Genomic DNA, 110,106 nt, shown 5'->3' with positions numbered 1-110,106 from the left:
TAAAATTCATGATGAAAGCATATTATATAAAGAAATTCTAGTAGCTAAATAAAACAATGTTAATAATATAAACATAAACATCCCTAATATAACACATGATGTAAATAAAGGGGATGAAATTCACACAGATAAAATTTTGAAAATAGTTGAATCCAATTCATATTTTAAGGATAAAATTTATATTAAAAAAGTAAAACTTTTCTTAATTCAACTAAAGATGAAAAGATTTAAATTTATAAATTTATTGATATTAACATTACCTTACTTTTATTATTTTACTACATTATATTAACTTAATAAGTTTTTTCCCTACTTTGGTTTCAAATGATTATTATTAACCTATTAAACATATTGTTAAATATAACCAGGGTTGCCAGGTCAAAATTTTCAAATTGTGGGAGAAATTAGGTATTTTGTGGGAGAAATATATAAATTGTGGGAGAAATTGCTAAAAAAAAATTTTTTGCGGGCCTTCGGCCCGCAAAGGCCCGGCCTGCGGCCGGGATTTAGAATTGACTTAGTTATCCGCTTATTATTTTTTATAAATATAAAATCTAATCTAAAATAAAATAGGTAATTATTTTTCAAAATAAAATAGCCAACTATTTTTCAAAATAAAATAGCCAACTATTTTTCAAAATAAAATAGCCAACTATTTTTCAAAATAAAAGAGCCAACTATTTTTCAAAATAAAATAACCAACTATTTTTCAAAATAAAAGAGCCAACTCTTTTTCAAAATAAAATAGGTAACTCTTTAGAATAAAATAGCCAACTATTTTTCAAAATAAAATAGCCAACTATTTTTCAAAATAAAATATCCAACTATTTTCCAAAATAAAATACGCAACTATTTTTCAAAATAGGTAATTACTGTACGACACAAAATTTCTTAGAGTACTATCTTTATTATTAAAATAACATATTTATTATAATATATTAATTTTGTTTAAAAATAATAACCAACGATCTTTTTTAATTACAAAAGAATGTAAACAAGATAAAATTTTATAAAAAAATTGTAATTTTACAATGTAAAAAAATAAATGTATAAATAAGATTTTATAAAAAAACAAACAATTTTAAATTTACAATGTAAAAAATATTTATAATCAGTGCGGAGAAGTTGTTCTACAGTATTTAGTTAATACAATGGGGGAAGGGAATATGATATTTTGAGGTATCAAAAATCTTCAAAGCATAAATCAGTACAGGGCATTCTATCAACATCTATTGCAAAACAAAAATATTCTTCAAAAATTAGAAATAATATAGATGCAACTACAGTTGCGGAAATGGTAAATACCTATCATGCAGTACAACATTCAGAGAGTTACTCAACATCTCAATGTTGGTAGAATCTTTCCCCATAATATTTAACGACTAATATAAATGAAAAGTATACTTTGTAGAACACAAAATGAGCAAGGCTATCAACAATGTTTTAGAATATAAATCCAGAAGGTCAATTCTTGACGATTTGAAAGATGTGCAAGCATATGCAATTCTAACAGATGCATCTAATAAGGAGATATCAAAACATTTCCCTTGATCCTCCCCTATTTCAACAAAATTAATGTCATTTCAATAAAACTATTAAAAAAATTTTCTCCAGATATGAAATATCCAAAGACATAGCTAACCATATATAATGGTAAATATGGCAGATTTGGCATTACCAATGAATTGCATGGCAGCTTTCTGATCTGATAATTCCTCAGTGAATTTGGCAAAAACCATAGTGTATTTACAGAATTGAGTCAGCATAATGTTGGTTGACAGGTTCCTCCTAATAAGCGCCATCGTAGAATTTTAAAATTTTACAAACCTTTAAAAAATAAATAGATTATAAAAGCTGTCCTATTTGAAAAAAAATTTCAAAAATAAATGGCAGAAGTATATTTAGGAATTTTACATATAGGAAATCTACTATATGCTGTTAATATGCAGTTGCAATCAGAAGAATATAATTTAATAAAGGCTCACTAAATTATGCTGCAGAAATACCAAAGTAATCCACTTCTAAAAGTTCTATTCTTCTATGAAAATGTTGAGTGGAGCACTGCAATTATAGAATCTAGAAATTTAAAATATATTTATAATAATTATACATACTATTCTAACTTTAAATTTTGAAAATGTCGAATGAATTGGATTGGATGGAGAATTTAAAATTAGCGGAAAAATAAAATAAAAGAACTAGACATATTTTTCGAATAAATATTTAAAATTTATTTTAAAAATATAAAAATAATCAAATACTGTTTCTCAAAATTATTATTTATATATTAAAAACATTAAAATGCTAAAAAAAAATTGTGGGAGAAATTAAAAAATTGTGGGAGATTTTTGTGGGAGATTGTGGGAGATTTCGAATTGTGGGAGTTTTGTGGGAGTGAGATGTATGTGGGTAAACTAAAAAATTGTGGGAGACTCCCACTGATGGGGGGAGGCATGGCAACCTTGAATATAACTTTATAAAGTATATATATAGATATAAAAATGGTGTGATAAACAGTTAAAAAAAATATTTAATAATAAAAAATATAATTTATTTTCTCTATACCCTGCCTACTTTAATTTTAATATAAATATTTAAAGTATTCTGGTAAAATTTTAAATGAAGAGTCAGTTTCTATTAATTCACAAATTTAAGGTATATTTTCAATTATATTTATTTTCTTTAGTTACAATAATAAATAAAAAATATTACTTTTCGGAAGTAAGATGTTATTGTCTTTTTTTGCAACTGGGTTTTAACTCCATTTGTGATATTATATGGAATATCACCATTTAAGGATACCCAATTATTATTATCTCTTTTGATGGCTACCTTTGTAAATTTCATAACAGCTGACTTGACATGAAGATATTTATGTTTAGAATGTTCATGTATCTTGTCACTTCTTATAAGTTTTACAATTAATATAATCAGATTTCACTTTAAATAAGGTTCTGTTACTTGGCATCTAGAATGAAATAATTATTAGAATATTACTTTTTACATATTATGTTTTTTATTATTCTTTGCCAGCTGATATATGTTTTTAAGCATGACTCATTTTATTATATAATTATTCAGAATATAATATATTACTATTGTAAAAATTACCTCTAATTGTTAATTAAAATTTATCCTGCTAAAAAAATCTAGAAATTTATTAAAAAACATAATATAAATATGTTAACCTCTAAGAAAAGTACCAAATAGGAAATGTGTTTGTAAATATTAACTTGATAAAATGGTAAATGAAAATGGTTCACAAAGAAAGTTTATATTATTTATTAATTGACAAATATCTTTACTTTAATTGACATTTGTCAGAAAATCAACGATATCCATCTTAATCGTATCTTAATGGATTTAAAAATATTATAATTCAAATAAAAAATCACCCCCCAAAAATCAATACCTACCCCCAAAAAATTAATGCCTACCCTCCAAAAATCAATCAATAATTAATACATACCCCCCAAAATGCCAATATATTTTGGAGGCATTTGTCTCCTACCCCCCCCCCCCCCCTCCGGCCACGTAGACACTGGATAGCCCGTCAAAAATAACGGGGAATAAGAATTTTATTCGTTCTTTTAGGACGATGTTACCTTTTATTTGAAAATCATATATAGTTTTTATTTTTTTACCCCCCCCCCCCGCACCCTCCCATTGAGGTCAAGTCCAACCCATTAAGACTAAGAGTGAATATTATTGAGTCAAAATATATTTAAAGCTTTTAGCCCATATCAAAATTGTTTGTTAAAATATTACTGATTACCTATGGCTAATATTAAATATAAAAAAAACCCACACCAGGTCCAAACCCATGATGATTTTGAAAAAATTTCCTCAAGCCCGGTTCAAGACCATAATAATTGGTACTACATAACTAAAATTAAATTTAAAAAAAAATCAGATTTTATAATTTGTTATCCATCAAATAAAAATAAATGATTCTTATACTTTTTTTACTATGATCAATTATAATACTAGAAAATAAATTGTTGTTTATTATATTGGTTTATTGTTATTTTTCAGATAAATTTAGTGTATGTTTTCCTTTTCCATTATTATTCAAAATAGTAAGTATATTGCGAATAAAGACGAATGTTCGGGGGACCAATTCTCATTTTATAAGGTAGGACTTAAATAAAATACTATTCGGAGATCCTTGTGAATATAAATTTAAATAACATAAATATAGTACTATGTATTATTTTTTGGAATAAATGTAAAATTCTATTTAAATAAATAGCAGGAATAAAAAGGAGTATTGTTAAAAAAGGTAGGATCCTTAAGAATAGATATATAATTTTAATAAAATCTAAAAATATTAAAATATATCGTCTTTTGGAATAAATATAAAATCCTATATATTATTTATTGAATAAAAATAATGTACTATACATATTTTTTTGTGAGATATACAAAATAATCAGAGGGATTATGAAATGAAAAAGGAAAAAAAAGAAAAGAAAGAATAGGCGGGGGGGGGGAGAATGGAAAAAATGAAATGGGGTGATAAAAAAGATAGAAAACGGAATAATGGAAAGTGAAATAAAAAATAGAGAAGAAGGGAATGTGAAAGAAAAATGAAAAGAAAAAGGGGAAATGGAAATGGAAGAAAAAGTGGAGATAAAGGTAAAGCAAAAGAATGAAAATAAAAACGGAAAGAAAAGGGAAAATGAAAGAAAAATAAGGTAATGGAAAAGAAAAAGTAAAATATGAAATGAAAAAGGAAAAGAGAAAAAAGGTGAGAAAAAAAGGAAAAGAAATGGGATAATGAAAAATGAAATAAAAAAGAGAGAAAATGGGAAAATGAAAGAAAGAATAGATAAAAAAGAAAGAGTGAAAGAAAAATGAAAAGAAAAAGCGTAAGGAAATGAAAGAGTAAGAAAAAGAAGAAATGAGGAAAAAAATGTAAAGGGAAAGAAAGATAAAGGAAAAAAAGAAAGGGTAAGGAAAATGAGAATAAAAAGAAAATGAGAAAGGAGAAAGGAAAGAAAATCTGTAAAGGAGAGGGAGAGGAAAAGGTAAAGAGAAAAAAAATGGAAAGGCTAGGGAAAGAGTAAGAAAAAAGTAAAGGAAAGGGAAAGAAAAGAGGAGAAAGAGAAAGGGTGAAAGCAAAAAGGGAATAATGAAAAGAAAAGGCAAGAGAGAGAATGTAGGATTGTAAAAAAAGTCTTATTTGGGTCTATTTTTAAAAACAACCCAATTAAGATTTTAGCCAAAATAATTTGTAAGGCTGAAGATTTTGATAGTAAATGGCAAAAATGTTTGTACCTAAATTTTGCCAAATCTCAAGGCTTATATAATATTATTTTGTTTAAAATAATAATAGGGTCGTTTTTGTAAACCGACCCAAATCAGCATCTTAATAACCCTATAAAAATTGAAAGGTAAAGAAAAAAGGGAGAAAAGGAACAGTGAAATGGAAAAGAAAAAAGGAAGAAAAAGGAAAGAATATATAACTTATTATTCTTTTTAAATAAAACCTGAAGAGGGGTTAATAAGTGCTTTTCTATAGTAAAGGAGGTGCTAATATTAATACCCTTTAGAGCGTATATCTAGTGTAGCGGATTTATATCCACACTTTGAAAATTTAAACCCATTATTGGTATAACTATCATGTGAGATCGAAGTCTAAATGGATGACATTATGTTTAAATAAATATTATGTTCATATAATTTAAATATAATATCAATAAGATAGAAATAATAGTAACATAAATAAATGTTTATAAAATTGATTTAAATTATTTATAAAATATTCCTATTTTTACTGAAGAAAGAAAAGAATGGAAAATAATTTTATAAAATAAATTCATTATTTTATATAAAATATTCTTTATTATTATAGTATACATATCTTAAATTATTAATTAAAAAAATAAATATTATACTTGTATTTACCTTATTTTATCATCTCTACATATATTTTTTTAAACTATTTTTAAAAAAGTAGTTTATATGAATCAGCTAAAAATATTATGAATCCCGGAAAAAAAACCCCTGGAAAAAAAACCCCGGAAAAAAACCCCCGGAAAATAAACCCCCGGAAAATAAATCCCCAGGAAAAAAAACCCCCGGAAAAAAATTCCCCAATAATTTTTTTTCATTTTTATAGAATTTACTTAAGACCGGTCTACTCTTCATAAAAAAATTCTTAAATAAGAAAAACTGATGTTTAAATTGGTACTGGGAAAAAATGCCTCAGTAAAATAACTATGTATTGTAAAAAAAATTTTCTATAGTAAAAATACAATACCATCTTTAAATATGATATTAAATAGACTAAATTTGACAAAACTTAGAAATAAGAAATGTTTAATTTATTGGTAAACCATGATTATGTATATATAATTTTATAATTTATAATAATAATTATATTGGTTGACATCGAATATTGAAGGATATCGCTCTTATAAAATCCGGAAGGCTTCGCACCCCATCACGGTATTCTTCGCAAAGTTTCTTTAGCCGAATCTGGTTGTTAGAACTCTGCGATTTTGTTTTAGATGTCCAACTACCTACGCGCCATCTTTCAAGTTTGGTTTCGTCGGCAGCCACTTCGCATTTCATTTTTTTTAATGAGTACCCAGATTGATGGGTGTTTATTACCAACCAGATTAGAAAAACGATGATTCCAACCTTCGCATTGATTATTTGTTCGTTCTTCATCTGAGAGAGTACTCTGATTCACGTTCCAGGTTTCTGGAGGAAATCGAGGCTCAATTCGACGTGTTTGGGATTGAGAATTGCTTCTCATGACATTCCTTGATACTCCATTGACATAATTTTTATCGAAATAATCGAGAATGTCCTTACCATTGCTCGGAGTAACTGATCTAAGGAATGTCATTGCATTATCCATATCACATAACGGAACGAATGCTAAGCCGTCCATCATGCCACAAAAAAAACTTAGAGTTTCATCCGTCCTATATTCGCTTTCCAGACCCAGCTTCTGAATTTTTCTATGTGTACTTTGACACAAATGGTAAAAACATCCTCTAATTACGATGTGATCCCCTAATTGAAAAAATAAATATAAATTATTAAACATATTAATAATCATACCAATGATACTCTTAACCGCGGTCATAGCAGACTTTTCGAAATCCATGTATATATATAATGGATCAGGAAATAAATCCCTTTCCTGACATTTAGACATTATTGTTTGAAATATTATTTCATATGTACTTTGAGTTTTTTTCTGGAGTACACAATAAACCGCTGTAATAAAAATATTGTTTATTGCTACTCTAATCACATATAATTGTAGAAAATTTTTTGGGGACATGGCAAAATTACCATCCATATACCACTCTGTCCTATTAGATATTAGATTCAAGGAATCATCTGTTGCGAACATTATTATGCGTTCTTCAGCTTGTGGGCCATTATCAAATAATAAAAATCGTTTTGAGTTCTGGGAGCCACCATTTGCCCAATCACCTATAATATTTAAATTTTTATGAAAATATAATTATATTTAAAGCAATACCTTCAATAACTAGGTCTTCCAAATTCTCAAGATTTGAAGGGTGTTGCATTGCTTTGTGATTCCTTAGAGTTCTTTTTATAGAATCTTCCGATAACATATGCGACTGAACTTTTTGGTCTAATTTTACAATTTCCTCTGCATAAATTTGAAGAGGTTTTGCCAAAGAGTCTGCACATCGCTTCTTCATGTTAGCAATGGATTTCATTGCTACTAGTCCATCAATATTTGATGGATGATTATGAGCTGTATCAAGAACCGGGTCTTGATTATCGAGTGTTGAAAAAAGTACTGCTCGGCATTTAAAAGAAGAATACTTTGAGCAGCGCCATCTAATCTTGTTTGAGCATTTTTTATGTATGGTATAAGAATAACCTTCAAATATGAGCTTTCCAGGATGAATAAGATCCATTAAATTTTTTTTATAAAATAAAAATTTTATGAATAAAATATTTTTGTAAATTTAATTTTTTTTTATAAAATATAAATTTTATGAATAAAATATTTTTGTAAATTTAATTTTTTTTTATAAAATATAAATTTTATGAATAAAATATTTTTGTAAATTTAATTTTTTTTTATAAAATATAAATTTTATGAATAAAATATTTTTGTAAATTTAATTTTTTTTTGTCTTTTATATACGGCATAAAGATCCAAATTATTATTGTTTAATTTTATAAATAAATACCAATTATAGCGTTTTTAATTTATAAACAATTTTTATTCTTTTGATTAAAAATACATTTTATAACAATACATTTTAATATCTGTTCATTTAACTAGTTGCTGCAATAATATTTATTAACTTGCAATTGTCTAAAAACCAATTATAGCGTTTTTAATTTATAAACAATTTTTATTCTTTTGATTAAAAATACATTTTAAAACAATACCAATCATAGCGTTTTTAATTAATAAACAATTTTTATTCTTTTGATTAAAAATACATTTTAAAACTTTTAATAAGCTAAAAACTAAAGGTAGTTGCATATCAATGAGGTGAGAAATCATGAATAAATTAAAATTATCACATTTATTCAAAATACCAAATGCAAAAAAATTGAGTATTTTCCATTTGCATTTTAATGGTTTCAACTGAATTAAATTGTATATTGGGTGAATGTATATTTGTTTCTATTATAATAAATCACGAATTTATTTCAATATTCATCTTTTAAATATGCATGAATTAAGTTTCAATTTCTTTATATACTGGCTGCTAACAACCAATCAGGTTATATATAGATGTATTTCTAAAAATTGATTATCTGCTTAAATAAATTTGTATTTTAAAAAAAATCTGTTTGGATTGGCCTATTTATGCAAGCAGTTACTTTTAATAATTTAGAATATATACATAACGTTTTAATAATCAATAGTAAATATAAATAACCCATCATATTGGGGGGTAAATTTGGATGGTGCATCATATTCATAGGAGGCACACCAACTCTAGCAAGGCCCATGACAGTAGAAGGAGGTGGGGTGGAGGAAGCATGAATGGTCTATCAGCAAAAAGTTGATGAGGTCATAATATTTTTAACAAATTATTAACTTGCAATTGTATATATACCAATTCAATATAAATTATTGCTAGAATATACTTAAATATGAGAGTGTATAAAAATAATCTCAAGGGGTTTTTTTTCCGGGGGTTTTATTTCCTGGGGGTTTTTTTTTCCGGGGGTTTTATTTCCTGGGGGTTTTTTTTTCCGGGGGTTTTTTTTCCGGGGTTTTTTTTTCCAGGGGTTTTTTTTTCCTATTACCAAATATTATATATATTTATTTTTATTTTTTGATATCTAAAATACATATATATAATTTGTTTCAATATAATATAATTTACTTGCAAACTAATATAAAATAGAATGATTTGAAAAAAGATTTATTAAAATAATAAATACGTAGCGATGACATGAAGTCACGAATGACGTAGTGAGGACAGGTTAATGATGCTTACTACCTTAAGGTACTACCTATCAAATTTGAATTTTGTTCATTTTTCATTTGGATAGGCACTACCAAATATATTTATAATATATATTTGAAAAATCGTGACTTTTGGAAAGCCTCTGCTTAGTCGGCAAGTACGTCGCTTACCAATCCTATGGTTATGGGTTCAAATCCCAGAAATGATCATTTTTTTTTCTTAATCTAACTTGGTGGTTTCGTTCTTGCAAGGATGATATATAGGAGGCCGTATTTGATCACATGATTCCGTTATATAATAACGACTATGACTACTTATTAGTTATTTTTTATTTCAAAATAATCAAATTAAATTTATTAATTTTTAATTCGAATGTTTTATTCTATTTTTTATATAATATCTATAAATAATATTTTATATAATTTATTACATTTCCTTCAAACATTTTAAAGTTAGATTTCCTCAATAAACTTCTTTGTTGGTTTACGGTTTCTTGATGAACAAAGTGATGCGGCAATAGATTTCATTACATTTCCTTCAAACATTTTAAAGTTAGATTTCCTCAATAAACTATTTCATAATCCTTATGATGATCAAAGTTTCGCCAACTTTGCTGAATGTGTATTGCTACTTTAAATATTAAATCTTGCTTCAACTCTTTTCGTAGAATATTTTCTGACAATTGCATCGCGTTTCTCCCCAAATAATCGCTCTAATGGTTTATGATCAGTTCGAAGTAAAATTTTTCTACCATTAATAAATGAATGAAATTTTTCAATACCAAATAAAAGTGCTCGAGCTTCTTTATCAATCGTATAGTAGTGTTTCTGTGATTCTACGTGACGCGAAAGAAATAGGTTTTGTCCTTTCGTCTACTAATAGATGTAACAACACAGCCCCTAATCCTGAATCAGATGCGTCGCATTCCAAAATTATAGGCAACTGCGCGTTATAACGAATTAACGTTTCCTCGGATGACAATAATTTCGTAACCTTATCGAAGGAATTTTGTTTATTGAAAAGTAACAATTGTCATAATCGTTATTTATAATCTTTATGTAATAGCGCCACTTTACAATGTATATTATTAATATAACGTTCATGATAATTCACGAGTACAAGAAAAGATCTAAGTTGTATATTTTTAGGTTTTGGTGCATTTTGGGTTAGGATGTGTACCGAATTTATCCATAATCACCCCTAAAAATGAAACCTATTTTTGTAAAAATCTCACTTTTGTCAATTTCGCCTTAAGACCTGCCGTTTGTAATCTGTCTAACACGATTCGTAAATTATTTATGTGTTCATCATTTCGACCAGAAATAACTACGTCATCTAAGTAGACACCAGATTTGGCAATCTTTTAGCAAATCATCCATATATCTCTGGAATATAGTAGGTGCACTTGCCAATCCAAAAGGCAATCGTCGGTAACGGAAAAAGCCCTTATGAGTTATCGTTAATAATTCCTGAGATTTCGATTCTACTTCAATCTATAAATACGCATCTTTCAGATCAATCACGGTAAATTTATCACCACCTTGGATTTTCTCTAACAAATCGTCTAAGGTAAAAATAATATGATGGTCATACAATAAACACGGATTGAATGTAACTTTGAAATCAGCACAAATTCGAATATCGCCATTACTCTTGCTTACATTTACTATTGGTGTTGACCACTGTACCCTAGTTATAGTCGAATCAATCTTTTCGTTAATTCCTGCAGCCTCTAATAGTTCTAATTCCATTTCAATTGCTTTGCGAAGTCGAAATAGTACCCTACGGGCTGGAAACGATCTTGTACAGCGGTATCCTTTAAATGTATTCGCACTCCAAAATCACGTATATATATATGTCCCATCTTATCATCAAAAATTTCTTGATGTTTATTAATCAAATTTCGAATTCTAGAATCTAGTGTTATGCAACATTTTTCTTTTTCAATAGTGTTGACCAAATTGCGTGTTTAATCATAACCTGACGAGGCATTCCTAAATTGAATGCTATAATCCATGGTAATTCGAAAAGAGGCACCCCAGTTGTATTCATTATTACCATTGGTAAGGTCCTTGTCTGTGATCAGATCCTAATATTGACTTGGGTCTCGCCCTTAACGTCTAATGGATGACCACCATATGCAGTCAATGGATTGGTTGGCCTAATTTTTGGTCGCCCAATACTTGTCCATATATCAATTCCTAACAATGACGCTTGTGCACCAGCAAATTACGTTTTTTAACCGAAAACTGGCTTCCCATTGAGAAAATTATATAGAAATTGAAGTATCGTTATCGAATTTATCAAATTTAATCGTAGATAAATCCGCGATTTTTTTGAATCTTCATTTAATGAATTATTTTCTCCATTCGTCGCCATTTATAATAAAACGACTACGACTACTTATTAGTTATTTTTTATTTCAAAATAATCACATCAAATTTATTAATTTTTAATTCGAATGTTTCATAATGTCATTGGTTTCATTCTATTTTTAATAAAATATCTATAAATAATATTTTATATAATTTATTACACGTTATAATATATGTTAAATAATAAGGGTCTTATTCATAGGCGTAGCCAGGATTTTCATAAGGGGGGGGGGGTAGAAATTAAAAAATACTGGAGCTTCGCCCCCAGACTACCTTTTGGGTGGGCCTTCAGCCGCTTTTCCCCGGCCTTAGGCCGGGTTACTTTAGTCTAATATAGTCATAAAATATTATTACAAATTTTAATAAAAAAAATAGGCCTGGAACAAATATGAAATATATTTTTATTAGTTTATATAAAATAAAAATATAATAAATTACTTGTATTGTATATACCATAATATAAAAGCATGGTAATAATTTATTCCAAACAATTATAAGAAATTTATTACATAGTTGATTTTACTCTATTACATAGAATTAGTTATAAAATATTAGATAAAATTACACTTTTACAGACATATTTGACAGTTAGAGAATATATTACAGTTAATAATTTAACAAATTTTACTAATCAATGCTCTTGATATTAAATAAAGCAACAATATGCATTCAATTATTTAACGCCATCTATTTATTTTAAGTAATAATGATATTTAAATTTAATCTTCATATTATTCATCCCACAATGTCTTTAAAAAATATTTTCTGATGTACTTATCAAAATTTTATAGTTTTCTGTAAAATATATAATTCGCTATATTGGTAAAAATTACTTGATTGTCATTTGATAATTAGATATACTGTAAATCTACGACATATAATATTCCACTGTTTGTATTGTGCTTTAATAATTTTTTAATTTATAATTTAATTTTATCAATTATAATTATATTTTACTTTTATTAAGATAAATAAATTAAAATTACTCACTTTATAAAAAATTATATTTGATATATTATATTATTTAGTAATTTTATGGATCTATTATTAATAATTATAATACATTTCACTTCTATCTTAAGACTTATCTTTGGCTTATATTCCATTTAAACATTTTTGGTTCATTTTATATATTTATAAATTTATTTTCCTAAAAATCTATAAATTATGATGAATAGTTTTATGAAAAAATATCAACTTTTTCAAATTATTATTTAAGATAAATGCATACATATTTGAGGGTCAGGAAGTGGGGGTACGACTAAGGGGGGTATTTTTTATTAGCTAAAAATGATATTTACAAAAAGTGATAAATTTCTGAAGGGGGGGGATTTCCCCTTGCCCCCCCTGGCTACGCCTAACATTTTAATAAATTTTGATCGGTATTTAGCAAACTTGGTTGGTAAAAAATTGCTATACGTTGACTTAGATTATATTAACCTATTTATCACTATCACATATGACCATATCATATGGTAGTTATATATTTCTCGTATCGTCCCGTAGTCTCGAATTATTATTAACTTTATACGTTTTGTCGCTTTACGAAAAGGTGAAAAAAGGTGAAATTGAATTTACAAGCTAAATACCATTTTTCAATAATCAACCCAGCATAATACTTTGAGTTTATATAAATAGGAAGTATAAAGGTAACCAATTTTTTTTAAACTATTAATTAAATATGACATGGAGATATTTTATGCTATTATAATTACATAATTATATTTATATAGTATATAAAGGTGCATATAGTAATATCAATCAAAAGGGTCACATCCTACCCAGACCAAATCTGATATGTATTATTATGATATTTTGTTTTCTATTATAATATTAAATTTTAGTAGATCAACTTGCCCATAAATATAGACCTTTCAATACTTCATTCAGTCTATAGGAAATATTGTACATATTCTCCAATACTAATATTTTAAATATTATCTTAAATAAAATTAAGATATATCATACATTCAATAAAGTATTATTACTTTAAAAGTATTTTGTAATAATATTATACTTTGGCTATATTATTTGAAATTAAGATATAATCTTAGTTAAGGAAAATTATTACTATTTTTTTTAACAAAATATAATCCACTAATACCTGTTTCAGATGGCTATGCCTAATCACTTTAAAAAGCATACTGCTTACTTTACATACACAAATAAACCATGCCTTGGACCCTGGATTGTTAAGAACAATTTTACTATATCCAAAGAATGCACGAGTATATTAATTATAGATAAATTTTATATTAATATATTATAGATGCAATCTGCCTTCAAAAAAATTATTTTTCTGTATGATGCTAAAGAATTATAAAGCTATTCAAGATGATATTCCTATTCTCACCCAAGAAGCTGTTGTCAGTTAAAACAATTGTGCATTAATTCCATGTAAATATAATATGATTAATACATTTACTATATCAATTATAAAGTTATTCAAGATGATATTCCTATTCACACCCAAGAAGCTGTTGTCAGTAAAAATAATTATGCATCAATTCCATGTAAAATTCTATATTAATAATAATCATTATATCAATTTAATTGCAATGATATTCAAAATTTATTTTCTTTTTAAATAGATCAATCACAATTCAATTTTCAAGATTTATTTTTTTAAAAAAAATCAATTTATAAATTAATAAAATCAAAATATAATAATGACTTTTTATATTCTAATAAGTATTTGTACATTAATGATAAATTAATATATTATAAATGCCATACAAAACATTGTAAAGGGAGGAGGATTTTAAATACTCATTTTATAATGACACAAGCATATTGATCATAGATGAAGATATAAATAATACGCTCATCACGATCAATATGCTTAAAACAGAACTTATGTTAAATCAAAATATCAGTATTAGAAAGACATACAGAAAGGTTATGAGAGACAGAAAACTCGATCCTTTCTGTATGCAAAACCCCAAAACGTTACCTACCTTTTTATCAGTTAAATCCATTATGGGACGTGTTATTCAATTAACACGACACCCCCTTCCCCTTTCAAATGGTGATATTATATTAACCCAAGAGCACACAAAATCACATTTAAGTTTTTTTAAAACTACAATGTCTACTTTTGCCATATATTCTTTTTTCACGATTTTTCCTCCGTCATGTAATTATATTAATTGTTCAATAATTTTCATGTTGTCAATAAAATAACAGCTATTAGTCTAAGTATTTATATTCTAGTCGGGTCATACAGAAGTGGTATACGCCAATTACAATATTATGGTCGTTCTTACATTTATAGCCTAATTTTATATTGTATTTATCCACAATTTTTGTGATTTTTTATTTATTTATTAACGTTTTGTATTGCATTTATGCGCATTTTTTATCCAATTATTTTTTTCTGTATTTAACGTTATTCGTATATTTATACTAAATGATACCCTTATAAATAATGTATTATAAGATTATATATTTATTTGTGAATCCAATATTATTTAATAAAATAAATTAATATCCTTTATTGCTAATAAATGTATAACATTGCAATAAGTATTAATCCAACGATAAAAAATTTATTCAGGTATTTCCTACTAAGTTAGGTAACATATACTAATAGAATCTCAAAAAAATTAAAAGATGTGAGGAAATCTGTTGATTATATAAATAAGTATAAATCCAACGATAAAAAATTTTTTCAGGGATTTCCTACTAAGTTAGGTAACTTATATATACTAATAGAATCTCAAAAAAATTAAAAGATGTGAGGAAATCTGATGATTATATAAATAAGTATAAATCCAACGATAAAAAATTTATTCAGGGATTTCCTACTAAGTTAGGTAACTTATATATACTAATAGAATCTCAAAAAAATTAAAAGATGTGAGGAAATCTAATGATTATATAAATAAGTAAAAATCCAACGATAAAAAATTTATTTAGAGATTTCTTAGTAAGTTAAGTAATTAACATATACCAATTAATCATAAAGCAATATATTATATAAACCAATATATATTTATATATCGAAATATATTATAAATAATTATAATTAAATTTTATATATGATGTAAATATATTATATTAAATATATATTCAATTATATTCAATATATAAGTAAATTAATATATAAAATATATTATACTAACTATGTTAATAATATTAACTATTATATTAAATTTAAATATATTGATTATGTTATATTAAATACTACAAACAATCATATATTTAATTATTTTATATATCAATTAATTTAATATTAAATACATATATTAAATATTTAAATATATTATAAATATTTAAATTTTATATATGATGTAAATAAATAATTATATTCAATATATATATACTAACTATGTTAATAATATTAACTATTATATTAAATTTAATTATATTGATTACATTATATTAAATACTACAAACAATCCTATATTTAATTTTTTTATATATCAATTAATTAATAAATATTTAAATTGTATTATTTACTTTATTAAATTACAAATTTCTAATAATTCGTTACTAATTTAATATTAATTTAAATTATAAAATCTCTCTCATATGTAGTAACCGATTGAAATTTTTTGACGGCCATATTTTAATTTTATATTTATAATTTAAAATCTCTCGCTTCAACCTTTAGGGGCCATATTGGTCGCCATTTTAGCTTATTTGTATTTTTGATACTTTTTAATATTCGAGACAGCGGACCCAAATCATATTTCTTCAGGATTGAAAAAAAAGCTCTAAAAAAATTTCTGAAATTTGGAATGGACTTCGTAAAGTAATAGTGAAAATTTGGAATTTTATTATTTTACATATATAATATTATTATTTATAACTTAGTTTGAAAGTTGCCGGGAAGGCAGTAACTCGAGTTGTAAAAAGATGTGATTTAGCTAAACAAAATAAAAAATTAGGTTAATCTTTATTTAAAAAATATTTACAAATAAAAAGTTAGTATATAAATATATGATAAATATTACAAAATTATCTTATTGCATGAAAATTTATAAAAAGTATAATACAACAATACTAACCTTTCTTTAAGCATGATATAACATTTAACATATTATTTGATGGCTCATAATATCCCTCCTTTATGTTATAATTTCAATAAATAATATTTAAATTTTATTATGACTTGCCAGGCAGGGCACTTCTAGACTCTCGTAATTTAATAATATTATGCTCTAAAACAATTCCTATCCCCTAAATATTCCCCCCCCCCCATACACCCATGGTAGAAGTGCTTAATACTAGGTTTATAATATTTGATTTCTTTCATATTCCTAATTAGGTAATAATAAAAATAAACACTATTTTGTTTTATAAAACATTATGATTTACTTTATTAGGTCCAAATAAAATTTATCTAATAAATAATAAGAGTAAGTGTTCTTAAAATTATTTATAAAGTTTTTTAGTTGTTAGTTTTTAAAATCTAGAGGATAAATATTGTAAAATAAGTAAACTAAATTTTGATGAATTTCCCCTATATGCTCCCCTCTTCCCAAAAAATTTATATAATATATCACAATAAATATGAATTTAAAACAAACATTAGTAAAAGTTAATTAATTTCTAAAATAACAACTATAATTCAAATTTTTTTAGAAAAGGCATTTTTATAAAAAAAATGGAAACTTGAAATTATTTTATAAAAATATAGTGTAGCTAAAGGCTACAATAGGTGGACTTAAAGACCCCCAATAAAATTTATAGCAAAAACTCCACCATAACGCCTTCTATCTTAGCAAAATCCTGGATACACCTATGCTTGATTAGTATAGAAAATTACTTGAACTATAATATAATTTTATTTTTTATAAAAAGTAAACACTAATATTACTATAAGTTTTAGATCATTAAAATATTATTTGCAATGAAATAATTAATTAGTTTGCATTTTAAATTAAAGCATATAAACATTAGTTTCACATTTTAAAATATTAGTATCTATATTATTGCAGAATTATTATGTCCTCTACATTGGGATGAGATTAAAAATATTTTAGGTCAGATATTGCATTTTTTGTTAACATTAGTAGAAGAGAAGGTTAAACATTCATCCCATTCCACCTACATTTTTTTTTCCTGAGCAGAATCATCCCAAGATGCTATATATGGGATGAGGTGTTCCCAGTTCACCACATTCTAACTTATTCATTTTTTAATTACAAAAGGATGTTAAATTATTTGTAATTATAATGTATAATATAATATCATTATTTATATGATTTTTAAATAGACTAAATAGTCAATATATCACCCATATATGGATGTTAGTATGTATTTATTCTACTTATACATTATTATTCGTCAGAAATTTTTTTTTTGAAAAGTTATTGCAAAAAACTGAATTCACACAAATTTCCCAAAAATTTTAGACATATTTTTAAGTAAATAATGAATTTTATAACTTGTTATTTAAAAAAATAATTTTCTGAAAAACCCAGTCTTTAAATAATAGAATTCTATACAATTACTTTTTGATTTTATTTAGTAAATTCTTTATAATTTTCTATACAAATACTTAGATTTTTATTATAGCTCATTATATAAGATATATATATTTTATTAACACGAGTACAAATAATATGGTTAGGGAGCATTGTATGAATATATAGCTCAACTCATTTTTTGGCAGGGGTTAGCACTAAATTTGATTCCATTTTTCCACTAACATTTTCTCTAAAATTGAGCAGGAAATAAGGAATCGTAAATTTCTTTAGGAGTTAATAATTTACTATATTTTTTTTAGAAATCAGATTTTTTACTATGTGCGCTAAATCATCCAATTAGTAGTTTGTGTAAACTCTATTGAAATTTCAATTATTTATTTTAACATTACTATTTAATATATCCTGCCAAAAAAATATTTTAAAAAAATTTAATTTTTTCCGGATATGAAAATTTAATCTTGATAAATACAACAGGTCAAAAAAAATTTGATAATATTTTTCCATATTGAATTGCAAACTTTTTAACAACTTTTTAATTTGATGCATGTCCAATTTAAACCCTATATATTATTTTCTTTCCATTGTGATTCATGAATGATATTTATATGCATGACTTTGACTATTATATTTATATATCTCTTTCGATATAAAACAAGAGTTGTTCTGATCACTTACAATTAATATTTCACAATTTTCCTGATTAAAAATTATGATCTGCCAAATAATTTTTTTTCCTTTTTAATCACGGGTTTGTATTTCGCTTATTTTTTTAAAAAAAAAATACTCTTGATGTAACAATTTAATATTATTAGGTTTGAAAAAAAGTATAAATTGTCATATTTATTGATAATTTAGATTTGTCTCAATGTTTATTGCATTCCTTCCCCGAAGCAATATTTTTTATCCTCAGGGAAACCAACTGTTTCGATTGTAATCTCTCTCAAAATCTATTAAAATCGATTCCGGCTAAGTTCGGCCTCAAGTTTAAATTTTTAGTCAGTTAAGTAGCTCAGCAATATCATCATATTTATCAATTATGATATAAACAATTAGGGCTGTGCCGATCCACATATTTTTCACCGATCTGATATTTTCCGATATTGGTTTGAAACCGATCCGATATTTATATTGATTTTTCACCACCCCCCTGTGAACCAAATGTAATAAGAAATCAATATTTTTTATGCAAAAATTCGAATTATGCATTTAATTAAATTTTTTTATTTCTATAATAATTAAAAAAAAGTTTACGTATATTGGTAGTATTAAATGAATTTTTCATTATTCCTCTCCGTGAGAATTCCGCAGAAAGCATTTTGCAAAATTATCTTTATCTTTTGTAAAATATTTTCATAATTAAGATTAGAGGTCTACAAATGTTTTAAAAAAATTTGCTCGCCCAACCCGCCCATAATTTTCAAAAAAATATATACCCTCCCGCCCCGCCCATTTGTCTAAAATTCCTTACCCGTCCGCCCATTAGTCTAAAAATTTTTACCCGCCAGCCCATTATTTATAAAAATTTTTAACCCAAGTCCACTTATAAAATTTAATAATGGCCATTCTTTTAATTTTTTAAGCATCTAATAAAAATATTTCAGTATTACACCTCTACAAAAAGTTTATAATTTAGGAAATTAATTTAAGCATAAAAAAAATATTCAATTTAAATTATGAACAATTTATTTGATCAAATAGAATATTTATGAAATAAATATAAAATTGATATAATATGTAATTATAAATGCAAAAATAATAATGAATCGACATTTTCTGGATTCAAACACGTTCTTCTTTGTTCTAAAAACCTTCCAGCAATGCTAAATCCTCGTTCAGATGAAGCACTAGTTGCAGGAATTGCCAATATTTTTCTTGCTAATCTTGATAGCTTTGGCAAATCTCTTGTCGTTTCCACCAAAGTAGGATATCCGTCTGAAGTATATCCTCTTTCTCAAGTGAGATCCGGATGTCCCGTATGCAATATATGTAAAACTCTTTTTTGAAATGAGTACGAAGATTAATCTGCCATTCCAAAATAAAATATCGTGCTATTTTCGTAATCGTTTCAAGCTATTCGGAATAGTAACAGAACAAAATACTATACAGTTTTATAAACCAGATCTCGAGTTAATATTAGAAACAGATACATCTAACCAAGGATTTGGAGCTGTATTCATGCAAAAATATGATAATGATAACGCATTAGATTACACCTCAAGAACTTTACAAGACGCTGAAAAGAATTTTTCTACAATAGACAAAGAAGCAAAAACATTAATAAACGGCGTAGAAAAATCTCATAACTATTTGTATGGACGAAAATTTAAAATTTGAACAGACCACAAACCTTTAATAAAGATATATTGTAATAACAGAGATTTAAGCTCTTTAACAAACCAAAGATTATTACGTTGGGCTTATAAATTATCTGCATATGATTATAATATAATGTACAAGAATGGCGCTAATAATATAATTGCAGATGCTTTATCGCAAACCCAATAGAGACAGAATAACAAGTGAAAATTAAATAGTGAAATATATAAGAAATCTTACTTATGACACATTAACTCTACCAAGAAAAGAAATGGTACAAATATACAAAATCAAGCACCAGAATTACAAGCTTTTAGAACAAAAATAGATGAAATAGAAAATGATGACGGTATTTTATTTTGTAATGGCAGATTAATCATTCCGTACTCACTTCAAAAAAGAGTTTTGCATTTATTGCATACGGGACATCCGGGTATTACAACAATGAAATCCATTACGAGACATTATATATGGTGGGAAAAATTAGATTAAGATGTCGAAAAACTAGAAAAGTGTTCTTCACTTAAAAAAACGATTGGTACAATAAAAAAAGAAATATTGTTATTGAGCATTTAATTATGATTTTTCTTTAGTTTGTCTTTGAACAAAAATTTTAAATTTCCTTAACCCGCCCGCCCATTGTTTAAATTTCTTAACGCGCCCACCCACCCGCCCGCCCATAGTTTCAAATTTTTTAACCCGCCTCCCGCTTGCCCATTCTCAAAATTTTTTTACCCGCCCACTTAGATAAGCGGGTGTGGGTGGGCGGGCCGAAACCCCGCCCAATGCAGACCTCTAATTCAGATACCATATTTTTAAAAAATCTTTTATTTAAGGTATAAATAATATTATTGGCGTTATTATTTAAAAAGATTTAAAATAATTAAAACTTTGGGTGTTCCTTTCTATTTTTATAAAAAAAACTTTTAAAATACTATAAATCTAAAAAAAATAATTTAAGAAATGTTGTGCATTTGCATTGTTAAAAAAATTATTTAAAAGATATTATAAATGTAAAATAAATAAATATACATAAATAATTTAAAAAAAAGATAAGTAAAAAGATCGGATTGGAAACGGTTTTTATAGGTATTGGCCCGATCCGATATTTTTGGGAAACGCTAAATATCGGTGCCGATTTGATCCGATATTTAATATCGGCACAGCCCTATAAACAATATATATATGTATATCAAAACATTAGGCTTTATTTTTTTATAGTTTTTTAACAACTTTTTAAAATATTATTTATCACTTTATTTTGTCAATGATAAACACAATACTTGATACTATTCTTCCTATTTCCATTGCCTGGAAGGAAAAAATGTTTCCGCTTTTCGAATTTATAATAGCCTGTCAATGATAAACACAATACTTGATACTATTCTTCCTATTTCCATTGCCTGGAAGGAAAAAATGTTTCCCCCTTTCGAATTTATAATAGCCTGTCAATAATAAGAAAAAAACGCTGTTATAGACCGGGAGACTCCGCACCCCCTTCTTTACGCCTATACTTCTTTTTTTTCTATAAATTTTCTGCATGTTTTTCTTCTAATATTATATTAGAATTGGTAAAAATAGACTTATCATTTTTGTTTTTTTTTAAAAATAATCAGAGTTGATTTCCCTTTTTTTCATCGCCATATCCGTAATTTAACTTTTCGAAAATATATTGGAATCGTTCCTTGGATTTTTCTGGCACGTCGATATTCTTTATGTTATTTATAAGTCTATTTGTTCATTATAATTAGCAGAGTTGTTAAAGTATCTAGATATAAAAATGTGGTATCTGTATCTTGATAGATTTTTTAAAGTATTTGTATATATATCTAGATATTATTTTAGGGGTATCTGTATCTGTTTCTATATATTTTTAAGATACATTTTGATATACTTTTATTTAACGCTTTTTTATATTATAAATAAAAATACTTAAATGCAAAATTTATTTTATTTTATATGAGCATATAATTTTTATATATATGTATTGAAAAATACTAAGACTACTATAATAAAAAATGTATATATATAAAATATTAAAAAATATAAAAAAAAATATATATAAATATTCGTTAAATATTATGTCCGGGTTTATCAATAAACCGGACAAATTTTGACATTATAAATCCATCTCAGGAATCTGCCATTTTTATTTTCAATGGAATTGGCTAATTTTATTTTATTATACCAATTTTAAAAAATATTTTAGATTAATATTAATTGTGACGAAGAGGAAGTAGTAATAATCAATGAAACATCAACAAGTTCCATTGTTTTTCCATGGACAATTTATATAGCATATCTTAAAATAATATCTCAAAATAAAGAAAACAAATCTCTGATGGTAAAATGTTTGCCATGTCTACCAAAAAATACGAAAATTTCAGTTAGTATTACCTCAACTTTCAACATATTAAAACATTTAAGGGTATGGATACTAAATAAATGTTTACAATTGTAATTTTAAATTTTAAGAGAAAACATCAAACACTGTTAATAAATATAAAAAAGGAAGGAGAATAAATCTATTAAAGAAAATATTGGACTAGGCTCATCGTCCACTGATATTTTTGCCAAGAGACCTCAGACCTTAACCCAAACCACTTTAGATGAATTATAGCTTTCAGCCATTTTCAATTGTTGAAAATCCTTCATCTATAAAAATGATCAAAACATTATCTCCACAAAAAATATATAATTTGCCGACAGAGAGTGGTTGGTATAATTTCCCGATATAAAATTGTTATTCATAAAATATAACACCACACTCCCTTCAAATACCCCTATAGATAATTAAAAATGTCTACAGATAAAAAAGGATGCCTTAATGACCAAAATTTTGAAAATATTTATTACTTAAATTTAATAATTATTTATAATCATATATTATATTATATTAAAATCTAAAAATCATTATTTTAGTTATATTTTAATAAATGTGATATCGAGTCAATAAATTCTTACCTCATTTCATGAATTTTCACAATAGTAAACCTAAAAGGGTATAATAAAAATTGTATCTGCATCTAGATACATTGTAAAAATTGTTCTGTATCTAGATCCATTTAAAAAGTAACTTTTAACAACTCTGATAATTAGTATTATAATGAAGAGAATTGAAGAAAATAATTTGAGTATATTTATATGTCATATAAGGCACATAATACCTAAAAATAATTTGAAAATCACAAAGAAATATGTCTACCGAGTTTCTTTTTTTTGTCGCTAACACGTTCATATTATATAACCTAACAATACAACATGTAAACTATCTCAAGAACTCAAGAAATTTTATATAAATCTATTGTAGTCATCTCAAATATCGCAGAGTTAACTTGTCCCTAATCTCATCTAAAAATTATATAACTTATCAGTTCAACAATCCGTTAATTTTTAAAAAAACTCTCAACTTTCCATCATGGCTGACTCTGGTATTTATGCAAATACGCAGTGTGCATAGATCGACATCAATTTTTTTTATTTTTAGGGGTGAAAAATTTATAATTTTCAAAAAAATTAAAATTCTACCAAAACCTAGGCTATATTAGGATCAATTTTTTTAGAATATCTATTTATCGATCATAATAACTATTAGCACTAGCTGTTATATAAGAAAACGCATAGACTCAATTATACTAGAATATTTTTTCGTTTAATTTAGGGCACGTCTAAATCTAAAAAATTAGAGTTTGAAAAAAAAATTTGGATTAGTCTAATTTTTAATTTTTTAAATAAAAAAAATACCAAGTTATACTTGATTTATTTTTAATCTTCATTATTTTAGTTTTTGACATAATATATATGAAATACTTGTTAATTGTAATTACTTATAAGAAAGAATGAAACCACTGTTTGTAGACTCAGCAGAAATTTATCATAATTAGTATTTTTTTAGCCACAGAGTGGCCTTTTTCAGAAACAAAGTCACTTTCAAGAACATAGTGTCCTTTTTTGATTATAAGATGACCAGCAGATACTAAACCTATCACAAACGAAATCGAATAGTACATTATTCATATTCGCCAAATAATAAAAGCTACTATTTGTATTTGATTAGAATTATTTAAATAATTCGTTTTTAATAATATTATAAAAATGATTCATGAAAATATATTGACAAGAATATTTTTATTACACCTCTAATTTTAACAGAAATTAATATGAATATAAGGGACATGATCAAGTTATTAACTAAATATGCATATTAATTTAATTTTTTTAAATTTTATTAAAAAATATATTAATTCAGAATAATTTTAATATTTGAACGAATTATTCGAATCAAATACTCGATTTGTTTTCGAATAGGCCGAGCGGATGTTTTGTTTAAGAAAGTCACTAAGGACACTATTTCACTAAAAAAACGATTATTCTACCATCTTTTAATTCACTATTAATATTTTTGACATGATTAAGTTCTTAAAAGATATTAAAATTTGATGAATTTTTATTCAATTTAAAGGTTTAGACTTGTCCAGGAATAATTTGACAACCCTTCCAGAAAGCTTGCGAGAAATAACTCAACTGCGTCGAATCGATATTTCTTGTAATTCTTTCAACGATTTACCCTCTGTGATTTTTGGCTTCAAAAAATTGACTCATTTAAATGCTCAACAGAATTACATCCAAGGTTATTTTCTCAAAATTTTTGTAAGCAAAAAAGCAAGGACTGGAAAATAAATATAAAAAAATGGGAGAATTTCCATATTTATTAGCAAATAAAATTTTAATTTGCTAAAATTGTTATTATATTCTTAACAATTATAAATTAAAAATGTGGAAATGTGTTTTCCATCAATTTGCACAACACTATATATTTCACAAAAAATTAAATAATCATTTTTTAAAAGAACTGGAACATATAGATGACCTAACTAAACTCGAACATCTTCAAATGGTCAATTTACTTACCAATCCTTTCAACGAAGTGACTTACAAAAGATTAAAAGAAATCAGGAAATTTTTAATCATTCTTAGTCCGCAAGAAGAGACAGCTAGGCTACATCGCCTGGAGCAACTTTAACAAATAGATTTTATGAAATTCAATTCACTTTATTTATGACGCTTTAAAATTGATTTAACGCATATCCCTCCCCTTTTTATCTTAGATCTCAATGATATCAAATATAAATCCTGCAAATTATCACCCTTATAGGGTTATTTTAAAATAACATTTTATTTAAAAAGTATTATTATAAATTTTATAACTCTTATTAGATTAATATAATATACAACTTAATGGTGCAATCATAATACAATTTATCAAATAAATTAAAATATTTATGAAGTTTTGTTTATAAGTAAGCCATTTTGATTTCAATTATATTATATGAGTTTCTGAAGAGACCTTCGAAAATATTTATCAGAAAAATCATGGAGAAAAAGTCATTTGAAAATTTTAGGAAAAGATCTGAAAAAATTAGAAAAATAACATGGTAAAAGAAGTTTACTTTTGTCGTGTCCCTAAGAAATTGGAATCTGTGAAAAGGTATATTTAGTTTATTATAGAGAATCATAGTTGGAAAAATTGAGCTGGAAATATATTTCATTAACCTAAACAATATATTTCGTTACCATTTTAAAATCTGTCGCAAAATACCATTTAATAGCTTAACGCCATATAAAATATCTATAAATACATTTGAATGAAAAAATTAAATAGTTAAAATATGACTGAGGTGTAAATAGATATTTGAGAAAACTATTTATCATTCCAATATTATAAATAATCAGATAAAAAATTTAAAAATTATAATTTACCCTTTAATGATGACCAATTTTTTTAAAAGTTTTGGATGTAAACATAATCGGGGTATTTCCAATCCCACAAATGGAAATTTTTTTTCTACTATAGCATTAAGCAGTGGCATCACTAGTCTTTACAATTTGAGGGAGCTCAACCATGGGGTTTTTTGGGAGGGGGGCTTCACCTCCATTTTGCCCGCTTTTCGTTTACTTCGGCTGGGCTTTCTTTTGATATCTTATATTCTTTTTTAATTGAGATATCAAATCCTGAAGTATTCAAATTCTTAAATTTTATTATTTATTTTATACATACATGTTGTATAAAATATTCATTTTGTAAGCAATGGCAAGATAATATGTTATACTAAATAATATCAATTGTGATTTGCTATTGTACATTGTGTATTATAATTATTATTAAGTATTAAATATTTAGAATTGTGCATTGCATATTATAATTATAAAATTATATTAAAGAGTGATTTGCGATTGCATGTTATAATTATTATTCAATGTTAAAAATTTGGATTGCAGAATATAATTGTTATAATAGCAAAGAGTGTTAAATGTTTGTAAAGGCGGAAAAAATGTTTGAATTAAAGCATTACAAAAGTAATAAAAAATGCCACTTTCTACACAGTCTCGATGGCTTGCAAAAATTCACGAGGCAATAGAATTCTTAGTAATCCACATTGATAGGTAATGCAGCAAATATAACCGGAATCATTTGGAGCAACATATTAAAGAAAAAACTAATAAGGAAAAATCTGTAATATTTAACCCAAGTCAAAGATTCTTGAAGAAGGGAATATATGAAACGACTAATCCAGTAGTTAGAGCTTCCTCTTAGAGAATGTGATGAAAGCTAGATATGAAACAATGGATGAATTATATGAAATATTCAATTGTTTGAAAGATGATTGTCCATTTTTATTGGTATATAAACTAGTGATCTGCACGGGCCTAATTTTTTAGGCCCGACCCGGCCCGAAATTTTTTTTAAAAAATTTTTCCCGGCCCGGCCCGAACACGAATTTTTTTTAGAAACTTTTGCCGGCCCGGCCCGAACCCGAAATTTTTGCCGGCCCGGCCCGAACCCGAATTTTTTTTAATTCATCCTAAAGTAATAATTATATTTTTTTTAGCTTTTAGTTTATTTTTTATATTTAAGATTTTGTTTTTGCAAAAAATATCTTAGTAAACAGAAAATTTATTTAGTATTTAATTATTTATTTAAAATACTATCAAAAATACCTATAAACCAAAAATAATTATAATGTTAAATTACACAACTATATATTAGATTCATATTTATAATTATCATTTAAAAATATCAAAGCATCAACATTTTCTGGTGACAGTCTATTTCTTCTTTCGTCTAATAACCTTCCAGTCTTTGAAAAAGTTCTCTAAGAAGTTGTGGACGTTGCAGGAATTGCTAGAATTTTTCTAGCCAATTTTGTCATCTTTGGTAATCTAATTTCATTTTTATTCCACCATTTTAATATATCTTTTTCTGGATCTATATTTTCATTATTCTCTTTTATGTTTAAATTCTTATAAATTTCAAGCTCATCTGTTTCTTTTTTTTCATATTCTTCCTCATTGTCCTCCCATCTTTCATATTCATTGCCTGATATATAAAAATAATATAAATAGAACAATTTTAAATGTACCTTTAGATCTTTTAGGCGATTCCACAATTTGAGAAACGCCTTGAATATCCAAATCTATAATATCAATTGAAGGACAATATTCTTCAGAATTAATTATATTTTTGACTGAATTCTCTACTTCTAATATTTCCATTGATGATAACATTCTTAATTTACTATATTTGGGGCATAAAAATGTCGCTATTTTATGCAAAATATTGATTTTAAATTTAGATAATAAAAAATTTTTTAAATTGGTTTTTATTTCTTTTATTTCATTGTTTTGATAAAATGAATCATTTAAATCCTCGTGAAGAATATTATTAAAGCATAGCAGTACTTTATGTAAAGTAGGATTAATATCTCCTTCTAGTTCTTTAGTAGCTTTATCAAAAGGATATAAAATATCAATCAAATTTTTCAAAATAGATTTCTCCAAGTTTTCCATTTTATTAATATCTCCCTTGGATGATAAAAAATTGACGATGTCATCATATTGGTTATAAATAGATTTCAACATATTTAATTTTGAATTCCATCTAGTTTCGATATCTTGTTGTAATGTTTTGTCTAAATATTGATTCATGCCGGTTTGTTTAAAATACATGGTTAATTTTTTAGCAGAAATAAGGGTTTGATATATATTAGGAGCGATAATTTTCAAAGATTGTTCCTTAAAGGTATTTCGAAGAACAGTATTTAATAGATGTGCGCTGCAATTTAATCTGGTGTATTTTTCTAGGGCTTTAATTATATTAGCTCCTTGATCAGATATAAATATTATATTTTTCACTTGATCGGGAATTATTCCAATTGCAGCAAAATTTTGTAGCATTTCCTTATGTATGTTCGCGGCGGTTTTTTCTCTTCTTTAAACTTATTCGTAAATAAAACATGTTTATATAAGGTTTCACCTTCGATATAATGAATTGAAACAGTTAAATAGGAAAACTTTTTAAAAGAATCTGTCCACATGTCTGTTGTAGCAGAGCATTTTTTATCAAATAATTGAACATTTATTTTATTAACCAAATTTGTTCTAATTTGATCCGTCATAACTATAGCATTTCTCGATAAAGTAGTTGGATGGGGAATAATTTCGCTACAGTCAATATTACCGTAAATGGAGCCAATTTGAATAAAATTTTGAGCCATTTTTATAAAGCCATCTCCAGTTATCGAATCAAAGGCACGCATGTCCTTGGCGCAATAATAGATCAAGGTATCACATAGTTTCTTTTTAATAGTTAAGGAAGAATTTAGATCTATTTTCTTTTGAATATATCTAGTTATTTTAGGAATAGAGGAATCGTCATTCTTAACGCACTTGTGACGTCTTAAATGAGAATTTCCAGATGTGCTTTTATATTGTAATATACTATTACATTTTTTACATTGGACGTAATCAAGTTTTTTGTTTTTATCATCAAATATGTCTTCAAAATATTCCCATATATTGCTTTTACCTAAATGGGGCAAACAAATATATGTTCCATTTTGTATTTGTTTTTTTAAAAAAATTAAATTCATTTTTAAATTATATTTAAAATTTAAGTTTTATAAAAAAACATTTAAATTATTTTACCCATAATAAAATATATATGACATATGGCGTCTACTTTCTAAATAAATAAAATTAAATATTTATATTTTACAAATAAAAAATGTTGCCGCCTTGTTTCTTAAAAAAAAGTTTAATTATATATTTATACCAAGAATAAAAGATACATGCCATCATATGGCGTCTAGCTTCTTCAAATAAAATTAAATATTTTTATTTTACAAAAAATATTAGTGCCAATATTAAAAATATTTTAAGGCCCGGCCCGACCCGGCCCGAATTTTTTTAAAAAATATTAGGCCCGACCCAACCCGAACCCTAATTTTTTTTTTAAAGTAGGCCCAAACCCGGCCCGAAGCCCGTTCGGGCCGGGTTCGGGCCGGGTACGGGCCGGGCCTACTTTTGCAGATCTCTAATATAAACGACCAGGCAATTCACATTAGTGCTCACCTAAATCACACAATCAAATGCTTTCAGCAGCAGCGAAAATACCCTTAAATTACATAGTGTTACAAATAATGGAAACAGGGTTTTTTGTCATGGTTGTGATATTATCAATGTAAACTCATATGAGTATTTATTGCATGTGTTATATACGAAAAAAAAATCACCAAAAGAATATTTTGAAAAAGAAATTCTGTTATCCATTATAAGAAATTTATGCATATAATTAAAAATTGGGCCAAAATGTAAAAACATTAATGCCCTGAGATCTATAGAGTAAGAATCTCATATAAAAACGATAAAGAGGTTAATGACATTCTATGCTATTATTTTGTGAAAATAAAGCCATCGGTAATCTAGTGATAGTAAATAATATATTATATATTATTTTACAATTCGCTATCTATATTTCAAAAATTAATATGTTCAAATGTTCTTTTTTGCAAAATTAGATTTGCTAATATCAAAAGTATTGACTATTACTGAATACCTGGTCATTTCTCTATGAGATTTCTTAAATAATTCTAATTTTTCTGAGGAATCTTTATTTTATTTACCCAAATTATGTTTCTTCTTGTTTTGATAAATCCTTACTCTGTTTTATGGGGGGGGGGGGGGTAACATTATGTTCTAATTTAAGTTTAAAATTTGATTTCAGAAATAAATAATGGGGATAAAAATTATTTCGGAGCATCATGAGGAAGAAAAAAAAGGTTCCCTATCAGTGAAGGTCACGGTCCGGTCTTTGGTCCGGACTGGACCGATACTCTCGGACCGGACCGGACCACGGTCCTTAAGAAAAAGATCGATCCAGACCGGTCTTTTTATTTGTTTAAAAAACATATTTTTTTAACCTAATTTGATTTGTTTTATCATTTTATTAAATATAAGAGTATTATATAAACAATAAAATTTATCCAATGGTATTGGAAAAAATGGTTTTGTGCTTGTAGAGGGCATATTAAAATTAAGAGTAGATTGTTTTTTTTGAGATATTTTCATTTTCATCATTAGAAGTATATATTTTATGTTTTATCAGATGTCTGCTTAAGGTACCTAATTATTTTATTAAGAATAAGGTTAAGTAATTTTTACAATAAATTATACAGACAGTTTCTTTAAAAAAAATAGAACTATATAATAACTAAAATATTTTAATAATATTATTGCTTATTTTGATTAATTTATTGCTTAAAAAATTATAAACAATTATTTTGTTACTAGGTGCTGACGATACATTAAATTTGGTACTGCAGTGAACACATACTCTATGTTTTTATTGGGACTATAAGTAAAATGTTTCTTGGACAAACTTATGGTTTTCATATTGTAAAATAAAAATTAACAAAATCTAAAATGACTCCTCTAGAAAAATATCATAAAATAAAATATACAAAAAAATTATATTAATTGTATAGTAAAGCAAACTTAAACAATAATAAAAGACCGATCCGGATAGCGGTCTGGACCTTAAAAAATAAAAAGACCGGTCCGGTCCACGGTCTTCAAGAAAAAGATCGGTCCGGTCCGATCCCGGTCTAAGACCGATAGGATCGGACCGTTGACCTTCACTACCTATCATTATACATTAAAAAAAAATTAATGAGTTTTTTATTTTTGACGCCAAAATTTTGGTCAATATCTGGTAAACGGTAATGGTACATATCAAACTGAAAACGGTACAAATCATCCTATCGACCTAAAACTCTTTATTTCTAAACTCAAAAGTTGGAGGCTGCCCTGAAATTGGCCCCACCCACCATTTTGTTCTTTGAAAATCTCAAAAACGGCGATGGTATAAATCTAACTGGAAACGGTACAAATCCGTCCGATAGATAAACAATCTAAAAGTAGGGGCCCAACTTATTGGAACTTTTAAATATCTTACACAAGCAGAATAAGCAAGTTTAATATTTAGAAGGATAAGTTATCTAAAAGAAAGATAAGACTTAATTCTTAAATAGCTTATTTTTATTAAAATACTATTCGCTAGATAAGTTTATATACTTTTATTATAAAATTAAATTTACATAAACATGTAATGACATAAAAATGTAGGCAATGAATATCTTAAATATTTTATTACATGTTTTACAATATTTAAAAGATGCATTTAATAAAAAATAAGGGATAAAGATAGAAAATCTATTGATGCTACTATGACTTATAAAGAATTAAAATCATATTAAATGGCATTTCATATCTTCAGGGGTTTTATTTGTAAATATATAATTGTTTATAATATTTCAAAAAATAAGTGTAAATTATATAAAATTTCTACTTATGCAAATTATAAAAAATATTTCAATAACAACATATCTGTCATATTCAGCGTCTACATGGCCGGGGGGGGGGGTAGGAGACAAATGCCTCCAAAATATATTAGCATTTTTGGGGGTAGGTATCGATTTTAAGGGGTTGATATTAATTTTTTGGGGGTAGGTATTGATTTTTGGTGGGTAATTTTTGATTTGAATTATAATCTTTTTTTAATCCATTAATTGATACGATTATGATGGTTATCGTTTGATTTTCTGAAAAATGTCAATTAAAGTAAAGATATTTGTCAATTAATAAATAATATAAATTTTCTTTGTCAACGATTTTCATTTAGCATTTTATCAAGTTAATATTTACACATTTCCTATTTGGTACTTTTCTTAGAGGTTAATATATTTATATTATGTTTTTTAATAAATTTATAGATTTTAGCAGGATAAATTTTAGGTAATTTTTTGAGTCATGCATAAAAACATATATCAGCAAGCAAAGAATAATAAAAAACATAATATGTAAAAAATTATATTATAATAAATATTTCTTTCTAGATGCCAAGTAACAAAACCATATTTAAAGTTAAGTGCAATATTAAAAATTGCAAAACTTCTAAAATAAGAAGTGACAAGATACATGAACATTATAAACATAAACATCCTCATGTCAAGCCAGCTGATATGAAATTTACAAAGGTAGCCATCAAAAGAGATAATAATAATTGAGTATCTTTAAATTGTGATATTCCATATAATATCACAAATGGAGTTGAAACCCAGTTGCAAAAAAAGACAATAACATCTTACTTCCAAAAAGTAATATTTTTATTTATTATTGTAACTATAAATTTGTGAATTAATAGAAACTGATTTATAATTTTATCAGAATAATATTAATATTAAAGTAGTCAGGGTATAGAGAAAATAAATTATATATATTATTATTTAATGTTTTTTAACTGTTTATCACACTATTTTTATATCTATATATACTTTATAAAGTTCAATTTAACAATATGTTTAATAAGTTAATAATAATAATTTAAAACCAAAGTATTAAAAAAACTTATTAAGTTAATATAATGTAGTAAAATAAGGTAATGTTAATTTCTAGGAATTTTTAAATTTAAATCTTTTCATCTTTAATTGAATTAAGACTTCAAATTCTTTTACTTTTTTTAAATATAAATCTTATAAAATATGATTTGGAATCAACTATTTTCAAAATGTTATCTGTGTGAGTTTCATCCCCTTTATTTACATTATGTGTTATATTAGGTATGTTTATTATCATTGTTTTATTTAGCTATTAGAATTTCTTTAGATAATATACTTTCATCATGAATTTCACAATTTTATTTATACTTAATATTGTTTTTATTTTTATAGTCATTATAATATTGTTTTATGATTTCTTCATGTGATCGCAGTTTTATATTAATCTGCATCTATCATGCCTATGAATCTTTCAAGTATATTTTAAAAATGTTTTTACATGATCTAACAAAGTCATATTGATGTTTATGATTATTGCGTTCAAAATATGTGAATTCCCTTTGTATTCTACATTCACTTGTGCTTTACCTATTACTTGTATCATCTTTCCATTGTAACCTGATAACTTTATGTTGGACTTCATAATATTTTTAATACCTGTTTTCTCAATCATGTATTCATGTAGAATTAAAACATTTATTAAAAACTTAATTATAATGTAGTTAAAAAAAATTATCATTTGCCTAAAAATTTATTAAAAATATAGTTATCATAAGGAAAGAAATTAAACTCCTCTTTATTTATAGAAAATCTCAGTTATTGAAGATTCACAAATTGTATTATCTCCTCATCCAATCCCCAGTTCCAGTGAGGTGTTTACTTTGTATGATGAGGTATTTAATTTAAATACGAATTATATGATAACTTTTGAAAGAAATAAATTATGATTATGAGGTTAATTAAATATTTCCAACCTTTATTAAAAACTTAATTATAATGTAGTTAAGAATAAAATGACCATTTGACTAAAATTTTATTAAAAATATAGTTTTCATAAGTAAACAAATTATACTCTTTATAGCAAATCTCCAATATTGAAGATTCACAAATTGTATTATCTTCTCATCCAATCCCCAGTTCCAGTGAGGCGCTTACTTTGCATGATGAGGTATTTAATTTAAATACGAATTATATGATAACTTTTGAAGAAAATAAATTAGGACATTTAAATATTTCCAACATTTATTGATTAACTTAATTATAATGTAGCTAAGAATAAAATGACCATTTGGCTGAAATTATATTAAAAATAGATTTTCATAAGTAAACAAATTATACTCTTTATTTATAGCAAATCTCCAATATTGAAGATTCACAAATTGTATTATCTCCTCATCCAATCCCCGGTTCTAGTGAGGCACTTACTTTGCATGAGGCATTATATTTAAATAAAATTTATATAATGACTTTTGAAGGGAATAAATTATGAGGATATTCAAAGTCCAAGTCTTATTCAGCTATACAAAAAAAAGGAACCAAATGACCCTTTTCACTTTATTAGGATGACAAATATTTTGATAAATTTCATAATTGCTGTAGGCCCTTGTCAGCCATGTACAAATAAATTTCAATATCCTGTTACTAACAAGAGGTTTTAAATAATATTTATTTTCATTAATTTTTACCCATCCATTATTTCTATACCAATATATTTTTTTTTACTTTTTAAACAGGAGCATGAATATAACCTATTATAGAAAGGTTAATATAGATGGTTCCCTCAACCCCAGAAATTGGCTATCTTATAGCACTACTTTAGACAAAGTCTTTTGTCTATATTGTATTATGTTTGGTGGCCCTAAGTCCAATACTTTTTTGACTCAACATGGGGTAAATAATTGGAAAAACATAAAGCGTGACTTAGAGAGACACGAAGCATCTTCTCTTCATAAAGATTGTGAATATGCAAACATGACTTGGCTTGCAAATAAACGCATTCAAGATCATTTGCTATCAAATAAGCTTGATATAATCATGGAAAATCGTAATATAGTTCATAATATTATCAATGCCATTATTTACCTTATAAAATGTAATATAGCCTTTTGGGGTTCTAATTCGAATGAAGGTAATTTTATGTGTCTCATAAAATTAATGGCAAAAACGGTTCCAACTTTACGTGCATACATGGATAACAACGAAAAATTGCGGAGAAAAAAATCAGATAAAATTTCGAGACCTTATATAAATTTACTGTCATATGGCCACGTGAAAAAAATAACTGAAATTATTAAGATAAAAATAACAAAAAGCATTATTCAAACAATTAAAGAGAATCGTGCCTATAGCATCATATTAGATGGAACATATGATGTGTCTAAAAAAGAATGCATAGCTTTGCTTGTACGGTATATAGAAGATGATCTTCCACATCCTGTAGAAAGGATCATACATGTTTTTACAACATCAGAAATCACTGGGGAAAATATAAGAAACATGTTTTTTCTAAGTTTAATGATCTTGGTCTTCCTCTTGATTATTTGGTTGGACAAAGTATGGATGGTGCAGGGAATATGAGAGGAGTATACAAAGGAATGCAGGCTTTAATATTGAAAGAGGCTCCAAAAGCCATCTATATTTGGTGCCATGCACATCGGCTAAATTTAGTAGTTGCTCATGTTTGTGGATGCAAAATTGAAATGAAAAAGGCAATGGGAATATTAGATGAGTTATATAATTTTATGAATGGAGTTAGACGTCAAGGTGTGTTTGTTAAATATCAAATGAGAAAGTCCAAGAAATCTCTTAAAAGAATTAAAAACACAACAAGGTAAATAAAATATTTTTAATGAAACTTGAAACTTATATATTTTCAGAAATTGGTCATCATCCTACAAATCTGTAGAAATCTTTTTAGATGTTTATGAACATATTTTAGCATCATTAGTTGAATTAAAAGATTCTAATGACCCAAGCACCTCTTCCATTGCCGATGGGTTATTATCAAGAATTAAAGATGAAAATTTTATATTAAGTCTTTTTATTTTGAAAGAAATATTGAAATGTACACATGAGGCTTGTATTGAAATGCAGGCAGTTGGTAATGATTTGGCTTTGGTAACCAAATTAATACAACATACAAAAAATAAATTACAAAAACTAAAAGGTTAATATTAGTTACTATTTCTATAAATAATTTTAAAATATAGCTAATGGAGACAATATATTTTTAAAATTACATTCCTAATCTAATAGTTTTTTGAAAAAGAATAATGTAATAACTGATTTGTATAATATGAAATCAATATTCAAATTGGATCAAACAGAATTCAATAATTATGTTGAACAAAAAAAAACAAGTTGAATAAATTAAAAAAATTTAAATTATTATTTATTATTATAGATATAGAACGGAAATATTTTTCCCTGTTCTAAATGCAATAATTAATCACCTAAATGATCGATTTAATTATGATTGTTTAAATTTTTTATCACAGATATCCATTTTTACTCCCGCTGGAATTATGGATAATGAAAAAATAGAAGGATGGCAAATATCCGAAATTTGTAATACTTATCAATTGGATGTCCAAAACATTGTTGATGAATATAATGATTTTCGCTCTTTATATTTGGAGTCTCAATCAATCATTTTTTGCGAAGATCTTTTAAAAGTTAAAAAAAATGACGCGTTATATATAGATGAAAGTAATTTATTGATATTTTATTAATTGTATATAATTAAAGGTATTGCAAACGATCAAATTGCCAAAGAAAATATCAACAGCGAAATCATGACCAAAATAAAAAAATGGATAAAATTTTCTTTTATATTACCATACCGACTTTTAAATCAATTAAATTCTTATTCAAATTTAAATTTATTATATAAATATTTATTAACCCTTCCTACAACTTCCTGTTCAGCCGAAAGAGCCATGAGTAAAGTAAAAATTAACAAAACTTGAATGCGGAATAAAATTTCGGACCCATTTTTGGAAAATTTACTGTTAATATCCAGCGAAATTGATGTTTTTGAAAAATTTACAATTGATGATATTATAACACAATTTGCTTTAACATCAATAAGGTTATCCAAATTATTAATAAAATAATTAATGTATCTTTTTCACAGCGAATATATAGGCTTTTAAATAATGTATATTTAATTTAACATTTTATAATTTCAATGCAAAATATACTATAATTCATTTTATTCTAATATTTTATATAATAGCTCTATTTACAATACATGTTTTTAATTATGTGGAATCAAGCTTATACCCCTTTAAATTTATTCGTCTTATATTTTTTACAATATTTTAGATCTTTTTCATAGAAATATTAATATGTTATCTCATTTAATTCACTTATATATATTTTATGAAAATAAAGTGAATACCAAATTATGAAAAGATTGCATTATTTAAATAAAAGTTCATTATCACTTACAAATTTTTAAATTTTTTTTCCCTAAATAGGCTTGAAAGATTGTAAATAGAATTATGTTGTAAGGTTATAAAAGGTGGCAGATAAGATTTTTTAAATAAAATCACTATACCATCGTAGGTCTGTAAATTTCGCGGCCGAAGGCCGCATGATTTTTAGGTGGGTATGGGTAGATTTTGGAGGGGTTTGCCTCCATCAAATTTTCTGCCATGTAGACGCTGGTCATATTAACTGTTCTAGATATTTTGGGATAAATGTAATATCTGATTTGCTGATATATTTCTATAATAATGATCATGGATAATAATTCTATTATCATAATTTCTTTAAATTCATTGAAGGCTTATTTTAATTTAATAATAGAAATATAAATTAATAAATTTATATCAAATATTGATGCTTAATTAATAAAAAAATGTTTGATTAAAAATTATAGATATTAAGGTGTTTAGTAAAATCAATAAGAAATAATGCAATATTAATTTATTTAATCTTTTAGCATAGAGAATCACAATTCATATGTTGCACCTGTTTAAAAATTATTGCATAATATAATATTTAAAAAGAAACAAGTTATTCACTTGCAATAAGTTGTAGTTGGAAGGATACATCTATTAAGCTGTATTTGTTGCTTTGAAAAAGCCTTGTGTTTGGAAATGGCTTAGAGGGTTTAATAAACGGTTTAAAACTTTTATTGCATTTAATAGCTTGTGAAGGCCAATCAGAACTGACTCACCACTCATAATGCGAAAATATTTCAAAAAATGACCAGTGGTATTTAGATATAGCCTGAATTAAATAAAATCTAGTTAATCGATTCGGGCAAAATATATCATGACCGTTCACTTTTTTCCCCAACATCCTTACTTTCTTTTATGTGTTATACGTAATATTTTTGAAACCGAAAACTCATCTTTGGGGTTTTTACCTTGATAATGATTAATTAAGGGCATATTTTTTGTTTCACACATGAATTTAGGAGATGATGGTGAAAAACATTACTATTAATATATCTCTATTTCCTCTTTGAAATTCTGCATTTAAATTAGAATTACATTATAAACTTGGGTTATATTTTCATTTAGGGTTGCTAATACAGATAAGGTAGGCGTACAAATTGGAAAAAAGAAGGGCTTGCCAATTTTTTTATACTAGGTACGCTTTGCTCAGCGTACGGGTATGAATATCAATATTAGACGGTATAACCACATATAAAAGTGATCTCAACCATAAAATTTAATTTTTCTCCATATATATAATTTGACAGAAGGGAATCTTGTAAATTACTTATAATTAAAAGTATAAAACAAACGCATAATAAATGAAATTTTTATAGGCCAGTTTATTAGGAATAGATTTAAATAGTATATAATAGGTTTTGTGGTATTTACGAAGAGGAATGTATTATAAATATGTTATTGAATGATAAAAAGATAGTTTAATTTTGCAATTTATGATTTATACATAAATTTCTAAATGAATAGGCCTTTTTAGTTTTAAAAGATTTATGATATGTATTAAGATAGAACTTCCGCGAATATAAGTATTATAAATTCGTTGAGATTTACATATATTTACAAAATATTCATGGTTAATCCATATTAAATTGAAAAGAAGACAATATTAAGAATTCCAAATAGAAACAAATAAATATTTTTGTCATTTGAAAGTGAGAAAGGTGATTGTGAAAATACTATTATCTACTGAGGAGATATTTTAGATAGACTTAAATTAGGATTTTTAACTGATCCATTATCTCCTGTGTGATTAGAAGGTGTGCCTGTAGAGCTAAGGGGATCAGCTTCATCTATTATGATATTGGTCCCTCCATTACTTCCGCATTGCAACAATCTCACTATAGATGGATCATTCCTAGCCCCTTTTATAAATTCTTCTAGAGATAGTAAGCCGTCATGATTAAGGTCCATTTGCCTGAATATTTTTTCCGTTCTTTTTTCTGGAGTTGATTCATCTTCTGGCATTTTCATTACAGAACCAACCATTTTGTAAATCGCCTAATAAAGTATCATTTTCAATAGTTAAATAAAAAATATGTAATGTTAATAAAGAATGTCACTGTTATCAAAATTTTTATTTATTTAAATGTTCTTTTATAATATTTGAAACATTATAATATTAAAACACCATAAAATTAAAACACTATAATAATAAAATGGTATTTCATAATTGTGTTCCCAAGAACCATAACTATATTTAAATTTCTATTGAATTTTTTGGCATATGTATAAAGATTCTTTGGCTTCGTTCGTGAATGAATTTTGCGAATTAACTATATTGATATTAAATTTCATATTTATACTTTGAGAATATAAAACTCTATAATGATACTATTCTGTTTATATAAATTTTATTTCAATTAAAGGTAGCTTGTCTAGGTTCTACAAATTGGGTATTAATCAATTATAAATATAATTAAAATACCTAAAAATTACTAAATAAAAAAAATGAGATATTAAAATTATAAAAAAGGATATTATAATTATAAAAAATATGTAGTCACAATGTAATTATTGGCAATTGTAAAAATATTGATTTTACAATTACAATAATTTCTATCATTCTTTGATATTTTTTATATCCTAAGTTTAAATAATTTTTTTTGCTGAATTAATTAAGGGGATGAACATCGGCAAGCTTTTTGTTTAGAGGATTTTTAATATAATTTTATACCCAAAAGTTGAAATCGGTGATGATGATTGCTTTATTTATACTTCATTGAAATCTATAACCACCATATATTCAATGCAAACAGGTGGTAACAAGATGCTATCTGAGTCCCGGGTCCTTAGCAGATAAATTTCCGCCTTTTGTTTCTACTATCTTTCGAAATGGAATAATAATTCTTTTTTAATTATCATTCACTCCTATATAATTATATAAGTTTTGGATATGATATTCGTTAAATTTATTTTTCTAAGATTCAATTTCTTCCCACAAATAATTATCCTGCTTATTAGGGCTATATTTAATTATGCTTATATATCTATTGATAGTATTACAGAACAAATGATGTAAGATATTTTAAACAATCAATTTTATTTCAATTAATTTTAACCTTAAAAATGAAAAGAAAACTTGTACCTAAAATAATACAAAAAAATTGGTCAACAATACAATTTAGCTCTTATAATTATATAAAATCTAAATATATAAATTATTCTAAGATAATTACCGAGCTTATACATTCACCGATGGTTTTTAAAAATTTTGTAAAAGTTCTTAAATGTTTACTATATTTTTCCATAATTTTTTTTAAGAGAGTTTGCTTTCAAACGTATACCGCGTTCTTTTTCTTTAGAATATTGGCTATTGTTCTATTTCTGTCATGTATGAAAAAAGGGTTACTATTGCCCACTTATTTATTAGATATTTATCTTTTCAGATACAATAAGATGAATTTAAATATCAAAAGTCATCTAAAAAAACTTTCTCCTCTAAGAGAATATATTTTGTTTCAATTGTATTTTCCCTTTAATAGATATTTTTTTACACAGTTTTTTATTTTTAAGCTTTTATTCTCTTTAGATATTTTTTCTGCAGTTTTTTGATTTCTCAGTCTTTTTTTCTACGGTATTCCATTAGGTTTTTAGGTCGTATTTTTTTTCCACAAGCTATTTTTTTAATTATCACCCTAGGTAGATAAAGAATATGAGATCATACATATTGGGAACCATTATTATTATTGTCAAAAGTTAAGTGACTAGTTACAATTACTAGTTATAGTGTTTGCAACGGTCCGGTCTTCTTTTCTAAAATGGGACCGGACTGATGAACCGTCAAGTCAAATAAGACCGGACCGTGGGACCGTCGGTCCGGTCCCACCTAAATTTTTTTTTTATAAAGCTACAAAAGTTTTATTCTGCATTTAAATTTATTAAAAATGAATAGTTAAACTACCCTATTAATATTTCAATTATATCATCAATTCATTTTTATTATATTATACACAAATGCCTAATCAAAAGAATATTAAAATACAAATTTATTTAATATAAATTATATCAATATGTGAATATTGAATTTAATGAAACGGAAGAATATAAAAAGTAAACGATGAATTAGATATTATAAAGTGTTAGGCATTAAATAATCATATTTTGTATGTTCATGTACATACACATTAACTATAAAGCAATTTATAGTGAACTTTTATATTCTTTAATCGGTCTTCGGTCGGACCGGACCGGATCGTGGGACCGTGTTGTTGGACGGGACCGTCCCATAGGACCGAAAAGTCTGATAAGACCGGTCGGACCGGACCGTTGCAAACACTAACTAGTTACATTCAAAGGTAACTACAGTTTATAGTTGCATTTAAAAAAAAAGTAAATAGTAACTAGTTCAGTAACTTATTTATTTATTCTACAAAATAATTTTGGTAACAAGCAAGTTTTAATGATAGAAATTTTTACGAAATTTGAAGGAAGTAACTGAAAACCCAGTAATATTTATTTCAACTGAAAAATATCACTATAATATTTATCTGCACACAAAAAAAGGATCTTAATAAATTCTATTTGACTTTATCAATAGATGTGCTCGTTTTTCTCAATAAAAGCTTTCTTTAGACTAAACAAAAGTTCTACAGGAGGGCTTGATGTGAGTGAGACATTATATTCATCAAGCACGGATTAATTTAAAAATTCATCAAATAAAGATAAGGAATAATAAAAATATCTACATTATTTTAAAAAGCAACTTGAAAAGGAACTAGCTACTTTTGTTATTACATTCCAAAAAATCCAATTAGTTCATATAAAAAAAAAGTAGTTATGATTATTTTTTAGCAAAACTGTAATTAGTTACAGATTTTTGATATCGAAATTGACTTGTAGACACTAATTATATGTAAATAGTAACTAATTACCTTTTTAGAGAATTAATTAGTAATTATAATTAATTATAAGTTTGAACTGCTATTTTTTTGATAAATATAATTCTTAAAATTTAAGAATTTCGTGACATAAGCTTGATTTTTTCCTTTTGTTTTCATTATTGTATTTTATGTTTTTTTTACATCCCAAATGAATAGTAATTTTTATTAATAATTAATTTTTTGATACAAAAATATATAAGGCGCAGGAAAGGAAACCTTATGAATTGTAAAATAACAAAATCGAAAATAAAATAAATTTTTTTTGTTAGATATTACACTGTTGTTAAACGACTCGATTTAGCCGATATTAAATAATTTCAACCAAAATAATATTAGCCATTTATGCAAAATCGCCAGGCTTGCATAATATTTTTTGACTATAATGGGTTAGCCGTTTTTATAAATCAACAACACTAGTTATTACCTAAGGGAGTTAATTATTTCAAAAACCCACTCTATTCAATTAGGATCTCCTACCCCCCCCCCCCCCCCTACTGCAAATTCTTTAATAGGTTCTCTTTACCCCAATAATATCGCCATACTAAATTAAAACTATAAATTACCCTATAGTTTATAGGGGGGGGGCTACTGAACCCTTACCAAACCCAAATATTGACTTTGTCGTATTTTACATTTATATACCTTTCTATTATACAATGTCCCTATATAATATTTTTCTTCAATTCTTTCTATATAGTTTTTTACCTGAGTTTGTTCACTACCTGTTAGCTATATGTTGAAGACCGAATTTATTCTCCAATATTATTTCCTCATAGGGATCTTCATTAAATTTCTAATCAAAATTGGGATAATATAAAACTGATTTTTACTAAAAAATATTGACTAGTCATTTTTTAGATATTTGTAATCGTTTAAAGGAAGTTAGGTTAGAGATGATCAATTTAATTGAACAATCCATTTTCTATGTTTTAAAAATTTAGACTGAGTGATCATTATTTTATAAAATTTTTAATTCAATTTTTTGGTGATATAATATAAATGCTAATTAAAAAATCACAAATGTGCCTGGCAGAGAGAATTTTCAGCCTCCTCTTGCCTACGTCTATGCTTCACTATGTTCTAATATATTATTTTATGATATATCTAATCTATATCTTTTAAAATTTATAAAAATTTAATATTATGTTTATCAAAATTGTCTGAAAAAAAAGAATTAAGTATTCTAATCGGAAATTTTTTTGTTTGTTCAAATTTAATAATAAAAATTTTTTCAAACTAAATCCCAATTTAAAATTTTAAGATTTATCTTTTATCCAATTACATCCCTTTAAAAAAATTTTTCTGCAAAAATTGAACGCAACGGTATTTAAAAATAATATTTATAAAAACGGTTGCTATTTATTGATTATTTCTTTATAAATTAAATTGTGAAATTTTAAATTTTAGGAAGAAAAAAAAACTGAAAAAGTGTTTAAAAGTTATAAATGATTGATTAAAATATCTGAAAATATTTACCCTGGCAATGTTATATTTATTTGCGAGAAAGTATAATAAAATTTATAATTAAATACTTAGATTAAATTGTTGATAAGAGTTTCAATTATGTATAGGGGTAGATAACTTTTCTTCAAAAAAATATACTTTTTTATATAGGCACAAGTTACCCATCCCATTCGTGTATTAACATTAAAAGATAAAATATGTATTAAGAGTTAATACTTGGCCTATTCAAACACAAATATTCGTTTCATTTAAATGATTAGAATAGTAACACAACGTCTTCTTTCAGAGTGGGAATATGACAATAACTTCATTATGGGTCATATTGTGTGAATTAATTGCATCACGTCAATTTAAGGTACCTTTCTCCATTTTTTTCGAATTTTTTTAAATACACACTTACATATAGTCCCACATCCCCTCATTTATAATGTAAAAAATATATATTGCATTTTTTATGCAGTAATTATATATTTTCTAAATTGATGAAAATATGAATTTAGAAATTAAACACATTGAAAGTAAATGCAATCAAGCCTAAAACTTGAAGATATTAAGAATAAATATGAAGCTACAAGTATAATTAGCTGAGTTGGGCTAAGGTAGATATTTTTATATATGATTTACAAATTATATGTATATATACATAGTTTAGAAAATATGTCTTGGACACAATTCCCCAGATGTACCCACTATTCCAAGAATTTTTTTTTACTATACCCTTTAGGAGTCTATTGCTTACTCTTTGTAAGATATATGTGAGAAAATGAATCTGTAAACAGAACTGATAAATATGTCAAGAATTATTGATAATATATATATATCAATGGCAATGCTAAAACAATACCAGAGGAAAATATTTAAAAAATCACCTATTTCTCCTAACCAATTACCACTTACACGGTAATATTTATCATGATTTTAACTTAATTTAAAATACAAAATGGATTATGTTGTATTAGACTTAGTGCTATACAACTAGCGGAAAGTTTTAGCGATGTAATTTAAACCCATTTTCTTTTATTTTACTCCTAAAAGACATGAATAAAAAACTGATATTGAAGAACTTTGTTTCTCTTATAAATTAAACTATGGTGTAAAGAAATTAAATTTAAAACAATTTTTAAAATGGCCAAATCCAATTATATCATTTGAAGTATTGTAAAGACGATGCAAATTAAACTAACTATTCATTTATTTTACCTGTCTGGCTTTCTTAAATTAATTAATTTTATATAAATATTATTAATCATCCCATCGAAGTGCAACTGAAAGGGTGATGAGTGAGATAAGGTTAGTCATAGCCAAACTAAGAAACATTGTCAAATATAATTAAAAGTTGCAACTTTTTATAAATGGGAGAGGGGGGGGGGTCGTTGCGTTACAGGACACCGCCTAGTGGGTTCTACGTTATGAGATCATGGGGGAATAAAGTTCACTGCAGTAACAAATACGAATATTATATTGTTCGATTTGTCCAAATATAAAAAAAAAATTATTCGATTTGAATAATTAAACAACCCCCCCCCCCCTTCCCTCCCTGATAGATCTTAGATATGACATTGTTTTAAAGAGTATTGAATAACATTATTTTTTCCTAAAATATAATGATATGATTAATTATGTTACTCTACAGTGATGGTAAAAAAAAATTCTGGTATATTTAACGGAATCAGAAAGGAAGGACAAATGGAAAACCTATTTTGGCACTCTTAGAATATAAAGAGTTATTTAATTTAGAACTAAAATAATAAATTTTGAAAAGGGGGGAGGGTGTTTTCCTACAGTAAAGTTGCTTTATTTATCTCAAAATGCATAACACTAAAACCTGTAGCTCCTTATATATAGACGTATCAATAATTTTTGTAAGAGAGGACTTTTTGGCGAATTTTTTACCATATTTTTATTGGGTAGATTTACTAAGCTTCCTCTTTGAGGATATTTAACTGGAATTTTCTTAAAAGAATCCTTTTTCTCAAAAATTTCAATTATAGTTCATTATTTTAATAAATTGTTAACATATACTTTGTTTTCATAAAGAATATTTTTTTATAATGAATGACATATTATTATCCTCATTATTGGGGAGAGGAAATGAGTGGGAGAGTGTCGGGAGGGGAGAGGGTTGTCTTTACTAGCTAAAAAATAGTTACAAATACTGTCATATTTGGTAAAAAGGATTCCCCCCCCTCCCCCCCCCCCCCCCCTCCCCCCCCTAACCCTTATTTAGTTATTTCAATGCTCCCATATCTCCATGTGCCTCTTAGACAAAATAGTTCCTGAAAAAGAAGCAGCAAAATTGTTTAATTGGTTCACCCTACCCCTTAATTTCTCAAAAATAATATAAAACATAAAATCGGATTTCACAAAAATTCTGACTATAAAAATAAAGATATATTTTTCAATATACTATATTATGCAAATAAAACAATTTAATAAATATTTTTTTTAAGATAACGTTTTATCAAATATATTTCAAAAGATAAAACATGTAATTTAATTAAAAAATGGACGTTTATATTATATAAATTTTTTTAAAATAAAGATAATTATAAATATAAGGAATGAAAAGACTAAATTAAATTAAAAGGTAAGAAAATAAATTTAATAATTTTTCTTTGGTGAATAATTAAATTAATAATTAGAATTTAGGTAAATTAGGTAATTAAGGGAAAGTACAAAAAAGTATTTATAATCTTTCTAAGAAAATTTTTCTATAGGCAAAATTTTAAAATTAATTTCTTGTGAGAGGATATTATTGTTTTTATATGTACACCCCCTTATTTAGCCCCTGAATTTAACAATTTAAATATTTTAATGCTAGCACACTTGTTGTTGCTGTTTATTCATTGGATCTCGATATTTATCGATACTTAAGAGCCATATAAAGGAAATGAAGAAATAGAGATCAAAATTATTTATATTAAGCAATTCTTATTCTTTTATCCATTTAATTTTGTCCTCATTTTGAGTTTCTAAACTTAATTAAATCATTTCAGCTCCAACTAGTTTTACCTAAAATTTAAAAAAAAACAATAATATATAAATATAAAACCACTTAGTTTAATTTCTTATTTTATTTGAAGAAATATTATGCTTATGAATTAATTTTTGCATTCCATTATATGATCGTATAAATTGCTAGTGTAATGATTTGTTAATTATATATTATACATTGATAAAAAAAATCCCTTTTTTTAATTCAAATTTTTTTTATTGAAATTTTCTGAATAATTTATTTTATTCAATGTCCTTGAAAGTATGTGGATTTTATGTTTAAGATTTAATTTTGAATGTTTCCATGCTCAATTTCCTAGTCATAGTAGTATTCGAATATTTAAGAATTCAAGGTAATCAACCTGATAAAGATCGGTCAATTATGTTAATGATTTATTAAGTTAAACTCACGCATTGTAAAATAAAATGCTAGTTTTATCTAATCCGTTTTGTAAAAACAAATACTTGTATTATAATTATTAAATTGAAAAAAAAGTTTTGAGGTCTGAGCTTAATCTGGTTTGCATGTTTACGATCAATATGCCATTTGCGCCTAAATGAAAATTAGACAGATACTTCTTATAAACTTTAAGAAGTGTTAATATATTTTTTATCTTACAGATCATTATTATCACACCATCAGCTCAGGTATTCGCACTAACTTTATTATACAAGCTTAGAGAAGTGTGACATATATTAATCTCTTTATATAAATTCTATTTAGAAGTATAAGTTTAAATATCAGGAAAAAATTATCAAATTTATCTTTGATAAAGAAATATATATTTGCAAAGAAAACTTAGTTGCATTGTTAGATCGTTAAATTATATGCAGAGGTATGTAAATCGCTTAGTGTCACTAAAACAGATGAAATTTAATCACGCACTACTTAATCATACGACATTTGCTCTTGAAAACTCTTAATGAGAATCAGTAATACTCTATACTTCGCAATAGATTACTTGACACTTGAGCATGTCGACACAGTTGATCATTGAATCAGACAGCCCTTGAAGTACTAATGCTCGAACACTTGTTACATATAATGAATTGATATTTGACTAATTATGATATTGTATTATAGTAAATCTTTATTAGATAAAAATAAATTTTTTTAGTGATTTTATTTTTAGTTTTCAGATGTTTATTTAGTTATTTATTTTTTTAAAATTTCCCTCGTGCATAGTCGTCATATTATAGTATTATGCGTCGTTTAGTCCTTTTAATTGCATGCAATATCCATTATAAAAATTAAGTTGTCTGCTTATAAATATTTAATAAATATCTCGCATAAATATTAAAAAATATTTGCATAAAATTTTTTTACATTTCGAATTTCCATTTATTATTAAACGATGACAACTATACCTTCTTGGCATAAATATTTGGTGTTTTAGACCTTTCATCGCCCATGTCAAATCTTATTATACGTCGGAATAATAGGAAAGATTATCAAAATAAGGACGAATTTTAAATGTTAATTATCCTAAATAAATCAGGCAATGAATAATAATGTTTCATGTACATACAACCTATATAAGAGATATCAATCCCAAATTCGAAATCTCAATCCACACATTTTTTTTAGGAATCAAAAACTATAGAGATTTGGAATGTAACTATACTATTCGTATTCTATTCGAAAATTCAATTGAATAATTGTGTTATTGGTATTCGAACAAATAATAAAAATTATTATTTGATTCGATTTTTTTTATTTCAAATTTACAAAAAAAAGGATTATATTAATAAAAATTATTCTATCCATATAAAAGATGAGCAAGTTTAATCTAGTAGATAAAAATAGAAGCAAAACTGTGCATATAGAAATTTTTTAGTAAATATAATATAGAAAAAGTTAAATGTATGTAAAATAAACTTAATAAAAATTAGAGACTTGCAGAGGTACTAATCGATCAAGCACGAGTTTGTAAAAAAATATATTTTGGCCCGGCCCAGATTCCCAAAAATTTTTTTAAGGCCATTCCGGTCCGTATTAATTATTAAAAAAAATTTTTCGACCCGTCCCGAGTGTATATATAATTTTTTTTATTTATGGCATAGGTTTTAAAAAAAATTTGGCCCGAAAAAATATACAAATAAGCTACTTTATTTAGCTAATATAAAATCAATTAGTATTTAATAACTTTTACATTTTCTTCATTCTAAAATGAAGATTATTTTTAACTAAATATTAAAGAAAAAGTGTGTGTTTTGGCGAAATGTATTTTATTTTGTAATGTTGTATGCTTTATTGAACTAAAAATAAAAACGATAATAATTAGTCTCTAAATTAATAATTATTTTATTTGCCTAGTGCAGTAAAATATTTAAGTAAAAAAAATAATGTGGCTGGTTATATTTTAAGTTATTATATAATAATTTATAAAATTTAATGATCTATGTAAAAAATTTACTTGTTATTATTATTGAAATTTGATTATTATATTATTTTCTCATAGTTCACGAAATTTTTGGTTAAAGATTAAAATTATAAATTAGTCTCCTAATAATAACTATTTTACTTACCTAGTATAGTGAAAAGTATATATGGACAGTTTAAAATTGTCTAATTTGACTAAAAATAAAAATTATTATTAGTAATAACTTAAAGATAATTTACTTTTCTTTTATTAAATAGTTAAGTATTTTTTAACGAGAGATATAAATGATTTTGAAATGGAAATTTAAATATTAAAAGTAAATCATCATTCTATGCAAACCGGGTATATAAAAAATTGACCCGGCTACACCCTGGTTGTTAAAATATTTTTTAGGCTCGGCCCGGGTTTGTTTATTTAAAAGCCGAGCTTTGGTCACCGGGCTCATGTTTCAGATAAAAATATTAATTATGCATATAATATTAGTTCAATTTTAAATTTTGTCCAAATTTTGTTCGCCCATATTTAATAATAAAATTTTAGTTTAACACAGAAGTACAAATAAACGTAAACAGTTCATAATTCCTCCACTAGGAACATATTATTAAATAAATGCTACAAATATTTTAAAAAATTTCCCAAAGCTTGCCAATATTTAAGAACATTATAAAATTATTTTATTCGAATAATTCTATCAAATATAAAATTATTCTATAAATAATATGTATATTTTCTTATTTGTATTCGCATAAAATACTAATCGAATTGAATAATATTGAATCGAATGTCGAACAATTTGTTTTAAATATGAACAGCCTTCAATCTTTGAATGAACAAATTGATACTTATTTTAGCTTAAAGAACAAATATTTTATTTATAAAATGGTTAATTTTAAATATAAATTTAGGGAGATTAATAATATGATATAATAATTTATAACATATTTATTTAAAATAGTTTGTAAAGTTTTGATTAACATCTCTTAGCTTATGACCAAATAAAAAATATAAGAATTAGTTTCTTTTACCCTAATAATTAGCTATGAAAATTATAACCCATATAACAAACGTTAACTACTTTTTAAATGTAAAAAATTTTAACAAATTTTATTTTAGACCGAATATTAATTTTTGGTTAGTAGATCACTGTTACAAAATATTTTAGGGTAGTTTAAAATTGATAGTGCCCATTTTCTTTTCTTCTCGAGGAAAAAAAGTAGTTTTGACTATTAGATGAGTCCTTTGAATTTGAAATGCACAGTATTATTCTTCTTTATTATATAGAAAAAAATTGAAATTTTTAAGCAAAATAAATATTTCCACCCAATTCAGAATCATGTAGTTTAAAAATTAACGTATTTTTCTAATGGAGTAAATAATAAATTTTAAATTACCACAAAAAGTTTTTCAATATAGATTAAATTTTTCCAAATAATTCAACGTCACTTTGCGATGAAAGATTTATAGCCATTATGATAAAAAAAACATTTCTTATATAATCAAAATTATAAATTTTTTAGATAAAAATAGTTATAATTTATTCTATAATAGTACTTTTTTTAAATTAATTTTAAAATAAATATTTTAAGAAACATTTTTTAGATAAAATATTGTTTTAAAATTCTATATTAATTATCAATTTGTTCATTCAAAGATTGATGTTTATATTTTTATAATTTTCATGATTCTAAAACGCTGCTTTTAATTCCGAAACCTCATGGTTTTTAGCAAATTCCGAAAAAACTTTGGAATTCGAGATCGAGAATGCTATGTGAGATACGAATTCTGAGAGAGATTTCGAATCCTGTTATCACATATATATAAGATCGTTATTTTTAAAATGGGAATAGTGGTTCAGCAATAGATCTATACCAAAACGCAGCAAGTATTAAATTAGAGCCTAGTTCTCGAGGATTTTTTTTTATGTCAATTTATTTTGTTGAAACGAATTAGATATCAGACGCGTTCTTTGATGAAATCAAACAGATACTTAGAATTGTATTTTTAGAGCTAACTGTATTAATAAAATAATATAGGCCTGATCCAGATTATATAAAAAAAATTCTCCAATTTTGACCCATCCCGCATATTGAAAACCCTAGCATATCGAGCCGTACTTTTAAAAACCTTGATAAATGTAAAAAATAACAAAAAATATTTACTATATATCAAAGGGTAACTGTGTCTTGCTTGTCTAGTATGATAAATATTTAGTTTTTATAGTAGTAATAGGACATATAAGATCATACATAGGATTCTATAAAAACATATTTTAATTGTATAATCTAGTGCTGTAAACATTTCTAAAAAAATGAAACGCGTTCGCGTTCAACGTTCGTTAACAAAAATCAAACGCGTTCTTATTCACGTTCACTTTCAAAAAAAAGGAACACGTTCATGAATGCGTTCACGTTCGTTCAAAATTTTATGATAAATTTTTTTTAAAATTTAATTTAATATAAATAAATGTCTTATATTTTTTAACACAATTAGCAATGTTAAAATATAATATAATTTATTTTAATAATATAATTATAAATACAATGCGAATAAAAAGATATTTTTATTTATAAAAACTTTTCTTATTAAATTTTAATAACAATTGTTTTTCAAAATTTTTATCTGATAGACAAGAACACTTGGCAGTTAATACGGCATTAGCTATACTAAAAACGCGCTCTACAGGGGCAGATGAGGGGATTGCGGTATTATACTTAATAAACAGATCTTTTAACGTGGAGAATTTATTAAAAACATTCATTGTTTTGTTCTTTGCTTCAAAAAATTGAGATAAGTTATCCATCCTTTACTTACTCATCAAAAAAAAGGATATCTCCAAATTAACAGTTCTTGCATTATCATTTCTATAGGGTTTTCATTGCATTTTTTCAAAAACGCTATAAGTTTATTTTATATAGGTTCGTCCTGTGGAAGTTTTATCCATGGCCATTGAAGCTTGAATATTGGATGTTTAACTGCAGAAAGAACATATTGATCTTCGTATATATGTTCAAATCTTTAAATAAATAAAATATATGTAATTAATTTGATAATGATAGGTTTAATGCCATTTATTAATCCCATTGAATAATGCGTCTAAATAGTTGACCATAATTTAGGCCACTAATTTTTTTAATTTTAAAATAACTATAGTTATTGTTGGGGTCAAATAACCTTAAATGCATTTTTTCTTCAAATTATTTTATTTAGTTATATTATATAAAATAATTAATTTTACAATCAAATGTCGTTTTAAATTGGAACTTGAAGATTTTGAAACTGGTGTAATGGACACATTTTATATTTGATAAGTATTGAATTAGTTTCTTCAGTATAGGATGTTACTGTAAAATATTTATCATATTTGAGCCATGGCAATGTTAATTCATTTGATTTTGAATTTTTAGAATCAGATAATGATGATGAAATAATAATATCCATGCTTATGATAATCTATTAAATTAAAATATAAACAATAATATTCAAATTAGTAATCTGCATCGGGCCTAATTTTTCAAGCCCGGCCCGGCCCGAAATTTTTTTTAGAAAAATTTACCGATCCAGCCCGGCCCGAATTTATTTAAATATAGAAATTAATCTTTATAATTACTCAAAATAAAAGACATATGTTATATGTCGTTTAGTTACAATAAATAAAATCAAATATTTTTGTTTTGCATAAAAAATTTAATATAAAATTGATAAATTTAAATAAATTTAAAAAAATTTCCAAAGTCCAACGACCCGGCCCAAATTTTTTTAAAAATATTAGGCCCGGCCCAGCCCGTCCCGAACCCGATTATTTTAAATAGAATTAGGCCCGAGCCCGGCCCAAAGCCCATTTGGGCCGGACTCGGGCCCATCCTAACTTTGCAGATCTCTAATTCAAATTAATAAACTATAATAATGGTATTTTAAAAAAAATTGAAATGTGAAAAGGAAAAACAGTTAATTATAAAATATAATTTTTAAAAAATTCGGATTAATATTAAATTTTTCAAATAAATAAAAATAAAAAATTGAACGAACGTTAAATTCGAACACGTTTGTCATAAAAAAGGAACGCGTTCACGTTCAAAGTTCGTCAAAAATAAAAGGAACGCCGTTTACCATTTTTTTCAAAAAAACGAACTTCGTTCACGAACGCAATGAATGCATTCGTTTATAACACTAGTATAATCAATATATTCATTGTTAATAAGGATTAAGAAAAAAACACTGAAATCCTAAGATTTTATGTCCTAATAATTTTTTTAAATGGAATATTATATAAATAAACATAAAAATATTGTATAAAAGTTATAATTCTATTGATATAAATGGTTATACATACCTCTGACCAGCCCCAAATCTTAATTAAATAAGGAGGGTGGGAATACTAATAGTTAATTTTGTGTTATAAAGCTTACACATTTGATAAATAAAGATATATACTTTGATTTGGTATATTATTTATATAAAAATATATTCTTTTAGTATAAAATTATTTTGTCTGGTTTATATAATAAATAGTTCATAGGATTACATATTAAACGTAATTACTTTTAAAACAATTTAAGATCTACTTTCCGAAGTGCTATAAAAAATAAACAAAGCAATTTTTTCAAAATATACATTATATCTCTACGGGAGAAATTAATATTTAAAAAAAAATCTTTCAATTTTTGAATAATATGAATATTAAAAAAACAAAAATTTAAGAATTATGAAAAACATCCAGGTTACCTATTAACCTTTCGCGTTGCGTGTTATAACGCTTCTTTATTTATAGATATAAATTTTTTTTTTATAATGTTAATTATAAGTAAATAAATAAAAATAAATTGTCAGATATGTTAAATTTATTAGGTTCATCGATATTATAAATCACCCGGAAGAACTTGTAATTTAAAACTGTCACATAATTTACAAAAAATAAATCAATCATCTACATTGTCATTCATGGCCCTAGACAAACTAGTGGTTTCTAATGATTTAATTTTTTTTAATCAAAATAATCCATGCTTAAAGATAGCTAATACGTACCCCGCCAAAACCTTCCCCAGATCTTCACAATTAATTAAAATTTAATTTGAAGATATTAAATTATCAAAAATATTGTGTCCGTAATATTTTTAGACCTAAAGCACCTTATTAAAATACATATTTTATTTGAATTTCAATTCAAAGTTTATTAGTTTTTAAATTATTAAAGAAGGAAATACCTACCCCGGGAATACATTATTTCCGGTCTCCCCTAATGTCGCTAACATAAGATAGTATTTATGTAATTTTTATTCCACATTTTAATTTGTTAAATTTATTCATTTTTGAATTTATCGAAAGTAAAAAAAAATTATAGTGTAGCCAATATATTGGGAAAATTATTTATCTATAAAATCAGCGATATTAAAGAAAATTTTCTTAAGTCCAAGTCCAGCGCATTAAAAAAATCGATTAACCCAGGTCATTAAAAATTGAAATTAAAACGGCCTGAATTCAATTTTCTTACCCCTTCTCATTTCATATAGACTTTGGGCAAGACAAATGACAACTTTTTTCAATTGAGATTTTATTCTGGGAAAGCCTTCAATTAGATTCAATCAATGTAATCTTTACTGAGAAATTACTTTGTTTAGTCAGTTGTTGACATTGAAAATTCATAATGATTATATATGATTTGACATAAATTAAGATTAAAAAACAAAATTAGAATTAAAAATAAGAAATTTAGATTTTTTTAAAGAATAATAGGTTAATTCAATTAGATTTTATACAAATATATAAATCAAATGTCTAGGGATTTTATGATTTATCGATAAAAACAATATTTTTTCTTTAAATAATTCAGAGAATTTTATTATCCAAAACCATATAGTTTGACCTTACTAATAAAGTAATAATGATTTTAGCATGTTATATATATTTCATACTAAATTATTTGCTTTATGTAATAAGTTGAAGTATATTTATATGCAATATAAATAAGGGTTATGACTTATGTTATAAGTTATTCTTTATATAGGGGAATTAATTATCTAAAATATATATTTTTAAATATTGTAACAATGTTTATTATTTATAAAAATTAAACTATAAAAGATATAATTAAATTTCGATATTGTGCCATTTTTTTATCGGATTTTTAGTAATGTGTGATTAAATAAGTCTTAGAAAATTTTAATATTAAATAACTTTATATAATAAAATTAAAATTTGAATAATCTCAATATTTTCATTAGTTTTCACCTTTATACCATATTATGTGTATATTAGGTATAAATAAACTATCTTTATTTATAATATTGTTTATCACCTCTTAGAATCTCAAAACAAAATGAATTAGTAAATTATAGAATAAATTTTTTTTTATATAAAGACTTGAATTGAATATTATTCAATATTTGCTAAGTTATATGAGCTCTTTCTTGAAATTCAATTTATTATTAGAATATTAGAGGTTTGGAGGTATTTTAATTTAGATTTTTAATTCGATTATTGTGTCATGAACCTTAAATTTCTTTTAGAAATATTCTCCTTCGGTTCAGGTTGGAGGACGGGTTAAAAATAGAAACCATGGGTTCAGTGGACTAAAAATTTTTTTTAAATAGGCATCTCATTCCCAAAATAGTTATACCCAATGGTATTTTGAATTTAAAAATATTAGTTTGATTTGAATGTGTGTGAGTGTATTTTGAAAATAAAAAGAAAATTTCGATATATATTTTCAATCAAGAAAAATTATAGCTATTCCAGCAACTATCATTTTTTACGAGGCTTTTGAATTGTTGGAAGATATCGAAAAAAAAGAACTTACTTGAATCCAGAAAATGTGGATGCGTGATTATTCTTACATTATAATTTTAAATTATATAAGAACCAATTTTTTTTTTAACCTTATAATTCCAAAAATATTTTTGATTTCAGAACAGACTTCAATTTAATAAAAATATTTTTATTTCATAATATTGCTTATTATATATGTTTAATTAAAAATACATTTAAATAAATAAATAAAGAGCCGAACCAGCAATTAAAATAATTCTTAAACATTAGGCGGGCGGGTTGAACAAAATTTATAGATAGGACGGGCGGGTAAATTTTTAAAAAAATATTATAAGTGAGCGGGTGGACGGGTTAAATACATTTCAAAATAACGAGTGGCCGGCCTTTTTGGCTAAAACCCCGCCCATTGCAGACCTCTAAACAGATCCATTTTACCTAATTCCTAAAAAGAAAGAATAAAATCTTTTATAATTTCCTTAAAGTTTTCTTATATATCCTATTCGATTTAATACTATTTTTTTGTAAATTCATACACTTCACTAGTGTAACTTCGAGCTATTTTATTATATTTTAAACAAATTTAATCAATAATATAAGCTTTAGCTTTTACCTATTTCATAAGGTTATTTTTTTTTCAAAATTTTGGCCGCTTTGTAATATTTTAACCGTAATCTTTATGGTATTTTGCCCTTGAAATTTTTTAAATTCTTTACATATCAGAGTTGTTAAAGCAGTTCGTAACGAAAGCACGTTACTTTTTTGCAGCGATATCAAATAGCGCGCTGCTTAAAAAAAATAGTGACAGGGTTAGCGCTTTTTTTAAAGAGTAGCTAAGAAGCGCGCTACTTCACTATTTTAAAATTTTATGTAATAAATATATACTATAAATAGTAGTAAAATTTATTTATAATTTGATAATTAATTTTAATATTATTCTCAAATTTAATTTTGAAATTATATTTTAAAATCTGCTTTATAAATCTAATTTATCAATTATTTTAAAATATAAAATGCCGTCAATAGGGATTGACATAGAAGAAATTTTGAATTTTACTAGATAATGATATTCAAGAATTACGTTTCCAAATCTGCTAAATATTTTGACCCGCTAAAAAAAATTAATTTATAAAATTTAAATTTAGACACATAAAAAGGGCAATATAAGCTAAAAAATAACTTATTATTTATAAATTTTAATAAAATTATTCTATTGTTTTAAATTTAAAATGTCCACCCTAAAATTACAGAGAGATTGAAAAATATTTTGATAATTTTATAGAGAAGGCTTCGTCCAATAAATCAAATTTAATTCAAACTAAATTGATTTCACACAACATCATAACTACGTGATTCTCAAAAATTAACTGATAAACACATAATTAATCTTATAATTGATACATTTCGCCTATTTCTTTTGTCGATATTCCTTTATTTCAATCTAATTAAATCATCACTTGGTACCAAGTATCCAACTGACAGAAGTTATGGTAATAATTTTTGATAATTTTTAGGATTATAAAGGTAAAATAAAGTTTTACGTTCTGATTTTGAATTAACTTAATTGAATCCAAAGAGCAACTAGACACGTGAATAATCTACCCCAATGAAGATGTAGCTATTACATCCTCTTGACTCATTTAATTCTAAAATACTCAAGTGAACATTTTTGATAATTTTTCTTATATAATAAGTTTAGAAACTAAATACCGCATTGCCCTCAAGTGCTACTATTGAACGATTATTTAGTAAGACAAACTTATACTTTCTGATCGCCGCTCTAGATTTGGAGATGATAATATAGAGTTGATTTTATTATTGAAATGCTATAAAAATAAATAATATATAAATTTTACATATTTAGTCATATTTTTATATCAACATATTTACATGTTTGAATTTTAAATGTTTTATGGACATAGACTAGATATATAAAAGATATATTTAAAAGTATTTTGATAAAGTTCTACAAAAAGTAACGAAGCTACTCTAGAAAAAGGTGGCTAATCGCGCGCTACTTTTTTGGAAAAATAGCGATTGCTATAGCAAATTACATTTTTTTCTAATAGCGTTAGCGGCACCCCACTACTGTAAAAAGTAGCATTTAACAACACTGATGTTATAATGTATACATGTCATATTGTGACATGAAATCATACATGGAATTATAAATTATTATTTTAAATAATTTACTGAAAACGATTTAAATTTGAAAAATCTTATTTGCCCAGCTATGTATTCCAGCATGTGTAGATTACCACGATATAAATTCCGAACAACGATGATGTGAACGTTATTTGTAATTTGATTTATATTGATTTTTTGTATAAATAAATTAAAAAATAAACTCACCAAGTTTATGGCAGAATTTATCTTAATTTCATAGAGTAGTAATCTACACATGCTAAATACATCTCCGGTTAAATTATTTTCAATATAAAAATTGCCCTCAATAAATGAATTCAAATTAAAATATTTCATATTCCCCTTACCGTTAAAATAGGATTCGCTTTAATGTCTAACTTATTTAAATTCCTTATATAGCTTTAAAATAAAGATATATAAAAATTTCTTAGAGCTTCTTCCAGATTTAGATGAATATGAAATCGAAACTTATATCTATCAAATTTCTACCAATATTATTTAAATCTTATTTTTTTCGGGTAGTATAATGTAGTTTAGCAATCGTGCTGTGTTGTATATAATATGTTTTATATTTTTATGAAGTTAATAGATTTTTTAATTGGTTTTGATGCTACCTTTTTAGGATCTGGCAATAAATAAATTATATATAAGGATATTATTCAATTATAACAACTAGTGTAAACAAATAAAATATTAAAATAACAATAATTTTGACTGACAACAATTTCTATTAGGGTAAGATATTTATAATGATAATTAAGGGATTATGCATCGAGCATTCTTTATTAAATTAGCAAGATTCATCATTTCATTATGATAGAATACAAAGTATTTATTTATACCTTTGAATCTTTTAAGCTTAAATTTTTACAATACCAAAATAATATAGTTATAAGTTATAGTTAAATGAATATTAAAAGAGTTGTTTAGTGTTCTAGAGAAATCAAAAAACAAAAATGAGTAGAATTTAGGACGCTAGTAAATTATATTTTCTCATTTTTTTTAATAATGTAATATCTTTAATTTAAATAAAATAAAACTGATCAGCTGTATATGATATTAAGCCAACAAAATAAACCATCTAAATCTTGTTATAAAATCCCGACAAAAAAAGTTCGTTATATACATATACATATACCGTGACAATCTCCAGCATCTCCTGCTTAGATATGGAACCATCTTTGTCTAAATCGTACATACTAAAGGCCCACGAAAGCTTATCTTCCAGTCTTCCTCTGGAAGTGACACTCAAAGCCGTAAGAAATTCTCTAAAATCAATTGTTCCATCTCCATTAGAATCGAAGGTTCTGAATACGTGTTCGGCAAATTTCGAGGCATCACCGTATGGAAAAAAATTTCCATAAATTTTTTTGAATTCTTCCACCGTCAAGTTACCCTGGGGACAATCCTTAAGAAAACCTCTGTACCATTCTCTTATCTCCGTATCTGAAAATTCCGTTGATTCTTTGAGATCTTCTATCACTTCTGGCTTGAGTTTGCTATTGTTTTTACCCATTATCTTTTATCTAATTGGTAACTTTGTTTTAATTTTTAGGCAGAATTAAGGAAATTGGTATCTTGGATTTAAAATTTTATATCTAAAAAGATTTCAGATGGTGCAAATGTTAATTATTAAAATAATTTTCGGACATACAAAATTTTCAAATTTTTATTTATATAATATTTTATTACATGGATTATAAATAATTATGCTTATATCTAATATTTTTTTTTTTTTAATTTTATAGTAAAATATATGCAAAGCAAAAAATTTGTTTATATTCTATTTTTTGCAGGTATAAATTTTTATACTTAAATAGGGATATAATTGTTTATTTATTATATAGAATTGAATATATTATTGAGTAAAAGAAAATGATATTTTATCTAAAAAAATTTACGTGTAAAAAAACATATAATATACAGATTAATCGTAATGAAAATATCGATTTTTTCTTTTCCACTTCCTTTAGTTTTTTTTAAAATACATTTTCAATAAATATTTTTATAGTAGTTTAGTTTTAGTCGTTATTGAAGCCCTGATAATGAAATTTAGATTAAATTTAAATTATCAACCTAACTATCAAAAAGATGCTGTCAAGTTCAATTTATTTCTTTACTAGAATACACAAGACTAAGGTTGATGTGATACCTTAGGAGTAGAATTTTCATATATCCAAAATCTATTTAAATATATTACTTTATTCGTCTCTCATTTATCAATAAACCAATAGAAATATAGCCAGGCTTAGGAACCGAAACATATTTTATAAACTCAAACCAAATCTTATCATTGTTTTTGCAAAACCGGACTGTTATTTTTGAATTCAGATTCAAAGCGGATTTAGTGCATTTATATTTAAAATCCAATATTTTGAAATTTATAATATTTTTTTGAGATTTCAGTCGGTGTCCACCTCTTTATAATATAGTTTCGGCATAGGTGTAGCCAGGATTTTGGTTAGAGAGGGAAGCTAATAGATAGGTTTTCCCTATAAATTTTATTGGATCTAAAAATACATATCGCAAGCTTTGGGGCGCTAATAGATAGGTTTTCCCTATAAATTTTATTGGATCTAAAAATACATATCGCAAGCTTTTGGCTATTTTTGTAAAAATAGGGTTTTCACATTATTTTTTAAAAAATACTTTTTTCAAAAAATTTTGAATTGTCGTTATTTTAAAAATCTATTAATTTAAATTCTTCTTTATAGTGATATATTGTATACATTTATGAGGAAAGAGGAGTGTGTGTATATATTTGGGGGGGGGGATCTATTAGCTTAAAATGATATTTATGAGAATAATTTCCAAAGGGATTTTTTTCTTGCCACCTTCCCTCCCTTCCCGGGTACGTTTATGAGTTCAGTTACGATTCCAGTAAGAAAAAATCATAAAGGTTTAAATTTGGTAGGTTCATAAATATTCAGTAATTTTTTTTTATTGGGCACCCATATAAAGCTCTAGATAACTAATTTGAATATTATTTTATGAAAAATATAGAAGATAACAAAAAAACAAAGAAATTAATCCAAAATTTTATTGTCTATTTTAATTTATACATAAAATCGTGATAACAACATATAATTTATATCGTCTAATATATCTTTGTCCAATCTTGTTCTTTGTGGTGATAGAATATATTTTAATCCTGAAAATGCTCTCTTTGACAAAAATAGTTGGGACAGACATGATCTTTGATGCTAACATATATAGTTTAGGTGGTTCTATTATTCCTCCCCATTATGAACCTGTTTTTATTAATCTCAATGTAATTATAGGAATTTATAAAACCACCTTTTATTATTTACCTCTATTTGAAATAATTATTTAAAATCGTTCTAGGGGTCGAGATAATTATCTTAACTAAAAGTAAATGGTTTATCATTATGCATTCATCATCGAAATACTTGCATAAAATATTTTCTTGCCATGTTACTGATATCAGTATTTGATAACGGGGATCAAAATATAGACCTGCACAAGAATCATCATTTAGTTTAGCTTTTGGAAGAAATGAGAAAATTTGCCGATGTAGTAGAGGAGACCGGGGAGCATTCGAGTCCTAAAAGACAAACGTCAATAAAATTAAAACTATTTTATAATATTGAACAAATAATATCTAAATTATTTCACTTATTACTTTTATGCTATATATAAAAATAATTTTTTAAAAATTTTACTTTTTAAACAATATTAATTTTTCCGAAAAAGAATTTGGGAAAGGATGAGCTAAACCTGAGGAAGAATGAGCTCCCATGAGGTACTTTTTAGCTGAATATATTTCTTATTTTTAAATATAAATATATTTATAATTAGAACTATTTTACCGATAAAACTAAGCCATAATGGAAGATAATTATAATAAATTAGTGAAATTTATTGACAATTTAAAAAAATAAAGAATGGATTAAATTGCAACAGGATACATGTTCCCAAAGAGAAAATTACGGAACAAAGACTCATAAACTTTTTAGATGCATTTATTAGATAATTGTATAATATAGTTTCTCGTTCTTTCTTTAATATTTGTCTTGATGTAGACAATTTAAAATCTTGTTGTTTCCTTAATCTTGATTTATATCTTTACACTGTTGCATAACCTACGTTTGTTTTCTCAAATTCCTGAATTTTAAAAATTTTGCTCAAAAAACTCATATGGCCCTCAATATCTTTAAAATTTAATTTTATGGTAGTTTAAAGATATTTTTTGTTCAAATAATAAATAATTTTATAATAGATTCAATCTTTTATATAAGATAGTTATTGGTTAATTAAAACCTTAATCATTTTTTTATAAATTGCAGCATTTAGAAAGATACTTTTGAGGGTATAAATCGCATATTGTCTTATAAAAGTTTTATATGTGATCCAATTTTATAAAATATAGCCGCATATGCATAATATAGTAATACATATTTGGTTAAAAAAGTTAACCATTAGAGTTGGGTACTCTAGAAGAAACCCCCAAGGCTCACAAGAACAGTAAAATATATTATGTACAAGTTATCTGGCCATGTCCATAATAATTTATATGAAAGAAAACGATATAAATTTGCCTAAATTAACAGCTTATGAACATTTTCATGCCGATATAAATTTAGATAAATTTAGAAAATTATTTTTTCAAAAAATAGGGTATTTTTGTGCTAAACATTACTAGGAAGGCCTACAATAAAATATTCATGATATAAAAATACATATTGTATCAATTAAAGTTTCCTGACACACGGCTAAATTTTGAGCGATGTTGTTTTACCCCAATGATGGTTTCCCCATTTATCCTATAATTTGATTTTATTTTATGTGGCATAGAACTTATTAAAATGTGTATCCATTCATATTTTCATCAATATCTTTAGCCATAAAGCAACTTTATCACTTTCCTATAATCTTCTTTTAAAAATGGGCAATTTTATATTAATTAAAAGACAGGAATCTCACTTTATTAATCACAAAAAGTTTTTAATATAACTTTTATAGCTTGATCATAAAGGCTTATGTTTTGTGGGCTATCAATCCTTATACTCTAATCTAAAATGAGCTATTTGTCTTTTAAATAGTTTAAGCAGAGTGTACAAAATAATAACAACAATATTAATAAGTTTATTAATGGTCATTTAAATTAAAACTATAATTTCCCACAAGGTCAAACCATGCCCAGGATGCTCCTGAATATTAACAACTATCAAATATATTATATCGTTTTTAAAATTATCCTTCTATTAGAAACAACTAAAATAAACTGCAAAACAATTGATTAATATATTAGTAACATATTTTGTAACAATATTTATAGACGGATTTTGTACTAAATGTATAATTAGATCAAAATTATACTAGATAAGGTTTAATTTATTCAAAAAAAAACAATTTAAATCTAAAATAGATACTTAAACAGAAACGTATAGTTAAATTATATTACCTTTATAAAATGAAAATAAATATAACTAACTTTATATTATATAATATTAATGAAAAATTATTATATACTAATATGTGCAATAAATAAATTACGATTTTATTAACAATATGTAGAAATTCTATTTAAATTAATATACATTTTATCATTTGTCATATTAGGAGGGCATATAGATTATATGAATTATTCATAATAATGAGTTTGGAAAATCAATTTATTCAGGAATTAGGAATGTAATAAATGGAAGGGTGTAGTGGGGACTAAAAAGACCACTTAAAAATAAAATATTTAAAAAATGGGAATAAATTCCTAACAGCAATCAGCATCATAAAAGATTCTGTAGACAATCTCGGCCTCGTACTGAATCAAAGAAAAATAAAATATTGGGAAATTAACATGATAATATTTTTGAGTTTAATCTCATTTAAGCCCTCGTATTAGGAGGAGTTAATTAATATCTTTTGTCAATATAAACAATATTTTGAAAATTTAAAACTTATCCTTCCTAATCTATCGACTCATAAAGCCTTTTTTTAAATTAAGAACTATTTAAATAGCCCTAAAATTATGTATTCCCTACGATCGAGCTCAATATTTTTGAAAAAATCACATCTAGTGAGATACAAGACTAGAATAAACCATATTTCTAGCGATTACATAAATATCAAGCTCTCAGACATTGTTTGGGATTAAGCCATGCTTCCTTCCAAGGTTGCCTTGGTTTAAGGTCCTCACCATCTATCTCAATCTGTGCTTCACAAATCTCTTGCAAACGCAGACATTATAACCAACATTTATCAATTATCGATTCCTTTTAAGTATAGCTAAGAAGGAATGATAAAATATGTGGCTAATACATCGAATTTTCGAATTCTACAAAACAGATAGATGAGGATTTACTACCTGTAAACAGGCTTATAATATCGCCTTTTCGTTACCATATATGCAGCAAATGCCAAACTGACTATGACAATTTAACATTCATCCGTAACATTGTAAATACAATCCTGACAAGTTTAAATGCAATCAAATAATATCGCTCAAACGGAGGTCAACAAGCTTTCCCACGTTAGAACCTTTTTATATATTTCCTGACAATAGATGCACTGATAGAATTACACAAATTCCTTGGGTATAGAAAATTTATGATATTGTATTTCTTATGCATAGACACGAATTCCTCATCCAACATCAACCATGACGCAATTAAAACTGCTCAGAATTTAAAAAATCGCCATATATTCTGCAGATTCATCAGATTACATTTTCATAACAATAATCAGTTACATTCTAATATATGGTGATTGACTAAGAACTTCTTCAAATATGTTGGTTGTCAAATCAGTAAAAATTTGGGGGAGTTTACTGAAGGTTTTTATTTGAAATTAAAAATAAAAATAGCTATCCTTGAGCCAAATTATGTTTGTTTAATTAAATTAATAGCCCTAGATTATTAGAACTATTCTTCCTATATATTTTTTTCCCCTTCTAAAATTCAGTAAGAATAAGTTTTTTAAATTTTATGTTCATTGAAATTTATTTGGATTTAATATTATATAATAATATTATCGTGGTCATATTAACTGTATCTCTTTCTTATCCAATATTTTTATAATAATGTTTAACAAAATAGTTATTTGAAAAATAAAGTAATACATAATTGCCTCAATTAAAGGGTAGGGGAGACTGGGGTTAGGTAACCGTGGGGCTTGGCAAACCATTTAATATTATCTTAAAATTATAAACACTAGAAGGTTAAAATTTTATCCTAATATAAATTTTATTAGTTTACATCTATAGACAAAAAATCTTTTGAAATGATTAATTATTAAAAATTTTATTGAAATAAAACTTTGATGAAATTTTCTAAAGATTTTTGCATGACAGAATTTTAATTTTTATTAAAATATATATTCATTTATATATAAATTAAATTTTATAGCAAAGTTTAAACACTCTTCTATAATTTGGGAAAGTTTTATGAATATTTATTATGTCTATATAGTATTTCAATCATGATTAGTAAATTTAGAGCTAGCGGGGCTTACTAAACCATACATGTCAATCCATTTCAATAATTTTTTTTAGCAATTATTACATTATTCGATATGGTGCGAAAATATAAATCCCAAAAAATTAATATAGGAGAATCATTAATATTGATAATTATTTAGAAGTATATAAAAATTTAATGAATTAATATTATAATTGTAAATAGGCTATTAGGGTATATGAAAATTGTAAATCAACAAGGAAGACTAGCCAACTTACAGGTAAATTTATCTACATTATCTGTCTTATTTTTAAGATATAATCACAATAATTTTATGTAATTTTTAAACAATATAATCAATTTTTAGCAATATTTAATAATAGAAATTATGTAAATATTTTTATTAAATGTAATTTATAAATGATCTTATATTTTAGATTGATTACAATTTAGATGAAATATAGTATTATTGTATTAATTTTATGTAATTCTTAAACAATAAAATCAATTTTTAGCAATATTTAATAATAGAAATTATGTAAATATTTTTATTAAATGTAATTTATAAATGATCTTATATTTTAGATTGATTACAATTTAGATGAAGTATAGTATTATTGTATTAATTTTATGTAATTCTTAAACATTAAAATCAAATTTTAGCAATATTTAATAATAGAGAATATGCTAATAAAATCTAAATGGTAATGGTAAAGAGATTATCATTTTTAAATTTTATGTTCTTAAATGTTAAACTTATAATTAAATAATTATATATTTTACTTGACATTTTTATTTTCCTAGATCAAACTTTATCAGATATTATAAGAGATATCAAGAAAGTGGCATACTTACTAGTGTAGGACAAAATAATAAAAAGAGGATATTCACAGAAGAAGAAGAGGGAGATATAACTAAATATCTGATTCAATCTAGCCAAATTTTTTATGGCCTTTCAATTAAAAAGGTATAGTTTATTCTTCATTATTTTATATTGTTTTTTAGATAAAAATATTAGCCTACCAAATGGCAGTAAATATGAAGAAAAAATTTCCTAAATCTTGGAAGGACAATTCAATGGCTGGCCATGACTGGTATTTAGGATTTATGTCAAGAAATCCTACTCTCTCCTTAAGATCCCCTGAAACTACAAGTATGGCTAGGGCAACTGGATTTAATGAAGAAAATGTTCTATACTTTTTTGATTTATATAAAAGTTTATTAAATGATTTGTTAAGTAAATGTTTACATTTAATATTTAGGAATATTAGATGAACATAAATTAGAATGTATGGCAATTTACAACATGGGTGAAACTGGACTTACCACAGTTCAAACCCCATCCAAGATTATTGCACAAAAGGGTCAAAAACAGGTAGGATCTATTACTTCCGCAGAAAGGGGTACCTTAATAACATTAGCGCTTGCTGTAAATGCAATTGGTCATACAATTCCTCCAATGTTTCCTTTTCCCAGAAAAAAATATTATGACTATTTTGTTAGAGATGGTCCATCTGGCTCTATAGGGGTATCAAATGGTTCTGGATGGATGCAAGAGGAGGATTTTATTATTTTTTTGAAGCATTTTTCTAAACACACTCGGTGTACTCCAAAGTCCAAAGTTTTATTAATCCTTGACAATCATATATCACACCACTCTTATTCAGCTGTCAAATTTTGTATAGATACGGGAATAATTCTATTATCTTTGCCACCCCATTGCACCCATAAATTACAGCCTCTTGATCGGTCTGTTTTTGGGCCTCTCAAAAAATATTACACATCCAGGAAAATTATTTACAATTTATGATATTCCATCAGTTATTAAGGATGTCTTGCCTTTAGCAGCATCACCTCTCAATATATCAAATGGTTTTAAAGCATGTGGAATATATCCACTGAATACAGATATATTCAAGAAGATTATGTGGCCTCAGTTTATGGAGATTCTATATGTGAACTTCCAAAAAGCCCATTATTAGAATCAAGCTCAGTATCTTTGGTATTAAAAGATATTTTAAATACTAATAGAAACTTAGATATATGTAATGATACTCTATCTACGTCTTATGTTCATTTAGATAATATTCCTGGACCATCGTGCAATTTATCAATATCCTTGCCTCATCCCAAAGAAAGAGTCAAGAGAGATATTTACATCATCTCCTTATAAAAAGAAATTAATTGAGAAAGAAAAGAAAATAATGGAAAAGAAAATATTAACAAGAGAAAAATAGTGAAAAAAATTATTCACAAAGATATTTGTGTTTGTTGTCAGCTGGAATATATCAAACATCATAATGGTGAAGAGTGGTACCAGTGCAGAATGTGCCACGAATGGGCACATGGTACATGTGCTAATTTTGATATATTTTTTATATGTCCAAAATGTGTATTAAATTAACCAAAATTAAGTTTCAATTTTTATATATAATTAGCTTCAATTTATATGTATTATGATATTTTTAACAATAAAAGAATAAAATTATAGTATATGTATCATTATTAATAAATAAAAATACATTTCAATTTATTATGGCCTAAAAAAAGCATTGGTTTAGGAAGCCCCTTGAAGTGGTTTGCCTCACCCCGCTATTGGGGCTTGTTGGGCAAATTTACGACTTTTACAAAAAATAAAATTTCAAAAAAATGATTATTTCTAGAATTTTTTTATAAGGCACCTTTATAGAGTATAGTTTTAGGTATCCAATCATATATTGCTTTTTATATTATCTAAAAAACCCAGAAGCTATAAACAATTTTGTAAAAATCGGTTCACCTAACCCCAGTCTCCCCTATCCCTCTCGCTTGTGTGTAGACATATTTGCGAAATCTAACCCCTACTAAAACTCTTTTCGTTGGCGAAAATTAAAAAAACAAACAAATGTTCAGAGCTAAAACAATATTAAATTCGCTCCTATTGGGACATAAATCCTCGAAACTTCGGCGAGACACTTTCCTTCCTGAAGGAGATAGAAAGAAAATTACCTATCTCACGGGAGATCCCAATTAATATTTCAATCGCTAGAACATTGACTTAGAAATATGACGCTCAAATTTCTTATCAATTTACTGCTTAGTGTAGCCACTTTCCTTCGTTTATAATGGTATTTTTTATTAGTAATTTATTTTAGCTTTTTTAAAATATACATATATTTTTTTGTTTGACATATATTTAATACATATATTTTGCATTGATTTATATAAAATTCAGAGACTTGCAGAAATACAATTTGCATGGCCTGGCCCGTCTTTTTTAGAAAAAATAATTTTCGGCCCGGCCCGAGTTTTATATTTTCAGGCCCGGCCCGAATTTTTCTAAAATATATTACATTTATTTTTAATCTTTATAGCTAATAATGGCGATTTAAAATATCCGGTTTTAATATATGCGGCATAGCCCGGTTATTTTTTTTAAAAAAATTTCTGGGTCCCGCCCGAGTATTTAAAAAAATTATTTAGGTCCGGTCTGGGTATATTAAAAAAAATAAAATGAAAATATGGCCCGGTCCGGCAAGTTTCTAAAAATAAATGAATTATTCATCATTGTCATTATTGTTTTAATTTTAATTTCCTTTCGTTACACGATATTATTTATTTGTCCTACAATTAACAAAATAAAATATAAATGTAAATAAAATAGATTATGTCGCATAATGTTAAGTAATTTATTTATAATAGTAGGAGTTAATCATCGTTATTGTTACTAAAAGCTCCATTATATAATTTTCAACATTTCAACTGATTAATTTTTTAATTTAAAAAAAATTAAAAAATTGACCCAGCCTCATATATTTTTAAATATTTATATGCCGGGCTATGGTTTGTGCCAGCAGGTTCCTGATACAGATAACCAAACTAAAATAACTATTCAAAACCGAGGAAGGGCTGCAGCTGGGCCTGGGCCCTGTATAAATTATAGGGGCTCTTTAATCATTGAATTTGAAGTGTTCATTACTATTTTGACATAAAAATTTTAATATTCTGGGAAAATAGTGGAAAATGGAACTAATATAAAAGACATGATAGGATATTACCACCACGGTTGGGCAGTTATTAAAATACTTATTTGAATATTTTAGAAAGTATTTAGTAAATACTAAAAAAATAAAAAGTATTTTATTACGATTTCACGATTTTTAGACAAATACATGTACCTTTTATTTATTTTTTTATTATAAATTATATTATAGAATCAACATCCTCTACTGTGAATAAAAATAAGAATCCTAGAAAGTTTTTTCTTGGAGATGAGGAAGATATAACAAATGAAAAAAAAGGAATATTTATATTAAGCTATTACGTTTATAAGATATATATTTTTGCTGGAATTGTGTGACAACATCAACATCCTATAAATGTTGGGTGGAAAATTTTTCAAAATAGCTTGCTGCAACAATAATTATATTATTTATAATGTTTATATTAGAGACCTTCATGGGCCTAGATTTTAGGACCAAGCCCGGCCCAGGCCCATCGTAAAAAAAAATTTTAAGCCTATGCCCGGCCCGGCCCGTTTTTAATATTTAAAAAAATTTCCAAGCCCGGCCCAAGCCCATAAAATTATTTTATGTATACTTAACTTATGCTGAAGTAATACTAATAGAAATATAATATTTTATTTAGTAATAATATATATATATAATATTAATAAATGATATAAACAAAATTTTAATTTATATTTTCAAATTTTATGGTGTATATATTCATAACCTTTATAGTTTATGAAATTATGTCCTTTTTAAGTTCTAATTAAAATTTTATTTTCAAATATTATAAAAAGTTTACTTGAATATCTATTTGTCTACGTCTAACAATTGTTTTTAAATTTTCTGCTACTGTTGGGATTTTGCTTTGAATTTGACGCTAACTTGGGAAAATATATGTCATATCGAAAATGTTGGCCATCTTTGGGAACATTTTTGGGAATATTCCCTGATTTTCGCTGTTTCGTGCCCAGGCCGTTGTGTTAAGTTAAGTAAAATTATACCAATTTCCGATTTAAAAAATATATACTATCCTAAGGTGTATAGGAAATTTGACAAATAACACTAATAAAGTCAGAATGATTAGTTATATTTGTCCTATTAAATATCCTTAAAATAAGCTAAATTTGAATTTAAAAATTTAGGCCCAAGCCCGGCCCAAGCCCCATTGCGAAAATTTCCAACGAACCCAAGCCCGGCCCAGGTCTTCTAGAAAATTTATAATTAGGCCCAAGCCCGACCCATGGGCCGGGCTTGGGCCGTGGGCCGGCCCATGAAAGTCTCTAGTTTATATTACTGTAGGATATTCGATAATTCTAGAAAATGGATAATAATATAAATAGCCTTTATAGTAAAAATTGAAAGTGACACTAAAAAAATCGACTTGAAAAAAATATTCGTCAAAGTAATTTAATTTTTTGCCAAAGTATTTGTATTTAAATACTTTTTATTTTTTTTAAAACGTTACTCTTTTTTTTAAAAGTGTATTTGTTTTGTATTTAAATACAATTTTTAAAAATTTGCCCAACCCTGATCACCAGTATGGTAAAATTTGTTCATAATAAAAAATTTAGAATTTATCCCGGTAGTTTTATGAGTTATGCCTTGGGCTGTAAAAAATAAAAATAATTGCATGGAATTAAATTTATTTTATCAAATCATAAATAATGATAAAATATTTATGATAAATTATATAGATTTTGATGGTTATAAGTTGTTTGTAAGATGTCTAGAGAGATTATTTTATTAATTTTGTTGTTGTGTGTATTCTTATGATTTTATAAATAGGTTTAGGAATACGAATTTTATATAATTGGCAAAGTTTACAGAAAATCAAGATTGTCTTTTCAATCTATTGGGATTTTTTAATTCAGATATATATTAATTCTTATTTAAATGTTCTCTAAAATCATATATCAAAATTAAGATATTTTTAATCATTTTATGAATAAATGGCTAAAAATGTGCCAAAATATTTTTTAGAAATTTTGTGTGCCTAAATAAAAGAATGATATCAAATTTTAGATTTGATACTCATCGAGATAAGGGTACACAAAGTTTAAAATATTTTAATATCAAAAAGCCAATAACTCTGGAATCGAGCTAAAATATCCATTCAAATTATTTTTATTAACTTAATATTATATAAAAATTTAATTGACGAACATGATAAGAGAAAATACCGGAAGTTAAAAAACAGAAACGAGTAAAGGATCTATTCTTTTTTTCTGATTTTGTATATATAATTATTAGATAAAGGTGCATATATATAAAATTGGGATGGGTTTATACAGGTTTTAATTGTGTAAAGGGATAAAAATGACCAATTTTTCCCTTCCTACAGCATTTTATTCTATAAAACTTTTAAATTAGTAAAGATAAAGCTATAAAATTTAGCAGGATTATTCATCTCTCTATAATATATTTTCTGAAAAATAAATATTAATTTTAACTCAAAAATTTTCATATATAAAAAAATTATAATTGTAAGAGAAATAATTAATGTTTGTCTCATAATATCAAAATTGAAAAAAATTTAAACAAGCCGATATCTATAAAATCAGTAATGCACATTATGAATAATTTAAAAAATATCTTCATTAAAACATGATAGTATTTTATTTTAAGGCTAAAAATTAAAATTATTATGAACAAAAAAAAATATTTTCTAATCTCTTTTCTATTATAATATTTTATATTAAATTTAAATATTCAGAAATAATCCTATATTTAAAATAAAAATGATAACTTAAACATTTAGTAATTTAAATGAAACAGATTAATTTAAAGTAATCTTCTAGTATGATGTAAAAATAATTAAATTTGAATATATTAGGATCTAGACGAGTTTTTTTTCTTATCGAAGATACTTAAATTTGGCTCTATTCCCTAATTTTTTTAAACGTTTCTTGTTATTAATATGTTTATTGTTAAGATTTTATGTGTTCCACACTAAAGCAGATCATGGCTACCCAAGAGACTAATATAGAAATTATATTGAGATCGATGGTAAATTTAAAATTTGATAATAATTTTGCCTCCAAGTTAATCTTCCATCCAAGTATTTAGGAATAGGAGCTCACTCTTCATTATTACTATCATTCTCCCCTTTTATATGTTCAAGGTTCTCGAGAAAACCTAGATCCTATGAGTCGCGAGAAATGAGTCGGACAGTTGTAAAAATAACTCACTAAACAAATACATATATAGGTGAGATCAGGATGGTAATTATAAATTTTTTTTTTTAGAAAAATATCAATTTTTTTAGTTTTTACTATTTATTATTATTATAGGGATAGGCTTACGATAAATAGTGTTTGATAAGAGTTAAGTTAAATGAAAGATACCCTTTTATAGGGCCCTCTTTATAGCTTAACTTAGTTTGGCATTGCCTAAGGACTGCATAAAACGGGGGGAAAAGAGGTTGCAAAAGCAAAATCGATGATATATATTATTTATTCAAATAATATGCGAAATGGAGGATAGAGTACATAGCATGAAACATACTCTAAGTTTAAAGGCGTGTTTATTTTGTCATTCAACAAATCTTATAACATGAATTTAAAAATTGTATTTTTTTTATCAATCCTTTTTATTATTCATTAGATTATTATTTATTTATTGTTATTTTACTTGATAAAACGAGAATTGGGTTATGCGATATAAAGGATCTCTTACCTTAATATAAATATAGTAAATTTACTCGGCCAAAGCTATGATAATGACGCTAATATGTGAGGAAAACATAAGGAGTTCAAAAACTCATATTAAACTTAAATCTACACCTCTGGTTTTAAGCGATGCTGCATGATTCAATATAGATACTTCTCCATTACTTGGCATAATTCAACATCTTTACGTTTTTTCCTGCTCTCGGCACCTATAGATTGAAATTAAATTCTTGCCTTAAAAATAGTTTTTTATACTAGGTGAGCCACTTATTTATTAAAATTGTTTCAACGAATGAGAATCACAAATGGATTTAAGTTTGATATGAGTTTTTAAACTCAGTTATGCTTTTGCATACTAGCCGCTATTATCGTAGCTTTTCCTCAAATTGTTTACTATATTTATATAGTAATTTCGATTGTAAGAGGCAGTAAATAAATTTTTAGAAAAATTTTTAATTTTCTTTGTAATTAATTTTTCAGATCCATTTCCTTATTCATGATTACAATATAAGGCATAGAAGGTAGAGTTTTTTCTCATATTTTACCACTTAAAAATAAATTTATACATTATTTTTAATATAAAATATTTGTATCAATCTAATCTATCGATAATTACCGCCAAGTTATTAAATTAAGCAGAATTTCATATTTAATCGAAAAATGTAATGTCCCATATAAATAAATAAATATATATATCCGTATAAATTTATATGGTTAACAATAAACTTTAAATATCACCTTATCGTGTATCAACCCAACCTCATAGGATTTTCCTAGTGATGTTAAAAGTTACTTTTGAAACATAACTAGTTACAGTTACTAGTTACATTGGCAAAAACATAACTAGTTACAGTTACTAGTTACATTTTTACAAAAGTAACTAGTTATTAGTTACAGTTATTTTCAAAAGTAACTAGTTACTTACTTTATACATCATTCATATGCGCATTATTTATTTATTGACATTTATTTAATATAAAAAAAAACAAAGTATAATCAGTTATTAAATAATATACAATTTATTTATATAAAAAATATCGCAAAATTGAATATTTACATCGAATACAAAAATATATATTTGCATTGAAAAAAAAACATTTATTTTTCATAAAAATTAGAATCTAATAAATGTTTATTTGCTTTTAACAACAAATTAATTTCAAAGTTATTATCTAGAAGACGTGCTCGTTTATCTCCAAATATGAGCTTACCTAGACTGAACAAGCGCTCTACGGGAGCACTTGATGTTAGAACAACATTATATTTAATAAAGAGTAATTTTAACTTTGGAAAATCGTTATATAAAGAAAACGTGTTGTTATTAGATTTGATAAAGTTTTCTATAAGTTCATTATCCAGAATATTTTGGCGCTTTAGGTCAAAAAATCTAACTACATCAAGTGATGTTGGTTTTGAGCATGATTCATTCGTCTGGGATTCACTCTGAGGTATTAAGGTATTTATTAAATTTAAAATTTCCTCCTTTTTTGCTTTATTCCTTTCTTGCCTAATCCAAGGCCAGTCAGTTTTAAATAAAGGGTGAAGAATTGAAGCAATGATGTTGTCATTATCATAAAGATTATTAAACCTATAACATGATATTATTAATTTATAAATAATTATTTGATTTAAGTTACCTTTTTTCAATACTAGCTAATATAGTATCCTTTAGAGGTTGACAATATTTTAATACCTGCACATCTGCCATACATATAATTATTTGTGTTATTGTTGGGGTATAATAACCCAGATACATGTACTTTTCACCTTCAAGAATATCAATGGCTTTGGACACTGGTCGCATAATCTAATTTTTAAATTGTAAATTTTTATAAGACTTTAATTTAAATTTACACTACAATATTCTTTTATAAAATCACGATCATCTGATGTGAATCTACACAATTTTAATTCATCACATAATGAATCAAATTCCACAGGCACTTGATTTAAGAACGATAATATTTTGGCCAGGGATTTATAAAAGGAACCCCACCTTGTTATAACGGGATATGGAAGTTGAGAATGTAATTTTTTTAAAATAAGTTCGGCAGATGGCCCAGATTTATTTTGGAGGTTCCACAAACGTTGGCATTTAGATATAGCTAAGTTATAAACTTTCCTATACCCCTCATTGTTTAAAAGTAACTTGTTGGCATCTTGTGTTGCCACTAAGTTTAATGTATGGCAAGAACATCTTCGATGCTTGGGAAGGTAGTCGAAGTCATTAATATCATAACTGGAGAGCCCAGAAGAAGACATTATATCTTCTATTGAGATATATTCAATATCAGAAACAGAATCTTCCTCCATTATAATAGATGGGCAGCTAAATACTCTAAGAGAAATAATTTATAAAGTAAATTAGTTAGGCATACCTAAACGCCTTTGAAAAGTTGCTAGCATTATCCGTTATTGTGCAGATATTTTTATTTTGGATATGGAACTCCTTAAAAACAGCAGTTAAGGCTTTGCTGATCACATCATATGTATGCCTACCTTGTAGTCTTTGGCAGGCTAGAATAGCTGAACGCCTTTCCAATTTCTCCACATCAATCCAATGCACTGTTATACCAATATAGGAGCTATTATTAATATAACAAAAGATAACCAAATGTATTGTGCACTTTAGTAAAAAATAATATTTACCGATTAAATGCTGTCCAGCAGTCAACTGTTGTACAAACATAATTAGGCTCTAACAATTTTTCTATTAGAATATCTTTCATTTGAACAAAATATTTTGATATTCTTGAGGTTAAGGTTTGTCTGCATATAATCTTCATATTAGGTTGCAGGGTGTTTATCAGCTCAACAAAATCTTCATCATCACAGGTTGTATATGGGTGATTTCCATTTATTATATATTTAATAATTTGTGAATCAAATTTATCTTTGCTGATACCTTTAAAATTTGATTTTCCACCAAAGTCAAGTTTAGTTTGTTTTAACTTACTTGATGTGGCTGAATTGTTTTATTTATTATCTATGGTTTGTTTTATATTTATGGATTGGTTAGGATGCTTTCTCTATAGATATATGTTTTATATATATAAATATTTAATTAATATTAATTATTGTTATAAAGTTAATTCATTTAATTATTCTATATAATATTAATACAATTTATATAAACTTACAGAGATATGTTTCCATAAATTAGCTGTGGATGACTTAGATGCTGCAATATACTTTTTATATGGTAGGCATAAGAGGCATTTGACAATAATATTAGTATTATTACCAGCCTTGTGGTATTCAAAATATTTTTCAAAACTTGGCCAAGGAAGGTCATTTTTTTTTGCAATTATTGTAGGAGAAAGTATAATTTCTTCATCTGACTCAGAATCCATATCCATATTGTATTCTGTTTCTTCCATCTAGGAGATAAATATAAATAGCACTATCTAAATTAGGAATAGAATAATCAATTAGAGTGAAACATACAGTTCTAAAATGTGTCTATTTTATATATAATTTGAATATAAATAAAATTCAGGCTAGACCAAAAAATAAATTTCAGAAAGCAATCATTTTTTTAAATTTGAGTCATGTTCTTATGCTTTTGTTAGACATGGTTCTTGTAAGTAATGATTAATAATTTAATATTAAATTCTAAAATAATCTGTCTTTGTTTTTCCTTATACTAAAAATTTTTTTTTATTACGTATGATATGAAGTTCCAATGCTTGTTACTTGACGGAAAAAAATATATTGTGCTACATTTGTAAATAAATATAATATTAAAATTTATTAAATTACTTGAATTTCCTTACAAAATTATGAAGCCCAGCAGCAATGTAACAATTTAAGAAAAGAAAATCAATTTGAACGGGAAATTATAACAATCAGACATTTTCACAAAATATTAAATTAATAAATTTAATTTAAAATTAATTTATCACAAATATCAAAAATAAAATTAATTATTTGAATATATCGTTAAAAGTAACTAGTTACTTTAGGCAGTTACATTTCAAAAATTATAACTAGTTACAGTTACTAATTACAATTTTAAAAATATAACTAGTTACAGTTATTTTTTACAGGTAACTAGTTACTTGTAACTAGTTACCTTAACATCACTAGATTTTCCATCCTATTCTTTTCACTTTCATTGATGATTTTGCACTCAAAAATATAAAAGAAGGAAAGGTTGGTATAGTTTATTAAAGCTGGAATAACTTGTACATTCAAGTGACAAAATTTTTAAGATCCAGCTCGTTATAAAACTTGACAGGCTTATATACGTTAAATAATCAGTCTAAACAAGCTTATATTCTTAAAAATCACTCGTTGGATGATGTTTTACCTGTTTAGTAAGTTTCTAAATTTTTTTATATAAAATTTAAAGTTAATATAGTCGATGATCGTCTCCACTAATGCAAAACTATATAACAAGTAAACCTCAGTCCGTTGAGATATCAAGAATTGGGGATAATCACCTCATCCCACCCTATAAATAAATTATAATGAAATTTGTCTATTATTAATAATATTTCTTTTTTATTTCATTTAATTTTAGCGATGTGCACCATATATTTTCGACTATTTTTGAAAAATACATTTCAACAAATTTCTAAATAAATATAAATATATTATAAAATGAATGGCATAAAAGTATCACAATAGGAAAAATATATAATAAAGTTATTAGAAGCCCTTCGGCGCTTTTCCTATATCTAATAGTAAGTGCGTATAAAGTGGGTATTCTGTTTTGTTAACGATTTTGTAGTTATTTGAGTTAAGACCATCAATTTGAATTCTCTGAATGCCTAATGATAGGAGTTTGTATCTATGAATAATAAAATATTATATTTATTATCTACTAAGTAGTTATGCTAAAAACCTCAATTTATGCAGATTTAAAAAAATGGCTAAATAAAGATTTTAGCCAAAAAATACTTACAGTTCAGTCAGTAGGGAGTGGGGGAAGCGCACAGGGACTTATGCCCCGTGAAAATTTTGAAATTTTTTTTTTATCTAAAAAATTGTCATTTTGAAAATGTTAACTAAAAAAATGTCGTTTTGAAAGTGGTAGCTAAAAAAGAGAGATTGTAAATGTTAGTGAAACCCCTGAATACCTAAGCCTTTAGAATTCGTCAAAAGAGGGCAATATCTCTTTGCCACCCTTTAACAAAATTTTAAAACTTTGGCAAAATATTATTTTGGCTAAGATATTGATTTAGCTGTTTTTAAAATGAGATAAAACAAGTTAAGCATTATGTGAACAGTTGAGCAGTATACCATGAATACTTGATTTAAGATACAAGATACTATTTGTATATATTTAAACTATTTAATAAAATACTGTCATGTATTATGCCTAAAGACTAATATACCCATTAAATTAACTTCATCCTGTGTAGTGGATTAATATATAAAGTTTATTTATCTCTTTCCCCCATTCCATTATTTAAAAAAAACTTTATAGAAATTGTAAAATCAAGAGTACCCAACTAAACTAGAGTACCACATGCTTGACCCTCCCATTATACTGGCCCGGAAGGCGATAAATGCATCAATAAAATATAGGCCCGACCCATAGCTCGAAAAATATTAATGTTATGTTTCCTTCCGGTTCTTCATAAAATGAATTTTTAAATTAAGAAAAATTTTAAAAAATTAGGGAGTGGGAAATATTTTATCATTTTCATATTATATTTTAAAATAAATAGAATAAAATAGATAACATCATTATATTATCAAAGTAATTATTGAATATTTAAATAAATGCACACATTAAAATGAAGAATAAAATGAATATTTTAAATTTTAGATTTCTTCCCTATAAATTTTTTTAAAAATTAGGACCATGGGGTACAATGGGCCACAGGCTTGGCCTAGATCTAAAACTTTCCACTGTGCCGCCGGCGAGCTCGGACCAAAATTTTTGATTTTGCAGTCTCGAAACTAAATTAAATCTACACACAAATGTAAAAGAAAACTTATCGGAAAAATGTTTTGTAATTAATTATAAATCTAAGATTGTACTTATTAGAAAAATAATTATCAACTCGCTTAGATAACCGTTTGAAAAGATACTATAATTGAATTAGTTTGTTAGAAATTTTTTTAATAAAAATTGTGAACAAGGATATATATATATATTATTATCAAAAAAAACCTTTTGTTTAAAGCGATGGGTGTTCTTTTAACGTGTTTTATCATTTGATAGCGTCCGATGGATTCATGTGGACGTGTTATAAATAAGTTCATATGCTGAATTCTTGTTACAGTTTGTTTGAATAAAAATTGTATATCATTTTATTACATTGCTTAATTTATATGATTTTTTTTTAAAACTTAATTAACGTTTCATTCAGTTACTTTAATGAGTATCTGGGAGTTTACGTTGTTTTAGCCTAAACCCTATCATTTTTAATCTGGGGAACTATTTATTATATACTAATTTTTGCTTTTTAAGTCTTGTCAGAGTGTTCAATTTTGTCTATATGAGGATTGATTACTATGATAAATTATATGCTAAAAGATGTACTAGATAAATTACAGCGTTGATGGAAAACATTTCCATATTTTTACGAGAAATAATTTTTTTGCAAATAAATTAAAAAATATGGAAAAATTTTCATTTAAACACCACTGTAATAGCATTTTAAAATAAATAAATACTATATAATTTTAAAACTTTTCTTTTGTGATAATCGAAATTGAATAATCCAAAATTAGATCTTATTTAAAATTTTAATTTTTTAAATAATGATAATGTGTTTAGAAATATAAAATTTTCTCGGACATTTCGCGTTAAAAAGGCAAAAATTTTGAAAAAACAGGAATATGGGTGACAGGGGTAAAGCGACTCTTTAACCCTTGAGCATTAAGACCTTAAATTTGGTGTGAAGATATTTTTTATATTTATCTTACCTATGGTTATCATTTAAAAAACTTTCCAGTGTTGTCATATTTTGCCAAAAAATCGTTTTTTACCCAACAATTTTAAAAATAACCTTCTAGTTTACTTTGCTTTTATAAAAATTTATTAAAATTTTGCATACACGTTCCATAAATTCATCTCATAATTATAAAATGAAATTTATCGAAAGTTCGTAGCTTACTAGAAGTCACGCAATAACGATGTGTATGTTATGGATAAAACGGTTAAAAAGTTCCGTGTGATTTAAACTGTAAAAAATTAATTTTTAAATATTAACGTCTACACCATGTAAAAAGATATTTTTGAGCAAAAAGGAACATTAATAAAAGGCCTGTTATTTGGAATTTTTTTTAAAATAGTGGCAAAGGAGAAGAATAATTGAATGGTACGATCTGCCTAAAATGGGCACATGTACATGTGCTATTTATATATATTTTTTTACATTCCAATACTGTATTGATTAGTTTATATTTAAAAGTGATGAATAGATGTTAAAATTGCAATATTTAGTTAAATAAAACAATAAAGTTGTATTCACATTTTGTCATGGTGCTTAGCTATTCTGTGTACAGTTTATGATGGCTAAATTTACCTAGGTATAGTGTAAGATGGCTCAAATGGAACACTTCGCATAATTAATCACAGTTCCAAGTACACAGCTACACTTTTTTTTCAATTTGTAGGTAAGGATTGGGCTACATATAAATTTATATTTGTTCTGTTTGTTTCAAAATTTTATAAAAATGTAAAATACCAATCGTTTCTATTAGGTAAAACCGATAAATGGAGAATTTTTATAAATTCTTGCAAAAAAAGACATACATATGTTATCAGATATGAAGATAGTGATTACGATAGTTTATTAATGTTATTTAAAAAAAAATGTTTTCCTTTACACAAATTGATAAATGAAATAAATTTATAATTCATATTGATCAGTAGATAAGATTGAAAAATGTAATAAGATATCGTGGAATTAAAATTGGAACTTGAGTAACTATATATAGTTCAAATATTACACTTAAGAGATGAATTGATTTTATCTAAATATACAAATATTGAATCTACTAAATACCAATCCTTACTTTTTATTTTTTAATCTTTTTGAGTTTTTGAATGCACCTTTTTGGCAGCCTATCAAGTTCTTAAGATCGCTATTGGACTAATATGTGTTAGTTAAAACAAAGTCTCCTATCATGTTATTAATTTACAAATATTATCATTTCTCAAATACAAGCTCGATTCTAAAGACCTTCTTTCGCAATATTCTATCGAATTAACCCCAATATTTAAATCGAGCTGTTGTTTTCTAATTATATTTATAATGTCTAATGTTTGAAAAAGTTTGACATCTGCTAAATACCATAGAATCACGGATCTAAAATATTTGTGCATCAGCATACAATAAAGTTTCCCTTTTCAGTAATTTATAATTCTAAAATTATTTTAATTTTTAAAATTATGATTTTTTTTTTTCTTGTTAGATTTTCTCCTAGGTTTATTGTGTAGAAAAAAGGGATAAGGTAAATTTTAAAAGTCAGACAGGGAAAGGAGAATATAATTTTAGGTTACTATTATTTAAATGCACAGTTTAGTTTTTTTTCTAAATGCACAGTTTTAAATTATTCAAAGATTTAAATTTAAATATCTGCAGTTATAATTTATTCAAAGTGTAATTTAAATATACAAATTAAGATTTCTCAATTTTAAATTTGAATGTACAACTTTTAAAAAAAAACCGTTATTCCTATTTCGAGGGAATCCTATTATTCAACTTTGGCTACAAGAGATTTTCAGATATAATCCAGTATATATTGAATGCTACTTTCTTATTTGTTTTTAAAATCTCACAAATGATATAACATATTCTACCATTAATAATATTGGTATCCCGTCTTTACAGAGAATCTTTTATAGAGAATGCAAATATAGAGAAACTTTTATAGAGAAAACAATTGTAGAGAATGTCGTTTATAAAGAATATCGTTTATAGAGAATGATTTTATAGAGAATTTATTTTATAGAGAAACTTTTAAAGAGAAAACAATTATAGAGAATGTCGTTTATAGAGAATCTCATTTATAGAGAATGATTTTGTAGAGAATATCGTTTATAGAGAATGATTTTATAGAGAATTTATTTTATAGAGAAACTTTTAAAGAGAAAACAATTATAGAGAATGTCGTTTATAGAGAATCTCATTTATAGAGAATGATTTTGTAGAGAATTTCGTTTATAGAGAATGATTTTATAGAGAATTTATTTTATAGAGAAACTTTTAAAGAGAAAACAATTATATAGAATGTCGTTTATAGAGAATGATTTTATAGAGAATATTTTACAGAGAATTGTTTTACAGAGAATTATTTTATAGAGAATATTTTACAGAGAATTGTTTTAGAGAGAATTATTTTATAGAGAAGGATTTTATAGAGAATAATTTTATAGAAAATGAAATAAGTAATATTTTAGAAATAAATTTTCTCAAAAAAAGCCAAATGCCGTCATATAAATTCTCGGAACCCTTGAATAGAAAAAGGGAAAAAATAATCATAAAAAAATTTATTCACGTTCCTGATTTGTATTGCTTATGAATAATTATGATAATATTTTTGAGTTTCCTCTTGTTATTTTTTTTAAAATACGCTGAACAATTAGAAGTAGTAATACTAAAATTATGAAAATGTTTCCTTCTTTATCAGTTTCTATTAGTGCTTTGCTTTAACTAGTAGAGTAGCCATTTAAAAAAAACTATTAGCAACAAAGCCAGCCTTACGCCAATTGTTTTAGAAAATTTTGTCAATATTTAGTTGCTTTGTGCATTATTTTAATCTGCTTGGCCCGGCCCCGATTTTTAAAAAATATATTATCTATTTTTAATTTGCCTAGATAATAATGGTGTTAAAATATTTGGTTTAAAAATATATGGCCCGGCTCGAGTTTTTTAAAAAAAGCTTTTTTTGACCCGGCCCGTGTATTTAAAAAAATTAAAATACGGCCCGGGTTTAAGGTCGGGCCTGTAGGTCTTTGATTTATAGTGCGCTTTTATAATTTCCCTAATAAATCTGATTTTACCAATTCCGAAGAGAATCTACCATGGGAATTTCATACGATTGCGCCAAAATATTTTTGTATTTAATAATTTTATTTTGTTCTATTTTTTCATTTTAAATCATAAATTGAGCGCGTTTTATTAAATTTTATATCTGATTTTGCCGAAAATGCATTATAATATGTGTAGAATATACCCACCCTATAAATTTCAGAAGATCTTATATTGAACTTCTGAAGAAATTTTAATTTACATTAATCTGAAATTTATAAGTAGTGTTAGTAGCCTAAAAATCAGCTAAACATAATTTGGCTTAACCGAAAAATCGCCTAAAACTAATTAGACAAATTGTAGGGACTGGGAGCTAGGCTAATCGCCCGTCAGAGTTACGCAACACTAAGCCTAGCCTTTATTAAAATTATTTTATATATTTATTATGTAACGATATATGACGGGCGATTAACCGACTCCTTAGCCGATGCCTAATTTTTGAATAATTAGTTTTCGCTATTTTTATGCTAAGCCTAATTATGCTTAAACGATTTTTTAATCTAAAAACTTGGCTAACCGTTTTGGAATTGCCTAAAATTAACCGATTGCGCAACATTAAGGGTGGGTATTCTACACTTATTCAGGTGCATTTCTGGCAAAATCAGATTTTTAAATTTAATAAAACGCACTCAATTAATGATTTTAAATGCAAATAATAACAAAAAATAAAACATTACCCATTAAACTATCGCCTTACAACATTAAGTTTAGTTAAAAGATCATTAGAGTACTGTCTAATATTCACAGGGTAGGCAGGGAAGACCAGGGGGTGGTTGGATCAATTTCTGTCAAAATCGTCATAGGTCCGAAAATAATTGTATCTGAATTTACAAAATACAAAATGATAGTTCAAACCCTTACCTAAAAATTATACATCGACAAAATTTAAAATAATACACTTTTTTCTCTAAATTGATTTTAGTAAAATAAAAATTTCTTATTACAAGCCTAAACTCCTTAGGAGTGTAGAGAAAGGTGAATCAAAAAGTTTAAAATGTTTTTTATAGGTTTTTTGAACTTGTTAAACATTCCGAAGATCAGACTTTTAATATTTATAAGAAATTTTTTATTTACATATAGGGATTATATTTATTGATACCAATTTGTTTAAATATGGTTGGTTCACAGACAAGCTTGTTATCATATGATTATAAGAAGCTTTGTATCATGATATACATTGATTTCCATCACATTGTAATGTCTTTCTTTAAAAAATATCGAAGCTTGATATTTGCAGCAGATTGCACAATATTTTACTAACTCTTTTACACTTAGAAGTTATTTCAAATACCTAATTATCAAAAAAATTTTCATCATATATTATAATACTACCCCCTTCTTCCCCCACTCTCCTCATTTCCTATACCACATCAAAATTAGAACAACGGAATTCCAAATACAAACTACCCATTTTAATTTCAATGCCAATCATGAGTTATAACCCCTTCCCCTGTGGTAAAAGGTCCTGTTTAACATTGTTTGAATGAAGCGTCTTTTTATTATTGGTAGTCGGTCTATAGATCTGGTTATAAGCAAGTATAATTATCATTAATATTTAAATTTCTTCGTATCATTAGGGCTAATTATTTATTCAAACTTTTCTGTTGGAAGGAGGGGTGGATGTTTCTTAATAAAAAAATTTTCATGATTAAAGCAATATTTTCATTTTCCAGCATAGCATAAGGATTTTCATTATCTAAGCTTCCTTAGACAGTTATATATAAAGGCATAGAAAATGTAAAAAAGAGATATTTTCCACCTTTCGATTTTTTAGGGTTGTATCTACTCCTTGAAGTACAACTCACAAAGTAAATTTCATTCCATTAAATTTTCTCATCTTCAGCGATGATAGTAACGTCCAATCACTATTATCGCCATTCTAATAAAATTTATGACATTCATCAGATTAATAAAATATAATATAGCAACTGAACTGAAATGGAAATATACTATAATTTGTGTCAAAAATAGCTAAGTTATTTTTAATAATATATGAGGCATGTTCAATTCATTCAATTTTAGCTCCATTTATATTTATTATATTTCTATATCTATTTTTATATAATTTTGTCTTTGATCACATAATTGGAAAAAAGACTCGTCAGGAAGCAAGAACTTAGCAAGAATCAATTAAGGAAATCAATAATCTATTTTTTTCCCAATTCCTAAGTCACAATAGTGGCAATTTCATCATCAGAGATTACACGAATTAAGTACTGAGATGGATAGTAATTCAATTCGACAATATACCTATGATGCTGAATATTGTTTCATGTCTTATTGTGATAAGCTTTGACCTTGTCTTTTTGATTAAACAATAAGAGAACTTTATATAAATTTATTATCAAAAACTGTTTATCAAGTCCATACTAAATCCCTCACTAATTAAAGCATGCTTTGTCAAAGAATAATATAAATCCGAGGTCTAATTATCTTTTTGGCTCAATGTTTTAAATAAAACTTTTTTTCTTAGTGCCTTGCAAATTTTTTTTATTTCGGCCAAAGCTCCATCCAAAATCTTTATTTTTAGGAGCCTAACCATAATTTTAAATTTTAGGCCTGAGCTTGTCCTGTCCCAAATTTAATTGAAAAATATACCTAAACGCATATTAAACAATCAATTAATATAAAAATTTAATTCCTTTACCCTAATCTTTAGAGAAATCTATTTTATTGCTTAGAATCTTTTTTATATTTTTTGAGTCAAAAAAATCAAAAGCCTTAACCCTATTTAAAAAAAAAAATTTTTAGACCCAAGCCCAACTTTAACTTAATTTTCAGGTTCAACTAAGTCTGTCTAAAGGCCGATAAATATAAAATTGTAGTTTTCATCAAACTCCATTCCCGATATAGCAACTGATGTAATTCATTTGAGATAATGCATTCGCGATAATGAATTCGCGATAATACATTTGCGATAATGCATTCGCTATAATATTTTCGCTGTATTATACTCGCTATAATGCATGATAATGCGTTCGCTATAATACATTCGCGATAATGCATTTGCGGTAATGCATTCGCTATAATATTTTATATAGAAACCTTCAATTTACGGTTTTGGTTTTTTAGGAAGGACAAAATTATGGTGCTTATAAATCAAAAATATTGGTTTCTCTATAAATATGTGGAAACCCAAATAGAGATCGGCACTTTTCGACACTCAATATATTAAAGCCATCGCATACATCTAAATGTGTATCATTAGAGATTAATGAATTCTTAGTTATCTATATTAAAAAGATTTATGAATAAAATTTGTATAATAAAATAGAAAGAAAATTATATTTAGAAGTTCCGAAACGCAGAACGAACGGGAATGTGACATATTTTTTACCCAAACAACTGGTTAAAACCTTTTCTTAATTAAAATTAAAATCAAGATTCTCGTCCGTCATATTATATTCATAAGGGTAAAGTTAAGAACCCTTCTATAGGCTAATTTAGGTAGCTGACATATAAACGCAATATATAAAAATTTTAAAAATGGTTGGTTCAGTTTAGATTCTCTTTAATTTAATACATATTTAACAAATCGTTTAAGGTTTGGTTTAGCTGAGTTAATAATCAAGCTAAACCTTGATATGAACTAAAAAGATTTTACAAAAAAACCATTGTTGAAACAAATAAAGTCATCTAAAAAATAGAACAAATAAACTGAATTGTATTATTAAAATGTTAATTTTGATATATTTTTCAAATCCCGCATAAATTTTTTGAACTCTACAATTGTCCCATATATAATATTTCTCTATAAAATCAAGATCTAGAAAATAATTTTCCATAAAATAATTCTCTACATTGTAATTCTCTACAAAATGATTCTCTACAATGTAATTCTCTACAAAATAATTCTCTATAAAAGTAATTCTCTTTAAAATCATTCTCTATAAACAACATTCTCTATAAAATCATTCTCTTTGAAGTCATTCTCTATTAAGGACCTTCTCTATAAAATAATTCTCTTTAAAATCATTCTCTATAATCGACATTCTCTATAAAACCATTCTCTATAAACGGCATTCTCTATAAAATCATTCTCTTTGAAGTCATTCTCTATAAAGGACATTCTCTATAAAATAATTCTCTTTAAAATCATTCTCTATAAATTACATTCTCTATAAAACAATTCTCTATAAATGCATTCTCTATAATTGTTTTCTCTATAAATGTTTCTCTATAAAATACATTCTCTATAATGGTTTCTCTATAAAGACGTGGAACCAATAATATTATCTATATACCCATATATACATAAAAGTAAAATATAACTTTTATTTTAAAATCTAATAATTAAAATATCATTTAAAGTATTTTAGATAATTTTGTTCTTAGCGGTGATAAAATTTAAAAATTTTATTTTTTAAGTTCTTTAATTATTTTTAAAGATTCTATTCGATTTTGAGGAATAAAATAAAAATATGCAAAAAAGAATACAAAATATGGGTTTTAATTTGTTTTTAAAAAGGAGAAATGATTTATAATTATCGCAATCAAAACTAAGTTTTCAATTTCCACTTTCAAATAAAATGCGGGAGAATTTAATCATAAATACATTTCATTCAATTTTTTTAAATTTTAGAATTAAATTTCAAAAGATATTTGAGCATGGTTTCTTATGACATTATCTTTGTTACTATTATAATTAATCTCTTCCCTTGGAAACATGTCAAGCGGAACTTTATATTTTTTTAAAAAATATAGGCGGCAAAATAAGAGCCCTAAGGCTTCATCAGAACCCAAAGAATTTTATTTTTTAAAACAAAAAATTTAAATTACTATTTAAAAATATAATTATTCGTATTTGGGAACTTGTAGTCCCAATTCCTTTTTTATAGAATGAACGTTTCTATTTGTATTATATTATAGGTTATGATTGGAATATATACTGTATTCCAATTGAACTGATATCCTATTGGTAATAAATCTGTCAATTAAGTAATTTAATAAAATTTTATAGATTGAGAGAGGGATAAATAACAGGGTCCAAAGTTATGCATATTCATAGTTGGACAAACAAAATTCGAACTTTCCAACATGTAAAATATTTTGTTTTTATTAAACTTTACATTTAAGCACACCAGTGTTGTTAAATGGCTCGTTTTGAGTAGACTTTTATAAATGACTAACTATTTTATTTAGAAAAATATGTAAGCCTTAAGATTTTGCTCATAGACGGTACAAAGGTTTGAACACCTATTAGCAAAATATCGAGATTTAGGCTATATTTAGCTGTTTTTAAAAATCAGCTCAAATTGAGCCGTTTAACAACACTAAAGCAGATTATAATAAAAAAAATGGTCTTCATTAAAAATGACTTGAGTTTAATTATAATTTTGAAACTAAAAACATTAGGAAGCCAAAAGGTTTTAAAATTTTTTTTAACGAATCGATAGATTGCAAAAATTGATGCTACCTGATCAGCAGAAAAATTGTATGTTGATGGTAGATTATGCATAGCTTGGAATATAGAAAATTGGACTAGGAAGACTGGCCTGGCGCCCACAGAACAATTCTTCAAGTATCCCGAGAATCTGGTATTTCGCAAACTTTAGTGCATTCGATTATTTACAAAGAGGCGCAACTAAAATGTTTAAAAGAGAAACAAGCCCAGGACCTAAATGATGCGAAAAGATTTTCCGTCTGGGACGTAAACAACTTCTACGAAAATACCCTCAGAGGTTAGTTCATTTTATTCACGGATGAAAAGCTGCTTACAGTAACTCCACCGGTAAATCTGCAAAATAATAGGGTATACGCTGTTGCAATGAGAAAAAACAACTTTGGACCCTGTTGATAGAATTTGATAATTTGTAGAAATCATTGATAATTTATTTTTCTCTCAATCAATAAAATTTTATTGAATTATATTTAGAAATGATAGATTTATTGCTAAAAAAAGGAGGGTATTAATTCAAATGAAACACAGTGTAGTTAATATGAATTAAATAATCAATAAAAATTAGATTTAGGTTCCAGGAAAACAAAAAGGTAGATTTACAAAAAAAATATTTAAATAAATTTTTGTTTAGTAATATTACTACTATTAGATTAAAAAACGGAGTTCCCCCATCAAAGCTAAAAGACAGAATTATAAAAAAAAATATTAGAAAAGGGGGAAAATCAAAATATATATAAAAATAGGTTTCAAATATTTAAAATTAGTTTAACTTATCAAAGAAATATTACAATATTATTTTACTTAATTGATTCTCTTTCTAAATTTTTAAATATTAAGTTTCTCGGTTCAATTTGACATTTTGAAATTAGCCTCTCAAAAATATATATTTAAATATCTATTATTTTCAAAAAAAAATATTTAAAATTCAGAAATAGCTATAAGAAAATTGGGGTTCGAAACAATTGTCTTGAAAAATAATTAAAATAATTTTACATGCAGGATAAAATAATTTAAAAACACATAGAAAATATAAGTTATGTATGAATGGAAAATTGTATTGTTAAGGACTTTTTTTATCTTTTAAATAAATAAACGAATTTATTTTCTTTAGAATAAACCAGAGATCTGAAAGCTTAACCACTATATATATTATACATAGGAGTTTGAAAACGGCTCTAAGCCTAACCGATTAATGCCTATGGCTAATTAACCACATCCGTTTTATCGACTAATTAGTCAGCGAAACCAATAAAAATCAGTTAAATTTAGTATAAGAATTAAAATTGCGAAAATGTAAAATTGCACATAAATAATTATAGTTCCTATTTGGAGAGCTATACTTTTTACATTTATTTTATAGGTGAGAGATTAGCCTACACATTATTATATTGGTCTATAATTTGTTCTGTTTTGCTTTTATTTTTTATTGAAAAAAATGCAAAATATCGAACGTTTTACCCCAAACTCTTATATCGTTTGTTAAACACTTTTATTGGTTATTACAATTATTATAAAATTGTGGGAAAATTTTCCAAGGTAAAGAAATTTCCCATCATTTATTTTTAAAAGATAAATGATGATTTAAGATTAAACATTATTCAAGTTTATTTAATTATAAATATATAATGCTACCTGTATGCCATATCGTCATCTTCAGCTCCCCAGCCCCAATATAAATTCGAATAACCATTGACTTTAATAAAATGTTCGGGTTTAAACATTAATACACCTCCTACAAGCATCTGATATTTTAATCTAGTGGAAAAATATTTAGATAATATTGATTAACAGTTGATAGGCTTTTACTTTAAGAGGGGGGGGGGTATTATTATATGTGTAAAAAATATTTTATCAATTCCACTAACAAAAACGAGAAGGTTACATGCAGGATCCTTTTAGATATTTTTAAAATTTTGTTTTTTAATAGTATATAGTAACTAAGGGATATGAAATAAAATTTTTAGATTTCAAACTCATTTAGTGGTCAAGATATTTCTAAAGCGGTAAGAAAGTAGCAATACATTTGTATTTTCCTTAAATACAAACATATAATAATACACAAACTATATAATTTATTTTATAGTTTATCCTTTCAAGAGGGCATTATATAAAATTAATTTAAACTTATAATCCATTTCATCGATGGCCACTGAGAGATGCCTTGGCTGCTTGGGGCATGAATACATGTTTCTGTAATCTTCGGGCATGAGATCAACATCGTGAAACACATAGCAATGAAAATTCTTTTCCCAAAATGCTTCTCTAAAAGCCGCGTTCATAAGTATAGCCTTATTAAACAAGCCTGATCCATACTTTTAAAAAAATATTATATGTTAGCGTCAATATGTTATTCTCATAATTCATAATGTTTTTAAATATGAATAATTAAAATTGGACACAAATTCAAATAAAGGTGTGAGTGCAGGGATAATTTTTAAAGTGATAATGATAACGGGAATTTCATAAGCCTGATCGTTCTCTCAGTTCTGACTCGATTTTAAACTATATGATACATTGTTAATATGTTTTATTTCAAAGATGGCGTTATAATTAAACATTAATAAATTCCTATTAAATTTCAAATTTGGTTGCCTTTGAGTTGTGAGCATGACTAATAGTAGTTTAATGTTGACTAGATATTCATAGAAATGATACCTTATATAAGGAATTTAAAAGTGATAATTGTTGAGGTTAAAAGGGTAATCCTGTTATTAAATCTGCGAATAAGTAGTTGCTATGACGGCCAAAATAAGACATATAAATGAGAGAGAATAATTCGAGAGATAAGATAGGAATTTCTTATGATCACATTATAATATGATATAAAACTAAAATTCAATTATTCATTTTAAACATAATTTATTAATGAACAAAAAATTAATCATACTTGTTCTACCACATATATTTTGTAAAAAATCTCTTGTCGCTTTAGCAAGGAATGTAAAGAGGCCAATAGTTTATAAAGATGTTCCTCCCTATCTCGATAAGGTATAATAATAGCCAATTTATGTCTAGATATGCATTTTTGGGGTTTCCAGTGCCCACCTTGCTTAACAGAAGGTAGAAAGCTCTTTAACTTTGCCCACGATATTGGACCTTTAAATGTTTCTATTTTAATAAATTCTGTATTTCGTAGCGATAGGCTAGGTTTTTTATAAAAGGTTATATTAGAGTTTATTTGTACATAAGTTTTGTTTCCAATGCGTTTTGTCTTTGCATTATAACCGCCTGTCTTTGATTTAACTAAAATATAAAAATATGAGAAATAATAATGATTTATTATAAATTAATTTAAATATATTATCAACAAAAGAATTTATACGAATGCTTCTATGTATATTCGATATTCTTTAAATTAAATTATATTCAAATCTAATAAAATCTTTTATTATTTGATCGTTATTATTCGTATTGGAACATTTTTATTTTAAATTCAAGAATATTATTCGAATAGTAAATAAATATTTGAATTGTATTTTTAAATGTTAATATTTACTAATGCTTTTAAATGTTACTTCAAAAAAGAAATACGTTACTCATTACATTAGTAAAAAAGAATGCGTTACCAACTTTAAAAATAAGAAACTCGTTACTCTTTATTCAAAAAAGTAACGCGTAAATTTTTATATAAATTTTTAAAAATAATAAGATACATTTGTAATAATTTTTTACTTAACAATTGATTTCAAAATTTTGATCAGATAAAAAAGAGCGCTTATTGCACAACAGAGATTTTGCTCTGTGAAACACACATTCAACTGGCGCTGAAGATGGGAGGGCAGTATATTTAATAAATAAAAATTTTAATTGGAGGTGTTACAAATATTTAAAGAATATTCTTTATTTTCAAAAATATTTATTGTATCATCTCCACAAGAACCTTCAGATTCTCATCAATTTTTTTTTATCTTTACCAGAATTCACCTAAGAAATAAGTACTATTGAGATATATTATTTATAAAATAAATGATAATATTAGTGAATATAAATTAACATACCTTGATTGATTAAATATTAACTAGATTAACAATCTTGACTATAATTATAAAATTCAACAACAAAAATATATAAATAAAATAAAAATGAAGAACTTTGATGGTTTAATCTGAAAATGTGAAAAAATATAATATTTAATAAAAAATATTTTTTCCATTTTAAGAATAAATTTAAAGTAACGAGTAAACGTTTTGCGTTACTCAAAAAAAAATAAACGCGTTACTCATTACCATTTGAAACAAGTAACGAATTGCGTTTCTTTTCCACAAAAAAGTAACGCCGTTAGCAACGACGTACTTTCACTGACGTTACTTTGCAACACTAATATTTACATATAATTTTTTTGTTTATAGTTAATTAAAAAAAAAAAATATAGGCCACGTTAGTTACCTAACAAATAACTAATTGGCTTACTTTTAAATTTTTTATGAAGTGATAGATTACCCTTTATTTAACAATAATATTTTGATTATGATTATTAAGTTTCTTATAGTTTTCAATGATCGATAAAATAAAATATTTGATTTATGTGGTAATTTACTTTTATTTTATCGAATCAAGCTACAAACCAGTGTTGGTAATTAGCCCCATACTTAAAAAAAATTATATTTGGTTTAAAATAATTTTAATTTTGAGCCAAGACATGATGGTGAATTAATCTGGATAGTATATGTAAGATATGCCATATGAGGGAATATCTTATTTGGAAAGGGTTTTCCTTCAAAGGTGTAATGCGAAATTCACAATTTTTAAATTTTTAAAGAAATTATTTATCATGCTTGACACATATATAGGTTAGTATTATATTTCTATCAGCATGAAGTCCGGCCAGGTATGACTAATATACCCTGGCCGGGCCGTATATTTTTAAACCAAATATTTGAAATCGCCAATATTAGCTATAAAAAAATAAATATAATATATTTTGAAAAGATCCGGGCCGGACCTGAATTTTTTTAAAAAAAAAAAAGCCGGGCCGGACCGTGAAAAAAAATCCAGACCGGGCCTTGCAAATTGTACCTCTGCAGATCTCTAATTTTCTATTTTCAAACAATGTTCGTAATAGTGTTGCGGGAATTATAATTTAGTATGGGCTATTAATCGACCCGGGCTACATGTAGCATGAGAGGATTCTACATTAATTTTGTTAAAAAGTCCGATTCGTGTCGATTTAAAAAAAGAGTTCCATTAAGATTATAACAAATATAATATTATGTAAGCCTGTAGACTTTGCTCATAGATGGCAGGAAGGTTTAGAAATCTATTTGCCAAATCTCGAGGCCTACATTATATTATTTTGGCGAAAATCATAATTGAGCCGTTTCTGAAATTCAACCTAAATCGGGATTTTTAACAACGCTAGTTTATATGTATTAATTTTAATAAAACTTATGTTTGTTATTATTTTTAGAGCAAACAATAAATATTTTCGAGCATATTATTTTTAAAAGAATCGAATAATAATAATTAATATTCTAGCACATAAATCATTAGAATAATCCAAATCAATATTCGTGAACAATTCGAAAAATGAAATATTCGATTGGTAGATTCAGAATAATGATGTGGATGTAATGGATATTAAAAACCAAAAAAAAAGAGAAAAAAAAGTAATAACTTAAATAATCGGAAATAAAGTTGCAGAGTATTTTGGAATTTTTTATATTGACGCTGCCGTAATCAGGAATGTTAAATTTATTAGGATGAGCAAATTTAATTGAAGAATTGAGCGATTTAGGTATAAATTGATTTTTTATTATTGAATGGTCATGGTATCCCAGATGCATGGATGTTTTTAACCTTTTATTGTTTTTGATAAAAAGTTGTGATTGACTTAATATGATTTCCCTAAACCGTTTTTCATTTAAGCTTTGATGCATTAACAAATAGTTGTAGTAAATAGATGGGCGGAGACCTTTTGGCAATAGTGATAAAACATCAAATGAATTTTGGAAAGGAGAATAAAATATTGTTTTTTCTTGCACCATCCCATTAGGATTATCCTTTTTGTAAACTGCTCCCTGTCCATTTAAGTAAATGTTTTTTTTATGACCATTGATTGTTAAAGGATTATTAGTTGACATTTGCAACTTGCCAATACGCCCAGACGATAAATATTTTAGTGGCAAAATAGTGTTTTCGATTGATTTCAATCGTGGCATATATTTGGGGATCTTATTGAAGTTTAATAATAAATTTTTAACCTTAATAAAACTATCATCATATATTTCAACCTCACCCCGTTCTGACATTGGTAAATTGTGGGCACTCTGATTGTCATCTAAATTTTTACGTTCTAGGCCTACAAAAATCGGTATTTTATGAATTTTCTTAGCCTCTACAAAACTGTGAGAATCATATTTTGAGTCGAATTCCGACAAATCCTTCCATTTGCGTTGGACTTCATTAGAAATGTCAGCCTTGCTTTTATCGCCCTCATTAAAAAATTCCTCACGGTAAGAAGCAGAATGTGTGGGGTCATAATTATAATTCACATAGTTGTAAACATACCTTTTTCTATCAATCCCATTTGCATCATCTCCATCTCCTTCGTAATAGTATTGATAATCAGAGTTCCCAGTTCTCCAACCACCTCTCATAAATTCCTTATCACCTCGACGCCGGAGTTTGGCCCCCAAACTGTGGCGTTGAGCGTAATGGAGCATCAGGATCTCTAGCAATGCGATCGACATAACCAGAATCCCAAATACACTGATTATTATTAAGGGAGACCAAAACCCGAATAACAGAGATTTAAATCGCCGTCCGTGGTTAACAGTTGAACCTTCATCGGTAGAAGATAAAGTGTTGTACAGATGCAAGTATTTACGGTGGACCCTTGCTGTTGATTTTTTGTTAAGATGGCAATTATGTTTTATCACTGTCTTGGTGATATTCGGGGAATGTTTGACCGAAAGAAGTGGTTTGATGCCACTAGTGTGTGAGTTTTTTTTTGAAAGTAAATTTTGTTGATTTTCATATTTGGCAATAATGAACGACAATTTTTGTCCCTTTTCTAACTGGTTATTCGATATAGGTATGGATGAAATAAGGGAAACATTTGAATAATCTTGTAAGGTATGAAGTTGTTCTTCCTTGTTTTGTTCTTTTGCAAAATTGTCCTTTGGCGATTTTTTAATGGCTCTATCGCCCCTAATTTTACTCCTACCACTGTAATGTTGATCTAGTTTACTGATATCGGGATCACAAATGTTAACGAATTTAATGTTAGTAATGTGATAAGATATAGGGCTCCTTTTGTTTTTCTCTGCCTTGCTATCTTTAGATTTAATGTCGTTATCAGATAAGGAGGGCATATTTTAACATGCATTATATTTATTTTTAAATCAAATTTTATCTTCCTATATAAGTTTATATTATAGTGAATACGACATATAGATCGAATTTTAATTTTATTTTTCACCTATACATAAATTCCGGAAATTAATGAAAAAATAAAATGTTTTAATAAAAAAAATTACAAAAAGGGAGAAAAGGAATCATTTGCTTATGTTATAATCTCCAGGAATTTTTTTTTATCCCATAACATAAAAAATAAAATTTTATAAATATTTTAAAAAATGTTAAATATTTATATTATGTATCCTTTCGTCGATCGATATATTTATTATACTTTTCTCGCCAATTAAAACATTTTATTTTCTGTTTAATCTTCATCATTATTTATTTTATCGATCCAATCCATTTTTATCCAGGGAAAAAAAAATATTTAAAAAAAAGCTTTAATTACGATTAAGAGTCAAAATAAATTTTTAGATAATTAGGAATTCATTAAAGTAAATTTAATTCGTTTAAACCTTTTAATATTAGATTAAGGAAAATTGCATTAAGTAATAGGGATTATATAAATATTAATCTTTCTTTTCAAGGTAAAATTAAAAGCGCGATTTATGTTTTGAAGGCAAGATAATAATTAATTATCATTTATATATGCGCCTCTCATTTCCTTTGTTCAGACTCATGTTTGACAAAAGAAATTGGAATTGTTTAATATAAAATATGTACAAAAAATTAATATAGAAACTAATATGTTTGTTCCTATTAAATTTCCTTTTTATAATATCGTTTCTTATAATTTATCCAATTTGTATAATATTCAAATCTTCTCTAAAAACAAAAACAATGAATGTCTAAAATTTGTTCTAATAATAATTGTTCTTTTATACGCCACCTTCATATATTCCATTTATATAACAGCAACCTCCAAAGATATTTTTTGCTAAGCTTTAGTAATTTTTTTTTATAAATTTAAAAAATTTAATGGAAAGAAAAAATAATGCCATTTTTATATTTTAAAAATAAAATTAAAATTTTTTTCATTATAGCTTAAACAGAAAAAAGAAAGAGGCATTTTGATTTGGTACCACTTAAAACAAAATAGAATAGGGTGTCCTCGTTCAAAATCGGAATGGTTTAAACAGAAATAAGTTTCAAAAATAACATGAACCATGACACAGCTACAAAGCATATTAATTATCCAGAAAAAGTTTAAATAAATTAGGAAATATTTGTTAAAAATTTGATTTGAAAAAAGTAATTTATATTTAATAACTGCAATTTGTCCCATATAGATATGCATAGTTGTTGTTGTAGAGAGCATTTAGCACTTATTCTGGTATTCCCCCTATCATATCTCTCCTTCTCTCCAATAGAGGATGCTCAAATAAAAGTACTGAGCAAGCGAACTAGGCGATTAGCATACCATTTAACAGCCCTCACTTCTAAGCCATGAATTTTAGTACCAAAACATCCACTCCCTCTCTTCTTAGAGAAGGTGCAGTTCGGTAAATGACTTGTTCTAGCTATCGTTGCTGCTTGTATCACTCCAACACTACATAATATTGGACTTGCAAACCAATTGTCAAAGAACATTTAAAATTTAAATCCCGAGGAATAAATGACGCCAATCTATGGACCATAGGGAAATCAAGAAGCATATGGCATTTTTTCAGTATATACCTCTAAATTGTAGACAATCCCATCTTCACCATAGAAGAGAAATAATTTATATCCCCATTTTATGGGTTTTTGGTTTGTATTGTTAGTAATTATATTCATTTACTACTATTTATTATAAAATACATTGATTACATTATTTTTTTTAATAAAGGAAAAAGAAATAATGAATAGATGGAAAGAATATTTTCAGGAGCTTCTCAACTTTAATCCCCACATACCATTGGCGTACGCAGCGTAGGGGGCATAGGGACATCCCCCCCCAAGCTAAAATGCAGATGCCGGACATATTTTTCAAAAATATTATTTTTTATATTTTATTATAATTATTCATATCTATTTCTTTTTAAATTTTTATATTATTACCTTTTTCATTTACTAATTTACTTTATCAATTAATTTCATTTTCAAGTTTTCTTTGTGGCGTAATATTTATCTATTATTTTTAAATTTCCCGGTATTATAATTTTCAAATTTCTAGTCATGGATATTAGACTTTTTTTTAAAAACGCTGAAAAAATCATGCCAAAAAGCAAAAAAGTATAGTATGATAATTTAATAAACAAAAGCTGTGAACTGATGATTTCCTCAAAAGAATCAATTCAAAAGGGGGATATGTTTCCCATTTCATCAATAATTGATAAAAATAGGGTTAAAATTGCAAAAGAAAATAGAGGCAAGATAAAACTAACTATTGAGGCTATTTTATATTGTAGCTTGCAAGGCCTAGCACTTCGTGGCCACAGGGATTCAGGAAGCTTAAATTTTAATAATAATGATAACGAAGGTAATTTCCGTGGACTTTTAAAATTTAAAGGATTAGGGAGAGCCTCATTAGTACCAATAAAAATGCTACTTATCTCAACCCTAGGATATAAAATGAGATAATTGATATTTGCAACAATATCATTTTAGAAAAATTGATTGTTGAAATCAATTCTGCCCCATGCTTCTCAATTTTGGCAGACGGACATTGCTGGCATTGAGCAGATGTCGTTGTGAGCGCGATATGTAGATACTCATAAAAACATTATCAAGGAAATGTTTCTCCAATTTATTCCTGTTTCAAGCATGACTGGGTCTGCTTTAGCTGGTGTAATATTTGTGAATCTTAAAAAATTAAAAGCAATAATTAATCTTATTATATAATTATTTTAAAAAATATAGCTAAATATAAATATAATACGTGGGCAAGGGTATGATGGAGCACGTGCAATGAGTGGACAATTCAATAGGCTTCAGGCATTTATTAAAAAAAAATGCCCAACAGCTATATATGTCCACTGCGCTGCCCATTCACTCAACTTAGCAATATCGGATTCATGTTCTTTACCATTGATATCAAATTGCTTAGGTTTTTAATTATTAAATTAAATTTTTTATATTTATATCAGGTAAAATATCTAGCATCTATGAGATGTTTAGATACCCCAAGCGTCAAAATATTTTGAACAGAATTATATCTGAAACTCCTTGCCCAATAAGGAGAAAAAAATTGCAAAAAGCTTGTCCAACAAGATGTAGTCTTCGACATCAAGCAGTAACAGCTTTTATCGAGTTAGAAGAGCCGATTATTAATGCTCTTATAGAAATATTACAATGTCTGAAAAAGATATTTCTTCAGAAGCAAGCAAGTTACTGGATTCAATACTTATACCAAATTTTTTTTTCGCATTAGAATGTATTAATAAATTATTTAATTATACAACTATTTTATGTAAGACTTTTCAAAAACCTGAAATTGATTTGATTGAGATAATGAGAATAGCAGAGACAATTTTATTAGAACTCAAAGAAATTAGAGCGAATGCTGATGAGGAATTTCATATTTTATATGATAATGTTGAATCAAAAGCAGAGCTATACGAGTTCAATATTTGTCTCCCTCGACTTACAGTAAGGCAAACTTATCGTCCAAATATTAATATAGGGTCAATAGAAGAATATTATAAAATAAATGTCTTTATACCTCTTTTGGATACATTTATAACCCAAGTAAATGAAAGGTTTTTAATTTATCAAGAAACACTTATCAATCTGCAGATATTACTTCCGCAAAAGCCCTCTGAACCTTTTTCAGATGGTGATAGAAAAAAAATAAAATATTTGGAAGATTTTTATCATGAAGACATTAATGTATCTCATGATGCTTTATTAGCTGAATGCCAACTATGGTATAAAAGATTAACTATGGTTGATATAGTCCCAAAAAATGCTATGATGCTTTGCATCATTTCAAACATCTTTTAGATTATTTTCTCAATATATTGAAATTATTATATATATTAGCAACTCTTCCCATTAGTACTGCAACTAATGAGAGAACATTCTCTTCTTTAAGAAGATTAAAAACGTACCTAAGAAGTACAACTTCTGAAAGTAGGTTGAATGGTCTGGCCCTTTTGAATCATTTGACGCCAAACACGGATGAGATAATTGAAAAATTAGCTCCCTCCCAAAGAAGATTGGATTTTACATAATAAAAATATAATGTTTCTATAATATTTTTTGTGCTATCATTTTTTAATGTCTTATATATTTTTCTTTTACATAAAAAATATAATTATTCATATTTCCAACATTTAGATTTTTTATACTTTATATATAAATTTTAAAAGCTCAAAAAAGTTTAAATTTCTATTATGTATTATTTATTTTATAGTCATCATATCCTGGTTATATCCACTTAATATTTTATAATTCAGATTTATTTAAAGTCTTTATATGCCGCCGGTTATATTCGTTTAATATTTTTTAAATCAAATTTATTTTTATATATCGGTTTATATATTTAATTTTTTATAATTCATATTAATTTAAATTTGTATATTAGAAATAGTTATTAGTCCTAATAAATGTATGCTTGATATTTTTAAATAACAATAATTTTATTTAAAAAAATTTTAATTATCCCCACATACTACATCTAGACGAACACTCCCCATGTCAAATGTACAACCAATAACAGAACAAGAAATAATCACATGCCTCAAGCATATGAAAAAGAACAAAGCTAGAGGTCCAGACGATATTCCAATAAAAAGCTTTAAAGCACTAGGAGATGATGGAATACATCTCCTCATAAATTTGTACAATAAAATACTTGGAAATGAAGAGGTTCCCCAAAAATGGAGGCAGAGCTATCTAGTTCCTATCTTCAAAAATAAAGGGGATCCACACAATTGTCAAAATTACAGGGGCATAAAACTAATGTCACACTGTCTAAAACGATACGAAAAAATTATAGAAAAAAGATTATGAGACATAATCGAAATAGGAGAGACTCAGTTTGGCTTTATGCCTGGAAGATCAACAACTGATGCTATCCATGCAATTAGGCAAATGAGTGAAAAATACAGGGAAAAGAACAAAAAGCTACACATGGTCTTTCTCGATCTAGGCCTTCGATAGAATCCAAAGAAAACTTATCTGGTGGGCGCTACGCCACAAAAAGGTTCCCGAAAAATATATAAGAATAATACAAGATATGTATATCGGCCATACAACAATGGTCCGTAGCACAACAGGCAGGCTTCACAATAGCCGAAGGAGTTCATCAAGGGTCGGCTCTCAGCCCACTTCTCTTCATTACAGTAATAGATGTATTAGCACAGTCTATATCTCAAACAGTCCCGTGGAATATGATATTTGCAGATGATATTGTGATACTTGCCGAATCCAAGGATGAAATGAAAGTAAGATTAGTGAGTTGGATAAATATTCTAGAAAAGCACGGACTAAAAGTAAATAGAGAAAAGAAGAAGTATATGGTGATAGGAGGAGATGAAACAGAGAGTATAAAAGAGATAAAGAGTAAAATTAATCAAGGGTGGTTAAAGTGGAGATCTTTATCTGGAGTGCTATTTGACAAAAGAATCCCACACAAATTAAATAGAAAAATTTACAGTTCCATAGTACAACCAACTATTCTATAGTTCGGAAACATGGCCAACCAAAGAATCAGACGAGAGAAGTCTATAAACTATGGAGATGAGAATGCTGAGGATGATTGCTGGGGCAACAAGAAAGGATAAAGTGCGCAGTACAAGAATACTAAGTAGTTTAAAGGTAGTGCCCATTAAGACTAAGTTAATGGTAAACAGACTTTATGGGCACACAATGAGAAGGCCTATGAACTACATAGGAAATAAAGTTGAGAGTTTGGAAGTGATGGGCAAACGTAAAAGAGGAAGGCCAAAACTTCAATGGGGCCATAAAGTTAGAGCCAATATAAAGAAGTATAAAATAGATAAAAGAGATTGTATGAATAACATAAAGTGGAGAGAGATGTTGAAGGATACCACTAGAAAAGGTGAAAGCTAAAGAGAAAAAAAAACATTGATTACATTATTCATGTGTCATTAAGTGCATTAAATAATTTTAAATAAATTAATTTTAAAATGTTACATATTCTCTATGGATTATCTAAAAGCTTACATTTAAGGATATTCAAATTTTAGCAATTAAAATTGAATAGAATAAAAGTTATTAAACTAAATATAATCGAATTTCTTTCTTAGCCGGAAATTAGAATTTTTTAAAAATTGGTAAATTTAAATCATAAGAAAATATTTTTTTAATAGACATATGATCATAAATAATGTTTTTTAAATATGTTTTGAACATTCCTTTTAAAGCATACTATGTATACATTAAGGGTAAAAAAATGAATATAAGTTTTATAATTGAATATAAGTCAAACGTGCATTCAGAGCGGTATACAATACCTGGTAATTTGAGATTTTGGGTGTGTTCCTTAATATCAAAATAGTAGAAGGGGGCCTAATAACAAAAACAGAATCTTAGCATAGTTACAGATTATAGTTTTAAAAAATCCAGAGATGCAGCGATATTTAAAATACCACTCAGGATTTTCGTAAGAAGGTGGTAGGCTTTTGAGTTTCCATCATAAATGATATTTTTAGGTAACCTATTTGAGAAATTTTGGCTGGATGACATCTTTATAATTTTGGGAGGTTTTTCTTTTTCTAAGGAAAAAAGCGATTTTTTCTTAAAAATTTCTATTGTAGTCATTATTTTAAAAAAATATTTATCCTCTTCCTCCAGTTACGGTAATGTTTGGCACCAATTATAATATAGTATAATAATGTTTAATGATAAAATATAGGAAATTTAAAACAGTAAATATAATCATTTTTTAACATTATCATCAAGAAGTTCTTTTATAATTGAACCAAACCATAAATGTTTTTATTCTTTTCTATTACGGATTCAGAAATGTCAGCTAGAAAGATGATTAAAATATTTTTAAAAGCGATGATTGAATTTAAAAATTATATAAATTAGTATTGTGAAATATCATGATTTTTTATTCTCCTTAACAAATTTTATTGATCCTCATTTGAAAAAAATTGGCACATCATTATGAAAACAAATAGACCTAAGGACCTTATTTTATTAAAATGATATAATAATTTTTTATAACATCCTAATAATATTTTTTTAACTTTCGACAAATTTAAATATTGAGTTTCTAGCTTATAATTTAGGATCATTTTTCGAATATAAATATTATTGTTTTAGAATTTTTATGTTATACTGACTTCGTTCAAAAATAGTCTTAACCTTGATTAATACCATATATATAATTAAATTAAAAGCCACATTCAATATAATAATTTCTTTCTTAAAAATTTATTTTTATTTATTTTTGGATTTTTAATCGATTTTCAATTTTTACTTATAATGTTATAACCTAGTAAAATTTTATCCGGCTTAGCTTAAATAAACTTCGTATATTATATTAAAATATCATGTAAATCTTGAAAATGTCTTATAACGTAGAATTTGTTTGATTAATAGAAGAAATTTTCATACAAAATTTTTTAATAAGTTTTAAAAATTAAAGGGATCAAATCCTTTTTTTAATTAAACATTCCCCAATTATTGCCTAAGGGTGAACATATAGTGATCATCACTAAATTATGGGTAATATGTTGATTTTGATTAATTATATTTGAAAATAAATCACAATCGGTTTATTTGTATTTTAAGAGCTGTCTGATCTATAAATAATGTAGCAAATTCACAAAAAATTAAACAAGTTATTTATGATCTGATCTGCCATAATTACAAATATACATTACCATTATACACAATTGATTTAACTGTTGTTTTAGAACGAAATAGATGGCCATAGAGGTAAGATATATGAGCCTTAATTGATATTAGAAAAGAATTAGAAATAGGTATTAAAAATGTGATGGCCGAAAAATTCGTATAAATAAATTTAGCGGATTGAGCCGTGAGGTTCTTTTCGTAAAATTTTATTCGGCCTAGCTGGGCCGGGTAAGTTATTTAAAATTATACCGGCTGGGCAAAAAAATTCGAGCCGTGCTTTGTAGATCTCTATTCTATGCTTTAAGTATAGCAGCGACCTATAAAAATTTCCATGGGGATTGTAAATTTTTTTAAAGAAATTTGGATGTTTAAAATATTAATGGATCAATTATGTTTATTGTATAGAATACTTTAATGGACCAAGAGCCCCGTCGCTCCCGTTGAGGAGGCATCACTGAAATAAGTAAAAATGTTACAAACCTGTTATCATTGTTGATAGTCATCGGATTTTCTTATCCAACCAGCACTGTTTTTAATGTATTTTAGATTTGATATTTAATATAATTAATATTTTTTAAAAAAATTTATCTTTTATTATCCCGAATTTTTTAAGGTCCAAAAAATAGTTAAATGAAAATTTTTATTTTATTTGAAAATCAATTAAAAAATGATAATCAAATATAAAATGAAAATAAAAATATTGAAAAACATATCTTTTATCTTCTCTATCTTCTATGCTATATAAGCACCTTCTGGCTACAAAAAAATATAAAAGGGGAAATAAAAAACAAAAATTTTAAATTTTATAACATTATATTAAAGATAGGATTCAAATTTCATTTGGAAAGGGGGTTAAAAATTCCAAAACAAATACTACCCTTAGCCCTCTCCGGCAATACATCTCTGCTTAACCCTAACCTTGTCTATCATCCAAAAATATTTAAAAAATGGAAGAAAATTTAAATACGCCATCTAGCGAAATAAATATTAACTATTTCATATTTTCTTATTTTAATTATTTTGAATATAATTTCATCAAAAAATCACTATTTATTAGTAGATTAAAGAAAACAAATTTTTATATCTTCTTGTAGAAGATAGTTTTAGAAATTCATATGAATCTCTGATCCACCAGCAGTATCTTTTCGTCGAAATCTTCTTTACCACTATTTGCAGGGTGTTTGGTGGAATTGTAACTTTATCTCTTTCCTTAATTGGTTCCTCTTTAAAAAGTTGAGCAAACAATCATTCAATTGTTAGAATAAATTTTTTAATTAATTATGAAAATAATAGATGGTTAATAAATGAAAATTCCACTAAAATATTTTGTCTAAATATTTAATTTTTTTATTGATTGAATTGACAAAACAGGTGCATAATAAGAAAAATTAAATGAATTATTTAAAAATAAAATAAAATATTTTTCGTATATTTATGGATCGAATATTTACGAATAATTTCATATAATTTGATAGAATAAATAACAATAAAAGGAATTTTCATTTCGTATTTGATTTCAAATAACTTTGATATGTTAACTATGAATCGAAAAAATAGAATAAAGAAGAATTCATTTTTGGCAGGGGAGTGAGTGACTAGCCTTTACAATCTCAAGGGGCTCAAATTTTTTTAGAATTATTTTCAAAAGACCTTTTTTTAATCTACCATTTTCAAAATGACCTTTTTTGGGTATAAAAATTTTTTAAAATTTTCAGAGGGCTCTAGACCCTACAATCACCCCCCCCCCCTCTAATGACGGTACTGGTTATAGATATAATAAAAATAATTATATTTAATTATGCTAAATTTGTTTTGTTTGAATTTTTAAATAAATTATATAATGCTATATGGGTAACGGTGCATTTATGCACCAGTCAACTTTATATGATCACCTATCTAAATTTTAATTATTTAAATATTCAAAAATGATTGATAATTATTGATATATCTTAAAAAAAATATACACACTAGTTTTCATCGAAATAATTTCATACAATACTCGTGGAAGACTTTGCATTTTAAACTCATAAATTAGCCTTGTTTGAGGACTTCTTAGGGACAAAAATATTTTTTTCATATTTTTCTTCTAGTTTTTAAGTACATTGTCTGAACTATATAAAAACGTTTTTTTTAATTATTTTTTATAATAAAAATTACTGCTTAAAAATGATAGATAGTATGTGGTGTATATATGCACCGTTAACCATTAAAGGGTATCCATCAATGTGTTATTTTTAACTTTAAATCCTTTTTTGAGAGTGTTTTTTAAATTCCAAAATCTGATTTTACCTGAAATAATTTTACTATTAACTTTAAGATATAAATTATTTTAGGTTGTAAAATTCTTAGAAAAAACCACAGAGGGTTTTTTAACATGCTGGAATGCATTTCTGTTAAAATCAGATTTGTAAATTTTAAAAAACGCTCTAAAAAATGATTATAAGTAGAAAAAAAACACATTGATGCTAATATTTTTTTTTTTAATTATTGCAGTTCTTAATTAAAACGATTTCAATTTAAAAGGATTTCTAATCTATTTCTTAAAAAAATCACTAAAATTATATTTCTAAAAGAATGGCTCAGAACTAATTAATGGATTATATAATTAATTTATAAACCTATTATAAAATTAATCATAATAATAGAAGAAAATATATCGCTATTTTATAAATATGTTACATTTATTTTGTATTTTTGGGAATAAAAAAATTTAATTTTTTTCATTTTAAAGATTATCAATGATTAAAAAAAGGAAATTTTGATAACTAAAATAATAAATTAAATTTTTTGTTATGGATATGGTTAGAATCTGAGGCTAAAATATTGGTCTATAAATCCTAGAAGGTGTGATCTAGAATATTGGGGAAGGCAGTGGTCCTTAAAACATTAGGGAGTAGACACCATCCCTGTCGGTGAAACCCAGAGTTGTTAAACGCTATTTTTAAAAGTAGCGCGCTACCGCTTTCGCTATTTGTCAAAAAAAGTAGCGCGCTATTAGCTACTTTTTATAAAAAAAAATTTAGAAACAAATGAAACAAATTTTTTTTATTTATTTTTTTGCTTATATAGTGTAAATGTATAATAAATAATATATAAAAATCAACAATTATAAATATAAAAATATAGTTAGTTTAGATTATAAAAATATAAGCAATATATTTATTTTAATTTGTTGCATTTTAATAATAATATCATTTCAATATTATCATCCCCAAGTCTAGAGCGACGATCAGAAAGTATAAGCTTTGCTTTACTAAATAATCTCTCGACACTAGCACTTGAGGGCAAGGGGGTATTTAATTATATATATTTTTTAATATATGAAAAATTATCAAAAATATTCATTTCAATATTTTTTGATTGAAAAAAAAGATCAATTGGATTTTCTATTAAATCATCTTTAATTTCAAAAAAATTATTTGGTGGTAGATACTCGGCAATCTATATTTGTTGGAGTAAGATTATTCAGCTTCGCCATTAGCCTATCGCGTTGATGTTTGGCATCATCGGAATTTATATATGGCCAGTTTAGTTTAAACTTTGGATGAACCATCGCCGCTAAGACATTGTCATCATTGTATAAGTTTGGGAATCTAAAAGTTACAAAAATAGAGTATTTTAAATATATCTTAATCATAAAATTTTATAAATTTTTTAGCTTTAAACATTAAGTTAGAATAAATCTTCAATCAAAATCAAAACAATATAAATTTTATTTACCTTCTCTCAATGCCTTTTAACAGAGAGTCTACTAGGGGCTGGCATAAGATTAGATTATTCAATCTCTTTAATTTGGTATTTAGGATAATTAAAGTGGGAACATAATACCCCATCTCCATATTATCCTCACCTTCCAAAATTTCAAGGGAAACAGCAACATATTGCATAACCTAAAAAATTAAAATGATATGGAAATGAATCATTATTAATTAGAATTACTTCTGTATACTCTTTTATAAAAGTATGCTCTTAATCGTTAATATATTCAATTTCAACAAGATCACAGAGATAATTAATCTCTAATCTTCTTTCCTCCAGAAAAAGGCGATTAGTTTTATTGCTTGGTATACAGAATTCCATCTTGTACGATTAGGGGTTAATAAATACCTCCCTAATTTTTTTTTAAACATGTCAGAACTTTTAGGAGATTTGTTCTGCTTATTCCATAAAGTTTGACATTTATAAAATGTCGATCTTGACACCCTTTTAAAATCTTCATCATTTAAAGCTCCTTCAGCATCTACTGTTGCTATCAAATTTAAATTATGACAGGAGCATCTCGATGGCTGGTTAACATTGTGGAGTTAGTTGAAGATCCTATAGAATATTGATTAGATTAACATGTAATATAAAATAATTTAAACCTTCTTCTAAGATCTCATTAATATCATTGGCATCAACACCTATTTCCTCCTCTTCCAATACATGTTGACTATCATTCTGTATCTCATCTTCAGCATTATCCTCACCAAATATTCTATATTCATATTAAATAGGACAAATTAAATTATTCATCCAGTTTTAATAGAAATGTCTAGTAATATTTATCAAAAATGGAGTGGAAAAATCATTTCATAGTATTCTAAATTTTGAACCTCAGGAATTATAATGTAACTAAGCAAAAATATTTTATCAAATGAATACATTGAATGAATTCCCTGTACTGTATATAAATTGATGGCAATTAATCAATAAGAAATAAATATAGTAAAAATCTAATCATCCATTAAATATTCAATAACCATATCTTATTAAATGTTAGATTAGCTCAATGACACTGTACAATAAAAATTGATGAAATAATCCACCTCTGTTTTATATTTTATTAGTTAATTTCACTAATTTTATTTATAATTTGATATAAATTATGATAATTATAATATTACTAAAATATGTGTGAATTTAGTTAATAAAAATTCTATAAATAATGTGAAATATTAAAATAATAAATATTTTATAGATTAAATAATAATCATTCCATTCTGATTAATTTACTGCCCAAAAAATCATAACTTAAAATAAATATTAGAAATAAATTTGTGATATTAACTAAATGCCTTCAGGTAGTTAGACCCATTATCAGTAACCATCTTGCAAACTTTATTATGAATCCTAAAAGACTTGTGGATGTCAATAATTTTATTTGCAAGTACGTCACATGTCTGGCATCCTATAATCCTTTTAAGGGCTAAGGTTACAGATCTTCTTTTTAAAGTCCTAGGGTCTAATTAATGGGCTGTGATTCCCAAATAAGCTCTAAAAATATTTAATCAGATCAATTTATAAATATAAATTAGTTTTTACCTTCTGTTATGTGTCCAACTATCTGCCGTGGTACATACATAAGATATATCTGATAACTCTACTATTAGAGCATCTTTCATCACTTTGAAGTTGTCGGCTATTTTATTCATAAGTGTCTGGCGACATAAAACTGTTGTGCCAGGGATAAAGTTTTAATCATAATAGTAAATGATGGATTATCAACCAAGGACAATGGCTGAACTGTGTCAATAATAAAATCAACAATTACTTTATCAGCCAATTTTTGTGAAATATTGGCATGTTTATTATCAGTTAATTTGGTTTGGATAGTATTTGTCTTTTTGAATGAAGATTCTCCTATACCAAATTTTTTTATATGTTTCTCTATTTCCTTATAGCAATTGGCGTGAACAGTCTAATAAAATAAATAATATTATAATGTAAAAATAACAATTTACCTTTAGGTGTTTCTTCAGGTTATAGCTACTCGATTGATTTGATGATATATTTTTTTTACATTTTAAGCACATGAATTTGAATCCAGATTTTGTTTTAATATTTATTTTAAAAAATTTTTCAAATCTAGGGAATGGGAAATCGTTATTAGAGCTATTAAGTACATTTTCTTCCATTGAATCTTCCATGTCTGAATCACTTTCAAGGATTTGGATATCCATGGGCGATGCCATTTTAGATTATTAACACAGATTGAAAATATAAATTAAAAATTGAAAATATATTTAAATTTCAAAATTAAATAATAAATTAAATTATAATTAATTATGATATTATATTTAAATTTTCATGTTTATACTTACATTCATTATATTTTTTAAAAGTAGCACGCTAAAAATTAAATAATTAAAAAAAAAGTAGCGGCTATTAGTTATAGCTACCAAAAAAGATAGCGCGCTAAGTAGCGCGCTACTTTAACAACTCTGGTGAAACCCTAGTATGGTATTTAGTTTTGATTTTCACCTAATTT

General features: G+C 25.9%; 7 protein-coding genes and 2 long non-coding RNA genes across 12 annotated transcripts; 5 read left to right on the top strand and 4 right to left on the bottom strand.

Moving 5' to 3' along the window:
* Positions 1–6,307: 6,307 nt before the first annotated feature.
* On the bottom strand, positions 6,308–7,251 carry LOC135924688 (uncharacterized). Its single transcript, XM_065459786.1, has 3 exons — positions 7,204–7,251; positions 7,078–7,159; positions 6,308–7,029 (listed from the first exon to the last, which is right to left on the bottom strand). Exons 2-3 carry the CDS (start codon positions 7,121–7,123, stop codon positions 6,542–6,544), a joined length of 534 nt encoding a protein of 177 aa, XP_065315858.1. The 5' UTR covers positions 7,124–7,159; positions 7,204–7,251; the 3' UTR covers positions 6,308–6,541.
* A 6,113-nt stretch (positions 7,252–13,364) lies between these two features.
* LOC135924672 (uncharacterized) lies at positions 13,365–15,257 on the top strand. Of its 2 annotated transcripts, none has more exons than XR_010571355.1 (7): positions 13,365–13,461; positions 13,546–13,611; positions 13,657–13,717; positions 13,926–14,040; positions 14,082–14,209; positions 14,254–14,325; positions 14,404–15,257. It is a non-coding gene; the product is annotated as an uncharacterized LOC135924672 (long non-coding RNA). The 2 variants fall into 2 exon arrangements; XR_010571354.1 differs by having other exon boundaries at positions 13,657–13,790.
* Positions 15,258–16,448: 1,191 nt separating this feature from the next.
* On the top strand, positions 16,449–25,804 carry LOC135924717 (leucine-rich repeat protein soc-2 homolog). Of its 3 annotated transcripts, XM_065459822.1 has the most exons (5): positions 16,458–16,568; positions 16,631–16,704; positions 19,105–19,248; positions 25,028–25,195; positions 25,416–25,804. In XM_065459822.1, the coding sequence occupies exons 1-5, from the start codon at positions 16,555–16,557 to the stop codon at positions 25,586–25,588; spliced, it is 573 nt and encodes a 190-aa protein (XP_065315894.1). In that variant the 5' UTR covers positions 16,458–16,554; the 3' UTR covers positions 25,589–25,804. The 3 variants fall into 3 exon arrangements, 2 of the variants coding, with proteins under 2 accessions (XP_065315894.1, XP_065315895.1); XM_065459823.1 differs by lacking the exon at positions 19,105–19,248; XR_010571372.1 differs by lacking the exons at positions 16,631–16,704; positions 19,105–19,248 and having other exon boundaries at positions 16,449–16,568.
* A 6,747-nt stretch (positions 25,805–32,551) lies between these two features.
* LOC135923140 (uncharacterized) lies at positions 32,552–32,944 on the top strand. The gene is made up of 3 exons (XR_010571137.1): positions 32,552–32,636; positions 32,676–32,697; positions 32,799–32,944. It is a non-coding gene; the product is annotated as an uncharacterized LOC135923140 (long non-coding RNA).
* A 34-nt stretch (positions 32,945–32,978) lies between these two features.
* On the top strand, positions 32,979–37,520 carry LOC135923486 (uncharacterized). The gene is made up of 11 exons (XM_065458261.1): positions 32,979–33,059; positions 34,046–34,132; positions 34,321–34,407; positions 34,591–34,674; positions 34,715–34,890; positions 34,973–35,283; positions 35,341–36,069; positions 36,116–36,405; positions 36,449–36,598; positions 36,643–36,947; positions 36,987–37,520. Exons 5-7 carry the CDS (start codon positions 34,802–34,804, stop codon positions 35,814–35,816), a joined length of 876 nt encoding a protein of 291 aa, XP_065314333.1. The 5' UTR covers positions 32,979–33,059; positions 34,046–34,132; positions 34,321–34,407; positions 34,591–34,674; positions 34,715–34,801; the 3' UTR covers positions 35,817–36,069; positions 36,116–36,405; positions 36,449–36,598; positions 36,643–36,947; positions 36,987–37,520.
* Positions 37,521–39,080: 1,560 nt separating this feature from the next.
* On the bottom strand, positions 39,081–60,021 carry LOC135925239 (neurocalcin homolog). The gene is made up of 2 exons (XM_065460467.1): positions 59,470–60,021; positions 39,081–39,703 (listed from the first exon to the last, which is right to left on the bottom strand). The coding sequence occupies exons 1-2, from the start codon at positions 59,845–59,847 to the stop codon at positions 39,389–39,391; spliced, it is 693 nt and encodes a 230-aa protein (XP_065316539.1). The 5' UTR covers positions 59,848–60,021; the 3' UTR covers positions 39,081–39,388.
* Positions 60,022–66,580: 6,559 nt separating this feature from the next.
* Positions 66,581–67,556, top strand: LOC135924190 (uncharacterized). The gene is made up of 3 exons (XM_065459238.1): positions 66,581–66,713; positions 66,752–66,962; positions 67,009–67,556. Exons 2-3 carry the CDS (start codon positions 66,773–66,775, stop codon positions 67,554–67,556), a joined length of 738 nt encoding a protein of 245 aa, XP_065315310.1. The 5' UTR covers positions 66,581–66,713; positions 66,752–66,772.
* A 1,207-nt stretch (positions 67,557–68,763) lies between these two features.
* On the bottom strand, positions 68,764–76,783 carry LOC135924189 (uncharacterized). Its single transcript, XM_065459237.1, has 7 exons — positions 76,648–76,783; positions 76,053–76,368; positions 75,782–75,988; positions 75,258–75,741; positions 75,041–75,210; positions 74,689–74,991; positions 68,764–68,839 (listed from the first exon to the last, which is right to left on the bottom strand). Exons 1-7 carry the CDS (start codon positions 76,781–76,783, stop codon positions 68,764–68,766), a joined length of 1,692 nt encoding a protein of 563 aa, XP_065315309.1.
* Positions 76,784–77,940: 1,157 nt separating this feature from the next.
* On the bottom strand, positions 77,941–96,264 carry LOC135925276 (uncharacterized). The gene is made up of 6 exons (XM_065460512.1): positions 94,417–96,264; positions 91,690–92,045; positions 90,927–91,114; positions 90,435–90,557; positions 79,531–79,632; positions 77,941–78,198 (listed from the first exon to the last, which is right to left on the bottom strand). Exons 1-6 carry the CDS (start codon positions 96,113–96,115, stop codon positions 78,057–78,059), a joined length of 2,610 nt encoding a protein of 869 aa, XP_065316584.1. The 5' UTR covers positions 96,116–96,264; the 3' UTR covers positions 77,941–78,056.
* Between the last annotated feature and the right edge of the window lie 13,842 nt (positions 96,265–110,106).

Source organism: Gordionus sp. m RMFG-2023, chromosome 2, assembly GCF_954871325.1.
Source record: "Gordionus sp. m RMFG-2023 chromosome 2, tfGorSpeb1-WG-v2, whole genome shotgun sequence".
In the NCBI taxonomy this organism is placed as follows: Eukaryota; Metazoa; Nematomorpha; class Gordioida; order Chordodea; family Parachordodidae; genus Gordionus; species Gordionus sp. m RMFG-2023.
This window is presented reverse-complemented; position numbering and strand designations above follow the sequence as displayed.

What these genes read in the sequence shown, in the direction of transcription:
- LOC135924688 (XM_065459786.1), bottom strand. Translation starts at nt 7,123, where the DNA reads ATGGATTTCGAAAAGTCTGCTATGACCGCGGTTAAGAGTATCATTG. An exon ending in CGCGGTTAAGAGTATCATTG is followed by an intron (nt 7,030 to 7,077) that starts GTATGATTATTA and finishes TTTTTCAATTAG; the next exon opens with GGGATCACATCGTAATTAGA.
- LOC135924717 (XM_065459822.1), top strand. An exon ending in TAAACAAAATAAAAAATTAG is followed by an intron (nt 16,705 to 19,104) that starts GTTAATCTTTAT and finishes TTGATAATTTAG; the next exon opens with ATTTGTCTCAATGTTTATTG. An exon ending in TCAACAGAATTACATCCAAG is followed by an intron (nt 25,196 to 25,415) that starts GTTATTTTCTCA and finishes ATTTTTTAAAAG; the next exon opens with AACTGGAACATATAGATGAC.
- LOC135923486 (XM_065458261.1), top strand. Translation starts at nt 34,802, where the DNA reads ATGACAAATATTTTGATAAATTTCATAATTGCTGTAGGCCCTTGTCAG. An exon ending in TATCCTGTTACTAACAAGAG is followed by an intron (nt 34,891 to 34,972) that starts GTTTTAAATAAT and finishes CTTTTTAAACAG; the next exon opens with GAGCATGAATATAACCTATT. An exon ending in TGATATAATCATGGAAAATC is followed by an intron (nt 35,284 to 35,340) that starts GTAATATAGTTC and finishes AATGTAATATAG; the next exon opens with CCTTTTGGGGTTCTAATTCG.
- LOC135925239 (XM_065460467.1), bottom strand. Translation starts at nt 59,847, where the DNA reads ATGGGTAAAAACAATAGCAAACTCAAGCCAGAAGTGATAGAAGATCTC. An exon ending in AGATGCTGGAGATTGTCACG is followed by an intron (nt 39,704 to 59,469) that starts GTATATGTATAT and finishes ATACTTTATTAG; the next exon opens with GCGATTTACAAAATGGTTGG.
- LOC135924190 (XM_065459238.1), top strand. Translation starts at nt 66,773, where the DNA reads ATGGCAGTAAATATGAAGAAAAAATTTCCTAAATCTTGGAAGGACAAT. An exon ending in CTTTTTTGATTTATATAAAA is followed by an intron (nt 66,963 to 67,008) that starts GTTTATTAAATG and finishes TTTAATATTTAG; the next exon opens with GAATATTAGATGAACATAAA.
- LOC135924189 (XM_065459237.1), bottom strand. Translation starts at nt 76,783, where the DNA reads ATGGAAGAAACAGAATACAATATGGATATGGATTCTGAGTCAGATGAA. An exon ending in AACTTTTCAAAGGCGTTTAG is followed by an intron (nt 75,742 to 75,781) that starts GTATGCCTAACT and finishes TATTTCTCTTAG; the next exon opens with AGTATTTAGCTGCCCATCTA. An exon ending in TTAGCTAGTATTGAAAAAAG is followed by an intron (nt 74,992 to 75,040) that starts GTAACTTAAATC and finishes ATCATGTTATAG; the next exon opens with GTTTAATAATCTTTATGATA.
- LOC135925276 (XM_065460512.1), bottom strand. Translation starts at nt 96,115, where the DNA reads ATGCCCTCCTTATCTGATAACGACATTAAATCTAAAGATAGCAAGGCA. An exon ending in CTTTATTTCCGATTATTTAA is followed by an intron (nt 92,046 to 94,416) that starts GTTATTACTTTT and finishes TTTATATTTTAG; the next exon opens with TTAAATCAAAGACAGGCGGT. An exon ending in GATGACGATATGGCATACAG is followed by an intron (nt 79,633 to 90,434) that starts GTAGCATTATAT and finishes AACTGTAACAAG; the next exon opens with AATTCAGCATATGAACTTAT.